This window comes from Euprymna scolopes, chromosome 46, assembly GCF_053919585.1.
Source record: "Euprymna scolopes isolate OS-2025 chromosome 46, ASM5391958v1, whole genome shotgun sequence".
NCBI lineage: Eukaryota > Metazoa > Mollusca > Cephalopoda > Sepiida > Sepiolidae > Euprymna > Euprymna scolopes.
Window position 1 is genome coordinate 65048573 of NC_136527.1, and position 144179 is coordinate 65192751.

General features: G+C 31.9%; 1 protein-coding gene across 1 annotated transcript; it reads right to left on the minus strand.

Moving 5' to 3' along the window:
- Nucleotides 1-4521: 4521 nt before the first annotated feature.
- Nucleotides 4522-61556, minus strand: LOC145270815 (uncharacterized). The gene is made up of 2 exons (XM_080126393.1): nt 61279-61556; nt 4522-11255 (listed from the first exon to the last, which is right to left on the minus strand). Exon 2 carries the CDS (start codon nt 9792-9794, stop codon nt 8427-8429), a length of 1368 nt encoding a protein of 455 aa, XP_079982519.1. The 5' UTR covers nt 9795-11255; nt 61279-61556; the 3' UTR covers nt 4522-8426.
- Nucleotides 61557-144179: the final 82623 nt, after the last annotated feature.

A 144179-nucleotide genomic window follows, 5' to 3' on the forward strand; every position in this document is an offset into this window, starting at 1 on the left:
GAAATTGGGGTTTTATTAGAGAAAATCACATTTTACGATTATTAGCGATTTTAATACAAAACTATTGAACACGCTAGTCTTTTCCTAGACACTTCGATTTGAATTGTCTCTCATGTATTTCATCGGATTTACTCATAGCGGACGAAAATGTTACCACTTGCTGAATCGTAAAATTTTATTTTCTTGAACGATAATATAAAAAAAAAATACTTGATCAAATTATGCAATTTTTAAAAATGAAATCTTCGTTCTGTAACGAGTGCGTACAGACAGCACACATACATTTTGTATTTTCTTTACTTTTAATTGCGACTTTAATTGCCAATTTGAATAAGCACCAAATTCGATAACGTAAAATTAACACCGCTTTTGAAATGCACGATTAGGCTGCCTCCCCTGTATTTCCTTTTTCTCCTATCTTATGAAAAATAAGTGTTTACTCTTTTGTTTTCAAGCAAATAAAAGCAATTTTTCTAAATATGATAGGGGGTGAGGGTGAGGTCTATTTCCCGTAGTTTAAAACAGTTCGAGCTCTTTTCCTCATAATTTTATTATGTTGCTGGCGCTTCTATGTTATATAAACGAAAAAATATATTGAATTTCAATTAAAACCAATGATAGTTACGTTACAAATAGCAACATATAAAAAATACGGAAAACTGTAAGCTAGAAAAATAATTATTAATGTTTTCGATAAAGTTTATATGGAGAATAAATTTTGTCCGACATTTGGACTTACGTTCGTCACATGATGTAAACAACAGAAATTAATTTTGACTTACGTCATGGTCACATGACGTAAGTCAAAATTAAGTTGTTTTTACGTCATGTGATGAACGTAATTATTTTCCTCTGTAAACTTATCTCATTTTAAGTGTAATATAGTCCTTTCGCTTACTTTCACAAATGTTTTTTCTACCTTTTTTTTTTTTACACGGTGGTCACCACTTATCAAGGCCCGGAAGCCACTCAGGGATAAGGGTTATTGCAAGTACAGTACGTTAGTGTGGAGATTTGATGAAGTGTTTACTTAAGGGGGCGGTTCATTAGGAATTTGTTAACGTTGGAATTGAAGATATCCAAGTTGTCAGGTGGGAAGCAGGCAGACGGAACAGAGTTCCACATGCGTGCAGTTCTAAGAAAGAAGCTTTGTTCATGGAATCCACGTTTTGATTTAGGCACAGATAAGGAGTGGGGGAAATTTTTCACAGTGGATTCAGCTAGACGGGTGTTTTTCGTGAAAGATTGGCGAGGGGGGACCAGAGATTGGAGTTCAGACGAGCACCTGTCATGGAAATAACGATAAAACAAGGATAGGCTCGCAACGTCTCTTCTGTGGGAGAGAGGTTGCAGGGTAGAGAAAAGGGCATCCTCCACTAAGCCACGAAGTCTATTTTGTACTCTGTCAAGGCAGGATAGGCTGTTTTTAGCAGCTCCTGCCCAGATATGGCAGCAGTATTCCATCCTTGGACGTACTTGGCTTTTATATAGATAGAGAATTGCATCAGTATTGAGATATCTTCTGAAGCAGTAGGATCCCACCATCTTTCCAGCGACCTTGGCAACAGACTTGATGTACGTGTTCCATTTCAGATCAGGAGTAAAGGACAAACCCTGAAGCTTGTCAAAACACGGGGCTTCTCCCAGACGAGTGCCATCCATTTTAATTGATGCCAGATGGGGATGAGAGCGTTGATGATGTAAAGATAGGAGTTTGGTTTTAGATGCATTAAAGGTAACCAGCCACGACTTCCCCCACTGAACCACACGCTCGAGATCAGAGGAGAGAGAACTTTGTCATTTACAGCCTTTGATGTGTTGCCGTAGATGGTCGTGTCATCAGCATAGATGTCAACGAATGATTTAAGTATGTGTTTAGGGAGGTCATTGATGTAGATCAGGAAGAGAGTTGGGCCCAGGATTGACCCTTGAGGGACTCCAGCATTAATATTGCAGGCCTCTGATTTTTGTCCATCGACCACTACTCTTATGAGCCTATCGGAGAGAAATGATTTAATGATTGAGAAAACATTTCCAGTTATACCGTAGCTGGAAATCTTGTGAAGTAGACCCTTATGCCATACCTTGTCGAAGGCCTTTGATATGTCAAGAGCAATTGCCCTAGAAAGGAAGCCTTTGTCAAGAGATTCACTAATCCTGTGGGATATAACCGTTAGCACATCTGCTGTAGATCTTGCAGAGCGGAAACCATATTGTGTGTCACTAAGAACATTGTTTCTGCTGAGGTGGTTTACTATTTCTCTATTTAATATGGATTCCAGCAACTTACTCATAACACACAGGAGACTTGATTGAGATTGTCGGACTGACTTCCTCATCTTGGTTGTTATTGTCACAACGTTTCGGCCGTTTTGCCCTCCGGCCTTCGACATGGATGGAGAGGGGGGATCATCGCCCCCTATGGGATGAAGTAAAAATAATAAACAGAGAGACCCACTGGAAAGTGAGAAAACTTAAAGAAACAGCTCACATGCTCGGACATAACAACCTACTGAGCAAACCAAGCATAGAGCTGAATGCAATTTGGACACCTCTGATAGAGAGAGAAAACCTTGAATAACAACATAGGTTTAACATTAACAAAAACCAACTAAGAATTGTCCTAGTGACATATGGCAGAGTGGTCCTAGACGTTGTATCAAAGTTTACAGTTACCCAAAGGTGCTGAGTTCAATCCTGAACGAAGGCAGTGAAAAAAGAAACATTGAAAAACAGAGAATCAGCAACTATGTCCCAAAGCCTAGCTGGAGTCCGAACACGGTACCCCCGTAATAATAATAAAGGGTTGGGTTCGAGACTCCTAACAAACCGTTCACCTGACGAAGGCCGGAGGGCAAAACGGCCGAAACGTTGTGACAATAACAACCAAGATGAGGAAGTCAGTCCGACAATCTCAATCAATGAAAACAACTCATCTAAAAAAAATACAGACAATTACACCGGAGACTTATTGGTCTGTACTGAGAGGGAGATGACTTATCACCTGAATTCTTAAATACAGGGCATACTGATGAGGTTTTCCAGGGAGTCGGAAAGCATTTCTCCTTAAGGCAACGCTTAAACAGTTTCATAAGTATGGGAGCAAGTTCTGGTTGAAGCTTTTTTTAACACTATAATTGGGATGCCGTCAAGGCCAGTTACTTTACTGGAATCAAGGTTCTTGATTAGCTTGGCGACCTCACACACAAATATGTGTATGTTACCTAGCGTGTTCTGTGTTATAGGAGGAAATATGGGGAGTTGATGGCCTACGTCGCATAGGGTAGAATTAGCTGCAAAGTTCTTGGCAAATAGTTTGGCCTTGTCTGATGCTGACGAGATGACCTCTGGTCCATTGATAATGGTCGGGATAGAACGCACACTTCTGTTCAGGATCCTATTTGTTATTTGCCAAAACTGGTGGGAACCAAGCCGCTGATCAGCTACTTTGGATTTAACAGACTGGGCATATAGCTCTCTTGCATTTTTTATTACTTTTTTACAGTGGTTGCTGGCGTTCCTGAAAGCAACGCTTAAACAGTGCGTCTCGTTCCTGAAAGCAACGCTTAAACAGTGCGTCTCGTACCTGAAAGTAACGCTTAAACAGTGCGTCTCAGTGCATCTATTACGTTGGTAGTTATGGAAAAAGTGATTTCTGTGCGCGATAGCAGCAGCACATTCTGGGGAGAACCATCGCTGGCTGTTAGGTTTTTGTTGGAATTTTTTAGATGGTATGAATTGGTCTATGCCTACAATTAACCATTTGGTCAGATCTGATACTGTAGAGGACACATCTTTTTTAAATAAATTATCATTTTTAGTAATTTTGGATATGTCACTTTTTGAGACCTTTCAATTACATAGGTATCATTTGTTTCAGTTGAATTTTTTTGTTTTTTGTCTGTTTGTTTTTTTTTTTTTTGTATAATATAGAAGCGCCATGTTTTTCATTCGAGGTTATTTTAGATAAATATGTGGCGGGACTCTGGGTATCGATGTTAGCCCTGCAAACTAAAAAAATGAATAAATAAAATAGGATTAAATTAAATTAAAATAAAAAAATATGTAAAATGGAGGTGACAACCAAAATAAAGATGACTGAGGCGGAGGATAAATTTTATACATAATTTATTTTCTTATAATTGAAAAATAAATATTATACAAAATTTATTTTCTCATAATTGAAAAATAAATTTTATACAAAATTTATTTTCTCATAATTGAAAAATAAATTTTATACAAAATTTATTTTCTCATAATTGAAAAATAAATTTTATACAAAATTTATTTTCTCATAATTGAAAAATAAATTTTATACAAAATTTATTTTCTCATAATTGAAAAAGAAATTCTATACAAAATTTATTTTCTCATAATTGAAAAAGAAATTCTATACAAAATTTATTTTCTCATAATTGAAAAAGAAATTCTATACAAAATTTATTTTCTCATAATTGAAAAAGAAATTCTATACAAAATTTATTTTCTCATAATTGAAAAAGAAATTTTATACAAAATGTGTCATAATTGAAAAAGAAATTCTATACAAAATTTATTTTCTCATAATTGAAAAAGAAATTCTATACAAAATACAGAGGAGGTTAGTGCTTTTGTCATTTACAGGAATTTGTAAATAAGCATCGCTTAGGTCGATCTTAGAAAAAGCTTGCCACTATTTCATTTTGTGAACACTTCCTCCAGGTTAGGTAATGGATAGTGGAAGTCTTCTAACGACCTGTTGAGCCCAGTTGAGAACTCAGCGCAAACGCAGTATTCCTTGGACCTTTTTTTTTTACATAGACTGCCAGACCAGCCCACTCACTGTATTCAATTTCAGTCAGTATACCGGTGTTTTCCAATCTGTCCTGTTCCTGATTTATCTTATTAAGGCATGCGAAAGGGGCGTTGTGTTTTTTGTTAAAACAATTGTCTGCCCGGTTTCACCTTAAAATCCGCAGCTATTTGTGTACATCTCCCAAGGTCATGTTGAATACATTGGGCAATTTTTCCTTAAAGCTAGTTATTAGTTTCTTAGTTTCCGCTGAGCAGGCTTCTGTTTTTTTTTATTTGCAAAATGTGGACTTACCTATGTCTGACAGGTTAAACTCATCCATCTAATCAGAGTCGAATAGGTTTTTATTTAGTTTTTATGTAGAATGATCATCAGAAAGAATTTTAATAAACTTGATTGTAATCCTTAAAAGAAAATTAATAGCAATAATAAGCAATATATTGTATAAAAAGCTATCATTGTGTTTTAATTTTCTTATCACTTTGTTTTGCTGGAGATGGGGCATTCACCAGGAAACCAAAATTGACCAACTATTTCAATCACTACAGCTGAGAGATCTTTTTAAGATTCTAACCGTTCCTTTGAGCGCAATTGTTTGTATTTCGTTTGCCTTTGGTTTACCAGATATATTTTTCAGGTAATTTTTGAAATTAATTTTCATAAAGCCAATTGGTCCTGTCTGACTGCATGTTGTTGTCTTGTAAAGGTAAGAAACGACGCAAATCACATAAAGCTGATATATTCATTTTATCCACAAAACACAGCCATATTTTGTAATATTTATTCTGTTAGTGGACATACAAATAAGAATAATCAGTGGATGACATTAAAAGGGATTTTAGTGATTTTTGTGATAATTTCTTACTTAACAGAACCATAATAAATGCGAGTGTCCTACCCTCTCTGATAATTATTTATCATTCCTCAAGCTTTTGCAGGTTGCTTCTATCAAATATAAACCACTACATACTAGTGTCCTCTTCACCGACACCATTTCTCTTTGCACTAATTGGGTGTCCACACTAACAATACACCTTCATACACTGAAATTTGTCACAAAATTAAGGCATTAATGATAGATCCATATAACCAGATATATTGTAAAATCATATTAATTAGAATTAATGGGAATGTAGAGGAAATAATTAGGTGTTCACATTAACAATACACCTGCATAGAATAGAAATGTGTCAGAAACTCCAACAAGGCATTAACGATATATCCCTATAACCAGATATATTGTACATTCGTGGTGTTATAAAATGTCAGTAATTTAGCTGACACTTAATTTGTAGATGAACAAGATACGGACAATTTTCAACAGGTGATGTTGATTTTGGTTACGCCAGAAGTGACATAATGAGAAAAATAGTTTAGATGTGAGAATGACAGAGTTGGACAAACCGGTCGGAGTGGCTTGACACACCTGGGAGAGCAATGGGGTCAACACCTACACAATGACATAGGACAGCATGCAACTTGGCCAAGCAAAAAACAACAAAAAAAACGACAGAATAAAGTTTTTGACAACACAACCCAGACTTCTGATTTCTTTTGGATGAATTTTCTTGCAGTCTTTTCAAGACTGCCAAAACAAGACCAGGATGGACCAGGTATGTTTCCATATTGACCTCTGTTAAATCTCTAGAGAACTGGTATCTGTCCCTTTATATTGTAAATGTTATGTCTGTTAAACTGTATCTGAGAATATATCGACACACTCAAATATAACAAGTCTAGACGATAATAGACACTCATAAATATATACACATTACATATATTAAATAGACACATAAACATATGGACGTTTTTATAAACAAGTAAACGGTTATATACACCAGTCATACAGTCCTCACATAAATAAATGAATACATAAACAATACAATATTACAATAATGTTTGCGGTTAACTATAAAAACAAGCATTGTTATTGTTCAAATTGACGTACATTAATTACATTATTTTCAGTGAACAGTAATGATTTTCTTCATTATCATATGAATCTGATAAAATGAATTACATGCTTATATTTCTCTGCCCCACTATCGTCAAGTATGATTGTTTTCATCTTGTATTTGTGAAGTGTTCCAAGTTTAGGACAGTCAAATTAAAGAAATAAAAAAAATATTTTTAAAAAATCGTCTTTGCAAGCCAACAACTGCCGGGTTTGAGATCACCACTGACACTAACCTTCGTCTGTCTGCCTCTCTCCAACCTAACCTGTCAACTCCTTTTATACATGTATCCCATGTGATTTCACGTGATTTTGCATGACTTCCACCAGAGCACAACTTTTAAAACTATGGGTGCCATCTTGATTTCTCTCTCTCTCTTTTGCCCAACCTCGCCCGACACACACGCAGTAAGACTTCTGTTCGTTTGATCTGTTTTTTCCCTGTCTTTTTCTCCTTTCCTTCTGCTAACTTTAAACAACAATTTGTATGTGTTTTTCCAAACTAGAACTGTGTTTGCATGTCAGGCCTCCGATTTAAATTCTCTAAAAATCCAGCGTCACAATTTCATAAAAGAGTATTAAAAAAGATTTCCATAACAAGATATATTCTCAAATTACATTAATTAGAATACTTAGGTATGTTCTATTTTGAGTAAAGGTATACTAGTCAATAAACTCGACCTTGACTGGAGTAATATTTTCGAAACTGAAAACTCAGGTGAATTTTTAACATTTTTATTATTTCTCTATAATGCCAAGATATTTGTACTGTTCCTGCTCTTCTAGATTTCTCATGTAACTCGCTTACTCTAGCTGTATTATTTCTAACTACTGATGGAACACTTGCATATTTGTCAGGACAAACCTCATTCCAATATCTTTAGAAGGCATGTAAAATTAGTAAATGTCGACTTAATCCATTGCCTATGCCGGCACTTATGAAGAACACATAGGTTTTTTAGCAACTCAGACATTTTATATGTTTATTACTTAGGAAATTTAATGTCAGGCAAAAAATACAGAGCTCAAAATTTCCTCTTCTCATCTGAACATCAGGTATTGTTATTGTTCTCATTGATGTATTTTAATTACATTATTTTCAATCTATTTATATGGTAACAACGATTTTGTTAAATTTTACATGCCCTTTATTGATCAACTATCAGTCTGCCCTAAATTAAACATAACATTAAATTCCTCTTAAAAATGAAGAAATATGGCAAGAAACTGAGACATGTGCATGCAAGTATTGTTTTTAAAACAGTTCACTTCTTGTAAATAAAAAAATACTGAACCTGAAATCGAACCCAAAACCTAGACAGTGAGTCAAGTCGGATAACCATTATGCCAGCTTGCTGGGATCTTTTAAAAGTATTTTTAAATTCCCTTATTTTTAACATGAAGAAGATGACATGTGAACGATTTGTGCATGCGCTTTCATGAAACAATGTAAAACAGATACAAATCCGATGATCCCCAATTTTTCAATTTTGCTTCCTTGCCAGCCCTTTTTACAGATGAAAACCGAGTAAAAAGTCTTCCACTTGCCACCAAAATTTCAATTCTGTAGATCAAAGATTCATTGATGATATAGTTTGAGAGTTATCTTCAAATACACACACATTCTCATTTTATAGATATAGAGATTACACATATTGCTGTGTTTTTTACTAACCTCAATTATGATTGTTGTTTTGTTTTATGTACTGTTTGCATGTGAGACTTCAGATTTGAATTCTGTGAAAATCCAGTGCCACAAATTTCACAAGAATATGGTTTCTCACCTGTGTGTGTACGCATGTGAAATTTAAGACTAGTACGCTGTGAAAAAGATTTGTCACAATATTTACAATCATAGGGTTTCTCACCTGTGTGTATTCGCATATGAGATTTTAAAGCAGAACTTCGTGGAAATGCATTGCCACAAACTTTACAATCATAGGGTTTCTCGCCTGTGTGTATCCGCATGTGCGATTTTAGATTATTATGCAGTGAAAATACATTTCTACAAACTCTGCAAACATAAGGTTTCTCGCCTGTGTGTATTAACATGTGCCGTTTAAAACTTGAATTGTCCAAAAACGAAGAACCACAAACCTTACATGAATAAGGTGTCTGACCTGTCTGTATTAACATATGCTGTTTAACAGTTGAACTTTCCAAAAATGTAGCACTACAAACTTGTTTGTTTGTGTGTATTTTTCGCATGTGAGATTTCAGATTTGAATTCTGTGAAAATCCAGTGCTGCAAATTTTACAAGAATAAGGTTTCTCACCTGTGTGTGTGCGTGTGTGTAATTTAAGACTAGTACGCTGTGAGAAAGATTTACCACAAACTTTACAAGCATAGGGTTTTTCACCTGTATGTATTAACATATGAGATTTTAAAGCAGAACTGCGTGGAAATGCATGACCACAAACTTTACAAGCATAGGGTTTCTCACCTGTGTGTATTCGCATGTGCGATTTCAGATTATTATGCAGTGAAAATACATTTCCACAAACTGTACAAGTGTAAGGTTTCTCGCCTGTGTGTATTAACGTATGCCGTTTAAAACTTGAACTGTCGAAAAATGTAGCACTACAAACTTCACATGAATACGGTTTCTCGCCTGTGTGTGTCCTCATGTGTCTACTCAGATGGTCATTTTGTGAAAATGCAGTTCCACAATAATCACAGGAATAAGGCTTCTCTTGCATGTGTACTCGGGTGTGCTGTGTCAGACTTGAACTGTGTGTAAATGCCGTTCCACACAATTTACAGCAATAAGGTTTCTCACCTGTGTGTATTCTCACGTGAGTTTTAAGGCTGGCACTCTGTGAAAATGCAGTTCCACAATATTCACAAGTATATGGCTTCTCACCTGTGTGAACACTAAGATGACTTTTCAGAACGTTACTTTGTGAAAACGATTTACCACAAACTTTGCAACAATAAGGTTTCTCGCCAGTGTGTACTCTCATGTGATTTTTCAAACTAGAACGGCCTGAAAATTCAGAACCACAAACTTTACAAGAAAATTTATAACAGTTTCGTTTCTCTTCCATTTTTTATAGTTTTTACTTCTGAAAATGAGGCGTTCTAGTGCATATCAGATAATTTCATGTCCTACATTAGAACGTGATATTACCTTATATTCTCATCCTTACTTTTTATCAATTTTTTCATGTCTTTATTTTTTGTGACGATGAGATATCAATCCCTTTAAATGCAAGTTTTTTTTAAATCTCACTTGCAATTAAATCATCGATTATATTCTCCAGGAGATTTTTGAAGTTCTTTTTCATAAAGAATCGCATGTGAGTTTTAAACCAGAACAACAATTCCACACATTTGATAAGAACACATTTTTTTTCAACTTTTATTTGCACATACTTTTTTACTTGTGTGCATTCCACAAAATTTAGATTGATATGGTTTTTCACCTTTGTCTATTAGTGTGTGATTTCAAAACGTTTTAATTTATGTGTAGGCCAAAAACTTAAAGAGGCTACAGGTCTTTTTAATTCATGTATATTTAAAAAACATTTTTATTTATGTGGATTCCAAATATGTTTTAACGACTGTGTGATCCAAAAACTTTAGAAAAGTTTGGTTTTTCATTTGTTTTTTAAAATTTCTTATCAGTTTGTTCAAGCCGGGAATCGAGCATCCTACTAAATTACAAACATCACTAACTCGAATATTCTTCTAACTGAGAGATCTTTTTAAAATTATGTCCTCCTTTTAAATGCAATTATTTGAATCTTTCTTGCACTTCGTTCACCAGGTATATTGTCAGGTGATTTCAGGAATTCTTTTTCATGAGTTCAATTGCTCCTATAATAACTGGAATTAAAGAAATCTTAAGATTCCAGTTTCTTTTCGTGTCATACATAAGACCTTGGCTCTGTTTGATCCAGCATCATTGACACTAACTTCTACTGAGGTTGTTTATTTCTTTTTTTGTCCCAACAGTATGCCAGGTTTTATGGCTCTGCTTACTGGGCACGTAGCTCTAGAAATTGGACAGTAATAGTAGATGGTGTATGATTATTTCTGACAGTTCTTTTTGGTATATGTTCCCAAGATTTGTTGCTGCCTTCGATATTTAACTTTTTACAGATCATCCAGTGGAGATATGTAAATGTGATTTTCCAGACTGACACTCTGACAACATACAAATCCGCAAACATGTTAAGAGGATTTGGTACGTGTGATAATAAAACACCTTTACTTATTAATCTAATAAGCATTCAATTCAGGACCATTTTTATTTTTCAGTGAAGAAAGGAGTATCACTATTTTCTTTTTTTTATTAAAGAAATGAGTTCTTTTTTTTTTCCTCTTGGATTTTTAAGGCGATGAAACATTCCACTGAATATCAGAAATTCCAAACTGCCTTTCCCAAATCTTCTTTGATATTAATTTTTAATGTTCATATTTTATATAAGATAGAATTTATGTAGGCAGAGATTTTTTAATTCTTTGTGAAACTGAATGACACAGACATTTTCTGATGTGTCAACCTGTAAATAAAAAAGATATAAACACGTTTAAACACACTTTATAGTTTTTCATTCAACTAAATATTTTTTCATTCATTTTCAATTATAAAAAATTATTTTTTATGACATTTTTACTTGGACAAATCTTTTCTGGTGTCAAATGTGATATTTATATAAGATTTCTTTATCAGTTTTAAATCAACTTTAACTTGATTTATCAATATTTTTCATTATACACAATAATATATTGCTTATTTAAAAAAAAAACAGATTTTTTTCTAAGAAAAGAATTCAGCAAAATAAATACCTAATCACCAGCCTTGGAAAAAAATAATTTTCTTTGTCTTAAACATAGACTACTCAATTAAAAATTCTTCTTGTCCATGTATACAAAAAAATATATTTTTTAAATTGAAAGCATCAAACTAGAATAGAAACGTGACCACTAAACTGAGGCCATCCTTTCACGTGGCGAAAAAGAGATAATGAAATAATAGATGCTTATAATAAGGTTTCATAATGCTTCCATTGGTATTCTTGATCGGTCAGCTTTTTTCTTATGTTAAATCTTAGTTAAAATGACTTGAAATTTTCACTGTGCCATCTGAAAGGTTAAGACATTCACAGCACAACTTTATGAGTTCAGCCTTTCATCCATTCATTGAATTATCAGATTCACTCAAGATCATGTAAAACCACAATTGCAATCAGCTTGCAATTCTGCGAACATTTTTCCAACAGGAAGATCTCATCCACAAATTTTACATTTTGTTAGTTTCAAGTTGAAGAAACATTAATTTCTCAGTTATCTGCGTCTATTTCATGCGAGATATAAGTACATTTCGAATATATTTTATTCAAAGGCATAGCATTCTTCTTAACTATGTCAACAAATTGAAATATTTGAATTAGTTTCATTCATGAAAACTTAATCCTAAACCAGAACGCTTCATTATTGATATTTCATGGATTTGTGTTCGTTAACATTTAATCTGAGACCACAAATGCATTTAGCAATGGATAACAACATACGAAATAACCAGGAAATACATGAACTGTGATTTGACACTCAGAAATATGGCTTTCACACACACATATGTTAAGAATCAAGATTTCCAAGACAAATGTGTGCTAATAATACTGCAAGAAATATGCCTTAACATAAGTAATCTGTTACATGAACGATTCATACATGCCTATGCGTTAAACAGTTTATAAACAGATGAAAATGTGATGACCCCTGACCTACCAATTTTATCATTTTGACCCCTTAGCAGCCCTTTTTTCCAGGATGAAAAAGCAATTAACATTTTTCCACATCTCTGAATACCCTATACACCGGATTTTAAGTCTGCAGATCGAATATTCATTGAGTATATAGGTTGAAAAGTGTTTTCTTACACATACACATTCTCACTTTTATAGACAACACAAGGTGACAATCAGCAACCGTAGAAAGGCCTTTATGCAGATGCTCATAAAAACGACAGTTCCCTCCAATCTGGATAATTTGTTTCTGTAGAGAAAAAATCCTCAGTTTATCTTTATTGGCAGACAACATCTACAGTGCATCACTCAAATTCTGGCGAAACATCACTTTAAAAAAACATCACTTTTAAAAAACATAGTCAAAGAGGAGACTGACTGAGCACATCGCTATTTTAAAATATTCTAAATATACATATATAATATTTTAAATATACATATATAATATGTTTTTAAATATTTTAAATATACAATAATATTTTTTGAAATATTTTAAATATACATATATAATTTTTTTTAAATATTTTAAATATACATATATAATATTTTTTTTAATATTTTAAATATACATATATAATATTTTTTTAATATTTTAAATATACATATATAATTTTTTTTTAAATATTTTAAATATTTTTTTAAATATTTTAAATATACATATATATTTTTTTTAATATTTTAAAAATAAATATATATAATAATTTTTTAAATATTTTAAATATACATATATAATAATTTTTTAAATATTTTAAATATACATAGATATAATTTTTGGAAATATTTTAAATATACATATATAATATTGTAAACGTACAAATAATGTTTTTTTCTTGCAGAAGCTCCATTCATTCATGACATCATCTTTTCTAAAATATTCAATATGTTTATCTAAGCATGGATTTCCCTTTTTGCTTTCACTTCAGTATTTTCCTTTCTATTTCCCATTCTCATTCTTATTAGTTCGCTCACTACTATATTTAATTAAGCAGTCATTAGAAAGGGGACAACCATACACCATCTGCTCAATCAAGCAGTCATTAGAAACATGATTATGGAAGCAGAAAATAACCACAATAACCTTCTCCATTCACAAAATATGTAGAAAACAACTTCAATTTCCAAATATGACAAACATTGGAACGTTTAAGCTGCATTCAATATGGGTCGCACAGGATGCATGTACTGTGCGACCCAATCTTGTGATTGTTTCAGAGGATTTGTTGTTACTGGACTTTCTTTTCATCCTGAGATGAAAGTTTATTTTCTACATTCTTTACAACAAAAAATAACAAAAATGAATAGACCTCTCTTCAGAGAGCTTCACCACATGATTGAAAACACAATTTCACTCAGAGAACAGTTATTCTGCTTTGTCCAAATCTATCAATTAATAGGTTTTACTTAAAGAAAAATACATCTTCATGACCGTTTGTTTTAGTATAATCATCTTAGTGTTTGTTATTTCTAAATCAACATCAACTCAAGAGATACAACTTGATTTTGCTATATTGAAAATTTATATATTGAATTTAGCTCAGTAAATGCAAGATTTTTTTTTTAAGAAAGTGTCACTAACTTAGAAGAAAACTTATTAAAAAAGAAACATGGTTCAATTGTATTATAGTGACCGTTCGAATATTTCCTTCATTTCACTTAGTTTTAATACAAATTCATGTATGTTAAGTCTAAAAAAAAAACTATTATGGTCAACATATTTTATTTTAAAAACATTATGTTAAATTAAGGATGATGACAGCCAATCTGACGTCACACATTGTGACTGGTGTTACGGCAAAAATAATTCTTTATTATATTGTATTTTCTTTAAGCAGTTTTATTTTATTCTGTTACTGTTATTTTATTCTGTTATAATTTCTTGACACTAAATTATTTATGAAAAAAAAAACAAAGCAAAACAGATAACAGTGGAAATCTTTTTACTGTGACAATAGAGGGAATATGTGACGTCATATTTGGTTGCGATAACACAGTTAAGATTTTCAATTAACCATCAAAAAACCATTCCATTCAAAAGGCATGTGATGAGGCATTCAACACTTTACATATTCATTTTACATATAAATGTTACATTGGGAAATTTGACATATTTCTAAATAAAATCAAAATGTTGCATCAAAACAATAATTTGCAATAATTGCTAATGATTTAGGTGATTGTTAAGCATTGATAACAGATAATATGTAGTTTTAAGCAAAAAAATTAAGATTACGCACCTAGTTGTCATGTGTAAAATAGTAATATATCCAAATATTACGAAAATTCATCAAGTAGAAAATTATTTATAGTTAAAAGTAATTTTTACGGAAATTGGGAACAATTTTTTGATGAGTTTGTTGTTATATCGCATGTGCAAAACACAAAATCAGCAGCAGCAGTGATCATGAAAACAAGGCCGTGCTGAGACGGACCTTGTTTGTTGGCACAGACATACACAGACATACCAAACGCACACGAGAGCGTCAAGACCTGTTTTTTGCTATGTCTATGTCAACAGCATAATTTGCAAGTCATTTCAGCAAGTAAACTATTAGGAAGAAACACTAAACAAACAAAAAAATTAAATTTGAAGCATAAACAGCACAACCAGCAACTCTCCTGTACGTATATTAACACAAATACTTAACATATATAATTAACACAAATAGTTAACACAAATGATTAACACAAATAATCAACACAAATAATTAATAGAAATAATTAACACAAATAATTAACACATATAATCCACACAATTAACACAAATGATTAACACATATGATTAACACAAATGATTCACACAAATGATTAACAAAAATAATTAACACATATGATTAACACAAATAATTAACACAAATGATTAACACAAATAATTAACACAAATAATTAACACATATGATTAACACATATGATTAACACATATAATTAACACAAAGAATTAACACAAAGAATTAACACAATTAATTAACACATATAATTAACACATATAATCAACACATATAATTAACACATATGATCAACACATATAATTAACACAAAGAATTAACACAAATAATTAACACGTATGATTAACACAAATAATTAACACATATGATTAACACATATAATTAACACAAATAATTAACACATATGATTAACACATATAATTAACACAAATAATTAACACAATAAACACATATAATAAACACATATAATCAACACACATAATTAACACATATAATTAACACATATAATCAACACATATAATTAACACAAATAATTAACACATATAATTAACACAAATGATTAACACATATAATTAACACAAATGATTAACACAAATAATTAACACAAATGATTAACACAAATAATTAACACATATAATCAACACATATAATTAACACAAATGATTAACACAAATAATTAATAGAAATAATTAACACATATAATTAACACAAATGATTAACACATATAATTAACACAAATGATTAACAGAAATAATTAACACAAATAATTAACACAAAGGATTAACAAAATCAGAATATAATTTTTACTTAAATACATCCACAAGTTTATCAATCTGATACTGACAAGTGAACACTCCTCACAAACAGATGACCCCCTGTCGTACGTTAAGATGCAGAAACGAACACAACTCTGAATGCACTCTGGATATTCTCAAAGCTTTCTCCCATTCTTTGTGCGACATTTATCGATGGAAAGAAATCTGTTGCAGTTACTTGGATGCAGGCAGAGAATGGTCATACTTGTTTGTTGATATACTACATTTTTGGCTTCAACAGAAACAATTGGTGTCAATTGCCATATTAGATTGTCAATCCTTCTTGGCGAATTTGAACCGAGTTTCAGGGAAGTAGTTTTGGAAATTGATTTTGGTTGCAGAAACACAGCGACATCACCTATTTTGGTAGCTGAGCTTATGGATCTATTTGTTTGACTATCGAACTTGGAACCTTTGTTGAGTGCTTTCCAGATGCCAAATTTGAGGCTGGCTCCGGACTCATCACAATCAAAGGGATCGTCGGATTGGACCTCTTGCACAAAGTGGGTCCCTTTCAACCCTGCCCCTGCCTGAGGCATTGTCCTCTTTGGAACTGTGGAGTCTTTCTTTCTGAGGACCAAAGGTGGCTCATCTATCATTAGACTGTAATTAATCAGACTACACAAGTGAATTCCCTTCCCACTTGTGTTTCGTTCTCAAGAGCCAACCCACATATCTTGACCCCTTGACAGAGTTCTTTCCTAACAGGTACAGAGGTGAATAGATGTTCAGTGTGGAGTCTCTGGGGATATACAATGAAAATGTCTTCTCAGACCATGATCATAAACAGTTAAGGTGCTCATAGAGTTCAGGGATGGTGCTTACTATGTGGAGCTTCCCTGGCATACTGACAAGTTAGCCAGAGTTCTGCCCAATCATGTTGTGTCCTTGCGTATATTGGACTGGGTGGCTAAAGACCTAATAAAAAATATGTACCAAGACTATTTGGAAGTGTTCAGACAATAGGAGCAAGATGGTATTATTGAGATCTTTGTGCCCCTCCACAAATTTGATATGTGTTGTTACTGTGTCAACATGTTGTTAGGTCTGATCTGACAGCTATTACAAAGATTTGTCCCATATTTAACTGCAGTTTGAAGACCAGTAATGGAATAGCCTTAAACGGGTCTGCTTTCTCTGGCATCAACCTCACATATTGAATTTATTGATGAGCTTCAGATCTAACAATTGTATTCTGCTGGCAGACATCCGGAAGGCATTTCAATTTGATTTGTCTCAAACTGGAAGCAGACAAAAACAGGTTGTTTTTTCCTTAAGGATGGAGTTCATCTTCACTGTTTTCAATATTCAACATTGATTTTCATCTTCACTGTTTTCAATATTCAACATTGATTTTCAGATTCACTGGCGGCCCATTCATACTTGGTTATGTACTTAAACTTCATGCAGCCCAATACCCATTAGATGATAATCGCAGGATGATGGATGACCGATTTTATGTGGACAACCTTGTTGCATCAGAAGCAGATCCACATAAACTGGCTGAGTTGTACTCTCTGACAAAGAAATGTTTGCTAGAGGGAGGATTCATCATCCAGTCCTGCAACACAAATATTGATGCCCTCCGAGAAAATAATGGATGGTTTGCTGAGCGTAAAAGGAGAGTACTGGGGTATCAATACAACCCCATTTTGGAGAAAATTTTTGCAAATGAGTTCAGTGTGACACTGATGCTTCAACAAAGAGAAGGATCCTGTCTGAAATTGCAAGGATTTTCAATCCAATGTCTCTCTGTCTACCTGTTACAGTCCAGAGCCATGTGCTTATGAGGACAATGTGGAAGAAGGATTTTGACTGGGATGATCCTCTTCCTCCTGAGATTTTGAGTTTCTGGGATGGTGGAGCTTCCCTGGGATGCTGACAAGTTAGCCAGAGTTCCATCCAATCATGTGTGTCCTTGCGTATATTGGACTGGGTGGCTAAGAACTTCATAAAAAAAATATGTACCAAAACTATTTGGAAGTGTTCCAACAACAAGAAAAAGATGGCATAATTTAGATCTCCCCCCCCCTCCCATGAATTTGGAAAATATGTGTGGATACTGCATCAACCTGTTGTTAAGATCAATCCAACAGCTACTATGAAGATTCGTCCTGTATTTAACTGCAGCTTAAAAACCAGTAATGGAATATCCTTAAATGAAACTGCTTACTCTGGCATCAACCTCACAGGGGACATGTTGAATTTATTAATGAGCTTCAGATTTAACAATTGTATTCTGCTGGCGGACATCTGCAAGTCATTTTTAATGATTCATCTCCGGCTAAAAGCAGACAAAAACAGGTTGTTTCTTCCTCAAGGATGGAGTTCATCTTCACTGTTTTCAATATTCAACATTGATTTTCAGATTCACTGGCAGCCCATTCATACCCATTAGATGATTATCGCAGGATGATGGATGACCGATTTTATGTGGACAACCTTGTTGCATCAGAAGCAGATCCACATAAACTGGCTGAGTTGTACTCTCTGACAATAGAACGTTTGCTGGAAGAAGCATTTGTCATCCAACAGTCCTGCAACACAAATGTTGATGCCCCCTGAGGATGAAGATGGATGGTACAAGTGAAAGAGAACATATATCCTTTCAAATAATTTATGTCGCCAATAACATTTACCAAAGTAGGTGTTTTATTTATTTATTTATGGTTTAACCAGCACAAGGAATAGAATAATACCGAAAATGTATTCCATTATTTTTTGTAACATTATAATTAAGCTAAACTTAATGTGTGGAAATTTGAGAATTAAAAAAAAAAAATACAATAAAAATAAAACAAATAAAATTGAACTACGTTTGATTTTTTATTTAATTGCATAAAATTTTAACATTTTTAACAAAAGCCGGTGATGGTAACAAAAGGTAACAGTTAAAATAGTCTTATTAAAATAAATCTTTATAATTGTTAACTATTTTGTTCCAACAACTGAAATCCTTTTTTAAAGTCGAACTTAAAATCCAATCGTAAAATAAAAATATTTTTCTTGTTTTTTTGTTTTTTTTTTAACTTGCAATAAACAGTCGAATTTAAAAACCAATTCGTTACATTTTTGTTTACTATTCTGTTCCAACAACCGTCAAGATTTTTAGAACTTGAAATTCGGTCATCAAATTTACGAAATTAAACCAATTTTGGTAGTGATTGAACTTACCTTTATGTATGTTTTCGTTTTATTTGTGAAAAAAAAAAAAATTAATAATAATTCAGTGCTAAAGTAAACATATTAAAAATTCTTTGTAGAACAAAAATTTTTCTCAAAGGAAAAAGAGAAGAGTTAACAAGGGAGATCATTCAGTATAACGACCACTAAAGCATCGTTGTGCGATGGTTTTTCAATTAAAAATTCTTTGAATAAGAATATGGCAATCATAAGATGAAAGTTGAATGTTTGTATTTCAATTAAAAATAGCGGTATTTTCTAAAATAATTAACAAAACAAAAAAAGGGATCAAAAATATACTGTACAAAAGCAAGACGAAGGCAACCTTTCTAGGGCAATTGCTCTTGACATATCAAAGGCCTTTGATAGGGTATGGCATAAAGGTTTACTTCATAAGATCTCTAGCTATGGTATAGCTGGAAATGTCTTCTCAATTATTAAATCATTTCTTTCTGATAGGTTCATAAGAGTAGTAGTTGAGGGGCAAAAATCAGAAGCCCACAGTATTAATGCCGGTGTCCCTCAGGGGTCCATCCTGGGCCCAACTCTTTTCCTGATCTACATTAATGATCTTCCAAATCACATCCTTACATCATTTGTAGACATTTATGCTGACGACACTACCATTTATGGTAGTACATCTAAGACAGTAAACGACCAAGTTCTCTCCAATTCTCTCTCCTCTGATCTTGAGCATGTAGTACAATGGGGAAAGGAGTGGCTGGTTACTTTTAATGCATCTAAAACCAAGCTCCTCTCTTTACATCATCAACATTCTGATCCACATCTGGCATCAATTGAAATGAATGGCTCTCGTCTTCAGGAGGCCTCAAGTTTTGACAAGCTTCTGGGATTGACCATTACTCCTGATCTTAAATGGAACACGTACATCAAATCTGTTGCCAAGGCCGCTGGAAAAATGGTGGGATCTTTCTATCGATCCAGTAGATATCTCACTGCTGATGCAATTCTCTATCTATATAAGAGCCAGGTACGTCCAAGGATGGAATACTGTTGCCACATCTGGGCAGGAGCTGCTAGAAAGGACTTGGCCTGCCTTGATAGAGTTCAAAATAGACTTCGTAGCCTCGTAGGAGATGTCCTTTTCTCTTCCTTGCAACCTCTATCTCACAGAAGAGATGTTGCGAGTTTGTCTCTGATGTATCGTTATTTTCATGGAAAGTGTTCGACTGAGCTTCAATGTATGGTCCCCCCTCGCAAAACTTTCACAAGAAACACTCGTCTAGCTGTAAACACTATCAATAATTCCCCCCACTCTTTATTTGTGCCTAAACCTAAACGTAGATTCCATGAACAAAGCTTTTTTATTAGAACTGCACGCCTGTGGAATTGTCTTCCGCTTTCCTGCTTTCCGGCTGACTACAATATGGTTGTCTTCAAGTCTAACGTAAATAAGTTCTTGATGAGCCGTTCCATATAAGTTATCAAATTTAACAAATTTTCATTACTAATAATTATTATATTGTCCAATTTCTACTGTACACTCTTTAACCCTTATCCTTGAGTTGCCTCTTTGACCTTGATAATGTGTTGATACCTATGAAAAAAAAAAAAAAAGAAAAAGTCCAATGTGAACAAGTTCTAATTGAATCGTCCCCCTAAGTAATCCAAGTTTCAAAATTCCCACTGTTTACTATGCTAAAATCACAATGACTAATGTATACTTATTAACCCTTATCCTTGAGTGGCCTCTGGGCCTTGATAAGTGGTGACACCCTTGTAAAAAAAAAAAAAAAAAAAAGATTATATCTACCTGGATAAGTTGGTGCTTGTGAAGAAGAACTGTGTATTGCAAAAACGAAAGCATTTCACGAGTCTCACGTCGAAAGTGGCAAACATTTCAACAATTACGAACAATAATTCAGTAGAAAAATAATTATTAGTAAAAATATAATTTATTGAATTATCGAGTTTTGTCGTATGATTTAATATGGAAGAGTTGTGCGACCACTTTAGTGTGACAAACTGAAACCTTTTCCCTGCGTTCTATAAAATCCGCTATTAAGAATAGAAAATGTCCAACAGATAGTGTTGTTTGTTAAAAATAAATATAGCACAATATTGACTAGATCATTTTCGTTATTCATACTAATTTCGAGCACCTGGAATGCGTTTTTCTTTTTTTTTTTTTTCAAAATCCACTATTTTGAGCAGGCATTTTTTTTTTTTTTTTTGTATTTTAAACTTTTTTGAGAATGTGTTTAAGCCGTCGTTAAAGAAAAACAAAATAGTGTTCTTATTTGAGCTATAGTTAAAGCCGCGATAATAAAAAATTGAAAAAATAAACGGTGCTTCTAAATTTTATCGTCGAAATTGGAGATGCCATTTTATTTCACGCTCCTGCTGTCCAAATCCAAGAGAGAAGTCATTTATTTAAACTATGGCCGAAGCATGAAATAAGTAACAAAAAAAATTAAACTTCCGTAAAGAACTATGAAAAAAAGTAAATAAAGAAAGTGAAAGAGAACATATATCGATAATAGTTTAACTGAAAATGTTTCGATTTAATTACTGAAAACGGAAAAGTTTTTCATGAAACATTTTTTTTTAATTAAAAACAGAAAATGAAAATGACATATTCATAATTGTTTAACCTGTGCGAGCACCATTTGAAACCAAAACATTTATTGTATAAAAATATATCAAAATATAATTGTAAAAACATTTATTGAAAAGTTTGCCTAAGAAAATATAATTTTAATAAAACAATTTTCTAATGAATGCAACATTGGATTTTTATCAAATTGTTTTTTTGTTTTTTTTTTCGAACAAATAAATAATTTTAAACATTAAATAAATGTTATTTTTAAGTTAATTTATTATTTCCGGAAGCCATCGTTCTCTAGTTTAATTTTTTTTTTTTATTTAATGCTTCGGCAATAGTTTAAAATAATAATTTCTCCCTTGCATTTAAACTGCAGATGCGTGAAATAAAATGATGTCTCCAGTTTCGACGATAAAGTGTAGAAGTACCAAATAAACGACTGATAGCACATTAAAATTTTGCACAATTGCTGACAGTTATCAGATGTTTTTCTATTAGTATCTTGTTTAATTTTTTTTTTTTTTTAGGGATTAAATTTGAAGATAAAAACACTGCGCTAAAAAAAAGAAAAATAGATTACACTTTTCTTTTATAGAGGAATAAATTATGTAAAAAAAAAAAAAAAATGGCTTCCCGTAGGCAAAATAAATGCCGATGCTCCAAATATATATATATATGTATAAACATTGGTGCCCTGAAAAATCGTCCCCGGAAAACCCGTACCCGGAAACCCCTTACCCGGAAAACTCGTGCCCGAAGACCCCCCCCCTTTTTGCTAGGTAGGAAAATTGGTCCCTTATTGAATAAATATCGATTGAAAACACATTTTATGACCGTTCTTGAAGGAGATATTGTTTTTAAAAGAGACTATGATGCAGTGCACCCCCATAATATTTTTTAAAATCATTTTTAACTCTTGTTTTTAAAAAAATAAACTTGATCACCAAGTCAAGATACGAAAAACGAAACCATATATTTATTTTTAAAAATACTCTAGTTTTAACACTTTTTGTGTTATTACGGAACAAAAATAAAAGAAAGAAAATACTTACGTATTATCAAAGAAAGCAATTATTTTATTTAGAAGTAATTCAGTTTAAATAATTCTTGTGTTATTATAAAACAACGAAAAAGAAAACACGGTCTTATATAATTTTGGTATCGTGCTGAAATAATAACGTTATAGTTTCGAAAGCCATTCTTTACATGGGGTATCGTTTAAAAGTCATTTCGGGGGCACTTGTGCAGTATGCAGACGGCGGCTATTGTTAGGGAGCGATAATTTCAATTTCTTCTTGGTCAAATAACGCGGCAAATAAGTAACAAATAAGATTTTTTTCTGAACAGAAAAATATTTGAAAACCAAAAAATTTATTGAATCAAAAATGTATTAATATATAATTGTAAAAACATTTATTGAAAAGTCTAAATATTTCCTCCTATAACACAGAACACGCTAGGTAACATACAATTTGTTAACGTTGGAATTGAAGATATCCAAGTTGTAGTCAGGTGGGAAGCAGGCATACGGAACAGAGTTCCACAGGCGTGCAGTTCTAAGAAAGAACCTTTATTCATGGAATTAAAAGTCTAAATATTTCCTCCTATAACACAGAACACGCTAGGTAACATACAATTATCCATGCATGAGGTCGCCAAGCTAATCAACAACCTTGATTCCAGTAAAGCAACTGGCCCTAACTGCATCCCAATTATAGTGTTAAAAAAGCTTCAACCAGAACTTGCTCCCATACTTATGATACTGTTTAAGCGCTGCCTTAAGGAGAAGTGCTTTCCGACTCCTTGGAAAACCTCATCAGTTTGCCCTGTATTTAAGAATTCAGGTGATAAGTCATCTCCCTCTCAGTACAGACCAATAAGTCTCCTGTGTGTTATGAGTAAGTTGCTGGAATCCATATTAAATAGAGAAATAGTCAACCACCTCAGCAGAAACAACCTTCTTAGTGACACACAATATGGTTTCCGTTTTGCAAGGTCTACCGCAGATGTGCTAACGGTTATATCTCACAGGATTAGTGAATCTCTTGACAAAGGCTTCCTTTCTAGGGCAATTGCTCTTGACATATCAAAGGCCTTCGACAAGGTATGGCATAAGGGTCTACTTCACAAGATTTCCAGATACGGTATAACCGGAAATGTTTTCTCAATCATTAAATCATTTCTCTCCGATAGGCTCATAAGAGTAGTGGTCGATGGACAAAAATCAGAGGCCTGCAGTATTAATGCTGGAGTCCCTCAAGGGTCAATCCTGGGCCCAACTCTCTTCCTGATCTACATCAATGACCTCCCTAAACACATACTTAAATCATTCGTTGACATCTATGTTGATGACACAGCCATCTACGGCAAAACATCAAAGGCTGTAAATGACAAAGTTCTCTCTGATTCTCTCTCTGATCTCGAGCGCGTGGTTCAGTGGGAGAAGACGTGGTTGGTTACCTTTAATGCATCTAAAACCAAACTCCTATCCTTACATCATCAACGCTCTGATCCCCATCTGGCATCAATTGGGATGGATGGCTCTCGTCTGGGAGAGGTCCCGTGTTTTGACAAGCTTCTGGGTTTGACCTTTACTCCTGATCTGAAATGGAACACGTACATCAAGTCTGTTGCCAAGGTCGCTGGAAAGTTGCCAAGGTCGCTGGAAAGATGGTGGGATCCTACCGCTCCAGAAGATATCTCAATACTGATGCAATTCTCTATATAAAAGCCAAGTACGTCCAAGGATGAAATACTACTGCCATATCTGGGCAGAAGCTGCTAAAAACAGCCTATCCTGCCTTGACAGAGTACAAAATAGACGTTGTGGCTTAGTGGGGGATGCCCTTTTCTCAACCCTGCAACCTCTCTCCCACAGAAGAGACGTTGCGAGCCTATCCTTGTTTTATCGTTATTTCCATGGCAGGTGCTCATCTGAACTCCAATCTCTGGTCCCCCCTCGTCAATCTTTCACGAAAATCACCCGTCTAGCTGAATCCACTGTGAAAAATTTCCCCCACTCTTTATCTGTGCCTAAATCAAAACATGGATTCCATGAACAAAGCTTCTTTCTTAGAACTGCACGCCTGTGGAACTCTGTTCCATATGCCTGCTTCCCACCTGACTACAACTTGGATATCTTCAAGTCCAACGTTAACAAATTCCTAATGAACCGCCCCCTTAAGTAAACACTTCATCAAATCTCCACACTAACGTACTGTACTTGCAATAACCTTTATCTCTGAGTGGCTTCCGGGCCTTGGTAAGTGGTGACCACCGTGTAAAAAAAAAAAAAAAATTAAAAGAAATATAATTTAATAAAACACTTTTGCAATAAAAATAACATTAGATTTTTATAAAATAAAATAGCTTTTTTTTTTTTTTTTTCGAACAAATAAATAATTTAAATGAAACATCTTTTATAATTAATGCAACTTTGGAGAGTCAACAAAACATTAATTTAAATGTTTTTTGACAGAGACGCGTCACATTGCGACAGTTTAGTGAAACGGAAACGAACCAAGAAAAGATGCCCACAGTGCGCATACTGCAGAAGTGTTGTTTCGTGAACAAAAAATGTATTAAAACTTAATTAATTTTTCGGTAATTCACGTGGAACGTAGACCATGCATAAATGGTGTTTTTATTTAATGATTACCCCTCAAAGCGTTTTCTTTCACTTTCTTCGTGACTTTATTTTTAATCGCGCATGTATTTTTTTCTTCTTTTTTTACTTTGAGTGAATACTTTTATTTAATGCTTGTTTTTTATTTTATTTTCTTTTATTTTAATTTTTATTTCATTTTAATTTAATTATTTGAATATGTATGAAAAAATAATTTAACAAAAAAAAATAATATTCAGTGGAGAAAATAATTTTTCTCCACTGAATATTATTTTTTGTTAAATTCATTTTTCATATATATTCAAATAATGCTGCTGCCCCCCCCTTTTTTTTGGCCTCAAATAATACCTTCAAAAAGTTTTAAACCAAAGAAAACCTTTTGCGCTTTGGAGGAACAATCATTAAATAAAAACACCGTTTATGCATTGGTTCACGTTCCCCGTGAAGAACCAATTTTTCTAAATAAAATATTTGCTTTATTATTTGATAATACTAGAAGTGTTTTCTTTTTGTTTGTTTGTTTCGTAATAACACAAGAAATGTTAAAAACTAAAGTATGTTTTTTTAATAAATATATGGTTTCGTTTTTCGTGCCTTCCGTTCAGTTTCGTTACATAATCAACTGTATCCACTTCTGGTAGCTTGATTTTTTTTTCCGAGCAGTGATCTTGGACATTAGCTAAAAATATACAAGTTTATTTTCTTTTGGAGTGGGGGCGGGGAGGCTCGTTTTAAGCTATATCTACCTCAGTATTTTCTTTAATTTTCGGACATTTTTTGTTCAAAATTATTTACTAAGATTTCGAGTGCGACATTACTTGCTATTTTTTTTTTTAACTAAATAAACTCTATAAAATAAGTTTAAACACCAAATACTTACAAAAACGAAAACGAAAACTTAGAAAAATCAATTAAAAATTTTTTAAAAACAGTAAACAAGTAAAAATATATTTTTTTAATATTATGAGACGTGTATTACCTAAAAATATACACATTTATTTTTTTTTGGAGGGGGAGGGCTCGTTTTAAAACTATATCTACCTCTGTATTTTCTTTAATTTTCTGTTTTTGAGCAATTATCGAGACTCCTAAGACGTGATCCTCTTATGTCGGACATTTTTTGTTCAAATTAATTCGATATTACTTTTTTTTAAACTAAATAAACTCTTTAAAATAAGTTGGAAGACCAAAAACTTCCAAAGCTAGGTAGAAAACGAAAACTTAGAAAAATCAATTTAATTTTTTTAAAACAACCGTAAACAAATAAAAAATATTTAAAAAAAAATTATGGGATGTGTATTCTCTTTTAAAAACAATATCTCATTCAAGAGCGGTCATAAATGTGTTTTCAATTGATGTTTATTCAATAAGGGACCAGTTTTCCTACCTAGCAAAAGGGGTCAAGTTTTCCGGGATCGAGTTTTCCGGGTACGAGTTTTCCGGGTACGAGTTTTCCTAAATTCATAAACATTTGGTCCCCTCCCTTTACTTAAACATTCACCAAAAATCAGGAAATTAACTAATTGTTATATTTCCGTTAAAGTAAAAGTTTCTATGGCACGTGATTTTGCACACGTTCCTTTTCCTTTTTAAAAGGGCTGAGTTTTTTTTTGTTTTTGTTTTTTCTTCAACATTTCGTTACTAACATCTCTTGCGTTTACTGTTGAGCACTGCTGCTACCTGCTCTTTACTATTTGCTCTTATGTTTACTATTTGCCGTGAAATTAGTTCCGTAAAGCCTAGTAAAGAGGTTTTGGTCTGTCTTCCGTTCTACGATAAAACACCACACCAATTTTAATGAAATTTTTAGCATTTATCAAATAATGATCACGGAATATATTGAACTCATTATTTTTATTCAAATCCTCGTGGAAATCTATTGTTTTGTTTAAATAAAAAATACCTATAGTTTTCTGTAGTAAAAAAAAAATGAATGAACTCATTTTTGCCTTTTTTATGAAAATAGAGCATCGTAAAATATAACAATGAAAAAAAAAATTTCAATTTTTACAGGAACATTACGAAAAAAAATACCTCTAAAGTCCGTATTAATGAATTCGATATAACTCGAATAAAAATTCATTTCTCGAACTACCGATATAAATTGAATTAAGCATTGTTTATTTAATATTTTCACACACAAAAAATTATAATAGCAAAATATTTCTACTTTTTTTTTTTAATTATAGGTTTCGCATAATTTTTCTATGTAAGAATTGTCCTTGCTTGCATGAATGGGAAACTTTCGGTGTAACATAATTTTTTATATAATTTTGAACAATAATTTTAAAAAAATATAATTTAAAAACAGAAACATAAAAAAATAAATAAATTAAAAAATGGTAAAAATTATACAAACGTTCAGGCTAGGAATGTACGGATGCACGTATGAAAAAAAAAAAAAGAGAACTAGCACCCCTTCCTCCCTTTGAATTATATGACGTCATTTTCACATACTCTTTCGAGTGGCTGAAATGTTGGTTGGTTGATTGGTTGGTTGGTTGGTTAGTTGTTTTTGTTTTACGGCATATCAACCCTTTTCAGGTCATTTAATGTCGAATCTAGTTATTTTGAAGAAAATTTTTTTAATAGAATTTTTTTTTTTTCGAGTCGGTTTCTATTTAACCCATAGTTGGGACTATCACTACAGGTCAGAGTGGACCTGGGAGCAATGGCAATTAAAGGGTGGTTCCACACTTCACAAACCCCGCAAGCTGGAGCCTCACCATCGGATATAGTTTACGGTCATATCCAGGACCCGAAATTTTGGGCTTCCGTTTTACAGAACTTTGTTTGTTGCGTTTTTATGAGGAGCAAAATCGCTAGCTTTTTGGGGCTATTTTTTGAACAAACAAAGTTTTTGTTTATTTTTATTTTTTTTTTTTTTTATCTAATTCAATATCTTAGGATTTTACTTTACTAATTATCTTTGAAAACTAATATTTAACTTACAGAGGATTTTTACAATGAATTTATTTAACTTCAAAATTTAGCTGAATTGGTTAACTCGCTGTGAAAACATTTTTTATATTTTTTTTTTTTCACGTGTACAAATATTTTCTTCCTCTTGGAAATCAAGTTTAGTCTTTAATCTTTCAAATACGATCAAAAAGTAGTCGGAAACCTACAAAAAATTATGATAAATCGGCTTTCAAAACTAGGTCCTCCTATCTTCATTCGTCCATTTTTGCCCGTACTTTCCCAGAAGAAAGGTCTACGGAAAAACGGCCACAGAAAAAAGAGCATTTTTGGTCGGCAGAATAGATGAGCCATTATTGAATAAATATTGAGTAAAAATGGATTTTATGGTTGTTCCTCGGGAAGATATAGATTTAGTTTTTGGAAATATAGAATAATACAAGGATGCCCCATTTATTATTATAGACAACAAAGTGTAAAAGAAACAAACATATCTACGGCAAAAATTGTCGGATAAAGATTGGGGGGGGGACATAGTTTTGAAAGCTAATTTATCACCATTTTTTTAGGTGTTCGACTACTTTTGTGTTGTATTTGAAAGATTAAAGACTAAAGTTATTTTCCAAATGAAAAAGGAAATATTAGTACACTTAAAAAAAAGTAATCAGAAATGTTTTCACGGCGAGCTAACCAATTCAGCTAAATTTTGAAGTTAAATAAATTCATTGTAAAAATCCTTTGAGAGAAAAACAGCAAGAGTTTTCTGGGTCTATTTCAAAGATAATTAGTAAAGTCCTAGATATTAAATTAAACAAATCCAAAAAAAAACACCCTGTTTGTAGAAAAAAAATTGCTAAATTAGCTCTGAAAAACGATAGGTTCTCACTTTGTTCAACCGAAATGAAAACAAATTCCTCGTCACATGAATTATATGGAAGACCAAAATCTCAAACAGGCGAAATGCTGTCTGAAAATGACGTCACGCAGTAAAAAGGAGGTGTGGTGTTGTTGTTTTCCCCCAAGATAAACGTTTGCATGATTTTTACCATTTTTTTTTATTTAAGTATTTTTGTGTTTCTGCATTTAAATGTTTTCATTTTTTTCTCAAGATTATATAAAATTTATGTTACGCTGAAGATTCCACGTTCATTCATTTCATATAAAAATTACCCTAAAAAATGTAATATTAAAAAAAAAACAGTCAATATTTTTGCAATTATAATTTTTATGTGAAAATATTAAATAAACAATGCTTAATTCAATGATAATATCGCTAGTTCGAGAAATTTATTTTCCTCCGAGATATATCGAATTCATTAATACAGACTTTAGGGTCTTTTTTCATAATATTCCCGTAAAAAAATTTTTTTTTTCTTTTTGTTACAAATTACGATGCTTTACTTTCATAAAAAAAGCAAAAATAAATTCAGTCATTTTTATTTACTATTGAAAATCATATCTTTAGTAAAGCTATTTTTTGTTTAAACAAAATAATAAATTTCCACTAAAATTTAAATAAAAATAATGTGTTTATTTATATTCTGTGATCATTATTTAATAAATACTGAACATTTAATTAAAATTCGTTAATTTTTGGTGAATTTTTAAGTAAAGAAAGTAAAGGTCAAAACGTTTATACATTTTGAGCATCGGCATTCATTTTGCACGCCCCTATGTAAATGTAAATGTAAGATAGGTTACTCTTCTACCTATTTGGATGAGGTTTTAGTGTTTTAACATATTTTAAAGCGTTTTCTTTTCCAGCTCGGAAAACAAGTAATGTTGAGTGGTACGTTAGAACAAAAAATCCTAAACATGTAACTGTTACATCTTTAAAGTCTCAATAATCGCTCGAAATTAGAACATTGAAAAGATATTGAGAGAAACACATTCAAAAAATGTTACCGCAAGATTTCTCCCTATATATAACAAAAGAGGCGCAGTTTTCCCCCTCTGAACCAAATTACCATAAGTTTGCAAGAACAGATGCCACATACAAATTTATTATGTCTAAACTATTAGCAGCCACCTTCTCTAACTTTTGTCCGCCGTCGTAGACACATTTATTCATTATATTAAAATCTATAATGCATCCCAGGAGAACCATCATGACGATGACCATCATTTACAGAAGTAATTCCTATTTTTCCCTCTCTTTCTACAGTCCTCTTTCTGCCATCACCCCGGAACATATATACACACATTCTTACTATGTCCCCCAGTCATCTTTCTTAACTGGATTGTAAACTCTTATACAAAGCATTAACTTTTCATTTCCTTTACACAAAATACTGATTTCTCCCTTACACATTGCCATCCCTTCTCATTGGTTGCTACGTCTCAACCTGCTTATTCGAGAATAAATGCCTTATTGAATAAACACACATATTAGCCGTTAAAAAACATGGTCAATAAACAATAGGTTTCTTTTCTGTTTCGTTTTCCTTCTCCCCACAATATTTATTAACTTCACCTACTTGCTGTCATTACAACTTATCGTCTTATGCAAATTAAAACAAAGAAATAATCATGATAATCGAGGTTTGCGATACCAGCGGGTGAACAGACTTCATAAACATATATAAACGGACAAATCAACATGCACAAACAGCATAAGATAGACTTATAGGGAGGCATGCTGAGAGGCAGATACACTGATGCCTACATAGAGAAAGATATACTAGCATTTCAGCACAGTATTGCCCGGGTGTTTGGAGGTGTATGTTGAGCAAAGAAAAAAAGTAGTAGTAGGAAGGCAGGCTCTAACCCGTACCGGGAAGGAGGTAAAGAACGGGAAAAAAACCTGACGTTTTATGACCACCGCCAAACCGGAAGTGACGTAGGTTTTAAATAAGACTAGACAATCGAAAGTAGAGGACGACTTTCGAAAATATCGGCGAAAAATCGACCCCTCCCTCTGGAAAAATGGCTAGTTGAAGGTGAAGATATTAGTGATTTAAGCCAATTTTTCGATATTTGCTGTCTGAAAAGGCGAACTTCAAAATGATACTGACTTTGTAAAAATCCGTCCACTCTGTTGAAAGTTTTAGGCAGACATGTAAACATATATAGATACATACATTTATATATTGGTAACTAAAAAAATTCGACCCAGACTGATTAAAAAGCTTGCCCTATCTCTGAATATCCTTTATGTAAAATTTCCCATCTTTAGACCAGAAATTGTCTGAGTAATTTGGTAGAGACCGCAGAGGTCAATTTTTTTCAACTTTGACCCCTATTATGACCCCTTAACATTTATTGTTTTGGGCTCAAATGAAGTTATTAAGTTAGATCCATGTTCAAGGAACCTATATCTAAAATTTCGAGATTTTAAAACCAAAACTGTCAAAGGAGTTAGGTAGAGTTCTCAAAGGTCAAATCGTTGAACTTTGACCGATTAACAGCCACACTTCTAGCCGAAAACGAATTATAAAGATTTTCCTCAATCTTAGACAGACAGATACACAGACAGACAGACACGTCCACTTTTATAGATATACTAGCATTTCAGCCCGGCGTTGCCTGGGTGTTTGGATGTGAATGTTGAACAAAAAAAGCAAAAAAAAAAAAAGTGGTAGTAGGAATGCAGGCTCGAACCCGTACCACAAAGGAGGAAAAGAACGGCGTAAAAACCTGACGTCTATGCTGTTAGGACCACCGCCAAACTGGAAGCGACATTTTTTTAAAATTAAGTCTAGACAATCTAAAGGAGAGGATAACTTTAAAAAATATCGGCGAAAAAAGTACCCCCCCCCCGTAGAAAAGTGCCTAGTTGAAGGGGAAGATATTAATGTTTTTAGCCAATTTTTCGATATTTGTCGTATGAAAAGTCGACCTTAAAAAGGTACTGATCTTTTTAAAATCCGTTGACTCTTACATGCAAACATACATACATACATTTATATATTGGTAGCTATAAATTTTCTACTCAAACCGATTAAAAAGCTTTCCATATCTCTGAATACCCTTTCTGTAAAATTTCAAATGTTTAGACCAGAAATTGTCTGAGTAATTTGGTAGAGACCACAGAGGTCAATTTTTTTAAACTTGGACCCCTTTTTTTGACCACTTAACATTTATTCTCTTGGGCTTAAATGAAGTTATTAAGTTGATGTTGTGATGTGAACGAAGCCATTCGCGGTTAGTTCTTGCCCGGGCAACGTACGAGGACATGTCGGCTTATAGTGAGGTGAAAGTTTTTATGGTAAATATGAAGAATTACTCCACCCTCGAAAATTCCTTTAAAATTACCACTTATTGACAGAGTTATTGCGTAGGGTTTCGGGGGGCGCTGAAAACGAAAATACCGTTAAAAATTACGGCAAACGAGTAGTTAGCAAAATATGAAGAAATGTTAGTTTAAAAAAGTGGGTGATCACTTTTCTATAATAATTTAACGTAAAATGAGCACTCACTTTGTGGCCACCATTTTTTGGTGTGTGCATGTGTGTGTGTGGGCGGGGGGGGGGCTTTCTTTCCACCCTCGGAACCTTCTTTAAAAATACCAGGAAACAAGTGTATATATATATATATATATGAAGAAATGCACCCACTTTATCGCCACCTTATTTGGGGGCTTTTCTTTGCCGGTTTAAGCTTTTCGCTCTTTTTTTTGGAGGGGGTATTCAATTATAGAACTTTAAAAGTTTTTAACAGATCCTTCTGCAGTTTAATTAACCGTTTGCCATAATTTTAAACGTTATTTTCATTTTCAGCACCGCCGAAAACAAGTGGTAATTTTAAAGGAATTTTCGAGGGTGGAGTAATTCTTCATGTTTACTGTTTTTATCATTATTATTATTATTATTATTATTATTATTATTATTATTATTGTTATTATTATCATTATTATTATTATTATTATTATTGTTATTATTATTATTGTTATTATTATTATCATTATCATTATTATTATTATTGTTGTTATTATTATTATTATTATTATTATTGTTATTATTATTATTATTATTATTGTTATTATTATTGTTATTATTATTATTATTATTATTATTGTTGTTATTATTATTATTATTATTATTATTATTGTTATTATTATTGTTATTTAATGTATTTCTTTCAGTATTATTGCATCTGATACGTAATTCCTTAAGTGCATCAATCAAGCAGAAACTTCTGGAAATGTAAAAAAAAAATGTAGCTCCCTCCTCCTCCTCCTCCTCCCCTTTTACCTATGAAAACGTTTAGTTACGTTAGAACAATTTAATAAGTTTAAATGATGTGAACGAAGCCATCCTACGAGGAGGGAATGTTTACTTAAAGAGGCATTTAAACGAAGATTTTCTGAACTTGGCTGTCGACTCCACACCACAAATTCATGCGTTCATATGGGAGGGGAGACTATCTTCAAATATCATCCTAAATTGGAAATGGAGCAACAGACTTATATTAAGTAGATATTAATAAGTTCCTTGTAACTATATATTTTTTTTTTAATTAAATTTTTTTTTTTAATGGAGAGTAGATAATGCACTGTGGATGCATTAACAGCAATTCTCGCTTCTCCTTATTTGTCCTTCACTCCTCATTTCCAATGAGTGATTTTTCTGACAAAGGGAGAAGAGAAGGCTGTTTACTAGGTCGGCAATATTTGCGTTCCTGCTTCCATGTCACTAGTACTCCTATCATTACATCATCAATGCTCTGATCCCCATCTGGCATCAATTGAAATGAACAGCTCTCGTCTCGGAGAAGCTTCATGTTTTGACAAGCTTCTGATCTGAAATGGAACACGTACATCAAATCTGTTGCCAAGGTCGCTGGAAAAACGTCGGGATCCTTCTATCGATCCAGTAGATATCTCACTGCTGATGCAATTCTCTATCTATATAAGAGCCATGTACGTCCAAGGATTGAGTGCGGTTGTCACATCTGTGCAGGAGTTGCTAGAAGCAGCTTATCCTGCCTTGACAGAGTACAAAATAGACTTCCCTGCAACCTCTTTCTCATGGAAGGAACGTTGCAAGCCTGTCTTTGTTTTATCATTATTTCCATTGCAAGTGCTCGTCTGAGCTCCAATCTCTGGTCCCTTCTTGCCAATCTTTCATGAAAAAACCCCGTCTAGCTGAAACCATTGTCAATAATTTTCCCCACTTTTCAACTGTGCCTAAATCAAAATGTAGATTCCACGAACAAAGCTTCAAAAGTGCCTGTGGAACTCCCTTCCGTTTGCCTGTTTCCCAGCTGACTACAACTTACTTGTCTTCAAGTCCAACATAAACAAATTCTTGATGAACCGCCCCCCTAAGTAATCCAATTTACCAAATTTCCATTACTAACGATTACTATGATATTATCCAATTGTACACTCAATAACCCTTATCCTCGAGTGGCCTCTGGGCCTTGATAAGTGGTGACTCCTATGTAAAAGAAAAAATACTTGAACTTTTGCATGTCATACAGTCAGAGAAACAGGAACCCAGAAGGGAATCCCAAAGTCTAGCAGTTCTTGGGGAGAAACTCTTAGAGTAGAAGGCCTTCTAGCATCTAGGAATTTCTACTGTGAAGGGGTGACATTTTGCTGCTTGTCAGGTTTGTTAGGGGTATTTACGTGAAAGGGGTTCGAGGGTTTGTAGTTCATCAGAGAAGCTACCATTAAAGTACTTGTAAAACAGGCAGAAGGATGCAACATTTCGTCGATGGGACAAAAAAGTTGAAGCTTAGCTGACAATTCGGGACCTATTAGGTTGGCAACTCTCTTTTGAATCCTATCCATCCAATAATGCCACATGATCTGATTTTCATGAGAAGATCATCGTGGCATACCCTGGCAAAGGCCTTTGATATATCTAGGGCTATTGCCTTCCCCTACTCTCTTTTATCCAGTGCATAGTATATACAGTCAGAGATTACAGTTAGGATATCTGCAGTTCATTAGACAGAAGTTTAGCAACTGTAAGGTGGTGGAATCGAGCTTGATCAATTATGTACTCAAATATTTGGGCGAAAAGAGGGAGAAGACTAATGGGGCGATAATTTATTGGGGTCAGTTCTTTCGCTAAACTTCTTGTAAACTGGTACGACTAAAGCAGTTTTCTCAGCAGTCAGGGAAGTAAAATTCATTAAGACATTTGTTGAAAAGTCTGGAGCAAACTCAGCGGGGCATTGTTTTAATAGTACAGCTGAGATGAGATCAGGTCCACATGCTTTTAGAGGGTTTAGATTTTTTATGATACTTATGGTACTTGAGAAGGGGTGATTTTCAGATCATCCAATGTGGTTTCTGCCCCCATAGGAAAATCAGGGAGGCGGCGGTTTGCAGGGTCCAAAGTTAGAGGCAAGCATATTATGTTCTCGGTTGCTATGCAAACAACCTCATGATTGTTGGATAATGGAGGAATTGTTCATTGACCATTATATGCTACACTGTTGTGGATTTTCCAGAAGTCACGCGTTCCTAATTTCCGTACTTTAATGTGTTTTCTGGTGGTTTCAGTGTATTCTCTCTTATCTGTCGCTATTTTTTTCCTACAATTATTTCTAGCTTCTATAAATTTTTGTCTGACTTATGTCAGATAAATCTTCGGTATGCATTTTACTTTTCAGCAATGGTAGCTGGGAAAGTAGAAGTAAACCATTGGGAAGAGTGGGGTTTGCTATCGAACATGCGGGAACATGCTTTGATTGCCACATTGAATCATTCAGTGGTCTCATCTGCGCACTGTTCCACAGGTAGAGAAAAGATATTTCCCCATGGGGTATCTATGATGTGATCTCTGATGGTATTCCAGTCAGCCTTATTGTAGTACCTTGTCGTTTTAAACAATGGCTCTTCGACTTGGGGTTGAGAGTTTAGATTGATGTTTATCATTATCACAGCATTCTCGAGTTGGCAAATGGGCATTTGTTACACAATCCTAAGGAACTGTGGTCAGAAATAAGTTTGCTCATGCTGTTGATCTGGTACATGGGTCGTTGTCATATATATGAAGAACAGTTACTGCAGACTTTCTTTTTTGGGACTTCCGGTCAGTTCGGGGTTGGTGCTTCCGTAGGTGTGTCAGAAACTAACCTTACGAATGCATGAAATATATAGAATAATTCGACCCCCTGTCTTTCCAAGCTTATAACTACTCGAAAAATGTAATTCAAACCGTAATTTTTTTTTTCAATTAAAGGAGCAAGGACCAAGATCTCATTAAAACAAAAAATAAATAAAAAACGTGGTTTAAAAAAAAAAAGGTTTTAAACTTCGGGCTTTACAGGTAAATTTCTAAAAACCACTACATTTTTTTTTGTTTTAAATTTGAATATATTATTTATTGATCTTTTATCTTCAATTTGTGATATATAAAACTTTGGTGAGTAAATTAATTATTTTTTAATAGACATTTCAAAATGGAAGGCGTGGATTAATTCGACCCCCTGTCTTTCAAAGCTTATAACTACTTGAAAAATGTAATTCAAACCCTAATTTTTTTTTTTTCAATTAAAGGAGCAAGGGCCAATGTTTCATAAAAAAACAGATTATCATAATGATAAAAAAAACGTGGTTTAAAAAAAAAGTTTTTAACTTCGGACTTTACAGGTAAATTTCTAAAAAAAAAACACTACATTTTTTTTTGTTTTAAATTTGAATATATTATTTATTTATCTTTTATCTTCAATTTCTGATACATAAAACGTTGGCACATAAATTAATTATTAAAATTTTAATAGACATTTCCAAATGGGAGGGCATGAATTTAAAAAAAAGTTTGTCTAAAATATTATATTCGGTTTATTGTAAAGAGCATAACATTTCACATTGACCCTGAAAATATCGTAAAAATAGAATCAATAGAAAAATTTTGATAGATTTTTACACTTTAAAAATTAAAAAATACTTAGCTCGTAAAATTCAATTGATTTCATTACTGTTTTAAAAAAATATATTTCTATTACTTTTTATACAACTTCAATAGTAGGAAGTATAACTCATAAAGAAATAAACAACCCACTTTTAAAAGAGAAATTACGAGTTTTTTTTTTATATTTTATTCGCAGTTTCGTGTTAGGGGTGTCAAAAATTCCCCAGAAATTCTGATACACCTACCGGTAATGGCGTTCTTGGAATAAAACTTATGTAAATATTCTCCGATGTCTATCTTCCTTTTAGCTGTTGTAAAGACATGATGATTTCTTTCAAGAACAAGTAATCTCATCTTCCAACGATAGTTCATTTACAACATAAGATCAAGAAGGGCCAAAGAATGGGTTATAACTCTAATTTACAGATTTAACATTGATGTTTAATTTCTTTTATTTATTGGTGATTTATCGAGAGATAACTTGCCTATTCCTTTTGCAAACATTTAGCATCTGTTCGCCAAATAACTATATGCCCCTACCCGAGGGAGTTCCCTTGATTATTAAGAGGTTTTAAATTCTGTTGTTTTTTTTAATATTTTATTTTTTTAATTCGCTTCTTCTGAAATAATTAAAGTTCTTAGCCCTTCTCTTTGGGTACAAGTGAAAAATATAGGTGGAAATCTCAGTTGAGTTCATCAAAATCTTGGATGAGATACAGAAAACATTCTGAAGATGTTCTTAACTAAAAAGGAAATTATATCCACATTTAAACTTATACACGTGCCTCAAAAAGAAGACTTGGATTGGAACATTTCTTACTGTAATTAACAGAAAAAGAAAAGAAATAATAAACAAATATTCAACAAATAAATGTTACCAAAGGCAAGACTCTTCTGCATACCTGAATAAATCTACTTGTGTTTAAACTTCTTTTAAAGAGTGTTTTTAGTGGTGCTCGGAAAACTCGTCCCCGGAAAACTCCTCCATTATCGTTGCTAATGTAGGAAAACTCGTCCAATGTTGAATACATATCGATTGAAAACATCTTATTTTTTAGGATAATGAAAACTCATCAGATATAGTGGCACAATGTTTATTTCTGAGAGACCCATACCTCCTGCTCGTTTATGTACAACAGCGAGAGACACTGGTTTCATTCTGTACGGTTTCAACACTGTCTCGTTTGTGTTCTTTTCTAACTAATGGACAATACTAAAATTATAGCCAGTTGACTACTGGCAATTTATTTTTGTTTGTAACTAATGTTTTACAAATGTTCCTTCCACAATGTATATATTACTCATTGCCATTTTTTTTTCATATTGTCATGCTGAATAGAACATTTCTATTCTATGCTAAGATATTTGTATTTTTCCGGTTCTTCTAGCTCCTTGATAACTTCAGAAAGCTGCATGTTTTTGCATTTGAACATTCTTCCTAGATAGATTCTGATAGAGCACTTAGCACATATGTTCAAACCAATCCAAGCCATATTTTGGTTCTTCCACCTCTTCTTACAGCTTTCAACAACTGGTGCCTACACTTTCTCCTTCACTGTGCTTTTTCCAATTATTCGTCAGAAGAGAAGTGTTGATAGATACTGTCTGAACCTCACCAGTGTAGGACCTGAAGGTTGTAGTGAGACAGAAGATGGATCTGTACTTATTAGGGTACTGTGTTTTACTCGTTTCTGGTAGGAGGGTTGTATCATGTCTTTCCCTAACCTTTCAATAGTTTGAACAACTGCTAGTACTATGAAGTGCTTTTAGTTGCTTAAGCCAGAAATTGTGTAGGTTTTCTATACCAAGCTATTTATAATTTTGGAACCAATTCAGTTTTTGTTATATTATACAACTGTTCTATCTGGCTCTGGCATATCTGGTTTATTTTCGTTTCTTTTGCTAACATCTTGGGTATATTTAGCCTATTTATTGTAGGTAACCTCATTTACAAACAGGCGACTTCTCTATCGTTATTGTGTTACTTATTAAGCTTCAAGAGACTAGTTGTGCATTTTGTATAAAATATAAATTTTTGGTTTTCACTCTATTTCTCTTTTCTTTTTTTTTTTAAAGTTTTGCTAAGTGCTTTCGTGTTTGCTCAAAGTTTTTTTTTTCTGTTTTTCATTTAACTCCAGTTAGTTTTAAGAGATCAAGGGAGCTAACCCCTTTCGTTAGGATTTAAATTTATATCTGAGGGCTATTTTAAGAATAGACATTGTTCTCTTTATGGCTGCTATTTGTATTTTGTTATAGTTTGGTCTTCCACTGATTGTTTCTATGTATTCCTGAAGATTCTTTTTTACTAAACCACATGCTCCTATCACTACGGCTATAATATTTATTTATTTCAGAGACCATGTTGTTTTTAGATCATTTTTTAGGTTCGGATATTTTGTTATCTTTTCCTGTTCAGCTCTATTCAGGCCGAAATCATTTGGACTGTGACATTGACAAAGAGCACAGTTTTTTCGGGCTTGTTCCAAATGACACTATCTGGCTTGATGGTCTTCTCTTTTATGTATCTGCCCACCTGAATGTCTTTGTCATGGAACACAATCACTTTTCGATTTGATGTTATTGGTGGTGGTTCATATTCCCAGATATTAGACGACCTGTCAAGTTGCATCTCTCCACAGATCTTCCAATGGAGTTATTTACATACTTTGTTGTGGCAGACAATGTACATACCATCTGCCAATCGACCATCCAGATATTAGGTTGTTGAGTGGCAAAACCCGCATTGGCCATTTGCTTGTAGGCCATTTTTTAAAGTCATTTTTGAGTAAGCTCTGGTTTGACTGGCTACAATGAGTCTTTCTTCATTAAATGGGAGTCTCCCAATCTTGAGCCATTGGAGTGAGGCATCCCTGTCTATATACTCCTGATTAATCTCCTCCAAGAACTTTTATGTTATGCTATGTTGTTCCCATCCTTGTTTTCTTGTCTATCTCAATTTCAATGTTTTTCCCTTTTCTTTTTGCCATCTGTGTTGCTGGTTTATCATATACCTCGGCAGTATTTTTTAATATGACACCCCCAAAGTTTTCAACAAGTTTTGTGATTGAGATTTATTGGGGTAGACATTCCTGGTGGTCCCTCAAAATTTCCGTTGTCATATCTGTTGAACTATTGATATATTGCCTCTTGCTTTCTATGGTGGCTCGATATACATGGTTCATTTCAGTGAGACCGAGGCCACCTCCTTTCCAGTGTGCACATGCATGTGTTTAGTGAAATTTGATTTAATAGAAAATGAAGATTTGCATATGTCACATGAAAATGGTTTCTCACCAGTGTGTGTTCGATTGTGGTTAATCAAATGTGATTTTCGAGAAAATGAAGATTTGCATACTTCACATATAAATGGTTTTTCGCCAGTGTGTATTCGATTGTGGCAAATCAAATAGGATTTCCGAGAAAATGATTTTCCACACGTTTCACATGAATGTGGTTTCTCTCCAGTGTGTCTACGCCAATGTTTATTCAAAGATGATTTATCAGCAAATGAAGAATCACACATTTCACAAAAATATGGTTTTTCTCCAGTGTGTATACGATTGTGTCGAATCAAGTATGATTTGTTAGAAAATGAAGCCTTACATATTCCACAAGAAAATGATTTCTCACCAGTGTGTGTTTTATTGTGGTTAATCAAAGAGTTTTTATGAGAAAAAGAACTTCCACATATTTCACATGTAAAAGGTTTTTCACCAGTATGTGTTCGATTGTGAATAACTAAACTTGCTTTTTGAGAAAAAGAGGTCCCACATATTTCACAGGAATATGGTTTCTCCCCCGTGTGTATACGCTGATGTTTAGTCAAAGTTGATTTGTCAGAAAATGATGAATTACACATTTCACATGAAAATGGTTTTTCTCCAGTGTGTATACGCACATGCAGAGTTAAATGTGATTTGTTAAAAAAAGACGTTCCACATATTTCACATGAAAAAGATTTCTCTCTTCGCGTGTGTATAAGCACATGTCTATTCAAAGTTGATTGATCAAAAAATGAAGATTGACATATTTCACATAAAAACGGTTTCTCTCCAGTGTGTGTGCGATGATGACTAATTAATCTTGATTTGCGAGAAAATGAAGATCCACATATTTCACATGAAAATGTTTTGTCTCGATTGGATAAAGTCATGGGTTTATTATGTTGTAACATTTTGAAAAATGAAAATCCACTTAGTTTACAGAGAAAACCGTTCCTGTTCTTACAGCCCAGATATTTTATCTGTAAAAATAAAAGATTAACAAATTTCAAAGAAATTAAGTATTTTTTTTACTAAATAATAACTCAAATATATAATAAATACTTACGTTTAATGAGAAAGTAAATGTTTACTTTATAATTAACAATCAGAAATTAATGCTTTATTCATATCGATATGTTATAATGCGAACATATTTTATCTAAATTTACTAAATTTTTTATCTATATTAGTAAAATATCTATATTATTTTTCTTGGGTATCATTAAGTAAAATGTGAGTCATAGACGGATGCAGTATATTTTAGAATGGATTATTTTAAAAGAGATAGTAACGATTGTACTTTAATTGTGTCTTCTATATATTCAATAATCTTTCAAAATGTGTTCTAAAATAGAAAAATACAACCTTTAGTTTTAATCTTTGTTTTGTCCTTGTAGAAAATATTGTTTATGTTTCCGATGCAAAATGTTACTTAAAATTAAGGGAAATAACATCCCTTTACCTTTATAAAACATTACCTCCTATTTCAACAATAACAACGCATGCATTTTAACTCAGCTTCACATGTCAGCAATCAAAGCAAGGCACATATAAAAAATATGAAAAATTGATACTGAATAATGAAAATACAGAAAAAGTACAGTTAAAAAAAAGATATAAAACAAAATATAAAAAACCAGTGAAAGATAATCTTTTTTAAATACAAAATAAATGAAGGACAAAGAAAAGCTGAAAGGTAAATCTATAAAACAACAATAAAATCAATATAAAATACATTGAATTCCTCAACAGTTTTTTCCATAATGTTTCATCATTATAAAATAAGAACTTAAAAGAAAAAGTGGCCACAAATAAAATAAGTTATAAATGTATTGAAAATAAAGTCTAGAAAAATAATTTTAAGAGAATTCCAAGTATCTCATCATATGTGCAACAAAACAATGTCTTATGTCATCCAACGCTGAAACGTTATGCATATACATGGAATGATACAGATACAACTTTAAAACAAAACATTTATCTAAACACACACATTTCTTAAATATTGCAAAGTAATTACTGAATATTTACAAAGATTGAAAGTAAAAATTAGCGATTGCAACAAATAGTGTTTTCTGTATTTTCGCTGACTTTTCAAGATGTACTGAAAAATTAAAACTCTACCAACTCTTATTTCCTAATTCGTTAGGTCTGTGCATTTAGAAAATATCGTCCCTTTCGTTACACATATGCATTTAGAAAATGCCATCTTATTTTACATATGTGAATCTGGAATATATTGTCCTTTATGTTAAAAATTTCGTCCCTTATATTATCCGTATGCTTCTGGAAAATGTCATCCATTATGACACACATATATATATATGGGGAAAATATTGTCCTTTCTGTTACTCAACCATAAGGTTGAAGGTAACAGCATATTTCCTTGTATATGTATGAAATATTGTCTCTTAAGTTTCCAATAAAAATGTAGAAAATATTGACCCTTATGTTACCATGACAAATGTAGAAAATATTATAACTTTTACTACCAATAAAAATGTAGAAAATATTGTCCCTTATGTTACCAATAAAAATGTAGAAAATATTGTAACTTATGTAACCGTTAAAAATGTAGAAAATATTGTTACTTATGTTACCAATCAAAATGTAGAAAATATTGTCACTTTTGTTACCAATAAAAATGTAGAAAATATTGACCCTTATGTTACCAATAAAAATGTAGAAAATATTGACCCTTATGTTACCAATAAAAATGTAGAAAATATTATAACTTATGTTACCAATAAAAATGTAGAAAATATTGACCCTTACGTTACCAATAAAAATGTAGAAAATATTATAACTTATGTTACCAATAAAAATGTAGAAAATATTGTAACTTATGTTACCAATAAAAATATAGAAAATATTGTGACTTATGTAACCGTTAAGTGTAGAAAATATTGTCCCTTATGTTACCAATAAAATGTAGAAAATATTGTAACTTATGTTACCAATAAAAATGTAGAAAATATTGACCCTTATGTTATTAAGAAAAATGTAGAAAATATTGTCCCTTATGTTACCAATAAAAATGTAGAAAATATTGTCCCTTATGTTGCCAATAAAAATGTAGAAAATATTGTATCTTATGTTACCAATAAAAATGTAGAAAATATTGTATCTTATGTTACCGATAAAAATGTAGAAAATATTGTCCCTTATGTTACCATAAAAAATGTAGAAAATATTGTCCTCTATATTACCATTAAAAATGTAGAAAATATTGTCTCTTATGTTACCAATAAAAATTTAGAAAATATTGACCCTTATATTGCCATAAAAATGTAGAATATATTGTAACTCATGTTACCATTAAAAATGTAGAAAATATTGTAACTTATGTTTCCAATAAGAATGTAGAAAATATTCTCCCTTATGTTACAAATAAAAATGTAGAAAATATTGACCAGTATGTTACCATTAAAAATGTAGAAAATATTCTCCCTTATGTTACCAATAAAAATGTAGAAAATATTGACCCGTATGTTACCATAAAAAATGTAGAAAATGTTGTCCTTTATGTTACCAATAAAAATGTAGAAAATATTGTAACTTATGTTACCAATAAAATGTGGAAACTACTGTCCCTTATGTTACGAATAAAAATGTGGAAAATACTGTCCCTTATGCTACATACAAAAATGTAGAAAATATTGTAACTTATGTAACCGTTTTAAATGTAGAAAATATTGACCCTTATGTTATTAATAAAAGTGTAGAAAATATTGTCCCTTATGTTACCATTAAAAATGTAGAAAATATTGTCTCTTATGTTACCCTTAAAAATGTAGAAAATATTGTCTCTTATGCTACCATTAAAAATATAGAAAATATTGAGCCTTATGTTTCCAATAAAAATGTAGAAAATATTGATCCTTATGTTACTATTAAAAATCTAGAATATATACTTATGTTACAAATACAAATTGAGAAAACATTGACCCTTATGTTACTTATAAAAATTTAGAAAATATTGATCCTTATGGCTAAAGCTTAAAAATGTAGAAAATATTGTAACTTTTGTTACCATTAAAAATGTAGAGAATATTAACCCTTATGTTATTAATAAAAATGTAGAAAATATTGCCTTCAATAATTTTCTAGACATTTTTCATTAAGCATTTAAACCTATCATAGACTGGAAAATTCAGTGTTATTGATATACATCTTATTACTAACCAATTTTCATGATTTCAGGTTCAAATGAACAGCTACAGCAGGAATTGGAATATACTTTACTAAAGCCGCATTGTTACAGCTGGTGAATTTCAAAAATACAATCAGGACGTGAGAACACTTTAGAAGAATTACATGCAATAAAATTCTGTTTTAAACTAAGTAAAAATACAACAGAAACGTATAGAATGCTGTAGACGGCTTTTATACTATCCTGCATGAATTAAACATCAGTTTTGAAGTGGCATAAGACATTCAAGACAGCAAGGAGTCTGTGAGCAGTGGATGAGGGACATGGGAGGAATAAGGAAGTCAGAACACCAGAGTTGATCGGTGAAATAAAGACTTTTATGGATAAGAACCATCGTGTGTCTATAGAGACAATAAGTGCACAGTTTGGTGTCAGTGTGGGAACTGTACACACAATTATTTGTGAGGAATTGAAGATCTGGAAGATTTGTACGAATACATCAACCCCATCCTTGTCACAGACTATTTGACAAAGATGAGCATCAATATAGTTCCTCACATCCGTTATAGTCCAGACCTTTTGCTCCGTGTAAGTTTGTTTCATAAGATAAAGAAAAACCTTAAAGGCTTTCATAATGACACACTTTAAGAGATAAAATCGGCTATGATGAGGATCAATGATACGCTCTCATGAGAGGACTTCAATGCGACCTTCCAGCAGTTGTTGTAATGGTGCAAGTGCATTTCAGCTGGAGGAGATTACATTGAAGAGGATTAGAATTTCATGCATGCACGATCAATAAAAGTGCATTTCATATGAAGAAGTCTAGAAACTTATTGAAGGAACTTCATACATGTGGAAATATTGTTCTTATGTTACCCATGTGCATGTGCAAAATATACTTTCTCACGTTGCCATATACATGTAGAAAATATCGTCCCTTATGTTATGCATGTAGAAGAATATTGTTTTTATTTTACGCATGTACATGTGGAATATATCATCCCTTATGTTACTGTGTACATGTAGGAATTATCGTCACTTTTTTATGCATGTGACTGTGAAATATAGTCTGTAAGGTTACCCATGTAAAATAGTATCTATTATCTAACCCATGTACATGTAGTAAATATAGTTCCTTATATTACCCCTGCGCATGTAGAAAATACTGTCACCTGGTATGCATGTTCCATTATATTCATGTGAAAAATATCGTCCTTCATATTAAGTATGTAAATGTGGCAAACATCGCCTTTTATGTTGAGATATACAAATAGAAATATTGTCCACTATATAATGTCTAAACATGTGGAAAATATCGTCCCTTCTATTAATCATTTGCATGTGAGAAATATCAGCCTCATGTTCTTTATGTGCATGTGAAAAATGTTTTTGTTGCCTGTTTGAAAAATGCTTTTATCTTACCTATTTGAAAAATGTTTTTTGTTAACTGTTTGAAAAATGTTTTATGTTGCCTATTGGAAAAATGTTTTTGTTACCTGTGTGAAAAATGTTTTTGTTACCTGTTTGAAAAATGTTTTTATCTTACCTATTTGAAAAATGTTTTTATCTTACCTATTTGAAAAATGTTTTTGTTACCTGTTTGAAAAATGTTTTTGTTACCTGTTTGAAAAATGTGTTCGTTAGCTGTTTGAAAAATGTTTTTGTTACCTGTTTGAAAAATGTTTTTGTTACCTGTTTGAAAAATATTTTTATCTTACCTATTTGAAAAATGTTTTTATCTTACCTATTTGAAAAATGTTTTTATCTTACCTATTTGAAAAATGTTTTTATCTTACCTATTTGAAAAATGTTTTTGTTAACTGTTTGAAAAATGTTTTTGTTACCTGTTTGAAAAATGTTTTTGTTACCTGTTTGAAAAATGTTTTTGTTACCTGTTTGAAAAATGTTTTTGTTACCTGTTTGAAAAATGTTTTTGTTACCTGTTTGAAAAATGTTTTTGTTACCTGTTTGAAAAATGTTTTTGTTAACTGTTTGAAAAATGTTTTTATGTTACCTGTGTGAAAATGTGTTTATGCTATCTATTTAAAAATGTTTTTATATTACCTATCTGAAAAATGTTTTTGTTACCTGTTTGAAAAATGTTTTTATCTTACCTATTTGAAAAATGTTTTTGTTAATTGTTTGAAAAATGTTTTTATTAACTGTTTGAAAAATGTTTTTTGTTACCTGTTTGAAAAATGTTTTTGTTACCTGTTTGAAAAATGTTTTTTGTTACCTGTTTGAAAAACGTTTTTGTTAACTATTCGAAAAATGTTTTTATTACATATTTGAAAAATGTTTTTTGTTACCTATTTGAAAAATGTTTTTGTTAACTGTTTGAAACATGTTTTTTGTTACCTATTTGAAAAATGTTTTTTGTTACCCGTTTCAAAAGTGTTTTTTGTTACCTGTTTGAAAAATGTTTTTGTTACCTGTTTGAAAAATGTTTTTGTTACCTATTGGAAAAATGTTTTTATGTTACCTGTGTGAAAATGTTTTTATGCTATCTATTTAAAAATGTTTTTATATTACGTATCTCAAAAATGTTTTTGTTACCTGTTGGAAAAATCTTTTATCTTACCTATTTGAAAAATGTTTTTATTACTTGTTTGAAAAGTGTTTTTGTTACCTATTTAAAAAATGTTTTGTTACCTGTGTGAAAAATGTTTTTTGTTACCAATTTGAAAAATGTTTTTGTTACCTATTTGAAAAATGTTTTCTGTTAACTGTTTGAAAAATGTTTAATGTTACCTATTTGAAAAATGTTTTTATTACCTATTTGAAAAGTGTTTTTGTTACCTGTTTTAAAAATGATTTGTTACCTGTGTGAAAAATGTTTGAAAAATGTTTTTATTACCTGTTTGAATAGTGTTTTTGTTAACTGTTGAAAAATGTTTTTGTTAACTATTTGAAAAATGTTTTTGTTACCTGTTTGAAAAATGTTTTTGATAACTGTTTGAAAAATGTTTTTGTTACCTATTTGAACAATGTTTTATGTTACCTATTTGAAAAATGTTTTTTGTTAACTGTTTGAAAAATGTTTTATGTTACCTATTTGAAAAATGTTTTTATCACCTGTTTGAAAAGTGTTTTTGTTAACTGTTTGAAAAATGTTTTTGTTACCTGTTTGAAAAATGTTTTGTGACCTGTGTGAAAAATGTTTTTTGTTACCTATTTGAAAAATGTTTTTGATACCTATTTGAAAAATGTTTTTTGTTACCTATTTGAAAAATGTTTTTGATACCTATTTGAAAAATGTTTTTTGTTACCTATTTGAAAAATGTTTTATGTTACCTATTTGAAAAATGTTTTTATTACCTGTTTGAAAAGTGTTTTTGTTACCCGTTTGAAAAATGTTTTTTGTTACCTATTTGAAAAATGTTTTTTGTTACCCGTTTCAAAATTGTTTTTTGTTACCTGTTTGAAAAATGTTTTTGTTACCTATTGGAAAAATGTTTTTATGTTACCTGTGTGAAAATGTTTTTATGCTATCTATTTAAAAATGTTTTTATATTACGTATCTGAAAAATGTTTTTGTTACCTGTTTGAAAAATGTTTTTATCTTACCTATTTGAAAAATGTTTTTATTACTTGTTTGAAAAGTGTTTTTGTTACCTATTTAAAAAATGTTTTGTTACCTGTGTGAAAAATGATTTTTGTTACCAATTTGAAAAATGTTTTTGTTACCTATTTGAAAAATGTTTTTTGTTACCTATTTGAAAAATGTTTTTTATTAACTGTTTCAAAAATGTTTTATGTTACCTGTGTGAAAAATGTTTTTATTACCTATTTGAAAAGTGTTTTTGTTACCTGTTTTAAAAATGATTTGTTACCTGTGTGAAAAATGTTTGAAAAATGTTTTTATTACCTGTTTGAATAGTGTTTTTGTTAACTGTTGAAAAATGTTTTTGATAACTGTTTGAAAAATGTTTTTGTTACCTATTTGAACAATGTTTTATGTTACCTATTTGAAAAATGTTTTTTGTTAACTGTTTGAAAAATGTTTTATGTTACCTATTTGAAAAATGTTTTTATCACCTGTTTGAAAAGTGTTTTTGTTAACTGTTTGAAAAATGTTTTTGTTACCTGTTTGAAAAATGTTTTGTGACCTGTGTGAAAAATGTTTTTTGTTACCTATTTGAAAAATGTTTTTGATACCTATTTGAAAAATGTTTTTTGTTACCTATTTGAAAAATGTTTTATGTTACCTATTTGAAAAATGTTTTTATTACCTGTTTAAAAAGTGTTTTTGTTACCTATTTAAAAATGTTTTGTTACCTGTGTGAAAAATGTTTTTTGTTACCTATTTGAAAAATGTTTTTGTTACCTATTTGAAAAATGTTTTTTGTTAACTGTTTCAAAAATGTTTTATGTTACCTGTGTGAAAAATGTTTTTATTACCTGTTAGAAAAGTGTTTTTGTTACCTATTTGAAAAATGTTTTGTTACCTGTGTGAAAAATGTTTTTGTTACCTATTTGAAAAATGTTTTTGTCACCTATTTGAAAAATGTTTTTGTCACCTATTTGAAAAATGTATTTGTCAACTGTTTGAAAAATGTTTTTGTTAACTGTTTGAAAAATGTTTTTGCTACCTATTTGAAAAATGTTTTTGTTAACTGTTTGAAAAATGTTTTTGTTACCTATTTGAAAAATGTTTTTGTTACCTATTTGAAAAATGTTTTTTGTTAAGTGTTTGAAAATTGTTTTATGTTACCTATTTGAAAAATGTTTTTGTTACCTATTTGAAAAATGTTTTTGTTACCTGTTTGAAAAATGTTTTTGTTACCTATTTGAAAAATGTTTTTGTTAACTATTTGAAAAATGTTTTTGTTAACTATTTGAAAAATGTTTTTGTTAACTATTTTAAAAATGTTTTTGTAACTATTTGAAAAATGTTTTTGTTAACTGTTTGAAAAATGTTTTTGTTAACTATTTGAAAAACGTTTTTATCTAACTGTTTGAAAAATATTTTTGTCACCTGTTTGAAAAATGTTTTTGTTAACTGTTTGAAAAATGTTTGTGTTACCTATTTGAAAAATGTTTTTGGTAACTATTCGAAAAATGTTTTTGTTAACTGGTTGAGAAATGTTTTTGTTAACTATTTGAAAAATGTTTTTGTTACCTATTTGAAAAATGTTTTTGTTACCTGTTTGAAAAATGTTTTTGTTAACTATTTGAAAAATATTTTTGTTAACTATTTGAAAAACGTTTTTCTTAACTATTCGAAAAATGTTTTTATTACCTATTTGAAAAATGTTTTTTGTTAACTGTTTGAAAATTGTTTTTTGTTAACTGTTTGAAAATTGTTTTTTGTTACCTATTTGAAAAATGTTTTTTGTTACCCGTTTCAAAAGTGTTTTTTGTTACCTGTTTGAAAAATGTTTTTGTTACCTGTGTGAAAATGTTTTTATCTTACCTATTTGAAAAACGTTTTTATATTACCTATTCGAAAAATGTTGTCACTGATGTGCAGGTAAAATGAATCATCTCTTATATCATCGTCTTATAGCATGTAATAAATTTTTTGAATGTGGAAAATATTTTTATGTTACCCATGTGCACGTTTAAAACATTGTATCTTATGGTAGCTATGTACATCTGAAAAATATTATCCTTATTATGTGTATTTAGAAGATATCATCTATATGTTACCTATGTGCATGTAAAAAACTCGTGCCTTATTTTACACATGATGTACACATGTGACGCATTGCACAGGAAACTATTGCACCCTAATTTAACTATGTGCATGTGGAAAACATACTTCTGTTATTCTCATGAATGTAGAAAATTAGTCACTTACGGTATTACCCACAAATGAAGTTTGAAGGAAGAATTTTCAAGTAGGGTGTTATTTGTCATGGATATTGGTGGTTGGAGAGGCATCTTGTAATTGTTAACGGAGAGCAGCTTAGACTTACCATCCATTTGTGGCTCTATTTCACTATTATCTGGAGGTCATTTTCTAACGTATCTTCCATTGTCTTAGATTTATGTACATCTGTTCTTTCCAAGTACATGTTATAGTGTTGTATCATCAGCAAATATACCCATCTCGGAAACAATATTATCAGGGAGATCATTTATGAATATCAGGAATAATAGTAGTTTAAGGATCGACACCTAAGGCACTCCTGCATTAATGTTATGCTGCTTGGGGGTACGTCCATCAATGACAACCTGGATGGTCCTATTGTCTAAGAAGGATCTAATTATATTTAGTATACATCCAGTTATACCATACAATTTAATTTTAATTAGCAGCCCAACAGGGTAAACTTTGCCCGACTTATTCAATGCATGGTATATTAAAATATCTATTTGAGAAAGTCACTCTTTTGCCAGAATCCTTGTACACTGATACCACATAGGCCATCTTTCAGCAAGATTCAGCAAGACAGTTATTGTAGAGCTTGGAAAATATGGGAGCTAGCTCAGCTGAGCATTTGTTAATTAATATAGCAGGAATGGGATCAGGCCTACATGCCTTGGAGGTGTCTGTTTTTATGATATCACAGACATAATAAGGAGTGATTTACACATCATTTAATGTGGCTTCAGTCTGCATAGGGAATTTTGGGAGGGAGTTTTTTGTTGGCTTTAATGTGAAGTTGGAAGTGATAAACGGTTCCATTTTCTTGATTGCCGTGCATGTAACCTTCGTTGGATAATGAGGAATTATTGATTGCTCTTTATTCACTACACAATGATAGATTTTCAAGAAATCACGAGTTTTTATCTTTTGTGATTCTATGCATTCCCTAGTTATTTTAGCTCTTGCTATTTCTCTCTTACACTGATTTCTTGCATCTATGAATTTTTGTCGATTCGTATTTGACTTGTGATGTACAAACCAGAAAAATCTGTCATAAACCATGGATGCGAGTGGGGCTTGGTATAATACTTTTGTGTAGGAAAATGTGCTTCACTGCCTGTTTTGCACCATTCAGTTGTCTTATTGGTACACTGTTAAGCAGGAAGAGAGAAGATATTGGTCGATGGGGCATCTCTGATGTGTTCTGATGACTTCCCAGCCAGCCTTTTTCTAGTACCTTGTTGTTTTGAGTAAAGGCTCCTCATGTTGGGGTTTGCACTTAAGTGTGATGTCAACTGATACCACTAAGTGGTCTGCATATCCAAGTAGACTGTGGGCATTAGTCACACAATCCTAGGAAGAAGTGAAGCCTGCTGGTGTTCACGATCTGGGAGGCATGTTAGAAACATTGTTGTAAGGAAATGGGCTATAAGAAGTTATAAGTCCAGCTGCATCTATACAACCTGATAAATTAAGCCAAATTTTTATGGAGAACATTAGTCACCAAACACATGTATTTGAATGTTACTATCTAAGGATATACATCTCTATACTATCAGAGACATGATCGATTAGGGTCCAATCTTGACTTGAGGAAAAATGGTAGAGAAAATATAAGTAAATCAGTGATAAATGTTAGTCAAAAGCACATAAAAGCCTGGTCATCCGATTTAAGATGTTGCTCTGTAGTTAAAGGGAAGGTGCTATGAATATAGACTCCAAGCCCGTGCATATATTTATCCAAGTACTTACAGCAGAGAATGAGATATCCTGTTATGTTAAAGTAGTAAGAGGGGATTGAGGAGTGTAAATCACATTATGCTAAGATATCCGAGGAGTTTAGTAAGAGGTAAGGCTCTACATGATCTAGATTACTTCTAACCTTCTTCTGCGAGTCTCAAGGAGGAGGCGAATTGATTATGTTTGAGTGTTTGTCTCGTTTGATCCTGATATTTGTTTCTGTTATAATTTCATGACGTTTCTGTTTTATTTTAAGTTAGGGAAAGAGTGAATAAAATGGGCCAAGTATACACACACAATCGTCAATTACTAGAATCCTGCCTAGAAAATAGTAACCTCATGAAAGACAACTAGAGATAGTAACAAGGTCCCTTTCCATGCGTGACATGGCATTACATCTATCCTAATATTATTCAGCTGATGATAGAGCAGCCGCTCTAAGCGCTATCACAGAGTTAGAGCTCCTGTACTGTCAATCAAGTATAGTCAACCTCTCAGACAAGACTAGCCCAAACCAACTGAGTGAGCATATATGGCATGCAAGCAAACACAATTTGCTCAGTTAAAAAAAAAATAGGGAATAGGAGAACAGAGTCCAATGTCCTCGTCAGAAAACAAGGCTAAGTACAGAGCGGCTCTGGCAAGTCCCTGGTATTGTACCTCTGCACCTGGCTAATAGACAAAAGAGGAGTGTGAAAGCTGACGATAGGCAGAGCCTATCTAATCTTTAAGCAATTTAGGTTTGCAAACTGGGGAATTTGTTTGAGTTACCATCTCCAGGATGGTTGTTGATGATAATTGGGGAGACCTCCCAGTTCTAATATCAAAGTTTTCCATCTCCTAGATCGATGACCTGACAAGATCTATGGGTCCATCACATTGAGAGGTGTAACCATGTGCCTGCGTTCTACTCCAGGTATTTCTGTACCCCGATATGGATGAACATATTGAGTATCTTACTGTAAAGTTTTTCTCTTTTTTAAATAAATAAGCGCAGGATTGGAGATAGATTCCCCTCTAACATAAAGAAGAAATCATGTATCTATTAAGTATTGTGAGAGAACCAATCTGTTCTAGTCATTAACTTGTATTTTAAAAAAAGAAATAAATGAATAGGATATCAATAAGTACCTGGTTATTAAAGAAAATACAAAGCAAAGAAATGAAAGAAATGGAGGGATTAGATTTACATATAGAGGTTACACACAAAATATATACAGCATAATTGTGCTGACACACCAGTACTCATCGGATAACTGAAGTTAAGCAACATTGAGCCTGGTTAGTTCCAGATGGGTGACCATTTGGGAATTCTAAGTGCTGTATGTACTCTCTGCTTATTGCGGCATTTGTTTCCAGTCGTCCTGAACATACACTTCACTTGCCCCTGGTATTTAACAATGTTGATTCAGGAGAGGTGTGGTTGGAGATTGCGCATAGTCTGTCAAAGGTGGAAGGGGCCTCATACACAAAATGGATAGATGTACGTAACTTAGTGTCCTTAAAGTGATCCATGTTAGTCTAGCTAAAAGATCAGTGTCTCCACATGGAATGGGGTGCAAAGATTACCATCTATGTCAGAGCAGTAAGAGTCAAATGTCTGCTTTGAACAGTTAGCCGGTAGTTTTAATACTTCTCTCCTTGTATTTAGTTGGAACGGTATAATTTTCGATTTCTGTATTTAAAAACCTACTAACCCATTTTCCAAAGGTGATGAATGCCAGAAAATAGATGCATATATATATATATATATATATATATATATATATATATATATATATATATGCAATTCTTGTTAGAAGTACATTCTTGGACCAGAAATGATTGTACATTTAACAAAACACAATCAAACAACAAAAACAAAAAAATACAAATTAAAAAGTGAAATCGATATAATTAATATTAATATTTCCATCTAATAAAAAAGAAAATAAATATCGTAAATTCAAAACTTACTTGAAGCATCCATCTTCAATACATTCAGCTCTGAGGTCAACAAGATTTTTTTTAAATGTCCCATTATTTGGTTCTGTGTTGTTAAGAAATAATGTGGAAAAAATATTTTCTGAATTTGTTTTGAAAAATGAATGTTCTTTTTGTTTGTGTTTTAAAGAAAGTGTTCAGTGTCTGGGAAAAATTAATTTTTGTGTTGAAGTTTCAATTGAACTTTTCAGCTTTTGTTTTTATGTTGTGAAAACAGTACAATTGAACTTTGTGGCACTGTGTAAAGTTTTATTTTTTGTGTGTTTTGCTTTGGACAATACTTTAATGTATGTAAATGTGTAATTTAATTTTGTGTTGTATTACTATGTGTTTGTATTTGTTTCTGGAAATTAAGGTGCAAAAGCAGATAAAGAAGCTGATGAATCGGCAAAAGATTCAAAAGACTGATACATGGAGGCAAATTATTTTATTTTTTTCGATTCCTGAAAATTATTTTTTTTGTTTGGAAAATTCTTTTGACAGTGTGAGGTAGAATATTGTCATGAATTAAAATCCTAGTTTGTTTCCCACAGAAAAGAGCTATGGGCTGGAAAACATCAATTGTAGTTCTGAGTAGGAGAGCAAAGGATGTTGTTTCCACATAGCATAGGGATGCTGAGGGAACCATCTGTGGTCTTTTGGCAGGTTGTAGAAAGCACAATTTTGGAGGATAAAGAATACAACTCCAATACAAAGAGTGGACAGTAATAATAGCGAACGAAGCCATTATGTTGCAAATTGCTCGAGGGAGAAAAGAAAAAAGGAAAATAAAAAAAAAGATTATCAAGACATAACACCTAAAATATGAAATGGTCTCAAGTGAAAAAAATATCTGGGTACCATATTACGTCTTTCTGCATGTATGTGGGATGATTCGAGTTTTGGGTTCTGGTCACTCTGATAAGAATATTGGAAAAATTGTATAGGCTTCGAAATACTATTATTTAAGGGTTTAAAAAGTATGTTTCCTGTTCAGTGCAAAGATTGGTAAGAGTCATAGTTAGAAATGTATGCGGTTTTCCAAGAATGTGTGACAATCAATGTTAATGATAGAAGGTATCTTGATTAATTGTGTGAGCTGACCATAAGAAAAATGTTTCTGTTAAATATGGCAAAATAAGGTGACTGGAGAGAAGCAGCAAACATCGGTCATGGGATTAGTAACCAACACTAAAGGAGTCTGGAACAGGGCTCTACATTTTGAGTGAAACAGTCACATTTGTGAGTGATTTTTCAAAGTGGTGACTACAAATAATGAAACACTTATCTTTTGGCAATTGTATTTCTTTCACTTACAATCTTCCAAAGTTCACTACTGAGTGAAAAAATATTTTTTCAACTTTTTTTTTAATAAAACAAACAAAGTTAAATTATTTAAATCAAAGTTTAATAGAACAATATACTCTTTTTTTTACCAAGACTGTTTAAAAATATATCTCAAGAAATTAGAATGTTTATACCTTCAAGTATCAACATAAAATTTGTTGAATATTTAGAATTACACTTATTAAAAAACATTTATTAATAAAAAAACACAGAAAAATCTTTATGATGTACATATTCGTCACAGAACGAAGATGTCATATTCTAAAAATCATATGGGTTTGGCTAGTAACTTTTTTATTTGGCAAGTAAACGAAAATATTTAGTTGTCAAAGGTCAACTAAAGATAAGTTTGTCTGTAGAGTCCTGTGGAAGAAAAAATATATAAGGATGGGGCTGGCCTTTTGCTAAGCCAACGTGGTGTATGAAAATCTAACCATTACTATTTAGATAAATAGAGAGGGGGGCGTAGTAGAAACAAATATACTCACATTTTTTGATAATGGTGATGATGTAATCTAGTACTGCATGAGCAGGGTAAGTCCGAGAACCTAATCGATTATTATTATTATTATTATTATTATTATTATTATTATTATTATGAAAATAAAACAATTAGATTTTGGAAAAAGTATATCCATAGATTGGAGTGTTTAGTCAAAAATTTAACTCAGAAATAAAATAAAAATCGATTTAGGATTTTTAAAGAAGACTGGAATTTGGTTAGTTTAAGTAAACAAGGTTTTTGCTTACATGGATGACATATGATTTTGTCTGTTTTGCTGACATGATAGTTTACAGAGATCAAACTAATAAGTTGGCAAGTTAAAGAGACATATGGGCGACCCTGTTTGAAGCAGTACGTGAAACGAGGGAAAATGTAGAAAGAGATTCTGCATGCCAAACTCCAATGACGGAATCTATAAGATGAATAAAACTCATGTAAAATATAACTCGTTGTTATGACAATTTTTTAGGGTTTGAACAAATAAGAAGGTATGTGCTTCTTTTGGTTTGAGACAAGCAGACATATTGTTGTTTTATTGTAAGAAAAGCTGCCTAAAAATTTATGTATCCGCACACACAATGAACATTTCACATACATAATGCAATAGAAGAACATTTTAACACTAGACGACACACTGTATATATCACGTTAAAGAGACATGCTATTTATATACATTTACTCTGATACATAACTCCAATATGGATGTAAACATAGTGTCCCTTACATTGCTCATGCATATCTGCAAAATATTGTCCCTTCAATACTCATTCATGTGCAAAATATTGTCCCTTACATTACCCATGCATGTGCAAAATATTGTCCCTTACATTACCCAAGCATATGTGCAAAATATTGTCCCTTACATTACCCATGCATATGTGCAAAATATTGTCCCTTACATTACCCATGCATATGTGCAAAATATTGTCCCTTACATTACCCATGCATATGTGCAAAATATTGTCTCTTAAATTACCCATGCATATGTACAAAATATTGTCCCTTACATTACCCATGCATATGTGCAAAATATTGTCCCTTATATTACTCATGCATATGTGCAAAATATTGTCCCTTAAATTACCCATGCATATGTGCAAAATATTGTCTCTTACATTACCCATGCATATGTGCAAAATATTGTCCCTTACATTGCCCATGCATATGTGCAAAATATTGTCCCTTACATTACCCATGCATATGTGCAAAATATTGTCCCTTACATTACCCATGCATATGTGCAAAATATTGTCCCTTACATTACCCATGCATATGTGCAAAATATTGTCTCTTACATTACCCATGCATATGTGCAAAATATTGTCCCTTACATTACCCATGCATATGTGCAAAATATTGTCCCTTACATTACCCATGCATATGTGCAAAATATTGTCCCTTACATTACCCATGCATATGTGCAAAATATTGTCCCTTACATTACCCAAGCATATGTGCAAAATATTGTCCCTTACATTACCCAGTCATATGTGCAAAATATTGTCCCTTACATTACCCAGTCATATGTGCAAAATATTGTCCCTTACATTACCCAAGCATATGTGCAAAATATTGTCCCTTACATTACCCAGTCATATGTGCAAAATATTGTCCCTTACATTACCCAAGCATATGTGCAAAATATTGTCCCTTACATTACCCATGCATATGTGCAAAATATTGTCCCTTACATTACCCATGCATATGCGCAAAATATCATCCATTATGTTACTCATGTGCATGTAGAACATATTGTTGCTTATGTTACAAATGTGCACGTGTTAAATATTGTCCTCTATATAACATGCGGAAAAATATCGTCCAATCCTGATACAAGTACCAATTCCCATTCTTTTAAAATTTCGGTATTAGTGCAGAGAGTGATCCAGACATAAATAATAATATTATTATTTAAAAAGCCATTCTTAACATTGGGAGGGGAGGGCGTTTTGTACCTATTCTATACTTCAACCTTACAATTGAATAAAAAAACATATAAAACTTTAATTAAACTTGGAAATACGATTTAAAAAATAGCGCGGATCACTCTCTGCACTAGCACCAAAATTTCTAAACATTTAATAAGAGACTTGGTGCTTTATAAAAATGTGAAAATGAGTGTAAACTCTTGTTTAATATCCGCATATATTTTGTAAGATATAAAATAAAATTACACTTGGGAGTGGAAGGTGTATATTACAAGAGTAGATTTTCGTAAATATTTTTCTAAAATAACCCTAACTTCCTCAGTGGTGCCTTCGGCTGTCACATCATTAAACTCTTCTTGTTCTGGATCCTTGAGTGCATAATCTTCTGAGGAGCTTTCTTCATCTGGTTGTCTGTACAGCAGTGGGGTTTCATCATCTGATGAGGTAATTTTGTCACTGATTACGCAACCACCGATTGTCATGAAAAATAGAACCCAACCTGAAAGCTCATCATTCAGACTCCTTTGCTCAACATTTACACACAACATGAGTTGAAAGAAATACTTTGAAAACATTGCCAAGGCTGCTGCAAAGAATGTGGTATCCCTCTACTATGCACAAAAATTACTCTCCTGAGAGTCTCCTATGCATGTATGGAATATTGTTGCCACATGTGGATTGGTGCATTAGGTGTGTCAGAAACTGACCTTATGAATGCGTGAAAGATATTGAATAATTTTACCCCCTGTCTTTCCAAGCTTATAACTACTTGAAAAATGTAAGTCAAACCCTAATTTTTTTTTTCAATTAAAGGAGCAGGGACCAAGGTTTCGTTTAAAATTTTTTTTAAAAAACAACGTGGTTTTAAAAAAAAGGTTTTAAACTTTGGACTTTACAGGTAAATTTCTAAAAAACACTTCTTTTTTTGTTTTAAATTTGAATATATTATTTATTGATCTTTTATCTTCAATTTGCGATATATAAAACTTTGGTGAGTAAATTATTTACTTTTTAATAGACATTTCAAAATAGGGGGGCGTGAATTAAAAAAAAAAACGTTTGCCTAAGATATATTCGGTTTATTAGAAAGAGCATAAAATTTCACATTGACTCTGAAAATATCGTAAAAATTTAACCAATAAAAAAATTTTGATAGATTTTTAAAGTTTAAAATTTGAAAAATATTTAACTCGTAAAATTCAATTGATTTCATTACGTAAAAAAAATGGTTTTTAAAAAATAATATTTCTATTACTTTTTATACAACTTTAATAGTTTATTTTGGAAGTATAATCCATAAAGAAAATAAACAATCCACTTTTAAAAGAGAAATTATGAGTTTTTTATATTTTATTTGCAGTTTTGTGTTAGGGGTGTCAAAAACTCATCCCAAATTCTGATACACATATTGCTGCATCGTCCCTTCCATTAAAATAGGGTCCAAAAAAAGAGTCTCAAATCTAATACGTCCCACACTATCACTCAAGCTCCATCCTCTGTCCCATCGCCACAATGTTGCATCTCTATGCATATTTACCAAGTACTTTCATAGAATCTGCACTGATGAACTCATAGTACTTGTGCATCCATCAACATATATACTCTGGATCAAGCAGCAAAATCTTACCCCTTCACTGTTGAGGTACCTAGATGCCTGAAAGATTTCTACTCTAATAGTTTCCTTTTTCAGGTTGCTAGATTTTGGAATTCCCTTCATTTCCTGATTCTCTGGCTGTATTTTCACGCAGAAATTTCATACAATCCCCCGTTAGACATCATCCCAAATAGTAGCTACTTACGAGCGAGTTGCAATACGCCTTGTTTAGGGTTTAAATTAGTTTTTAAAAAATAATAAAAATATTGTTGTTTTTTTTTTACTTTGAAATGATTTTTTTGTTAAAGAGTCTTCCCACCAAAACTTGTTCACAAAAACAAAATTCAAAATACAGAATATTTTTTACGTAAACAAGTTTTGCGAAAAAAAATTCTGTAAAAAACATTTAAACTAAAAAAGGAAAATATTTTAACTATAACGTAATATAATAATCGTCAAAAGTTCAAATAAAGACTATATTCATGTAAATTACTTTTAAAATATATGTTTATAAGCTTTTTTTTTATTAAAAACAAACGCATTCTGAAAAACTATCCGTTTGCTTATTTTAAAACTGGTTACACATTGAATTTTCTAAGGCATTCACCGTGCATGCAGCATTGCAGATTGCAGCACTGCAGCAGAACAGCTAACATAAACGGATTCTTTTTATATATTAAATTTTTTAAAAATAATTATTTAGTTTCTGTCATTTGTTTTTTTGTAATTAATGCATTAGTAATGCATTAATTTTTTTTTTTTAATCTTTTTTTGCTGGTAAAAAAATGGATTGGTATTTTAAATGAAGGAAAAAAAATAATGCATTAGTAGTGCATTAATTTTTTTAAAAGTCTTTTTTTTGCTGGTAAAAAATGGATTGGTATTTTAAATGAATGAAAATAAAATGGCACCAAACTCTCTCTTTAACATGGTAAGTTTGGGAAAAGGTGCTATAAATATAAAACTAGACAAAATACTGTTAGAAACTCGCTCAATATATGTTATCGTGACATAGGTTGACATATATTCGGTTGGTTTTTAATAGTATTTTGTCTAGTTTATTATTTATAACACCTTTTCCCAAACTTACTGCGTTAAAGAGAAAGTCGGGCACCATTTTGAATTTTCCAATATATCGGTAAACACTGTATGTTTTTCGAGCTGAATAAACATGTTACATTGAATAAAAACACGAAAAATATATCCAGTTTGGAAGAAAAGTAACTTATCTTGCCTTTGATAACATTTATTTGTTATATATTTGTTTTTGTCAACTTTTTCGAATCTATGTGTACAGTAATACAAACCCGATTTTTTTAATTAAATCATCTTAAAAATACGAGGAATACGTACATACCATTGTTTTCATGTGAAATTCAGTTTTACGATTTCCGAAATTTCGTCCTAATAGTGTAGAAGCGCCGAAAACAACAATTCTCGTATGAAATGAAAATCAATAACGATAAAAAAAAAATCGAATCAATTATATGTGAAAAATTGATATCTTTTTAAATAATTTGACATCATGAACTTTTAAAAATTGATTATCTTTCGAGTTTTCTTGATAAAGCAATACAAATTCGGTTTTAAAATTGCAGAATTAGAAAGGAAAGAAAAAGAAAAACGATAGTTTTGTCCGTATAAAAAGAAAAGCAATACCGGAAAAACTAAAATAAAATTGAATCAGTTTTTTTTTTTTTGTATTAAATTTAAAAATTACCAGGAAACAAAATGGACAGCTATTAAATGAATGAAAAAAAAATAATAATGAAAATAATATTTTGTGAAAACAATGAATTGAAGGAAAGATTTGCAAATTATACTTACATTTTATGACGTCATTTTATGGTTGAATTGTTTTTATGGAAAAACAAAATTATATAAAATAAATAAAAGATTATACGATGAAATTTTGTTTTAATGCTTTGTTAATACTTTTGTTTTGCTATAAATAGTATTTCAGATGTTTGGAGTGTGACAGGAAGTCGTGTTAAGAAGAATGCGTCATGGCGAATATCGAAATAGTCGTTATTACCCACAATGCATTGCATACTTCCCTTTCATGTTTTGGTTTTATTATTTGTTTATCGGATTTCACAACGTGTTTGGTTGGTTGGGTTTTGTTTTACGGCATATCAACCCTTTTCAGATTATTTAATGCCGAACCCGGATATAGGCACCTCCAAAAGTTACCACAGAATTACCCCCCCCCCATATGTAAAACGATGTAACTTTATTAGAAATTAATATTATCAGTATAACTTTTGTACCATTTAAAAAAAAGGACAAAACAAACTAGTAATAATGTTTAAAAAAATTTCATCGTACGAAAATAATGAAATTACGAGACGAAAATCGTGTTTACATAATTGACACTTTAAAATAATGTTCCCATGTAGTAAGCATTCCGAACGTGAAAACATACCCGTGTTAAACACGGGCCGTGTTTAATAAATCTAAGAAAATTGTCAGATTTTCGTGAAATTTTCGATACTTATCCATTTCAGAATGAAATTACATATAAAATGCAGCTTCCCTAAAATATATGAGGGGATTTTTTTTTTTTATTGTGTGCCCCCCCTTGTTTTTTCCCCGAAATTTGAACAAAATATATTTAAATCTATCGAAATTTCTATTTATTATGAAACATAAGAGTTCAAATAAGTAAAAAAAATATTTATTTTTTTAAAGTTTAACTACATGTATTGAACAAAAACTTACTCTGAAGTTGCAATTAAAAAAATTATATAAATATAATATCATTATGTTTTTTAATAGGTTTTTTTTTCGAAGTAATATATACTATAATCAGTTGAATTGCTAAGAAAAAGAAACTTCCTAAAAATTAATTAATTTTTAAAAGATTAAAACGATTAAAATTCCATTATTTCAAAATGTTCCGTTACAACATATATTTTTAATTAATTGTGTTAAATATTAAGTTTTCATATAAACATGACTCTTGTCAGCTACTTTATCGCCGGATTAAAACCGATTTGAAAACATTATTGCACAAATATTAAGTATTTTGTAGCTCTTATTTTGTTTGTCTTTTTTTACCAAACAAAAGTATGGAAGCCTAACATGAACATTCAGTAAAATTGTATTTCATATTTAATATACAAATGTTTATAATATTATTAATCATTTAACTGTAAATTTTAAAACCTAACAAAATTATTATAAAGATTAATTATTAATTGCAGTTTGAAAAAGATAAACAAAGGTTTTAAAAAAATCATTAAGTCGCCTCTACTTTTCCATAGTTCGTATGGTTAACAGAAGTCTGACGTCACGGAATCATGCGCTCCTTTTTTCACAATTCTTCACGTTCTGTGGCAGTGCCTATAGTTTAAGGTTAGGCACCGCCAAAACTGGGGGGGGGGGGGGCAGGTCAGTACTTTTTGACGGACCGTCTTTTTAAAAATCTACCAAAAATCAGGTAATTATCCGATCAATACGAAATTTTCAGCGATTATTAGGAGAAGAATGAACTTTATAACAGTGTACTTATTTTTCATAAACGATATTTATATATATATATTCTTTTGCTTACAACCCCCCCCTTGTTTTGAAGTGGGAACAAATATGCTTAAAATAATCATCTGAAACTGAACAAAACATATTGTGTTGTTGTAAGGGACAGAATTATAGATTAAAAAAAAAAAAAAAAAAAAAAACTTGTTTGCATACCTTATTTTGACGTCTGAATATCAGAACTTCGATTGTGTTTAATTATCCCGCTTTTGAGTTTTGAAGTGTGAAATTCGGTGAATATGTTAAGTAAAATAATTAATTTAAGTTAAGCAAAACGAAAAAAAATTTTTTTTAATATTTATACGAAAAAAGCCATTTTAAAATTTTTGATAAATAAATTAACAATTTTTTTTTTAGCGAGCCGAATAATGCATGACCATTATTAAACAGGGCATGCTTTGAATAATCGAGACAAAAAAAAAATTCGATAAATATTGTGCCCTTTGTTTTAAAAATAGCATCATTTTTTTCGATCCCGTTTGAAAACGTTTGCCGCCTTTCGACTACGGTGGACCAAACGCGCTGAAATAATTTTTTTTTATTCTGCTTTAAATTGCCCCCCACCCCATTTTGGGGAGTCTGGCCCCCACACACATACACATTAAAAACCAAACTCATACAAATGGTCACCCATCTGGTACTCAGCTTAATAATACATTGAAATTTTCGTCACTGAAAAATAAGTTTTTTTGGCCTGTTTGGTCTTCCATAGTTTTCTCCTTATCAGACGCAAACGTAAACAGAGTCGCGAAATCGACGCGAAATCTGGTTAGCTATATGAATAAGTGGAATTATTTGAAATTCAGGTACTTATATTATAATATTTTTGCATATTCTCTTAGAAAATCATCCTAAATCTTAGTTAGACAATAAATAAATTAATTATTTCAAAAACCTTTTTTTTTTAATATTTATGTACGTTTTTTGTGCAAGACAAAAAATGTCAATTGTTAACTTTTTGGGAAAATTTAACATTTAAAATTTAATTAAAAATAGTAGAAAAAGTTTTACATTATTCTGTTTTCTATATGATAAAATTCAGGGTTTTATCTTTCCGGAAAAAAAAAAGTTACTCAGAAATAATGGATTTTAATAAATGTAATTTAGTTTTAAAAAACAACAACAACTTGATTTTGCGGCCATTTTTGGCGGTGCCTAAAGGTCATATCCAGGACCGCACAATGTCTCGGTGTTAGTTATAATCATGTTTTTTATGATTTATAAATTAAACGTAAATTCATGTTTTCTTGTTTAAATCGATTTCAAAATCAATTTTACTCGATCATACTGATTTATACATTTTATTTTGAAAAACAAAACAAAATTAGACACAAAGACAATCAGAAATCGCATCGGAATTTTGAGGACGTTACCAAAATCTGTTTTCCATGGTAACAAATTGAAAGAAGAAGAAAAGGAAAAAGAGAAAAGAAGCATATGAAGAAAATGGGAAAGAAATGAGCAAAAGAAATACAGACCCGAATGTGATTAAAATGATCCACATTTATTAAAATACAATTATAAATTGCCTTTATTTCTCCAAAGATAGGGAAGATAGGGTATTAAAAAAAAAAAAACTTAAAGAAACATTTAAAATAAAAAACAAATAAAAAAAAACAATTCTTACTTGTAAGAAAGTCTGAAAAGAAAAGAACATATTAAAAAAAAAACTTAAAGAAACATTTAAAATAAAAAACAAATAAAAAAAAACAATTCTTACTTGTAAGAAAGTCTGAAAAGAAAAGAACATATTAAAAAAAAACTTAAAGAAACATTTAAAATAAAAAACAAATAAAAAAAAACAATTCTTACTTGTAAGAAAGTCTGAAAAGAAAAGAACATATTAAAAAAAAAAACTTAAAGAAACATTTAAAATAAAAAACAAATAAAAAAAAAACAATTCTTACTTGTAAGAAAGTCTGAAAAGAAAAGAACATATTAAAAAAAAAAACTTAAAGAAACATTTAAAATAAAAAACAAATAAAAAAAAACAATTCTTACTTGTAAGAAAGTCTGAAAAGAAAAGAACATATTAAAAAAAAAACTTAAAGAAACATTTAAAATAAAAACAAATAAAAAAAAAACAATTCTTACTTGTAAGAAAGTCTGAAAAGAAAAGAACATATAAAAAAAAAAACTTAAAGAAACATTTAAAATAAAAAACAAATAAAAAAACACAATTCTTACTTGTAAGAAAGTCTGAAAAGAAAAGAACATATTAAAAAAAAAAACTTAAAGAAACATTTAAAATAAAAAACAAATAAAAAAAAACAATTCTTACTTGTAAGAAAGTCTGAAAAGAAAAGAACATATTAAAAAAAAAAACAGAAAATACTTCTTTAAGTCCTTGTTTTAAGTTCAGTCTTTCTTTTAACAAAATGTTATTTTTTTCTTTCTCGAAAGGGAATCACACACAAATAAAGTCTTTAAAATTGAAGAAAAGAAGTAAAATATTTTCCTTTGTGAAGGCTCAGATACCTTTAAATTCAAAGGAAAAAAAGAAAACCATAAAGCCACTTTGGTAGTCTTTGGGAAAAAATAAAATAATTCAGGATGTCGTGTCTTCCTTACACGGGAAAAATTCTGGTAATAACAGTTTTTTTCTTTCTTATAAAATAAAAAATGTTTTTCTTCGAAGGAAACTTTACTTAAATTGTCTTCCAAGATAATCTTTTTGAAGTTCCTTGAGCAAAGAGGGAGTTTTCCAAATGTGCCTATTTGGCCTTTTCCAATATTTCTTACATTTGTTTATTATTTATTAATTAATTTTACTATTATTGTGGGGAAAAGAAGTAAAGAGAGCAAGACAGAGAGTCGAATTTACGATGTTCTTTCGTAGAAAATATATCAACAAAACAAATACAGTTAACTCTCAATTTATAAAAAAAGATTTGTTACTTTTAGGAAATATTTCAATGAAAATAGTAGTTCATTTATGAGTGAACAAAAGGGGGGAATTAGTTGAGATTAAGGAAGTTTTAAAATAATTGTTTACATAAAATTAATTAAAAATGAGCATGCGATAGTAGAAGGGGGAATACAAAAGTTAGTTACTGTGTCTGTGTGTTCGCCCACATTGTTTTATCAGCCGACTCGCCTGCTACGTTCACAGTGTTGTCGCGTTAGTTTTGAGCTGCAGACAGTAGTGATATATATATCTTCTAACACTATCTCTGAATTTTGTTAACTGCACTTTTTTTGGAAAATACAGAGGTTTTTAAAGATTTTCACCGGCTCCCAGACACATAATTTCCGACAGCCCGGAAAACTCTCTGATTGGTCAAAAAAAATCAAAACATTGAACCTCCAGAGCAATTCAGTAAAAAGAAAAAGGGCGCCTCTAGCCGCTTGCGCAGAAAACGTCTCGGGGCACTTGAATTTTCGGCAGCGAAAGAGTGAACATCGTAGCTCACCATATAACTTTCCGCCCAGTAAACGGAGTTTAAAGGTTCATCGTTCATGATTTGGGGTTTTTTTTGTGAAGGAAAGTTTGGTAGTATATTTACATGTAAATGTAGGTTGGGAAAAAAAATTTTTTTTTTTTTGTTTAGAAAATTTTTACATCATTTTTATTTTTAATAGTAAAAATATGTGTTGTCCTTTTTCCACCTGATGGTTCTCCCGGACTTTGATTTAGTTTGTTTCTTTTCAACCTCTGTATCAGAGGAAGATACAAAAGTGTCAGATACTGGAAGGGGTGGAACAAAATCTTTTGACGTTGTTGAAGAATATGCAGGCTTCAATCTATCTATGGAAACGTTACTGTGTACATCATCAGACATTTTAATAGTAAAATATTTGCCATGACGATGTACTACTTGGAATGGACCTGTATATGGAGCTTCCATAGATTTTCGAATCCTGTCTGTTCTCAACCAGACGCTGTCACAAATTTGAAGATCCTTAGGAATGTACACAGTAGGTAAAGAATGGAGGTGTCCACTGGATAATCCGTCTGTGTCAAATTTCCGCATCTCCTCAGCTAGAGCTTTTATGTGAGCATCTGTTATATCAATGTTTGCATCCTCGTACGCATCGATTAACAATCTAGGTATCTGTGCATTAGCACCCGTAACTGCAGTAAATGGTGAATAATTGGAATCGTTGGGTGTAATCCTGATACCTAGAAGAACTATAGGAAGAGCAGACAACCAAGATTCTCTTCTGGCAATAATTGCTGTCTTTAATGTTCTGTGTGCTCGCTAGATCATTCCGTTTGCTTGGGGATGGTACGAAGTCGTTCTCAGCCTGTGAAACCCTATAATTTTTGACAGTTCTGAGAACAGCTCAGACTCGAATTGGCTACCTCTGTCTGTAACGACATGGAGGGGCACACCAAATCGCGATATCCACAGATCAACAAAAGCAGTTGATACTGACGCTGCAGTTATTTCGGTCAATGGACAAGCCTCTACCCATCTCGTATTTCTATCGATGCATGTTAATAAATAGCGATAGGGAGAGAAATACGGGTCTGTTTTGCTCTTGACTGGTGGTAGAGGGCCAACAATGTCAATGTGTACAGTTTGAAATCTGCTGGATGGCAATTCAAATGGATGCACGTCACTTTTTGTGTGTTTGTTTATCTTTGCTTGTTGGAAATGCTGACATTCCTTGCACCATTCCTTTATTGACTTGGCCATTTTGGGCCAAAAATATCTGGAAGTTATCATTTTAGTTGAAGCAGCAATTCCAGGGTGTGACAAGTTGTGTAAACTGTCAAAAACAGATTTCCGGAGCTTTTGTGTGACAAAAGGTCGTGGAAAAGGTAAAGACACGTCACATAGGATTGTATTATGTTCATTAATCTGATACGGCTTCAGTTGATCACATAGAGTTTTTGTTTCTTCATCAGTGGTTTGGTGATTGGCCATCTCCTGTAAGTCACAAATATCAATTGTGATTGCATACGCTGGTCGCGATAAGCAATCAGCTGCAATGTTCTGTGAACCTTTTATGTGTGAAATATCAGTCACATATTCACTCAAGAAACAAAGGTGACGCTGTTGTCTATCGGATTTTAAAGGTGTTTGGCTTTTAAAGGCGCTGCAGAGCGGTTTATGATCTGTTAATAACAACAAGTTTCTGCCTTCCACCTGATGTTTAAAAATACAAGACTGCTAAATAAGCAGCTAGCAATTCTCTGTCAAAGGTAGAATATTTTTGTTGAGTTTGTGATAACTTTTTTGAAAAGAATCCAATAGGAATTGGTTGATTGTCAATCATTTGATGAAGTGCTGACTGCTGCTCCAACAGCGTAACTGGAACTGTCCGTAACAAGCTGATAATTAGTAGCTTTTGAATCGGGATAAGGTAGAGCGGCTACACCTGATAAACTTGTTTTTATCCTTTCAAAGGATTCAACTTCCTCCTTTGTAAAATCTATTTTCTTAGATTTTTGATTCAACCGAATACACTCGGTGAGTGGTAAACTGATTTCACTGAAATTTGGAACTAATTTTCTGTAAAAATTTGCCATGCCAAGGAATCGACGCAGTGATTTTGAATCGTTTGGTTGAGGAAATTCATTTAATTCGCGGATTTTCTTGTCACTTGACCATCAAGAGATATGTGAAATCCCAAAAATTCAAGTTGAAAAACATTGAAAATACATTTAGAAAGGGAAATTTTAAGGTCGTACTCACTGAGTTTCTGTAAAACAGTATCGAGGTGTTTGGAATGCTCTTCTTCACTATTTGAGAAAATAAGAATATCATCGATGTATATAAAAATACAATCGATGTCGCGGAAAATATTGTCCATCATCCTTTGGAAAGTACTAGATGCGTTCCGCAAACCGAAAGGCATGTAATTATACTCATATAAACCGAAGGGTGTTGTGATGGCTGTTTTGCATACATCATCCGGATGGACTGGTACTTGGTGATAAGCAGAAGATAAATCAATTTTTGAAAAAACTTTCTTACCGTGCAGTTTTGATGACAAGGAATTTATGTTTGGCACTTGGTATCGATCGGGTTTTGTTATAGTGTTTAGTAACCTGTAGTCACCTACAGGTCTATAAGTCCCATCAGATTTATTCACCATGTGCAAGGCCGAACTCCACTCTGATTTAGAGGGGGATATAATTCCGGCATTCTGGAGTTTCCTGAATTCCTCTTTTGCTATGTTGTATTTCTGGGCTGATAACTGCCTCGTTTTAGAGAAAGATGGAGGGTTACTGCCAGTTTCAATTCTATGAAACACTTTAGGTTTTGTTGCATTGGAATCGCGATGTGGAGAAATTAAGTTGGGATATTTTTGCGAAATTGTGTGAACTGTTGTGTCGGCAACGTTATCCGAGCATAAAGCAATGTTCATAAGTATTGGTGATGGCTGTGCGTTTGAATATCTTTTGGTTGTTTGATCAATCAATTTGTTATTTGTGCAATCAACTATTAATCCAAAATGATTCAGAAAATCATAACCTAGGAGAGGTCTGGTAGTTTCTGCAATGAGAAAGGTCCAAGTGAAATCACGCCTCAAGTTATGAAGTGCCAGGTTTAATACTGCTTGACCGGAACATTCAATGTTCTGACCGTTAGCTGACACAATAGAGATGTTTGTTGGGTATATAACTATACCGCTTATATATTTTCTTGGGATTACAGATATTGCAGCTCCCGTATCCACAACAAAATTCAATTTTATAGCTCCTAACCGTGCGGCTACTTCAAGAAGCGGCGAAGATGTGGAAGCTATCACGCTTCGCCGGGTTAGTTTTCCGATGTTTTACTAAAAGCAGGGGTAGCAGTGTCAGAAATTTCGTGAAAATAGTGAATAATTCCACCCCATCTTTCCAAGCTTATAACTCCTCGAAAAATGTAATTCAAGCCCTATTTTTTTTTTCAATTAAAGGAGTAAGGACCAAGGTTTTATTTTAAAAAAAAACAAAACAAAACAATGTGTTTTTTTTTTTTAAAAAGGTTTTAAACTTCGGACTTTACAGGTAAATTTCTAAAAAACTGATTTTTTTTTTGTTTTAAATTTGAATATATTATTTATTGACCTTTTCTCTTCAATTTGTGATATATAAACCTATTAAACATAAATTAATTTTTTAATTTTTTATAGACATTTCAAAATGAGAGGCGTAAATTATTCGACCCCCTATCTTTCTAAGCTTACAAATCCTCGAAAAATGTAATTCAAGCCCTAATTTTTTTTTCAATTAAAGGAGCAAGGACCAAGGTTTCATTAAAAAAAAAAAAAAAAGACAAAAAGAAAAAATGTGTTCTTATAAAATAAGGTTTTAAACTTCGGACTTTACAGGTAAATTTCTAAAAAACTGATTTTTTTTTGTTTTAAATTTGAATATATTATTTATTGACCTTTTCTCTTCAATTTGTGATATATAAACCTATTAAACATAAATTAATTATTTACTTTTTAATAGACATTTCAAAATGGGGGGGGGCGTGAAAATGGGGGGGCGTGAAAATGGGGGGGCGTGAATTTAAAAAAAACGTTTGTCTAAAATATTATATTCGGTTTATTGGAAAGAACATAAAATTTCACATTGACCCTGAAAATATCGTAAAAATAGAATCAATAGAAAAATTTTGATAGATTTTTAAAATTTAAAAATTTAAAAATATTGAGTTTAAAAATTGAAAAATATTGAGTTCGGAAAATTCATTACTGTTTAAAAAAAAAAATAAAAATATTTTTATTACTTTTAAAACAACTGTAATAGTTTATTTTGGAAGTATAATCCATAAAGAAAATAAATAACCCACTTTTAACAGAGAAATTACGAGATTTTTATATTGTATTCGCAGTTTCGTGTTAGGGGTGTAAAAAATTCCTACAAAAATTCTGATACTGCTAAAGCAGGGGAGGCAGGACGAGAACTGGGTTGCATTTGCACATTCCGTTTGTCTGGCCATTTACACCATGGTTTGCAATATTTTGCACGTTCGGCAAAATATAGATGTGAACGGCAGATTTTGGGTCTCTGATCCTTGTTAAAAGGACGAACTCCATTTGGACAATTATATGATTTTTGTGACGGATTACTTTTTCTTTGAGATCCGTCATCACTCTGGTTACGATGGTTTTGGTTCCATGATATCTGTTGTATTTGCGCGGCTTCCTGTCTATTAAAATATAACAGCAGGTCATCGAACATTTTACCAAGTCTTTCCAGATCGAGATCAATTTGTGCTGCTACCACGGGTTTGATCGAATGAGGTAGGGCTTGGATGAACTTATGTCGGACAATGTCTTCTCCAATACCAATTCTACCTGCTAACGACATGAGTTCGTTCAAATAAATCGAAGGACGTCCTGTCATGATTGAAGATGACATTAGTTTGTCCAGCATTTCAGGCTTTGATTTTTCATACTGATTAATCACAGCATCTTTTAACTTATCAAAGTCTTTTGATTCCAGTATGCTGTTTTGTAATTTTCCAACTATATCCGTTGGTAGTGACGCGAGAATATGATAAAATTTTTGTCTTGGTTGCTTAATGTTCATAATACTGAACTGGGCTTCCATTATTGAAAACCAAGCTAGTACATTTGAATCAATAAATGCCGGAGTTTTCATCGCAATTGACTGCCCTGGTTTATCTTGTTCTGCTGCCATGTCGACTTCGTTTTCTGCCATTTTAGTTTTCCCTTTTGTTATTCACACTTTTGCTGTATGTTGTCTTTTATAATTTTGTTATGAAGATAGGTTTTTATGTTAAAAAAATTTTTTTTTTTTTTTTTTATTCAGAAGGATTTGTTTTATCGTTTTCATACAAAAATTTTTTATTTTTGTTGAATTTTCATAGTTTTTCGCGACCTTGGTGAAATTGTTTCTTGAGTTTTTTATTTACTTTTGTTGAAATTCACATCAAAAGTTGGTTATTTGAAGTATTAGAAGGCAGTTTTTTTGTTTGTTTGTTGGTCCATGGTGAATTTCTAGTGAAATTATTTCTTGGGTTTTCATTTTGTTTAGTTTCATTGAAATTCACATCAAAAGATTGGTTACTTGAAGCATCAGAAGATAGCCCCCTTTTTTTTTTTATAGAAATGTTTGCGTGTTCAAAATAATCACGTCGGTGGGTCGCCAGTTTTGGCCTTTTCCAATATTTCTTACATTTGTTTATTATTTATTAATTAATTTTACTATTATTGTGGGGAAAAGAAGTAAAGAGAGCAAGACAGAGAGTCGAATTTACGATGTTCTTTCGTAGAAAATATATCAACAAAACAAATACAGTTAACTCTCAATTTATAAAAAAAGATTTGTTACTTTTAGGAAATATTTCAATGAAAATAATAGTTCATTTATGAGTGAACAAAAGGGGGGAATTAGTTGAGATTAAGGAAGTTTTAAAATAATTGTTTACATAAAATTAATTAAAAATGAGCATGCGATAGTAGAAGGGGGAATACAAAAGTTAGTTACTGTGTCTGTGTGTTCGCCCACATTGTTTTATCAGCCGACTCGCCTGCTACGTTCACAGTGTTGTCGCGTTAGTTTTGAGCTGCAGACAGTAGTGATATATATATCTTCCAACACTATCTCTGAATTTTGTTAACTGCACTTTTTTTGGAAAATACAGAGGTTTTTAAAGATTTTCACCGGCTCCCAGACACATAATTTCCGACAGCCCGGAAAACTCTCTGATTGGTCAAAAAAAAATCAAAACATTGAACCTCCAGAGCAATTCAGTAAAAAGAAAAAGGGCGCCTCTAGCCGCTTGCGCAGAAAACGTCTCGGGGCACTTGAATTTTCGGCAGCGAAAGAGTGAACATCGTAGCTCACCATACCTATAATCTGCTCCTCTTCTTGACGTCAAGCCGGTGAAATTAATTTCTGTCTTTTACAGAAACAACCGCTCTTTCTTTCTTTCTTCCGCTGGTCTGTCTTAGGCTAATTTTCCGGTCGTAAAACCTTGTTGCTTTTTAATAACTAGGAATGAAATTACGTTGAAAGTTTAGTAACTATCAATGCATATTTTCCAGTTGGTAAGACCTTGTTGCTTTTTAATAACTGGGAATGAAATTACGTTGAAAGTTTAGTAACTATCAATGGAGTTCCAAACAAACGTCTTTTTCTAAAGGAGAAAAACCAGTAACATTATATTTAACGTCAAAATCTTTTTGCAGAGAATGAAGTGAGCCTCCTCTTCGAACACTTCGAAGGCCGGTGATACTTGAACAGACGAAAAGGGGAAAAGGTTCTTTCTTCCTCACTTCCTCACTCCCCTCCAGAAGATGGAAGAGTAGGTGACGGTATGATGGAAGTGACCTCCAAAGGGCCGGTCAAAGAGTGCATCCCTTTCATTAAATGTGGAGATGTTGAATGCATGTATATAAAAAAATAAATAAAAATTATTTCTTTATTAAAATTTCAACAATAGGGAGGAGAGGTCCATGGTCACCTTTGTCACTGTACCTTTGATTTGTCTAAGATATTCTTAGCTAGAGTTGTCAGTAACCATAATACCATATTCCCACCAGACTTAAGATTCTCAAATCAACTAATATATATATATGGTCTGCGATGTTGTTTGGCTGTGGAATTTATTATATACAATCTCTCATATTCTGAAAAATCCTATCATAAGTTGCTCGCTTGGTTAGCTATTGCTGGATGGCATCATCCTTTCGAGTTAAAACTGCTACTTGTGAGACATCGGCTTGGGGTTATTAGCTGATTGGATGACCGCGTCCCGTGTTGAGACGAAGTAGGTTCATTTCACAGTCGGATTTCGGCACGGTTTGCTTGATCTGTGTTGGTTAATAAAAATTCTTGTGTGCAGAGCGTTTGCTCAGTTGGTAGAGTGCTTTAATGGGATAAGTAATCCTTCGATTCGGTTAATTCCAGTATTTTTAAGCAACTACTAAGTAAAGAAAACTCAAACCGGTGTTCCTTCCTAATTGTTCCTTGTGAACGATCACGGAACGGTGTTAAGTGGTCACGGGGGAAGGAGGAATTTATTAGACAGGAAAGATTTTACCATTTCCATTGATTTTAACCGATTTTGGCCGTGAACTCTCAGCAGAAAAAATATAGGGAAATGGAGAGGTAATAGGCCTATAACACGCCTCAGATATTGTGCTGCAGTTCGTGCATATTACATTCCCATGAAATGTCTTGATTTTTAATCCTATTAAGGTCAAAATCACACGGGGAAAAAATGAACTCATTTTTTCCCCGTGTGATTTTGACCTTAATAGAATTAAAAATCAAGACATTTCATGCGAATGTAATATGCACGAACTGTAGCACAATATATATATATATATATATAAATATATATATATATATATATATATATATATATATATATATATATATATATATGTATATATATATATGTGTGTGTGTGTGTGTGTATGTGTGTGTATGTGTGTATATGTATATATGTGTGTGTGTATGTATGTTTATGTATATGTGTGTGTGTGCATATATATTATTATTTATTTTATGGTTGTTTTAGTGGTGGCATTGATGGTGGTGGTGGTGGTGGTGGTGGTGGTGGTGGTGGTGGTAGTATTATTATACAGATATAATCCTTATCGTCAGGACTTGTATTATTGCTATTTTTATTTTATTATTATTATTATTATTATTATTATTATTATTATTATTATTATTATTATTATTATTATTAAATATATTATCATTAATATTACTATCATCATTATCGTTATGGCTTTTTGTTTTATCATTATTATTAATACTATTATATATTATTATTATTATTATTATTATTATTATTATTATTATCGATATTATTTTATTATTGTTTTTGTGGTAGCATTGGTAGTAGTGGTGTTATTATACAAATGTAATACTTATTGTAATGATTATTATTATTATTATTATTATTAATAATAATAATAATAATAATAATAATAATAATAATACCATTAATATTATTATTATCATCATTTTCATTAATATTATTATCGTAGTTTTTTACACTAATATTATATTATTATTAAAATAATCATTATTATTATTGTTATTATTATAAATGCTACTTTTATTATTGTTAGTAATATTATAATTATTATCATTATTATAATTATTATTTATTTTATTTTATTATTATTGTATTATTATCATTATTTTAAGGCTACTAATATTATTGGTATTATGATTATTATTATTACTATTATTATTATTGCTATTATGATTATTATTTTTACTTTTTTAAAGTTTATACACCTTGTTAATATATGCAATATTTTCACAGATTAATCAAACTCTAAACTTTCAGTGAAATATTATTATGATTAAGTATATACGTTGGATTTTACTTTAAAGTTCAGCATTATATGTAAGTGTCGAAATTTTATTTTTATCAACGTCGCCAACAACAGTGCAGAAGGCAAGTAAGTGGGGTGTCAGCATTTTCGCCATAAAATTCACTTAACCCCTACCCCCTCCTCTTCTTCATCATGATTAGCAGTTGTTGTATCCTGAAGGGCCTTTTTCAGCTGGCTAATGTGGGTGCGTCTCTGTCTGTCTGTCTGTCTGTCTGTCTGTCTGTCTGTCTGTCTGTCTCTCTCTCTCTCTCTCTCTCTCTCTCTCTCTCTCTCTCTCTCTCTCTCTCGTCATTTTCATTTAAGTCCTCGCGGACATTTCTCTCTCTCTCTCTCCCTCTCCCTATCTCTGTTGATGCCTTTCCTTTTTTCTTGGTAGCCATCAGCATTGCTTAACGCTGATTGGTTGGGCTGTGAAGTGAATTCCAGAAATCTTTCTTCCGCTATTTTCAAATCAGTTCCAAAAAAGACATCGGACAGTGAAGTCCTGTTTTTAGAATTCCGTCGGGCCCAGTGAGCAAACTCTCAACTGTCCTTAAGGGTGGAAGGCCTTTATTGAGAGGTTGAAATTGGTGTTTCAGAAAACACCATTTCTTGAAGACGTTAACCCCTTTCAGAGAAAGGAGACCGACGTAACAGTGAGAGAGCCTGTCACTAATTATTACAAGCTGTGGACGGGAGACTCGTAAACAGTGATTTATTTCTTTGTCCCCTTTCAAACGGATGAAGAAATAGCAAGACAACACTTTTCAGAGAAAAGGAAAATTATTTTGGAAGAAAAGAAAGAGCTACCAACCTTTTCAGAGAGAGGGAAAGAAAGAATAAGAAACCCCCTTTTTCAGAGAGCTTTCTTTTAAACCTTTTAAAGGTTTTGTTTGTTAAAAAAAAAAGACAGAAGAAAAGAGAAAAAAGAACATTGCAACCTGCATGTTTTTCTTTTCCGAAAAGAAAAAAAAAGAAGAAAATAACTTTTTGTTGAAAAAATGAATTTAGAGACTTGAAAAAAGAATATTTTCTATTTTTTATGTGCTTTTATTTCAGCCTTTCTGTCAAGTAAGATTTGTTTTTGTATTTGTTTTGTTATTTTTTGTTTCATGTTACAGGTTTTTTGAAACCTGAGCTTAGGAAAATATAAGCAACCATAACTATTTTATTTAAATAAATTCGGATCATTTTAAATTCATTTCGGGTCGTTATTTCTTTTGCTCATTTTCTTTGCATTGCTTGTTTACTTTTTCCTCCCCCCCCCTTTAATTTGGTACCTTAAAAAGCGGATTTTGGTGACAACCCTGAAATTCTGACACAAGCAAACACAAGTTTTTTTTTTCTTTCTTTCTTTTTCTTTTATTTTCTTTTTCCGACTTTTGGACTTTTAAATCTTAGCTTGAACGTTGACCTATTTTTTGAATCATATCACACCTTGTGTAGACATTTCATATTCAAGATTAATAAGTTACACGCTCTCTTTATTTTCTTTCCTTTTTCTTTCTCCCCCTCACTTCCTTATTTTTAGACGATAGAATTTAAATTTTGCGATTTTAACAATATTATAACATTTTCACTTGTGCTGACTAACAAATATAATCTTGATAACAAAAGCTGCATCTGATTTTTAAAGACTATTTTGGTTTCATTCGATAAACAATTCTTTTATTTAATTATTTCCATTTTATTTAGTTTTTCCATTTTAATTTAATTTTAATTTAATTTTATTTGCCTGTCTACAGACATCTTTTGGTTTTTATTTACAAATTGATTGAAAACTGAATTTTGAAATTTATATATGAAAAAAAATTTTTTTTACCGGATTGATATAATCAAAGATTTGCCGGATATCCAATCAAACTAAAGAAAAACTGTGGAAATATGTATATATTGGATTGTTATAGACTTTCGATTTGAAGTTCAATATCCTTTTTTTTTTTTTTTTTTGCTGCATCAATATCCAATTTCCCTTATTCTATATAGCTAAAATGATTTAAAAACTTTAAAAACATTTAATTTAATTTTCTGTTTATTACGTTTAGCAAATTAGGTGCAAACCTTTTATAATATTTGCTTTTTCCTCCGAAGAGATGTATAAACATCGAAAACTCATGCGGTAAGGAAATATATTTTACTATACTGTATTCTTTGTCTTGCATACAATAAAATTTCTATATTTCAAATTTATTTTTTCAATTCCTAAATTATGATATATATGTGTGTGTGTGTGTGTGTGTGTGTGTGTGTGTGTGTGTGTGTGTGTGTGTGTGTGTGTGTGTGTAATCTCTGTAAAAAATAAAATTTTGGAAAAACCGTTTTTATTCTTTTTTTTTTTTTTACAAGGGTGTCACCACTTATCAAGGCCCAGAGGCCACTCGAGGATAAGGGTTAATAGGTATACATTGTGATTTTAGCATAGTAATAACATAGGAATTTTGAAACTTGGATTACTTAGAGGGACGATTCAATTAGAACTTGTTCACATTGGACTTTTTCTTTTTTTTTTTTTCATAGGTATCAACTCATTATCAAGGCCAAGAGGCCACTCAAGGATAAGGGTTAAAGAGTGTACAGTAGAAATTGGACAATATAATAATCATTAGTAATGAAAATTTGTTAAATTTGATAACTTATATGGAACGGCTCATCAAGAACTTATTTACGTTAGACTTGAAGACAACCATATTGTAGTCAGCCGGAAAGCAGGAAAACGGAAGACAATTCCACAAGCGTGCAGTTCTAATAAAAAAGCTTTGTTCATGGAATCTACGTTTAGGTTTAGGCACAGAAAAAGAGTGGGGGGAATTATTGATAGTGTTTACAGCTAGACGAGTGTTTCTTGTGAAAGTTTTGCGAGGGGGGACCATAGATTGAAGCTCAGTCGAACACTTTCCATGAAAATAACGATACATCAGAGACAAACTCGCAACATCTCTTCTGTGAGATAGAGGTTGCAAGGAGGAGAAAAGGACATCTCCTACGAGGCTACGAAGTCTATTTTGAACTCTATCAAGGCAGGCCAAGTCCTTTCTAGCAGCTCCTCCCCAGATGTGGCAACAGTATTCCATCCTTGGACGTACCTGGCTCTTATATAGATAGAGAATTGCATCAGCAGTGAGATATCTACTGGATCGATAGAAAGATCCCACCATTTTTCCAGCGGCCTTGGCAACAGATTTGATGTACATGTTCCATTAAAGATCAGGAGTAACGGTCAAGCCCAGAAGCTTGTCAAAACTTGAGGCCTCCTGAAGACGAGAGCCATTCATTTCAATTGATGCCAGATGTGGATCAGAATGTTGATGATGTAAAGAGAGAAGCTTGGTTTTAGATGCATTAAAAGTAACCAGCCACTCCTTTCCCCATTCTACTACACGCTCAAGATCAGAGGAGAGAGAATTGGAGTGAACTTGGTCGTTTACTGTCTTAGATGTGCTACCATAAATGGTAGTGTCGTCAGCATAAATGTCTACAAATGATGTAAGGATATGATTTGGAAGATCATTAATGTAGATCAGGAAAAGAGTTGGGCCCAGGATATACCCCTGAGGGACACCGGCATTAATACTGTGGGCTTCTGATTTTTGCCCATCAACTACTACTCTTATGAACCTATCAGAAAGAAATGATTTAATAATTGAGAAGACTTTTCCAGCTATACCATAGCTAGAGATCTTATGAAGTAAACCTTTATGCCATACCCTATCAAAGGCCTTAGATATGTCAAGAGCAATTGCCCTAGAAAGATTGCCACCGTTGAGAGATTTGCTAATCCTATGAGATATAACTGTAAGCACATCTGCTGTAGATCTAGCAGAACGGAAACCATATTGAGTGTCACTAAGAAGGTTATTTTTGTTGAGATGGTTGATTACTTCTGTATTTAACACAGATTCTAGCAACTTACTCATGACGCACAGGAGACTTATTGGCCTGTACTGAGAGGGGGATGAGCGATCACCTGAATTCTTAAATACAGGGCATACAGATGAAATTTTCCAGAAAGATGGGAAACTATTCTCCTTAAGACAACGTTTAAATAGTTTTGTAAGTATAAGCGCTAGTTCAATAACATTATTTCATTGGCGTGGGGTGAGGGAAAAAGTTTTTTTTTTTAAATGTTAGTAAGTCCCTCCCCACTCGGTCTAGTTAGTAGACCGTCCATTGTTTTCTATTTTCCATTGTTTCTGTCTGCTGAAAACAAGCAGGTTGATCTCTAAATCAGGTTGAATTCTAAACACGAAAAAACAATAGTGTGGGGGAGTTGGGGAGTATATGATGCCATACCAAGATGAAAGTATTTCGTGCAGGGCCACAGTGAAAAGAAAACCTGGGTGTGGGCATCTTGGAGGTTTACTATCTGGAGAATGGCAGCGGGGGGCATTCACTCGATTATCTAAAAAAACTAAACTAAATCAGGGGTTATCTTAAGGGGTCTAGGGTCCAACAGGATCTGGAACCGTGCACACCATATTTGGGATAGGAACACATACTCAAACTTGGCATCTCTACATGCACACACACTCTGATCCATCTTCTGTCAAAGACCGCAGGATGTAATTTTTCTTATCATATTTGATCTTGATCTTCAATCGCTACTTCAAGTACACGACCATATCCTGATCAGCAAAAGATTCAACCCCACACTTCTCATTTAGTTATGGCATCCACAACACCATTCTTGCTACAGCCAGGATTGCAAGAAACACCATCTGTATCTCCCTCTCCCATGGTGGCCTGGCATTATGTATAAAAAAATGTGTCAAACAGGCGAAGATACTCAGGGTCGATATGAAACTGGCGCCCAGTTCTCCTTCTTTGGCAACCCCAAACCCTTGATAAGCAAGTTGGTGACGGTCCCCCTTAGTAGTTCACTATAGAGTTCTTTTCTTGTAGCCTATGAAAGGTTTCTGGATCTTGGGAGTTTCCTGAGCACAGCACAGCACTCTATGATGAATAGCATGTCATGCCATGGCCTACAACGAGCATCAATCAAGATGCTGTGGAAAAGGTTGAGAAAAGCGTCATCGAACTTGGGTTTCCACACCGACTTTTCTGTCAAGGTTCATGAAGGCCGGCCTCTCCACATTTTGATGCCATCACAAGTCAGGCAGTCCCAAGCCTTCCTAAAATGGACATTGAACACAGACCTGTCTGCAAACCCAAGGCTTCCCTTCCCTTCCCAAAATAGCAAGGGTAGAAGGCTATGGAGGGCCTTTACGTAATTTACAAGTAGAGAAAGTACAGTCAGTCAGTAGAGGATGAGAGGAAAAAGATAAGTGACACACCCCTCTTGGAGACCCGATCTGAACCACACAGGGAATATTTGAACCAGGTCATCCCTCCAAGAAAGAGGAGCCAGAAGGATGGTGAAACCCCTCCAAGGCCTTCACCATAGACCGACTGACTTGCTGTGGTGGATTTTAGCCCCTGTGATCTTTTCATACTGTGTGAGCCTACCTGTCACAGCTTCAGTATCTCAGAAACACAACACAAAAATGGTGACGTCATTTGCAAACGTGGAGACACTGGCTCACAATCCACCAGACAAGGCAATCTCATGCAGGACCAGACTTGCCTCCCTATGCCATGCCTTAGCTTGTGAAGTAGCGGCTTCAATCCAAGGACATAAAGTAGAGGGGACATGTGCTTTCACTCACTCACGCACACAAACATGCACACACACACACACACACACACACACACACACACACACACACGCTTGCGCGCAAATAAACAAACGTTCACTGATTTTAATTTCCCTGCACATTTGCACAAAAATAAGTTCTTCTAGCAACGATATAATTTCAAATACGCCCACAACAAAAGCAAAATAGACATATTTATGGTGGACGTAGGCGAAGACAATACCACGTGACAATATCGACCAATGAAAAGTTTTAGAAGATTGTTTTTTAATGTATTCCTAAGCCAAATATCAGCAGCAGCAATCTTGTGCTGGAATCCGATTCAAAAAGTATTTAAACGCAACAAACATTCTTTCTCTCTCTCTTTTCACTTTTCACTCCAACTTGACACGAGAACATGTCTCTTGTTTTCATCTCATCGTCGCTTGCAAATCTGTCGAAACCATAATCACACACGCCACACTTATGCACACATGCACCCATTCTGTACATTTTCTATAAAAATTACTAAAACGGACTACTTTCCTCATGGGACTTATGAATAAGGTGAACTTTGACTGGTAAAAATAAAAACCTTAAAATAAGGACATTATTTTCACAAAAGACTTTCACCTTCCAATTTTATTATTTTAACGAAAGACTTTCATCTAACATGACCTTTTAATCTTAGTAATTCCACAAAGGATTTTGACCTAATTTGAATATTCTAATCTCAATGATTTCACAAGAACTCTTACCGATCGGACTTTGCTTCTTCATCTTCTTATTTTGTTCAAAAATAAATGCGGCGCATTTTAAACGAGAAGGAGGTGTCATTGTGTTTTATTTATTTTTTTTTATTATTTTGTTTGGGACAGAGGAATTTAATTTCTCTTAAATTTCTTTTCCCCTACAGACAGCAGACTGCCCTCGCGCACTAACCAGAAGATGGTGAAAGACTTTAAGAATTTTCCGTTAAACTGTACCACTACTGCCAGCACACAGTACAGTACGGAGATCCATTGTGATAATCATCAAAGAAGCAAGCACCTACGTGTCTGTGCGTTATGGCGCTGTATGTAAAAACAACAATAACAAACTTACCTTTGTTTGGGATCTGAAAGATAGACACCATGAAGATTGATGGAGCTTTTATACCAAACCCGAGTCACATGTTTACAGGTCATGTGATGGGGGTCATGTGATGGGGGTCATGTGATGCGGGTCATGTGATGGGGGTAAAAGTGGTCTGAGAAGTAGAAGAGGGTTAGAAGGAAGGAAATGAAGTCAACGGACATTTTGTTTCCAGGAAGCAAGAACGAATTTATTTAGCACCATTTTCTTTCCGTGTGAAGCTTTTTCAGTCACTTTATTTTTCACTTTATTTATTGAATCGAAGTTTGATTTGAAGCTGATACTCGAATTTGAGAGGTCTGGGTCTGTTGTTGACTGGGTTGAAAGGGCCAGGTTGATGTGCAGTAAAAAGGATACACACAGAGATTCCCTTGAGATTGGTTGGAGGCGACTTGAGTGTATATCAACAACTTAGTGCTGCTGACAAGACTGATTTGATGGCAAACCAGGGAACCAGTTGTTATGGCAGCACAGACAGCCCAGAATAGTATAGGGGATACTCCTAGTTTGAGACTTGCGACCAAGGGAGCAAATCACAATCATAGTTGGACGCCCCATTTGTCTAACAACTAACAGCATCGTTGTCCTTCAAGACCTCTTCCGGTGCACCTCACTCAGAAAAGATGGATAATAATTGGAGAACAACATTTACTGAGTCCTGCCTCGTCATTTTTCACCGCAAAACATGTAGGTCCGCAATCAATAAGATTTAAAAAGGGCTTATCAATGTAATGGGTAATATCCATCGCCACCCATTGCCATATGTCCTTAACTTCTAATTGCTATTTCTGCCATTGCTCTGGCGGAAATAGCAATTAGAAGTTAAGGACATATGGCAATGGGTGGCGATGGATATGGGGCGTCCAATTATGATTGTGATTTGCTCATGTGCCATCAGGAGATGCCATTGCTGAAAGGAGCCATCGCAGCATTAAAAGAATTGCTGCCATAAAACAATTCACTATTACAGAGGACACATATTGGTATAAAATCACGCCAAAGGATGAGCAGTCGCCTGCAACAGTGTCGGCCAATGCTATACACTAATACTGTGTCAGAGTAAATGGAATTGACACTACTCAGCCAGACACGAGGGAACATACAACAGATATGAGATAGAAGATCCAGTCTTGGTGAAACCCCCAGGAAACCAGTGCGCCACTAAGTGGACCATGCAGTAGCTTCTGGTGGGGCCTCTCGATGCCATACTAGTGGGTAATTGTTACGGCTTTACCTTATCATGTGCTACAAAAAAAAAAAAAAATTCTTCGTTTCTTTTTCTCTCTTAGTTTCCCCTCTCTGTCCTGCTCTAAGTAAATCTGACGACCTAGTCCACAAATTCCAAAATTTCATCATGACAAGTTTCAAGAAAAAATACACGATTAAACCCGGTTCTCCAATTTCCAACGTAGACCCCTACTACCATGTCTCCTTCTCCAACATCAGGGGTCTTCGTTCTAACCTTCCAGAGGTTGAAACCCAATTACAGGAGACTAAACCAGACCTTTTATTTTTAAGTGAAACTGGCATTGGACAGGCTATTTCCCTAGATAAGTTTGCAATTAAAGGATACTCTAACTTAACTTCTAAATCTGACCCCCAAGATCGCCATGGGCATGGAATATGTGCCTATATTAAAGATAGCTTTCCATGTGGGAGGGACATCTCCAGGGAAGATCCTAACTTACCCTATATGTGCTTCCGGGTTGCTTTAGCTCACACTACTGCATTTATATTTATTCTCTATCGCCCCCACAACAGCGGAGTTACTATCTTTCAAAGCATATCTGAGAAAATTGACCAAGTCCTTTCTGCTTATCCTTCAGCTAACATTCACGTATGTGGAGACTTCAATGTTCACAACGTCGAATGGTTGACCCACTCAAACAAGACCGATGATGAGGGGAGGTTCTGTCATGATTTCTCCATTGCCTATGACCTCACTCAGATTGTTCAGGAACCTACCCGTGTGCCCGATAATGACGGCCAGTATGCGAGCCTACTAGACCTTTTTCTCACAACTTGCCCTGAACTATGTTCAGTTTCTGTTCTGTCGCCTCTTGGATCTTCCGACCACTCTGTTCTATCAATTAAGATAAAAATGAAATGTAATAAGTCCCCAGACGTACCTCTTCATCGTACAGTATATCGATACACTAAGGCTGACTGGGATAGCTTCCGTACATTTATATCTGATCTACCTCTGCATTCCATGTTTAAAAAGGATGTGTCCTCTATAGTATTAGACCTGACTGAATGGTTAATTGTAGGTATTGACCATTTCATACCCTCTAAAAAGTTTCAGCAAAAACCTAACAGCCAGCCATGGTTCTCTCCAGAATGTGCTGCTGCCATTGCGCACAGAAATCACTTTTTCCACTGCTTCAAACGTAATAGATGTATGGAAACTAAAGCCGTTTTCAGGACTGCCAGCAACCATTGTAAGAAAGTAATAAGGAACGCAAGAGAGTTGTATGCTCAATCTGTTAAGTCCAAAGTAGCTGAGCAGCGGCTTGGTTCCCACCAGTTTTGGCAAATAGCAAACAGAATCCTGAACAGAAGCGTGTGCTCCATCCCAACTATTATCAATGGACCTGAGGTAATCTCGTCAGCATCAGACAAAGCCAAACTCTTTGTCAAGAACTTTGCAGCTAATTCTACCCTTTGCGACCAAGACCGCCAACCCCCAATATTTCCTCCTGTATCAGAAAACACGCTATGTGATATACGTATATCTGTACGTGATGTTGCGAAGCTAATCAAAAACCTTGATTCGAGTAAAGCAACTGGCCCTAACGGTATTCCAATTATAGTACTCAAAAAACTTCAACCTGAACTAGCGCCCATACTTACAAAACTGTTTAAACGTTGTCTTAAGGAGAATAGTTTCCCATCTCCCTGGAAAATCTCATCAGTATGCCCTGTATTTAAGAATTCAGGTGATCGCTCATCCCCCTCTCAGTACAGGCCAATAAGTCTCCTGTGCGTCATGAGTAAGTTGCTAGAATCTGTGTTAAATACAGAAGTAATCAACCATCTCAACAAAAATAACCTTCTTAGTGACACTCAATATGGTTTCCGTTCTGCTAGATCTACAGCAGATGTGCTTACAGTTATATCGCATAGGATTAGCAAATCTCTCGACGGTGGCAATCTTTCTAGGGCAATTGCTCTTGACATATCTAAAGCCTTTGATAGGGTATGGCATAAAGGTTTACTTCATAAGATCGCTAGCTATGGTATAGCTGGGAAAGTCTTCTCAATTATTAAATCATTTCTTTCTGATAGGTTCATAAGAGTAGTAGTTGAGGGGCAAAAATCAGAAGCTCACAGTATTAATGCCGGTGTCCCTCAGGGGTATATCCTGGGCCCAACTCTTTTCCTGATCTACATTAATGATCTTCCAAATCATATCCTTACATCATTTGTAGACATTTATGCTGACGACACTACCATTTATGGTAGCACATCTAAGACAGTAAACGACCAAGTTCTCTCCAATTCTCTCTCCTCTGATCTTGAGCACGTAGTACAATGGGGAAAGGAGTGGCTGGTTACTTTTAATGCATCTAAAACCAAGCTTCTCTCTTTACATCATCAACATTCTGATCCACATCTGGCATCAATTGAAATGAATGGCTCTCGTCTTCAGGAGGCCTCAAGTTTTGACAAGCTTCTGGGCTTGACCATTACTCCTGATCTTAAATGGAACACGTATATCAAATCTGTTGCCAAGGCCGCTGGAAAAATGGTGGGATCTTTCTATCGATCCGGTAGATATCTCACTGCTGATGCTATTCTCTATCTATATAAGAGCCAGGTACGTCCAAGGATGGAATACTGTTGCCACATCTGGGCAGGAGCTGCTAGAAAGGACTTGGCCTGCCTTGATAGAGTTCAAAATAGACTTCGTAGCCTCGTAGGAGATGTCCTTTTCTCCTCCTTGCAACCTCTATCCCACAGAAGAGATGTTGCGAGTTTGTCTCTGATGTATCGTTATTTTCATGGTAAGTGTTCAACTGAGCTTCAATCTATGGTCCCCCCTCGCCAAACTTTCACAAGAAACACTCGTCTAGCTGTAAACACTATCAATAATTTCCCCCACTCTTTATCTGTGCCTAAACCTAAACGTAGATTCCATGAACAAAGCTTCTTTCTTAGAACTGCACGCCTGTGGAATTGTCTTCCGTTTTCCTGCTTTCCGGCTGACTACAATATGGTTGTCTTCAAGTCTAAAGTAAATAAGTTCTTGATGAGCCGTTCCATATAAGTTATCAAATTTACCAAATTTTCATTACTAATGATTACTATATTGTCCAATTTCTACTGTACACTCTTTAACCCTTATCCTTGAGTGGCCTCTGGGCCTTGATAATGTGGTGATGCCTATGTAAAAAAAAAAAAAAAAAAAGTTCAAACAGGGATGAATATCTGAGGTGATTAGCCAGCAGTCGGTTTTAGTGTTATATAATAGTGTACCAACACAGTATGCAGAGATATGTACTTGTGACGAAGGGTTCATCTGAATGTGTGTACATGTCACTAGATGTATATGGTGGTTCTTCACTTTATGAACCCTAGCTTATCGTGTTGCAGCCAAGATGTGTGTTCTTAACATTTTCTTAGTGTATAATTTACTCTTTTCCTTTACCCTTTTAATCCTGCCATGATCATTAGTGCCTTTTTTAGTGCGTGTGAATGTCTCTTTAAGTGTGTGCGTGTGTCGACATATAACAGAAATACATAAACGTGGCATACCTGGTTCTGCTGCTGCCTTTTGGGAGGGTTCTTCTGTCATCTTGAGGGAGTTGATTCTCTTGATAAGATGACACCTGCGATTAACTCAAGATGATGCGTCAGTTTGTTATAGTTGTTTATTCGCTCCCAGACATTATGTCTAGCAAAGGAGCAATCGACGATCTTTACTTGCGTGGCTAGTCCTTACACATCCCACGTCTGAGATGCTCCCCCCATTTGAGAGGAAACCCCTTCAAGACCACATCCTTCTCCAATTCATCTCTGACTATTTCCTTAGCTACCTAGAACATGTGATCACTTACTTCCAGGTCAGCTATGAGACACTCTTCCAGTGCAATTGATCGGTCACTGAGTTTGATGTGACTTTGGCATGTTTTAACAATATATCAAAACACAGATCACACCTCCCCGTTCGCCACGCCAGCCAGATAGATAGATTGATAGATAAAAAGATAGATAATTAGATCAATAGAAATATCAATCATACACATAGATATATCGACAGACAGATAATTTCCTGTGTTCCACCTACTACATAACACTAGTTGATGGAACCCCACGCCATGTGCGCGAACTTCGCCTGGCTGCCGAGATACATCACATAACTACAGAGGAGAGCGATGAATCAAGTGATGAGCTGCTGACAAACATGATCAGAGAACCCCCTTCAACAGAGAATATTGGCTATAGTTTGTCTGACGAACCAGAACCAGAGATGATGCTGTGCCACTTTGCAGAAGCGAACAGAATAAAAGACCAACCCCACAATGTCATTGTTTATCTTTTCTTCATATTAATTTTGTTATCTTAGTTTTACTTAGGATCATTACTGTTACCAGAATACCACATTTACTCTAGGGAATATCGTATTAAAAATATTCAAATATGTTAAAAAAAGATTGTATTTTTTTGTTTGAGTGTAAGGTTAATGTGATGGAACGGCAGGAAAAGTGATCGATTATTAAGAAAATTCAAAAGATAAGCGCGCTATATATTTTATATCTTGTCCGCGACACAAATATTGATGGAAGTTGTAGATGGAAAAGCTGAATTGACATAAAAATAAAACAAAGCAGAAAATAGAAATATGGCACAAAAGTCACATAACGTGTGAGCCACCATTCATGTGCCAAGAAGGCAGGCATAAACAAACTGAAGAGATCTGTTAAAGGAGACCAACATTTTGATTTGAAACCGATGGTATCGATTTTGTTCTGAGCTTACAAATTCATTGGAAGTAGATGCTAGGATCGCCCTTCCAAACAAAAAAAGGTGACGAGAAAGAATAGGGAACTCGAAGTGGTGTTAGATATAAACTTCACATTGATATAAAAATGTTCCGCTTACTAAACCAGATTTCCTGTTTCAATTAAAATTTAACTCATAAAATTGTCGTAAAATACCTTTTACAAAAATAATCAAAACTTGATTATTATTTGTGTAAATAAAACGTTTCCCGTAAAATTAACTACGAAATTGAGCATCACTTCAAATTCTAAAAATATGTTTTTACTTTTTTTTTCGACAAGTCTTTAAAACTGTTCATTCGTAATTTACTCTCTAAAAAAAAATTGATCTCATCCTTTCGGGTTTAGCGACATTTGTTAATTTCATTGAATCTACAAATACCAAAAAGTATCTATTTCTGATTTAACTGTTTCTTTGTTTCTAAATAAAATACTCATATCAATGCCCCATAGTCAACATTTATTGATAAACCGGAGATTATGATTTTTTCCCCCTTTTATTTTATATTGCATTATGTTCTTTGCTGATTTTATATTGAATTATATCCCTTGTTGATTTTATATTGAATTATGTCCCTTGCTAATTTTATATCGAATTATCTCCCCTGATCGTTTCATATCGAATTATCTCCCTTGTTCATTTCATATCGAATTATCTCCCTTGTTCATTTTATATTGAATTATCTCCCTTCCTAACTTTATATTGAATTATCCCCTCCTTTACTAATTCTCCATTTTTCTCTGATAAACAAATTTATGTCTGAGAGAAATTTAGATTTAAAAGCTTTATTTAACATTTGATTATTTTATTAATTAACATTTTTGCAAAGGAAACAAATAAAATAACCTAAATCCATAAAGGTAAGTCCAATCACTGACGAAATTGTTTTCATTGATTGAATTTAAAGTTCGAGTATAAAACGTCTATCATGTATGGCAATAATGTGGTAGTTGAGCTTGAATCAGACGTAACTAAGCGTCCGATCGGCTTTGCTCGGACCATGGCGGCAACCGCCGAGCTTCGCCGATTATGAAACCCTAACAAACGCTACTCAAAAAAAAAAAAAAAAAGGAAATAAACAAAGCAAAAATAAACCAACAAACAACGACCTACCGTAACAAGTTCATCATCATCATCATTATTATTATTATTATTATTATTATTATTATTATTATTATTGTTGTTGTTGTTGTTGTTGTTGTTGTAGCAGTAGTAGTAGTATAATATTAAGTTTTTTTTTTTTTTTACTGTGATTTCTTTTTTTTGTCCAACGAAAAAATTCAAAGCAAAACAGATAAACATTTTTTTAAAAAAAGTTTTTGTGTAACAATTAAAGAAACTCTTTTTTCCCGAAGAAAAAGGTAAATTGTGTTTTTTTTTTTTTTTTTTTTTTTTGAAAATGGGAGTATTTATTACATTTTTGTCAGGAAAACTTGTCGATTTAACAAGTAAAGAATTTCTTTTTTTAAAGGTTAATATATATATATATATATATATATATATATATATATATATATATATATATATATATATATATATATATATACTAGCAAAGTACCCGCCGTTAACTGGATTCAAAAGCCGCCTACAGAAAATGGACTCTGATTTATGAAAGTATGATAGGTTATGAAAAGGAAGGGTTTTAAAGAGATAGCTTCGAATTTGAGGGTATCAAAACCAAAGCAAAATATGATGAAAGTAAAAATAAAATAGATGCACCCCATAATTTATTATACCATACCTGTTCACACTGAAACACTTATCACAATATTCTGAATATTAAAAAACTTGTTAATCTTTGTGACATATTTTCATTCTATGGAGGGCAGGCACAAACGAATACCCCATAATTTTATTATACCATATTTCTTCAAACTGTAACATTATTATCAAAGTATACTTACGCAGATAGATATGAAAAGTCTTTATTAAAGTTTGTGCCTATTTCCATTCTATGGAGGCCAGGCGCGAACGCAGACCCCACAATTTTATCATACCATCCCTATTTAAGTTAAAACATACTTATCAAAGTATTATTATGTACATCTATATCAAAAACACTTGTAAACGTTTTTTTTTTAACTTTTACATTTTTTAAGAGATTTCTTCATTTTTTCATCTCATGTGCAATATTTTTTTTTAAATCGAAACATTAAAAAAAAAACCTTCGACGATTTTTTTTAATGTAACAAAGTTGATAACATTAATAATACAAAATGTAGTCTTTACGCGACTATTAAGAGAAAACCAATGAACCAAAAATATTTTCATTAGATGAACGCATTTAAAAATGTTCGGCAACTTAAGTTCTAATCAATTTTACTGAATCTTATTAAGTTAATCTTTGTATCAAATATTGCTGGTATTTTATATATTTATAAAAATAAGAAACGTCATAACGTTTACAGAGGTGCAAGAAATCAAATATATATTTTATTTACAATTTAAAATGGTCAGGTCACCAAATCGTATTTAATTTTTTAAAAATTATCAATTGTAATTTTACTTAAAAAAACAATCTAATGCTGAACGCGCTGTTAAATGAATTTCTTCATTAGAGATGATTATTTCAGATTAAAAATATAAAACAAATTTAATACAGGTTATGTAATGTAATGAAATATGTATAAAATAAAGCAATGCTAATGAATAGGATACTAACATTTAACCTTGCAAGAAATTGAAGAGAAACTTTACTGAATAAAATTGAAAATTATTGCAAAAACATTGATTCACAAAAAAAGTCATTTTCTGAATATTTGGAAACATCAATTTTAAAATGTGTTTCTCTTATTTTATTAAATGTAATGGCTATTCTAGTGTTTCTTAAACTCTGGGATTTTACTAACTTTTTGAGAAATTTATTTCAATAATTTTGATGAGTTATGGATCAAGAATTTTGATGAGTTATGGATCAAGAATTTTGATGAGTTATGGATCAAGAATTTTGATGAATTATGGATCAAGAATTTTGATGAGTTATGAATCAAGAATTGTTATAATGTATTCAACTTTCAAATTAAAGTTGTTTATCAGCAATAACAGGATTTGCTTTTGTCAATAATAAATAAAAAAAATTGGTTTTTGCTTTTGGTGAAAAATTATCTAAATAAAAAATTGGTTTTTGGTTTTGGTAAAAAATTATCTAAATAAAAAAATTGGTTTTTGCTTTTGGTGAAAAATTATCTAAATAAAAAAATTGGTTTTTGCTTTTGGTGAAAAATTATGGAAATCCAATTATGTTAGATAAAAATATTCCACAAAAATGTGTTACATGTCCAGTATTTCTTAAAAATTAATTTAATAAACTTTATGTAACATAACAAAAACTATTGAAAATTCTGACTAATGTGTTGGTAAATTTAATAATACCAATTATTAATAAGTCTGTATGATGATAAAAAATTAGATCCTCATTAGATAACTATTTGTAAAAATTTTACTGGTGTTTTCTATTGATAAAACTACTAAACTGAAAAATATTTTAGACGAAAGCAAATTGCTACATTATAGCAAAAGAATCATGTAAAGCTACTATGTGAGTGACTGGTGTACAAGCATTTTATACATTGTATGAATTAAACGTAATATTTGATGAATTCAGAAATTAAGCAAAAACTGTTTAAAAATTTTGACTATACAACGAAATGTTCATGTTTAAACATTTTGACAACGAAATGTTCATAGTTAAAAATTTTTGACTATACAACGAAATGTTCATGTTTAAAATTTTTTGACTATACAACGAAATGTTCATGTTTAAAAAATTTAACTATACAACGAAATGTTCATGTTTAAAAAATTTTGACTATACAACGAAATGTTCATGTTTAAAATTTTTTGACTATACAACGAAATGTTCATGTTTAAAAAATTTTGACTATACAATGAAATGTTCATGTTTTATTAACAGCACAAAGCTGCATCCTCCACCAGACCAGATGAATTCTTGTCCTGGAATCGAGCAAGACGAAAACAAGAACACAATAAAGATAAACTATAAGAGATGAGAATTATTATTCTTTGCTGTTTTAAGTACACAACGTTTGAAAGATAAACAAAAATCTCATAGAAATCTGATGCATTCAATTTGAATTTCATGTGAATAAGAGAATTAAGTGAACTAAAATATAGTTAGAAATGATCAAGCAATTGGTTAAATCATGTTCAGAATTTAAACTTACATCTCCTGCCCATATGTCATAATTACCTATTAAAAAACTATTACTAAAGCTAAATTTTCTGTGATACATATTTGAATATAATTAATGTTTGCGGTCTATTTTAATTAATAAATAAATAACATATTTTATTAATTCACAGGAAACAGCTGTTGGAGAAAATTAAAGGATACTATAGACATATTGCACAGAAATTTTATTCCTCTAAAATGTGTTGATTCACGTACATAAATCTTAAAGATGGACAAACTCGACAAAAAACTTATGTTTGTGAAATTTTCATCTCATCATTTTGAATGAAATTTAAAAATAATACATTTACACATTTGAGAGAAAAAAACCATTCTTCTGGAGAACTTAATTTAAATGACATCTACTGAAAAAGAGATGTTTAAGAATTAATTGAACTAAAATAGACTTCTTGTAAAGTTTTTGCCAAAACATTGACAGTTTCATCGAATTTAAAGAAACGCATTGGATAGAAATATTTTCACAGCTAGATAGGTTCTATTTTGTCCTACACTCGGCAGAATTTCAATGGTTACTTGAGATATAAACATTATTCTTCTGGTGTGTGCCTTTGAAGTTTGGCTGGAAAACTAAGAAATTGAACTCTAGTATACACTTCGGGAAGAATCGCCTTGATTTTTCATAGCAAACTTTTATGGGTTCAATTCATTGAAAAATAAAATTCATAAAAATTGAAAAGCATCAAAATTAAAACATTAAAATGTGAGATAAAAAAAATCAATAAAAATAATGTAAATTCATCAGGAAACAATAAAGATCATTTCATTCCTTGTATGAAAATGTATATTCATTAGTTACCAAAAATTCTACCACTTAGTTTTTGTACATGTGAAAAATATTTCCATTCTTAACTGTTTTTGTAAAATTATTTCATTAAAACTATTTTTGTACCATAATTATATATTATATAGGAATATATGTTATTATTAGAGAAAAGGACCCTTGATTTTTGTAAACTAACTTAAATAAAATGGCGAAACCTTATTCTTGTGGAATATGTAGTAAATTTTTTCGAGCAAAATCGAATTTAACACAACATACAACAACCCATTCAATCCTACCAGTTAGAGAGAAACAGACCAAATACCAAGGTCTCGTGTATGGTATGAAAAGAAACTGAAATCTTAAGAAGATATCAATCATACCAATTATCATAGGTGCCACAGGACTTATGAAGAAGAACCTGAAGTCCTACCTAACTAATATTCCTAGTGAACCAAGTGCAAAAGAGATCCAGACAATTGCACTTAAGGGAACAGCGAGGATACTAAAAAGAGCTCTCGGTCGGTTTCAATAAAAAGCGGGGCAATGTTGGCAGCTGGTTTGGCTGCCCCATACCCAGCATTACAATTTTCAAAAGAAGAAAAATGAAAAAAAAAAAGAAGAGAAACCATATTCTTGTGAAACTTGTGGTAAATCATTTAAAAGACCTGGTGCGATTAAACTACACATGGCGATCCACTCTGAGAAACCTTTTTATTGTGATATTTGTGGTAAAATGTTTAAAACAAAAGCTAAATTAAGACATCACATGCCGAGCCACACTCCGACCAATGCAGATTCTGTCACTCAGCTGTTGAAAGCCCAAGCCACCTAATGTCTGGATACAAGATCCTTCTAGCCAATAGTCATTACACTGCTCGCCGCAACAAAGTATGTAGATACTTACATTGGAAGATCTATGGAGAAATGCAACTAGATATGTCGTCGAACATCTAGGAACATGAACCACCACCGATAACATCAAATCGAAAAGTGACAGTGTTCTACGACAAAGACATACAGGCAGGCAGATACATAAAAGACAAGGCCATGCAGCCAGATATAGTAATATGGTACAACTGGCCTAATAAAAAAGAACCTTCAGAAATACTTATAAGCAATCCCTGGAAACCCAAGCTGTAAGGAAATACAGATAGCAGCCATAAAGGGAACAGTGTCTATTCTTAAAAGAGCCCTCGGATATAAATTTAAACTGTAATATAATCAAGTGTTAGCCCCAGGAAGGAGCCCGTTGATCTCTTCAAACTAGCAAAAGTAAAATTAAAAAAAATAGAGAATTGAATGCTTATTTAGGGAAGAACTGAATGCCTACTAGACACCAACCTCTGGTGTCTTCGGTCTCTCTGTACAGGGGTTTACCAGGGACTCTGGTATGATGATACTTTCAATTTTTAATTTAACGTAAACCCTGACCAGATATTCTAATTTAAATGAAACTGAAAAATAAAACTAAATCATCAAACTGACAGGATGTAGCCCAGGATAAAAAGATCCCCTCAGCATGGCTAAGCACTGAAATGGGGGAGGAAAAAAAACACAGTACTCGAGGCTCAAATAAAAACTTTGCCCTTACCAAAAGGAAAGATATCAATAACCACAACTAAGAACTTACTTTCAATTGTATCGCAAATACATAAATATCTCCCAAAAGATTTTAGAGAGTCAATTGAGAATAAAGCTTTTAGTGAAGCAGCGATTGATTTTACCAAATCTAACACTGCTGAATATGCCGAAACCCAGTGGAATAGGGAAGAAAAATGAACATTGATTTGGTCAATGGAATACGCAAAAATAAAATATCAAAAACTCACAGTTGTAAGGAATGGCAAAAGATTTTTAAGCACCATTGCCCAAACAAGAAGGGGATTGAGAAGGAAAAGTTAACATGCCAGAAATCTAATTTTCTGAGAAACAATGTCTTTTCTGCTAAAAAAAGATGTCCATGAAATAGCTAAATACAACATTTGCCCAATCAGCAATCCCCTTCCTATACTCAAGATCTGCCAAACCAAGCAAGAAGACACTACAACACATTCTCACCTGACACAGCTCCATGAGACAATGCCAACAAGTCCAAGTCTTAGATGTCTACCAAAAACAAACCAGAAATATACCCGATGTGTCACTCCATCAAATAATGCAACATCTCCCCAGGAATCACTCCCAACAGACCCAACACAATTTAAACATGGGCAGATATGCCAACGGTATGTCCCACTTGAACATGTGACATTGGCATAGGAAGAGCTGGCAAACAGGATAGGAATAGTACGAGGTCTGGCTGTTGAAGATCGGCCCAGACTGGTAAAAATTAGTATGAATAAAGCCTTCAAGGTGCTTGTTTCAAAAGTCAACCATGCCCCCGAAGAATCACTCCAATTAACGCACTATTGCGTGAAATAAATCATACAACATACGGGGCAGCATAGTTTATTCAATTAAAACTCTTACCCAAACACCAGGAGAGTAAAAGAGGAAACATGAGGGCTAAATCATATAACTCAGCCTGGAAACGAATCTCCATCCTGTGAAACCCCAGGCAAAAAAACTAAATAAGAAGGTGAATAAGTTGAAAACTTATTATTGCCTCCAAAACCAAGCACAGCTAAGAGCTAAGTTGGCAGAACATCAGGCTGAGATAAAAGCCTTAGCTGCACAAATAAAAAAATAAAACCAAAAACTTTGAAGCAAAAAGGATAAATAAACTTCCAATAAAGGTGAGCTCCCCACCAACACAAGAAGAAGTTGAAAACTTCTGGAGTCCACTCTATGAGGACACTAAAGTACATAAAGAAAACAACTGGATAAATACCGTCGAAGAGGAGAACAAGGAGAAAGAAACTATGCCAGTTCTAAAAATTACCAAGGAGGCTGTCTGCAGGGAGGTAGCTCAATGCAGTAATTTCAAGACCCCAGGAATAGATCAAATACCAAATCTCTGGTTGAAAAAACTGAGCACACTTCATCATCACTATGCCAAGGCATTCAATAGAATCATCAGTGGAGATGAAGAGCCGCCTGAGTGGCTTACTGTAGGCAGTACATCACTTATTCCCAAAAATGAGGACACCCACATGACTAGCAAATATAGACCAATCTGCTGCCTCACAACAACCTACAAGCTCCTAACAGGGATAATCGCTGATGCAACATACGACCATCTGATTGCTGGTGATTACCTTGAAAGTGAGCAGAGGGGGTGTACGAGGAAAAAGCTTTGCACAAAAGACCAACTCCTTGTAAACAGAACCATATTAGAAGACTGCAGAAGGAGACAAAGAAATCTGTCAATGGCCTGGATTGATTACAAAAAGGCCTTTGACAGTATACCTCATTCTTGGATATTTCGCTGTTTGGAGTTGTATAATGTGCACACTGATATTACATCATTCCTTCAAAAACAAATGGCCACATGGTGCACATCAATTACGCTGCAGCACACGGAAGGAAGGATACAGACCCCAAACAAAGATCAAGCGAGGAATATTCCAGGGAGACAGCCTCTCACCGCTCCTTTTCTGCCTCACAATGGATCCACTAAGTAAGCTACTTAAACAATCCAATGCTGGATACAATCTCAGCATGGGCAGAAAGAAGGAAAATAAAAGTAAACCATCTACTCTATATGGACGACTTGAAACTATATGCAAAATCCGAGAAACAACTTGTCTCTTTGATAGACATTGTTAAAAATTATACAGAGGACATCTGCATGGAGTTTGGATTCAACAAATACGCTAAGTGCACCATAAGGAAGGGAAGAAAGACAGCATCAGAACATCTTAATCTTGACAATGGCTCTATTGAAGACCTTGAAGAGGATGATGTCTATAAATACCTGGGAGTAGAGGAGAACGAGACACTTGAACATGGGAAGATGAGAGAAAAAGTGCAGGGAGAATACTTCAAGCGATTTAAAAAATTCTCTCATCAGAACTATCACCAAAAAACAGAATTACTGCCATCAATCAATTGGCAATACCCGTTGTCTCTTATGGATTTGGCATAATCAATTGGCCACAAAACTGCATCAATAACCTTGATGTAAAAACTCGGAAAATGCTTGCCCTTCATAAAGTAATTTACAAACATCAGTGCATTGACAGGCTGAACTTATCATGCTGAAATAAACTACGCATGCCGAGCTTCAGTGGTAAGTATAGGCCAATATATCAAAAGTTCTTCTGACCCCAAAATAAAAATTGTGAATGAACATCACACCAAATGTTTAGCTCAGCAGACGTCAACTTCAAAGTTCGGTGAAAATTTCAGTGGTAACACACTGGATAACACAATAGATGAATATGACAACCCAGCAACCTTAATCGCTCGAAAGAAGAGAAAGGGGTATACAAAAAGGGAACTGAAGACAAGACTAGAAGGATGGGAACAACATAAGAGAGCAGGCCGGTTCAAGGAAAAACTGAACCAGAGCTACATTGACAAGGAGGCCTCACTACAATGGCTTAAAAGTGACAAATTTCCATCTGATGAAGAACGATTAATTATAGCTGCACAAGACCAAGGCTTGCTCACAAATGGATTTAAGAAAATGGCTGGTCTGCAAAAAACCGACCAATGCAGATTCTGTCATTCATCTGTTGAAAGCCCAAGCCACCTAATGTCTGGGTGCATGATCCTTCTAGCCAGTGGTCATTACACTGCTCGCCATAACAAAGTATGTAGATACTTACATTGGAAGATCTGTGGAGGGATGCAACTAGATAGGTCGTCGAACATTTGGGAACATCATCCACCACCGATAACATCAAATGGAAAGTGACAGTGTTCTACGACAAAGACATACAGACAGGCAGATACATAAAAGACAAGGCCATGAAGCCAGATATAGTAATATGGAACAAGCCCGAAAGGACTGCACTCATTATCAACGTCACAGTTCCAAACGACTTAATAGAGCAGAACGGGAAAAGATAACAAAATATCAGGACCTAAAAAATGATCTAAAAACAACATGGTCTCTGAAAAAAATAAACATAATACCAGTTGTGATGGGAGCAACTGGCCTAATAAAAAAGAACCTTCAGAAATACTTAGAAGCAATCCCTGGAAAACCAAGCTGTAATGAAATACAGATACTGCTATAAAGGGAACAGTGTCTTAAAAGAGCCCTCGGATATAAATTTAAACTATAATAGAATCAAGTGTTAGCCGCAGGAAGGAGCCCCTTGATCTCTTCAAACTAACAAAAAGTAAAATAAAAAAAAGAGAGAAAACACATTCTTGTGAAGTGTGTCCTTTATCATCATCAAGTGTAAAGAAACATATGCGATCCCATATTAGTGATCCACCTGAAATCCAGCATGTTTAGTAAGGTCAGATTTGTAATCCCATATGTTAACATACTATGGACCAAAGCTTTTATGAAGATGACTAGTCTCATCAATGACAAATAATGCAAGTTCTGCTACATGGAACAAGAAAATGTAAGCCACCTTACATACAACTGTACCATTCTCCTTGTGGACGGCTGCTATACAATGCAATAAAATTGAGTGTTTCAAAGTCTCTATTAGACCATCTGAAAAAATTTAATACCGAATGTTGATCATATTCATGCATTACACTTATATTTTTAATTGATCAACCTCAAGAACATCTTTATCATTCCAATAATCAGAGGAGTTACCAAGTTCATGACAAACAATTGCAAACTTCTCGGCCATGATAATAAAACTGTTTGTTTATTGAAGGTGAAAAGTTCAATCTTCAATGTAGGCGATACTAAGAATGCAATAAAAGTATTAAAAAAAAAACTCTTTAAAATGCTACACAGTTGGCTAACCAAATGAAACTGAGTTACACCAGTTGATCCATTAGAAATTTCATAGAAAAATAAGTTTATTTTACGAACTTAATTATAAATAAAATTATTTTATTCTATTTCTCCATCATCAATGCTCTAATCCTTGTCTGCCATCAATCGAAATTAATGGCTTTCGTCTTGGGGAGGCTCCATGTTTTGACAAACTTCTAGGCCTGACCTTTTCTCCTGATCTGAGATGGGACGTACATCAAATCTATTACCAGGGCTGCTGAGAAAATGGTGGGATTGTTCTACCACTCCAGTAGATATCTCACTGCTGATGCTACCTGTATAATGACTGTATACCTGTATAATAACTGTATGCCAAGTTCGTCCAAGGATGTCATCGGCAGAAGGAAGTCATCTTCCTCTGTTTTTGCTCAATCTAAAGACTTAATAAATGTTTTCTTTAGAATCAGTACCTGCAGGTTATCGCCCCAAACCAACACTAACTGCCAGTATCCAACAGTGCTAACCATCACAGACAGTGACTGCCACTAGCTGCCACTGGAAAACAATGCCCGAAAGTGGAAGTCAGGTTATTTCATTTGGGCCACGGCCGCTAGTGTCCGCTATTTTCCGGGTATGGCAATGGCCACCAACAACAGCCGTAATTTAATTTGTTTCGAGAGAGAGAGAGGGGAGGGAATCCTTTAACGATTCTGTTCTGTATCAACGCCAGTTAACGGGTCCTGCTAGTAAACAATAAAACAAATTTACTCAAAAGGTTCGAGAGGTTGTTTTTGGTCCATACCTAAAAAGATATTTACTAAAGAAAACTCCCGATTTTTTTTTTAAATGTTCCCTTTTACACGGTGATCTAGTACTGAGTCCGTTAGTGCAAAAAATGTTGTCATTAAAATAAACAATAAAACGACTTTAGTCACAAATTGCGATTAGTTTTGGAAATTCTTAAAGATTGAGATTTTGTACAACCCAGTCTGTCATTTTTAAAAAATCTTTTTATTTATTTATTTATTATAATAATAATAATAATAATAATAATAATAATAATAATAATAATAATAATAATAATAAACTAGTTTATTAATGTTATTACTATTATTATTTTTATTATTATTTATATTATTGTTATAATAACAATAATAATAATAATAAAATAATAATAATAATAAGTTTATTATTATTATTATTATTATTATTATTATTATAAAATAAACTAGTTTATTAATGTTATTACTATTATTATTTTTATTATTATTGTTATTGTTATAATAACAATAATAATAAAATAATAATAATAATAATAATAAGTTTATTATTATTATTATTATTATTATTATTATTATTATTATTATTATTATTATTATTTTCTTCTTCTTCTTCTTCTTCTTCTTCTTCTTCTTCTTCTTTATTAAACAAAACGAATTTAGTCACAGTCACAATTTTCAGCCGAAAGTTTTGGGGGTTATTTTGGGGGCAAATTAAATTTTACAAGTGACCTTTTTCTTTAAGTAAAAGAAATCCTCATCATCGTTATCAACTTTTGCTTGTTTTTTTTTTTTTTTAATTTAAAAAATTAAACTTGAAACTGTTGAAATTGCTTTGACTAATTAAACAATTAACGAATGAGAATAGTTTTTTTCCAATACAGTTTGCCAAATAATTGTCTCAGTCTTTTTACGTACATAAAATTAAGGCATGGCTAATTTAAAGAATAAACTTGTTTATTCTTTACAAAGATTTTTTAACGAAAATAGAAATAATGAAAAAACGTGACACACAGAATTGTAAAAAGTAATTGTTTCAGTCTTTAAGGAGTTCATTATGCAAATAAATATTGGCAATGTTGTTGACTGATTGATTTACCACTTGTGTGACTCCGCCCAACGAAATAGTTCCTATGGCAGTTGAATGAAAACAGCAAAACATCGAACCGGAATTGAACATATTAAACGAAACGAAACATAGACCTCTCAGCGAATTATCATCAAAATGAAAGCAAAAAGCTTTTTTTTAGTTTTCCGGGTTTTTTAAAAATTTATTTATTCATTTTTTGTGGAGCTGTACAATGAGCATGTTATTGAACAAAAACGTCTCTTTGTGATAATAGGGACGCCTACTGTTTTGTAATGAAAACAAACAAATAAATGTCATGATATTTATTTGGTGGATTTCTGCCATTTATCGACTCTTTCTGGGATTCTCGGTACTCCAAAGCAGAGAATATCATAATTCTATCTTTGTAACCATACCCTCCAAACAAAAAACTGTTCAGAGATGCTGGCAAAGGCAAGATAATTTAAAAGAAAACCATTTTGATATTTTTCAGGTATATTTACAATCCACAGAGATTCGAAAAAGTTGTCAAAAAAAAAAACCCCAAATATATTACAAATAAATGTTACCAAAGGCAAGATAACTGACTCTTTTACCTAGTTGGATAAATTTAGTGTTTTTATTTACATTAAAACATTTATTCGGTTCGAAAAAAAAATAGCATTGAGCGTTAGTTGAAAACAAGAAAAAAAGGTCCGCGAGTTCAGTAGTGACTGCCAAAATTCACCACAGAATTTACCCCACTTTATATTATCAATATAACTTTTGTAGCATTTAAAAGAAGAAGGGCAAAATAAACCAGTAATAATTAAAAAAAAATTTTTTTTTCATCGAACAAAAATAATGAAATTGCGAGACGAAAATCTTGTTTACATAATTGGCGCTTTAAAATAACGTTCCCATGTAGTAAGCATTTCGAACGTGAAAACATACCCATATTTGATAAATCTAGCAAAAATCAACTAATGGTCAGATTTTCGTGAAATTTTCGATATTTATCCATTTTAGAATGAAATTACATACAAAATGCAGTTTTCGGAAAATATATGAGGGAAAATATTTTTTAGTGCGCCCCCCCATTTATTTTTTTCGAAATTTGGACAAAATATATTTAAATCTATCGAAATTTCTATTTATTATGAAACATAAGAGTTCAAATAAGTAAAAAAAATATTCATTTTTTTAAAATTTAAATACACATATTGAACAAAAATTTACCTTGAAGTTGCAATTAAAAGATTGATATAAACTTATTATTATTATTATTATTATTATTATTATTATTATTATTATTATTACTATGTTTTTTTTTTTTAAATAGCGTTTTTTTTTTAATCAATATATACTACTAGCGGGGGTACCCGGCGTTGCCCGAGTGTTTGTTTCCGGGACGGGGGGGGGAGTTTTAAAAAATGTTATGGTAGATAAGTAGGAAGGATCAAACCCGGAGTCATGAGTAAAAGTAGGAAAATAAAGTGTAAAAAAAAACAACAAAAAACATCTGCAACATTAACAGTTCGGCCACCAAGAAAAGTCCATTCCAGTTGTTTAGGAAAAAAAAAAAAAAAAAAAAAACGACTACGGTAGATCAGCGCGAACGTGAAAATATAATGTGAATTGTCCAGCACGCTAACCACTACGCCACAGAGCACTGCAGCTTAGTTTAGTGATTTTAAATAACTTCACATGAAAGAACTACGAAGCCAAACCGGTGTTCTCTTCTCAACTCCTCCTTGTGAACGATCCTCAAACGGTGTTAAGTGGTGGTAAGGGGAGGGGGAATTTATTAGAGAGAAAATATTTTACCACTTCCATTGATCTTAACCGATTTTGGCCGTGACTTCTCAGCAGAAAAAGTATAGAAATCTAAGATTATCGAGGAATTTAAGAAATAATAAGCTTATAACACGCCTCAGATATTGTTCTGCCGTTTGTGCTTATTATATTTGCATGAAATATCTTGATTTTTAATCCTATTAATGTCAAAATCAGACGAGAAAAAATGAGTTCATTTTATTTATATAGAGAAGAGAAGAGAAGAAGAGAAGAGATAGAGAAGAGATAATCAGTTGAATTGCCAAGAAAAAGAAACTTCGTAAACATTAATAAATTTTTATAAGATTATAACGATTAAAATTCCATTATTTCAAAATGTTCCGTTATAACATAGCTTTTTAATTAATTGTGTTTAATTTTTTTTTAATATTAAGTTTTAATATAAACATGACTCTTGTCAGCTATTTTATCGCAAGATTAAAACCAATTTGAAAATATTATTGCACAAATATTACGTATTATGGAAGCCCGTAGGTAACCAAATGAACATTCAGTAAAACCGTATTTCATATTTAATAGACAAATGTTTATAATATTATTAATCATTAAACTGTGTAAATCTTAAAACCTAACAAAAATATAACAAAATTAATTATTAATTGCAGTTCGAAGAAAATAAACAAAGGTTTTAAAAAATCATTAAGTCGCTTCTGCTTTTCCATAGTTCGTATAGTAAACACAAGTCTGACGTCACGGAAACATGTGGTCCATTTTACACAATCGTTTGGCAGTCCCTAGAGTTCAGTTGTAGCCCGACAATGAGTTAAAACTAAAAACAAAACAGTGATAGAAATTCACATTTAAAATTAAATTAAAACAAAATAGAAATTCACCCAATAAATTAAAACTAAAACAAAATAGAAATTCACCCAATAAATCAAAACTAAAACAAAATAGAAATTCACCCAATAAATGACACGGTAACATTTATTGGCTTAGGATTTTTATCGTGATTTTGTTTTATTTTTTTATTTGTCAGTCATTTTAACGATGAAAACTGCCAACTTGCAAACTTTTTTTTTTTTTTTATAGTTCTCATGTAACGTGAGACATTACTTGTTTACCGGACCGAATAAACGTTTAATGTAACTAAAACACAAAAAACTTATCCAGTTAGGTAGAAGAGTAACATCTTGCCTTTAGTAACATGTATTTGTAATATATTCTGTTATTTGACCACTTTTTCGAATCTCTGTGGATTGTAAATGATACCTTTGTTCGAACATGTTTCCCTTACATATACACACCCACATATACGCACACACGCACACACACACGCATATACACAGCCTCATACATACACTCACATTCATGCGCATACACACACCCGAGCTGTGACGTCACTTCCTTTTAAGTGAAAACCAGACATGCGCACCCAGAACACTAACTCCAGTATAAAAGTCAACAAAACCTGTCAACTTCCCTTTTTTCATCCGGACCAGCGTTCGAGCTGCTTAGTCGACGAAGCGACCGCGTGCTCTAACGTCACTCTATCTCCCCTTCGGCTTTGGTCCATCAAAGCAGACATGTGCGCGACTCTCTACTGAGCTTAACCCTCTCTTTCTACAGGGTGGCTTGCCACTTCGTGTTTCTCTATTGCATTCCCCTCTTTCCTTCCACGCGCGTAGTCGTCAATGGCTGAATGAACACGTGTACACCGAGGACTTTCATTTCTCAACAGAAAATAAACGACACGTTTATTTTATTCCAGCATTTGAGTTTTTTGTTTCCTTCATTCAATTCGTTTCATTATTTTTTCTTGTAGCGAGTTAGGGTATTTTATATCCTGGTCCACAACAACTTTTTTCCCTTAAAGATTTTTTCGCCTCCTCATAACCTCTCCAAAAATGGTTCATATTATTTATATCTTCATTTATATTTTATTCTATATTTTATATTCTACTCACTTTTTCACTCTTTTTTTATTTCATTTTTTTTTGGGGGGGGGGAGATAATAATTGCTAAGTATTTGAAAATAACAACCACAAAAAAAATAAAGTAGAAAAAAGTTTTTGTAATAAAAACAATTTAATGCATGCAAAAAATAAAAAAAAACAAGTGTCAAAATTCAAATACATATAATAAATAAATTTTACCCAAGGCAACGTAAGTTACTCTTCTACCTACCTGAAACAGTTTTTTTTTTTGTGTGTGTTCTATTTTTCGAATTTTCTGACACTTTTTTATTTGTTGTCGTCTCTTTACAATACACGTTTTTTTTTTGTTGTTGTTTTTTGGTTTTTGTTGTTTTTTTGTTTTTTTTTGTTTTTTTTTGTCTTCTCTTGTATTGTCTTCTACAGCAGTTAATTTTAATTATTTTCTGCTGCGGATTTCTGTCAGTATCTACATTTTCACAGCTTTTTGGTATAATAATTGCTATGTGTATGTTACAAACCACACATGAACTAAATAATTAAAAATAAGTGATGAAAAAATATTTGAAAATAACAATAAACAAGTAAAAAAAGTGGATTTATTAACAATAAAAAAGATGCGCTCGCTCTCTCTCTCTCTCTCTCTCTCTCTCTCTCTCTCTCTCTCTCTCTCGCGTGCTCGCTCCCTCTCTCCACATAAATTCATCCACGTATTACATGAACAAAATCTGCGATGTTTCATATTGTTATCATAATTTTCTCTTCGCCCTTTAATTAATAGCGCTTGTTAATAGTGGAATCATTGGGATCTACAAAATTATGTTCATGCACGACGACATCATGGCTGCTGCAGTGCTGCATAGCCCAAAATCAATGTTGGATATACTGTCGGAATTTTGTCGTCATTAACAAAATTCATCTCTTGCATAACAAAGTGAATGAAATGGAAAAAAAGGAGAAAATATATAGGAGAATAATTGCTTAAATAAACACTAGGCCAAACGACATTTCTTTTAACAAAACAACAAAGGGTTCATTCATTTAGAAAAGGTGAGATTGTATCTCAGACTGAAGAGAAAGAAAGAAAGTATAAATGTCTGTTTTAAAGTATCGTCTGCCATCAGACCGTAGTCGTCAACAAGTAAAAATGAGAGGAGTGAGTGAGAGAGGTCTGTATAGGTTGCTTGCTGGCGTCCCTCTGGCGATAGCAGCTGAGATCCCAAAGGGTTAAAAATAGTTCTTAAGAGCACAGCTCAAATCAATGCACCCTGCGAACCGATTAGCCAGTGCGGCCGAATCACCTTGGCACAGGGCATTGATCCGCTTACAGTAAATAGTTTGCTAACTTGCTACAAATAAATGCAGACAAGAAAGAGCAACAAATGGCAGTTTGGTTGTGATTCAATTCGGCTTCATTAACATAAAACGGCTGTTTTTATTTCCTTAAGCAGAGTTAACAATGTCAACCAAACTAACAAAAAATAAGTGAAAAACACAATGGAAAAACATAAAAAGGTTGCAAAAAAGTACTTGAAAGAATATAGCGTTGCACATAACAAGGAAAAAGGAAATTATTCTTTTTCCCAGTAACAAGTCCTTCAGGTATTACTCAGCAAACAAGAAATTTTTTTAAAAATACATTAAAATTCTTTTTTCCCGGTCAATGATCTCTCTCTCTCTCTCTCTCTCTCTCTCTATATATATATATATATATATATATATATATATATATATATATATATATATATATATATATATATATATCAGTTTTGCTTCTTCACACTTTTCTTTGAGAGTCTCCCTTTTGTTTCCTGCTCTTTGATTTATCTTCTTAAAGGGGATTCCTCTGAATCTTCCAGAGCTTTGCTTTGGAATAAAAATGGTCCTTCAAAGGGTATTTTGACTAATGACTTCACCTTCTGTATAGCCGTCTTGCTATTTAATTGAAGGTCCCTTTTTGAAGGATAGTTTTTTTCTGGCACTCTTTTAATTCCACCTTTAGCCTTTTAATTAAAGGGAATGATATGCAGAAATTTCAATGGAGCACCCAACATCATGTCTGGATGGCGAGGCTGGCATTCTAGGTACTGAAGAAATTGTAATAGCAGGAAAGGGAGGAAGGGAGTGCGCACAGGTCCCTCGAGTACATTATCGTCAAAGTCACCACCTTTCCCTTACAAGAAAATATACGAAATCCGGATAGTTAATCCTGACAGTGGCAACCTCCGCCCAGCTTCATATTAAAGGAGTTAAAAGGGAATAAAAATTCTTAAAATAGCTGCAAAGACCTGCTAACCATCATTAAGGATTCTGGTGCCTGGTATCATCCATTCTTGTATTAAAGAGTTTCTGCTTTTCTGTCACGAACCTTTGCAGAATGCATCGACTGGATTCTTGTTCAACAGCGTCAAACACCCAGAGGATGGGTTTTACTGCTCCGTGGTTGTATTTTCTGTGTAAAAAAACTTGCTTTCATTGATTTTCACCTCCTACAACTAGCCATCCTCAGTGATGCCCCTCCCCCTAACTCAATAGAATTTGATTCAATGAATTGGTGACATGTCTTGCATAGAAAATTGCACCAGTCTACGAGCCATTCGCAACACACTCCAGTCTCTAATGAAATTATGCATTGCAGATAATGCATACTCCATATATATATATATATATATATATATATATATATATATATATATATATATATATATATATATATATATATATATATATATAAAATTGTTTTGTTTTTTTGGAAAGATTGCTGTGTTGAACGAGAAAATCTATCTTTTCAACAAGACCATCTCATCCATCACTGTTCTACGAATTGCATTTGTCACACGTCCTTGAATTGGCTATCAACCGACATTTAGCAACCCATTGTAGCATTCCGAAATTGTTAGTCAACTTCTGCCAAAATTGGCAAATTGTCGTTTTTTTCGTTTCGCATGAATTCATTGTCATTTACAAAAGTTGTTCGTAGAGTTAGAGATAATTAAATCTGTAGTTTGGTAGTGTTAAAAAAAGAAAAAAAAAGAAAGAACAAGTACTTAAGAATTCATTGGGCCAAATCGCATTTTTAAAATATTTTCTAAATAACATTATAAAGAAAATAGGGTGCTAATCAAACAGCAGGTGTTGAGACATAAAATGAATTATTTGAATGGATATAAAAATATGAGCCAATTTTGGAGAAGTTATCAGGAGGCGAAAGCATTTTTAAGGAAAAAATATTAAAAGCAGAGAAAACTGCTTTATTTATTTATTTTTTTAAATATTGCATTTCTTTTAACCTCAAGTAGTGATAAGTGGTGACTATTTTGTAAAAAAAAAAAAAAAAAAAAAAAAAAATCAGCATTGCATTTTCGTTATATAAATAAAACTACTTAATCAATTTCCGGGAATCTCCGAAGTAAGCGTGATGATTGTCTAGCGTAAAAAATGATTCCGTTTCGGCAGTAAAAATGTTTTTGTGTTAAATATTATGACAGGCGGAGTCATTTCAACTTAAATATCAATCTATTTTAATCATTATAAGTGAAGAAAATCACATTTAAATGTGTCCAAAGTCCGTAAACCAACGCCAAGATGACGGTAAATCGGCTGCTCAAAAAATCATCAACACTATAACCTTAAAAGCGAATCGCCAGAATGTGAAACGAAAAGCACAACGAGGCAAAATTGAAAGTTTGAAACCAAAATGGAAACTGAAGGCACACTTTGAGAAACAATCCTAAAAATGTTTTATTGAAAACAAAGTGTTAATAAAAATAATTTATTTAAAACAAAGTGTTAATAAAAATAATTTATTTAAAACAAAGTATTAATAAAAATAATTTATTTAAAACAGTGTTAATAAAAATAATTTATTCAAAACAAAGTGTTAATAAAAATAATTTATTTAAAACAAAGTGTTAATAAAAATAATTTATTTAAAACAGTGTTAATAAAAATAATTTATTTAAAACAAAGTGTTAATAAAAATAATTTATTTAAAACAAAGTGTTAATAAAAATAATTTATTCAAAACAAAGTGTTAATAAAAATAATTTATTCAAAACAAAGTGTTAATAAAAATAATTTATTTAAAACAAAGTGTTAATAAAAATAATTTATTGAAAATAAAGTGTTAATAAAAAAAAATTATTTAAAACAAAGTGTTAATAAAAATAATTTATCTCTATATAAATAAATGAACTCATTTTTTCCCGTGGGATTTTGACCTTAATAGGATTAAAAATCAAGATATTTCACGCAAATATAATATGCACAAACGACAGAACAATATCTGAGGTGTGTTATAGGCTTATTATTTCTCAAATTCCTCGATAATCTTAGATTTCTATACTTTTTCTGCTGAGAAGTAACGGCCAAAATCGGTTAAGATCAATGGAAGTGGTAAAATATTTTCTCTCTAATATATTCCCCCCCCCCTGCCACCACTTAACACCGTTTGGGGATCGTTCACAAGGAACAGTTGAGAAGAGAACACCGGTTTGGCTTCATAGTTCTTTCATGTAAAGTTATTTAAAATCACTAAACTAAGCTGCAGTGCTCTGTGGCGTAGTGGTTAGCGTGCTGGACAATTCACATTATACGTTTGCGCCGACCTACCGTAGTCGTTTTTTTTTTTTTTTTTTTTTTTTCCTAAACAACTGGAATGGACTTTTCTTGGTGGCCGAACTGTTAACGTTGAAGATGGGTTTTTTTTTTTTTTTCACACTTTATTTTCCTACTTTTACTCATGACTCCGGGTTTGATCCTTCCTACTAACCTACCATAATATTTTTTAAAACTCCCCCTGCCCCCGTCCCAGAAACAAACACTCGGGCAACGCCGGGTACCCCCGCTAGTTAAAAATAAAGTGTTAATAAAAATAATTTACTCAAAACAAAGTGTTAATAAAAATAATTTATTCAAAATAAAGTGTTAATAAAAATAATTTATTTAAAACAAAGTGTTAATAAAAATAATTTATTCAAAACAAAGTGTTAATAAAAATAATTTATTTAAAGCAAAGTGTTAATAAAATAATTTATTTAAAACAGTGTTAATAAAAATAATTTATTTAAAACAAAGTGTTAATAAAAATAATTTATTTAAAACAAAGTGTTAATAAAAATAATTTATTTAAAACAGTGTTAATAAAAATAATTTATTTAAAACATTGTTAATAAAATAATTTATTAAAAATAAAGTCTTAATAAAAATAATTTATTCAAAATAAAGTGTTAATAAAAATGATTTATTCAAAATAAAGTGTTAATAAAAATAATTTATTCAAAACAAAGTGTTAATAAAAATAATTTATTCAAAACAAAGTGCTAATAAAAATAATTTATTTAAAACAGTGTTAATAAAAATAATTTATTTAAAACATTGTTAATAAAATAATTTATTCAAAACAAAGTGTTAATAAAAATAATTTATTCAAAACAAAGTGTTAATAAAAATGATTTATTCAAAACAAAGTGTTAATAAAAATAATTTATTTAGAAAAAGAACCGTCATTTTAATTTTTAATCATTTGTTTTTAATATTATATGTTTTTATAAAAACATTTTATTCAAAACAAAGTGTTAATAAAATAATTTATTTAAAGCAAAGTGTTAATAAAAATAATTTATTAAAAACAAAGTGTTAATAAAAATAATTTATTCAAAACAAAGTGTTAATAAAAATAATTTATTCAAAACAAAGTGTTATAAAAATAATTTATTCGAAACAAAGTGTTGATAAAAATAATTTATTCAAAACAAAGTGTTAATAAAAATAATTTATTTAAAGCAAAGTGTTAATAAAATAATTTATTTAAAACAAAGTGTTGATAAAAATAATTTATTTAAAGCAAAGTGTTAATAAAAATAATTTATTTAAAACAAAGTGTTAATAAAAATAATTTATTTAAAACAAAGTGTTAATAAAAATAATTTATTCGAAACAAAGAGTTAATAAAAATAATTTATTCAAAACAAAGTGTTAATAAAAATGATTTATTCAAAACAAAGTGTTAATAAAAATGATTTATTCAAAACAAAGTGTTAATAAAAATAATTTATTTAGAAAAAGAACCGTCATTTTAATTTTTAATCATTTGTTTTTAATATTATATGTTTTTATAAAAACATTTTATTCAAAACAAAGTGTTAATAAAATAATTTATTTAAAGCAAAGTGTTAATAAAAATAATTTATTAAAAACAAAGTGTTAATAAAAATAATTTATTCAAAACAAAGTGTTAATAAAAATAATTTATTCAAAACAAAGTGTTATAAAAATAATTCATTCGAAACAAAGTGTTGATAAAAATAATTTATTCAAAACAAAGTGTTAATAAAAATAATTTATTTAAAACAAAGTGTTAATAAAAATAATTTATTCGAAACAAAGAGTTAATAAAAATAATTTATTCAAAACAAAGTGTTAATAAAAATGATTTATTCGAAACAAAGTGTTGATAAAAATAATTTATTAGAAATTTAATTTTCAATCATTTGTTTTTACTATTATATATTTTTATAAAAATATTTTATGTACATGTGGCGAAAATTGTGGGAACGCAAGCTTACCTCTTAAACGGCATCGGTGTGTACTTTGCCGATGCAGTGTCATGATGCTAAAAAGGGTCCAAGATGGTGTCTGAGGCCTTATATAACAATGCAGTCTGGATCAGAGTGGGACAGACGTGAAAACGAGTCTACAGAAAGTACCGGCAGACGATGCTGCTGCAGTGAGCTGAGGTTTTGTGTACTCTTTTTTTCTTTGCAAACAACAAGCTATTTCGGCGTACATTTTTTATCATGGACAGAATCGACCTGAAGCTGATACCAGTTTGACGGGTCCTCGACTGGTACTTCAGTGGTTTAATGGATGAACAAGGCCGAACACGTTTGTCAGTTGTACAAAATTAAGGATCCAGCTATGGTCATCCCATTGAGGCTCAATAAGGGGCTTATACCGTGTACCAGCAGCTTGGGGATGAGGCAACAATGGAGCAGATAAAACAAGCATTGTACGGAGCATTCGGTGCAGACCTTTTCGTTACCTGGGGGCAATTCTCTGAACGTCAGCTTGAACGTCTACCTGGCCGTCCTGAAGAAGCTTGCTGCTCCCTTCAGCAGTTCAAGTGACTGAATATTGGCATGCACCTTTTTGTCTGGGCTCCCAGATGACGCCAGTCAGCTGTTGCGGGTGTCGTCAAAGCTCAATTAGCTTGAGTTGGAGGAGTTGTTGGCTAGAGCCCGAAACATCCTAAAGGACGATGTGGAGCAGATCTCGGCAACAGTTGATGCACTGGAATCGCCTACAGAGAGCCCACAGTGCTACAAATGTGGCGAACCCAACTACTTTTCCAGAGACTGCAGAAGCAGTGGGAAGCGCACCCCAGACTATGGAGCGCGGAAACGAGGACGCTGTCACCGATGCGACAACCCAGGCTATGTAGCACAGAATTGTCCAGAAAACGGGCAAAGGGGAGGAAGCCACGGTGCCAGCATCCTCCCCAAAGCAACACTGAACAAGGTGCTTCCTGTAGTGACAGTGTGAATTGCTGGGTGTAGGCGCTCAGCGTTGGTTGACACCAGATGCACCCAAACCCACATACATGAGAAATGTTGCACTGAATGGATGAAACAGAAGGTCCTAGTATTAACCTTTGGTGGAAGCTTGTTGTTGTGGGGTGAACATTGTCCATATAAGCGTTGGCGATGGCCCCGCGGTGGCTGTGAAGGCATTGGTGGTCGACAGGGAGCTTCTCAGATGCAACCTTCTCCTTGGAATGGACACTATTACACAGCTTGAATCAACGAGAGGAACAGGTCTGCTTGGCAATCACTCTTGATGAACCCGACTTCCACGTGGAATACGACACAAGGCACAAACGTGTGGACCACATCCTGGAAGTGGTTGGGTGACCAGCCACCACTGTCCTTGCAGAATCGGCTGACGGAGTATCCCCCGCCTGTATGGCTCAGGAGACAGTACGAGGCAGAACTCCAGGTATGGATGGATAATGGCTGGCTGGTTCCATACCCAGAGGATAAGCTGATCCCTCTGATGGCCACCAGGCAAGAGAATAAACAGAAGGTCCGACCCATCATGGATTACTGGGAACTCAATGAACATGTCGACCCACGCATGGAGGGGGCTGACTTCTGCACACATAAACTGAGGCAGAAGAGCGCATACAAGGCAATCCTGGACATGTGAAGAGCCTACCTGCAGATACGTGTCGAGAAATCACTGTGGTCGTTCTCGGCGGTTGAGATCAAAGGGACTTGCTATTGTTTGACCAGGCTGAGGTTCGGCCTGAATGTGGCCATGGACATTATGACAGTGATTATGCAGGCGATCCGGCGTCAAGATGAAGCTGTCTGACAGGTGATGTTGCCATACATTGACAACATTTTCGTGAACAAGAGCCCAAGTGGTAAAAGAACACTTTGAGAGCTTCGGGCTGTCATGCAAGGAGCTAGAGCGCCTTCAAGATGGAGCAAAAGTTCTTGGCTTTCATGTGAGCGGCAGCGCAGACAGACTCCGCTGGGGAAGAGGTGGTGACATCCTGGAAGTTCCAACCAACATCACGCGTTGGAGTGTTTTTTACGTCTGCAGAAAATTGGTGAGCCACTTCTCTGTGTGTGGGTGGCTCTGGGTAGCAGTGGCGGCTATAAAGCGACGTGCAACTTCCATGTCAATGGGATGGGATGAGGAGGTGCGTGATCCCACCCTGCAAAGCATGCTGGTGGATGGCCCTGAGTGAGGGAGATTGTGCATCGACGGGAGCGAGTTTACAGTTTGGGTGGATGCCAGCACACCTGCCCTTGGCATTGCTCGGGTGGTCGACGGATTTATCGTAGAAGATGCCTGCTGGCTTCAACCAGATAATGATGCTGAAGGGGTAAATTTGGTGCTCCAGTTGTAGACCAGAGTGCTACACCTCGTCACAGACTCTATGTGTGTGCATTGGTGGATAACCGATGCCTTGAGTGTGAAAGCAAAGTTTACAACAAAGGCATCGTCGAAATGCTAATATGGAGACGACTTGCTACCCTGACCGAAATCCTCAAAGAATTCAGCCTGGCCGTAGATGTGACATTAGTGCAATCCTGTCAGAATTGCGTGGACTGTCTGACCAGAGTGCCACGTCATTGGCTGGACCTGCCAAAAGAAGTGGACGAACCGACACCTGTAAATTGCGCTGCAGTGGCCATGTTGCTGATGTCCATTGCCAAAGCGGGCACCCCAGTGTAAACCGAACCCTTTAGTACCGACGGATGACGCCAGGCTCGTCGACCCATATGAGTCAAAGAGGGACGTGGAATTTGTTGTGAGGAGCTGTGAAACCTGCCGGTCGATCAACCCAGCACCCATCTGATGGAAGAAGGGAAAACTGAGTGTGAGAGGAAATTTGAACAGGCTCGCAATAGACGTAACTCACCACAAAAGTGGGCATTTTTTGACGCTCATCGATTGCAGACTGTCTAGATTTGTACTGTGGCGGCCCCTTTGCTGGCAGGACTCGGCTGCCATTGTCCATGAGCTGGAAAGTGTCTTCCCTGAACGTGGTCCCCCTTTCTGAGATACTGACCAACAATGACACAGCCTTTGTTAGTGAGCAGTTTAAACAGTTTGCAGATGGTTGGGGTATACGTATGCGGTTTCGGTGCGCCCATGTGCCTAGAAGGAATGGAATTATTGAGAGAAACTACAGGACTGACAAGACCATCGCAGCTAGCAAGGGGTGCACGGTTTCTGAGGTGGTCTTTTGGTATAACATCACCCATCAGGACGACATTTCACCCTCTATCATACCAGCCGATGCTCTGCACAGGTACCATGTCAGGGTGAGAGGCATGGAGACCAGCCCACTACCTGAGCCGGAGGTGACAAGAGAGACTATCAAAGAGGGGGATGCCGTCTGGGTTAAGAACCCCCACGGCAAGTGCACAACATGCTATGAAACCGGGCATGTTACTGAGGTAATCAGCCCGCAATCGGTGCAGGTTGATGGGATGCTCCGTCACATCAAGGATCTTCAATCGACATCACAAGCGCAGCCGCCACTCGGCGATGAGAGTGAGATTGGATCCGGACAGCAACCCTGAGATTAGCAACCTTAGGTTCACTGACCCTGAAACCAAGGACGAAAGCACAGGCGAGGACGAAGCCCTCGGTCCCCCTCTCCGAAGAAGCACCCAAAGAAAAAGGCCACTGCATCCCTGCCCTCTCTGTGATAATATCAGGGGGGAGTGTGGCGAAAATTGTGGGAACGCAGGCTTACCTCTTAAATGGCATTGGTGTGCACTTTGCCAACGCAGCATCATGATACTGAAAAGGGTCCAAGATGGCGCCTGCAGCCTTATATAATAATGCAGTTTCACGGTATCTTGTGTGCTCTCACGCACATATGCAAATTTGGAGGACTCTGTCTTTTATAAAAACAGGCCATTAAAGCAGATGGGGATAGACATGAAAACGAGTCTACGGAAAATACTTTTTCAATGCAATAAAATATCTCACTAAATTTATTTGGGTCGACTCTTTCATGCCACATCAACAACTAATCAATAAGGGAGTTATCATGCAATGAGGAACCCCCTCCTGGACTTTAGCCATCTAGCTTTGTCCCAAGCTATTCGCTGCCATGTGAGACCCATGTGTTGTAGCAGGTCGCCCTTCATTTCGTTCATGGTCTTCCCTTTGGCCTCTTATGTTCACGAGGTGTCCATTCCGTTGTCCTGATTGACCATCTGTTGTCATGTTGTCTGGCTTCGTGCCCTGCCCATCTGTGTTTGGATGTTTTGATGGCAGTATTGATGTCGATAACTGTTGTTTGTTGGTGGATCCAGATGTGTATCTTTCTATTTTGTAGAGTGATGCCTAACATTATCCTCTCTATCTTCCTTTGTGCTACTACCAAATTTTCACTTTGGCGAGTTGTCAGGGCCCATATTTCACTACCATAGTTCATCACAGGTAGTACATATTCATTGAAGATCTTCCCTTTGATTGACTCATATTTGCTTTTCAGCTTCACATGATATTCTCCATTTTCCCAAAAGCTGCTCATCCCAATGCTACCCTTCTCTTTATCTCAGTTAGGAAATCTCCGTCTTTCGTAATTTTCTTTCCCAAGTAGATGTAGCTTTCAACTTCCTCGATGGTCTTTCCATCAACAATTATTCGCGACTTGGTAGCATGGTTTGTTCTTAGAGTGGATGTCGTTTAGAATGTGATTTAGTTCCTGAGGAGAATTTGCCATCAATACTATATCATCAGCGAAGATGAGATGTGACAGGTGTTCGATGTTTACTCCCCTACCCTCCCACTTCATCCGACTGATCATCGCATTCTGAAGACAGGCTGTGAAGAGTTTTGGCGAGATGTTGTCACCTTGTCTTGCTCCCCTCTCCAGCTTGATCTCATTGCTGTTATGACGGAGTTTTAAAGTAGAGATAGCCTTCACTGTGCAGGTCTTTCAGCAAGGTAATGTATGTGGAGTCAACTTCTTGGTTCTTAAGGGCAATGAACAGTGGATCAAACTCTATAGAGTCGAAAGCCTTTTCGTAATTCACACAGACAAAGTACAGTAGGATCTTGTATTCATCAGTTTTCTCTCGCAGTCGACTGATATCGTCGATGGTGGAGTAACTGTGCCAAGCATGCACAGAAGCGCACAAGCATATGAGTCTGGCCTACCTATGGTGAAAAGCGAACCCGGGACTTTTTGATTACAAATCAAGTCTATTAATGAACTACACCGAGGCTACCGAGAGTAAAGGCCAATGAACATGGCATGACGTCATTACAAGATCAACATGTAGGTATATGGTGCCTAAAGTTTCTTGTGTTCAACCATGTGACCACGCTAATAGCTATAAAAAATATTTTTCGTTGCCCCTTGTGATAATTTCATGAAGGTAATTGAAAGATGCATGTATTTTTTTTTTTAAGAGAAAGAAAAATTCTCCATGTGGATGATTATATAATTGCACATTGGGATAAGTTTAATCGAACAAATTATAACAGTAAATGTACCTGTTTTTTGAAATTTTCTTACATGTCTGTCGAAGAAAATCGAATATTTCATTTTATTTAATTTTTAAACTGCAAAACAAACAATTTTTATATGAGAATATTTTTCAGTCCGTTCTTTTAATAATAAATAAAACTTTTCATTAAGTATTTCTAAATATTTTAAAGTTTGAATCATTTTTTTATGGCTGTTTTTTTTATTTTTATTATTATTATTTAACCAAAACGATCGATGAATTCAATATTTTAGCATCGGGCGTAATTTATTTCTTTTAAATATATATAAAACTTAAAGTTTGTTTGTTTTATAACATTTTAACTGTAACTAATTTACAGGACTGAAATGGGAAATGAAATAGGAAATTCTCTATTCTTTATCGAGACATAAGGAACACGAATTCGTCTTAAAAATTCACTAATCAGTTTTGATTAAAGTTTTGATATGAACTAAAAATAAAGAGTACGTAAAATTTTAGTTAACATATTTTCTTGTGTTTTATCTTATAAATAAATGGTTACTTCACGGGGAACGTGGACCATTCGTAAATGGTGTTTTTATTCAATGATTGCTCCTTGAAAGCGTTTTCTTTCACTTTCTTCGTATATATCTCAGACATTTTTTTTTTTAAATCGTGCATGTATTTATTTATTTTTTTTTTAATTTGTTTTCGTTTTTTTTGCGGGAGGGGGGGGGGTAAATTTGATTCATACTTTTATTTTATTTCATTTCAATTTTTTATTATTTTCTTCACTAAAGATTTTTTATTTTTTTGTTTAATTATTTTTCATACGTATTCAAAAAATGCCCCCCCCTTTTTGGCCTCAAGTAGTATCTGCAAAAAAGTTTTTGCGATTAAATATATCAAGAAAACCTTTTGTGCATGCGCTTACACAGAGCAATCATTAAATAAAAACACCGTTTATGCAGGGTCGACGTTCCCCGTGAAGTACAAGTAAATGTTGTACGCACCCTGATGAAATAATTCTTAACAGGGGGGGGGAGGGGCTTTCTAACTATTCCACACTTTCACCTAACAATTTAATGAAAAAAAAAAGATACCATGAAAATTTAATTTAACTTGAAGATACTATCTAAAATATAGCACGACACGTACAATGCACAATCACCATCACCATCATCATCATCATCATCATCATCATTATTATTATTGTAATAATAATAATAATGATAATAATAATAATAATAATTACAACAACAATGATAATAAAAAATACTGGTGTAGATGACATCGACTGGTGCCACATCAACTTGCTGTGAAGGGTCAGGGAAAATGAAAAGACCGAGATGGGAGAGTACTAACCAGATCTCCACTGGAAGTGTGCAGTTCAAATCTGGTACCTTGGAGGAGGGGGGTGTCACCGAAACCCCAGGAAACACCAAAGGCTGATGCCAACAAGAAATCAATGGCAAACGGCTTTGCGATAACATGCAATCATCTGCACGAGTGGTCAAGAGGTTGAGAACTCTGAAATCTGGACAGACTTGTTGTCACTCGGTCTCCTGGAAACACCACCGATTACTGCCAGTGAGAAATCACTGATGATGGCCTGTGAGAAAACTCGTAGTGAGTGAAATAATAATAATAATGTCACCCTCCCCCTCAAATTCACCACCACCCTAATCTAATATCGTAGATGTTTACTAAATTTTCTTAGTTTTTAACCAATGTTCACATCATGGTAAGTTTATTTCTTTAGTTATGTGAACTTCATTTCCGTATTCAGGTATTCTGCACTGATATGAAAATGAAGACTATGGTGGAGTATAGGATTCCTAACCATGTAACTGATGAAAATACGCTACACATTTTGATGAAAAACATGGGGGAAAAATGGACATAGAAGAACAGAAAACCAAAACTGGAAATATAATTTCTGTATTATTTCAACATATAATCTTGTGGGGAATAATAAGGGGCACTCTGGATAGAAACAAAAATAAAAAGTGTCTCAGTCATGAAGGATTTCTCCTCCACCGACCAAGAACAGAAAATGTGAATTATAGCATCAAAACAGATACTACACTGTGATCTTGTCCTGAAGGCCAAGAATTGTTTGTGTTTAATGTTTCTTTAATTGTTTGTTCCCTAAATTCATAATTCAGTTTTATCTGTATTAGATTGTATATTGCTTTAAAATTACGTAATTTTACATAGATAATATTTATATTTTATATTGAATAAAGTTCAGTTTCATTATTAATCGAATTGAGTTCCTTTCTTTTCTTTTTAACATGTTTTAATGCTCTTTTTTAAAAATGCCCTCATATAGTAAAAGTTTCACAAATCTTACCTACATTGCCTGCAGGCATTTTTTAGTTAACAGACCTTCTTCCTCTTGGTGGCCTCAACTACCATCTTACCCCAATGTGACGATTTAGTTTTGCTCAACGGCTATGAAAACAACAAGCTGATATGTAAAAAGGACATAATACTTTGTTAAGTTAGCAAATCCACTAATAACTGAAACTGAAGTGCGGTCGGTGGTTGGGGATTGCAAAGAATGCCAGTCCATAGATCCAGCCCTGGTACATAAAAACCAGGTAGGCTTGATGTCCCGGAAACCTGGAGCAGGGTTGCTATGGATAAAACCTATTTCAGTACTCAGTTGTACTTGATGTTGATAGACTGCGGCCCTAGCCGTTTTGCCATTTGTAGGCAGTTGCACCAAAAGGATTCTGCTAGCGTCATTAAGCAGTTGCAAAGTATATTCTGTGAAAGAGGGCTGCCAACCAAATTGCTCACAGATAATGGCGTGGCGGTTTGCAGAAAAACATTTGCTGACTTTACACAGCTGTGGGACATGCACATTCTATTTTGGTGCGCTCACCTACCCTCTGGAACTGGAATAATTGAGAGGTCTCATCGCACAATAAAACACATTGCGGCATAAACAAAGTGTACAATCTTGGAAGCAATATACCAGCACAAAATCACGCCTTAAGGACGACAAGACAGCCAATGAGGGCACCTGCGAATATGCTATACAATTATAAGATCCATGTTAAAGGTATCGATAAAGTAATGGTGGTGACACTACAGTTGCTAATTCATACAAGGAGGGAGATGCGGTTTGAGTGAACAATCCACAGGGAAGATGCACGATGCAGTTCGGTACAGAAACAGTGACAAAAATGAATAACATACACTTAATCTCAGTTGACGGAACAGCACACCACATAAAGTATGTGGACTCAGCATGCCTACGTGATTGTGTAATCAGTGATGGACTCACCTCATCAGATGACGAAGCCCCACTGCTGTACAAACAACTAGATGAAGAAAGCTCCTCAGAAGATGACACACCCGATGATCCAGAGCAGGGAGAGTTTAATGATGTGGTAGATGCAGGCACCACTGAGGAAGCTCCTCCTTTACTCTTATTGGCAGATACTAGAAGGAAAACGGCTTTCCCAGCATTGGGGCCAGCTGCAGTATCTTGGCCTTTGCTGATTAGAAATGCATTATTAAAGCACCGCTACAACCGTCTCTCACAAAGTTGAAGCTGTATGACAACTCTCTACTTCAACTTTTAGGCTCAATAACATTCCCCTGTGAAGTGAAGGGAGTGAAAAAAAGTCACCTTCTAAGTCATGGATAGCGTGACGTACCCCTTCTGAGGTTAGTTTTATTATCCGATCATGATAGACTAATTTAGAAAAAAATAATTTATCTCCGGTTTCGTAGAAGGACATGAATTTTTTATATTTTTAACATGAAAAGTTTAGTGCAAGGGTTCAGGGGTTAATACCATGCAAACGGTAAATTTGTGACAGGTTTGAATATCAGATTCGTTGTCATCGACCCCGAAAACCTGAAAAAAAAATTTATTAGTCTGTGTTCTGTTATAGTTAAAGTAAACATTTACCCATTAAACTTTTCTGCTGGTCGCCATGGAACTCAACGCCCAAGGAGTAACGATTTTTTTTTCGGAGAACTTCGTTCCATAACGGATACATACAATATAACTTCTTCTTTTTTTTCAATATTTTCATTTTTAATGTCTTGATTAAACTGTACAAATACTGGTTTTCAACTATGCCGAATAAGAAAATTCCATTTCAATTTTGCAAAGACAAGTACTAAGATATAAAGACCTGTATTATGCACTGGCTGCCATGTTTGCACGTACGTGCGATAAACACATCTACTTCTCTGCAACCAACACAGCTATCTAGCGGAAACAAATCCACTTTTCTGCGATTGACACTACTCCTCCCCAATTTTTTGTATAATATTTGCAGGTGGGTATGCTGACAACTAATATTTGCAGGTGGGTATGCTCACAGCTAAATTTTTTTCAAATATTTTTCACCTTCCCCAAAATGGGATATTTTTTCCGAAAGCCGTTCTTAACATGAAATTACTCAAGGAAGTGAAAAAAGGGGTTTGTTTTACTGTACACATAGATTCGACAAAAAAGAGAGAATCGGCTGCCATTTTAAATTTTCCAATATATCGGTGACGGTAAACACTGTATGTTTTTCGAGCTGAATAAACATGTTACATTAAATATAAACACTAAAAACATATCCAGTTAGGTAGAAAAGTAACTTATCTTGCCTTTGATAAAATTTATTTGTTATATATTTGTTTGTTGACAAATTTTTCGAATCTATGTATACAGTAAAAAAAAAACGAAAAAAGTCGGAATTGTTTTGTTTTACATTAGGCACCGCCAAAAATGGCCGCAAAATCAAGTTGTTGTTGTTTTTTAAAACGAAATTACGTTTATTAAAATCCATTATTTCTGAGTAACTTTTTTTTTCCAGAAAGATAAAACCCTGAATTTTATCATATAGAAAACAGAATAATGTAAAACTTTTTCTACTATTTTTAATTCAATTTTAAATGTTAAATTTTCCCAAAAAGTTAACAATTGACATTTTTTGTCTTGCACAAAAAACGTACTTAAATATTTAAAAAAAAGGGTTTTTGAAATAATTAATTAATTTATTTATTGTCTAACTAAGATTTAGGATGATTTTCTAAGAGAATATGCAAAAATATTATAATATAAGTACCTGAATTTCAAATAATTCCACTTATTCATATAGGTAACCAGATATTCGCGTTGACGTAGAGTTCAGATCGACTCTGTTTACGTTTTCGTCTGATAAAAAGCAAACTATGGAAGACCAAACAGGCCAAAAAAAACTTATTTTTCAGTGACGAAAATTTCAATGTATTATTAAGCTGAGGCTGGCCAGTACCAGATGGGTGACCATTTGTATGCGTTTGGTTTTTAATGTGTATGTGTGTGGGGGCCAGACTCCCCAAAATGGGGGGGGGGCAATTTAAAGCAGAATAAAAAAAATTATTTCAGCGCGTTTGGTCCACCATAGTCAAAGGCGGCAAACGTTTTCAAACGGGATCGAAAAAAAAGATGCTATTTTTAACACAAAGGGCACAATATTTATCGAATTTTTTTTTTTTGGTATCGATTATTCAAAGCATGCCCTGTTTAATAATGGTCATGCATTATTCGGCTCGCTAAAAAAAAATTGTTAATTTATTTATCAAAAATTTTAAAATAGCTTTTTTCGTATAAATATTAAAAAAAAAATTTTTTTGTTTTGCTTAACTTAAATTAATTATTTTACTTAACATATTCACCGAATTTCACACTTCAAAACTCAAAAGCGGGATAATTAAACACAATCGAAGTTCTGATATTCAGACGTCAAAATAAGGTATGCAAACAATAATTCTGTCCCTTACAACACAATATGTTGATTTCAGTCTCAGATGATTATTTTAAGCATATTTGTTCCCACTTCAAAACAAGGGGGGGTTTTGTAAGCAAAAAAATATATATATATAAATATCGTTTATGAAAAATAAGTACACTGTTATAAAGTTCATTCTTCTCCTAATAATCGCTGAAAATTTCGTATTGATCGGATAATTACCTGATTTTTGGTAGATTTTTAAAAAGACGGTCCGTCAAAAAGTACTGACCTGCCCCCCCCCCCCCCAGTTTTGGCGGTGCCTATTTTACATGCTTGCACATTATAAATTTCTCGATTGGGGGGAAAAAAGTGGATTTGCTTCCGTTAGATGGTAGTGTCGGTCGCAGAATGTAGATTTGTTTATCAAACGCGCGGAAAAACATGGTGGCCACTGAATTTCAGAAATAATATAGGTCTTTATATCGTGAAAACTACTTGTATCTGCAAAATTCCAATGAGATTTTCTCATTCAGCAAAAAAGCCGAAAAAGTCATCTAAAGAAAATGTAAACAAGAATACCCCCTTTTTATTACGAGGTTATACTTTTTTGACATTAAAAAAAAATAGGTAATTTCTTTTCATTGTTGTTAAACTGTTATTAGTAATTTAATTGGTATTTTTTTACGAGAGTACCCAGCGTAATATAAACACCCATCACCTCTCCGTGTTAAAAAAAAAAAAAAAAAAAAAAATCATAATAAATAAAAATAATTATTTTAATTTTCTGCGAAATTGCTTTTCCGGTCGCCATTTTAAATGTCAACTTCCACGCGTCAAACTCATCTCTTTTTAATTAACACATTTTATTATCGTTTTTTTTTGTTGAAAGCAGATTGTCACAAAAAAAAAAAAAAAAAAAAAAAAAAAGTAAGTATTACTCGAAGTTTAATTGCTTTTTGGGATTTTTTTTTTTTTTTTTTTAACTACAAGCGCGCGTCCCAACGATTATGTTCCGCTCGGCGCTTTGGGCCAACGTATTTGAGTCGGATCCTCATTGGCTACAATGTTGAACGCGCCATGCTTTGTTCATGTTTTAGTCATACATGTTGTTTCTAAATGGATTTTGCCATACTGTTTTTTTTTTGTTTTTGTTTTTTTTTTGTTTTTGTTTTTTTTTTTTGTTTTTTTTTGTTATTTTTAAAATTTTATTTAAGAATGGTCGACCTAGACGAGAGGATCCAAAATGGCCGACCAGGACCGAGATATGACAATTCATCGGCTCTAACTGAAATAATTTATTAAGGAAACAACGGCACGTGTCATATCTCGGTCCTGGTCGGCCATTTTGGATCCTCTCGTCTAGGTCGACCTTAAGAATTTTTGATAAGCGCATCATGCATTTCTTTAAGTAGTAAGAATTAAGGCAGAAGAAAAAAAAAACCGTAAAGATTTGTAGTGGATGCCTAGTTTCTAATACAAATCCATTTTGGAATCACTCGACGTTTTTAGGCCAAATTTCGGGAACTTAGCTGTTTTTTTTTTGTTTTTTTTTTTTTTAACATTTTGGCCTTTTTTTTAATATATAATTTCGCTTGAAATTTGCTCTTTTTCTGTCGATTTTTTGTACTTCAGCACTTATGTGCTGAAAAATAAAGTTATTATTTAACGAACGACTCCTTTATCTTGTCATGAAACATGCAATATTTTTTGTGTGTTAATTTTATTTTTACTTAAATACATTTCTTTCATATATTTCTAATACGCGTACGAAAAATGTTAAGAATGGCTTTCTAAATAGCGTAATTATTAATGACACTTTTTATTTGCTACAGAAGAAATAGCACGGTAACGTAAGTGCATACGTACCAAAAATGTATTTTTCTTTTTATTCTTTTTGTTTTCGGCAATAAAAAAAAATGCTCTGTAAATGTTTATTTTAACTAACACAACGCCAAGTTTGTGTGTTTTAGGGGGTTTCAGGGTCGCTGAAAACGAATCTGATATAGGTACGGGCAAAATGAATGCCGGACGATGCACTGCATCGCCCGGATGCACTATGCAGTGTGCACAAAACGTATAAACATTTTGACCCCTCCTCCTTTTACTTAAAAATTCACCAAAATATCAGGAAATTAACCAATTTTAATGAAATTTTCAGTATTTATCAAATAATGACCGCGGAATATAATGAACTAATTATTTTTATTTAAATCTTAGTGAAAATGTATTTTTTTGTTTAAATAAAAAATACCTTTATTAAAATTATAATTTTCAGTATTCAATAAAAAACGCAAGAATTTAATTTGGCTTTTTTTTATAAAAAATAAAGCATCGGAATTTGTAACAATAATAATAAAATAAAATAATTTTTTACAGGAACATTATGTAAAAAGACCCTAAAATCCATATTAATGAATAACTCGAAAAAAAAAATTAATTCCTCGAACTACCGATATTAACATTGAATTAAGCATTGTTTATTTAATATTTTCACACAACAAAAATTATAATAGCAAAAATATTACTACTTTTTTTTAAATTACAGATGTCGCATAATTTTTATATGCGAACTTTTAATAATTTCCTTGCTTGTAAGAATGTAAAACTTTCGGCATAACATAATTTTTATAAAATCTCGAACAATAATTAAAAAAAAAAAAAAATAATTTAAAAACAGGAACATAAAAAGTAATTAAATTTAAAAAATGATAAAAATTGATACAAACGTCCAGAATAGGAATGTATGGATGCACATCTGGGGAAAAAAAATCTGACACCTCTACCTCCTATTACTATGATGACTTCATTTTGAAGCAGTGTTTTGATTGGCTGAAATTTTGGGCCTCCTTATGATCGCGTTTAGAAAACTTTATTTGTTGCGTTTTGGCGAATGGTAAAATACTTGCTTTTTGAGCGCTAATTAAGTTATTTTTGCACAAACAAGGCGTTTTAAAAAAATTAATTCAATATCTTAGGACTTTATTAATTATCTTTGAAATAGACCCAGAAAACTAATAGTTATCTTTTTTTACAATGAATTTATTTAACTTCAAAATTTAGCTGAATTGGTTAGCTCGCCGTGAAAATATTTTTCATAACTTTTTCTTTTTTTCACGTGTACAAATAGTTTTTTTCTTTAGGAAATTAACTTTAGTCTCTAATCTTTCAAATACAATGAAAAAGTAGTCGGAAACTTACAAAAATAATTATGATAAATCGGCTTTCAAAACTAGGTCCCCCTATTTTTGGCCACTCATTTTTGCCTGTACCTAGATATTCAAACCCGTCGCAAATTTATCTTTGACATGGTATTAACCCCTGGACCTTGGAACTACTTTGCGTCATTTCATCGCCTTTATTAACACTACGTGCAAGCTCTTTCTACTGAAATGTACATTATGAGCGCATAGTAATGGGACATTTCACAAGGCACATGAATACATAGAAGACATTTTAAATCGCAAATACTTTTCATAAAATAAAAAAATGGCTTTTACCTCATTTAATAGTAAAAATAACGCTATCAGTAAGTTTTCACAAGCAGTTTACAAAAGCATTTTTATATTTTTCGTTCTTATTTTTGAGGGGGTATTCAATTATAGAACTTGTATAGTTTTTAACAGGTGCTTCTGCAGTTTAATTAACCGTTTTTTCCATAAGTAATGCGCCAGCATTTACCCCCTCCTCACACACACAAGTGTTAACAGCCTTTTTGTGAAATCTTAAATGGTTCTTCTGCTCGGTTAATGCCAGCGTGTTACTTATGAAAAAAAAAAACGGTTAATTAAACTACAGAAGCACCTATGAAAACTATACAAGTTCTATAATTGAATACTCCCTCACAAAAAAATATAATGAAAAATATAAAAATGTTTTATAAACCACTCGTAGCATTACAAGTTGATTTTTTCTTTTTAGATAAGTGTTATTTTATCAACTTTCATAAAAAGAGCTACGTAAAAGATGCTTAAAACCGTTTGAATTATGGAAATACAATCAGTAGTTCAAAAGTTATGAGAATTTTAAGTGCCAACATTTATGCTTTTCCGTGAACATTTTTCTTTAGAAAAAGTGGGCTAAATTACAAACATTTAAGGAAATTTGGTAATTTCGCCACCATTTATTTATTTTTCAAGCTATTCTCATTCAACTTGATAGTCTTATATAAAATTGTGTGCTCTTTCTGATTATGCAGTCAAATTTGATGTATCATATCATGTTACCATAAGCCATTAATTATAAATACAGATGTACAAATTTCTTTTTTTTTTTTTAAACTGGCACATGATATCATACAGTGGGTGTCTATTTATGAACAAAACTAAGTATTATACTGGTATTTAAATATAGCTTTATTTACTGCCTCCTCATCAAAGGAAAGCTTAATCTTGGGTTTAGCCATTGAATGCCTAAACAGCATTCATAGCCGGTATTTACTACTCCCCTCAAAGAAAAAAAATTGAGTAGATATGAATTAATCTCAGAAATAAATCGAATAAAAAATTTTCATATAGATTTTGGATTTCTGTAAAAGATGGAAATTCCCATAGTCGACCAGAACTTATGCATTTTGGGACCAGTCCAATTTTCAATTTTGTAAATCCTCGCTATCTGGCCCAAAATATACCCCTATTTTCTGAGATGCAACCATAAATCGTACTCTACATGAATCCTTGATGTAGCTTTCACAGTACCAGGATACTAGGAATCCTGACAAGCAACAACTATATATTCACCAGTTGATGATAATTTTTGTCATTTCTATTCTGTTGTTTTACTGAAAATTCAATTATGTAAACAAAGAAATAAAACGGTAATTTTTACCTTCTTTCCACCATAACATTTAAAATGATTAGTTTTCTAGGTTTTAGGGTATGCTGAAAACGAATATCGCATTAAACTTTTCTGCAAATTAGTAGTTTTCCCGATATTAAGCAATGTCATTTCTTATTTTATCACTGCTGGCTATCTTGGTATGCACAAACGCCACCACAAGAAACTATGCACAAACGTGCATACCAAGATGGCCACCAGCAATAATATAAGAAATAACATTGCTTAATATCCGGAAGGCTTCTTATTTGCGGAAAATTTAAATGCGATATTCGTTTTCAGCATACCCGAAAACCTTTAAAGGTAGTCATTTTAAAGAAAAATGTTAAGGTGGAAACAGTTAAAAATTTACAGAATGCATCACAATTAAATTCTTTATCAAACCGCCTAATTATTATTATTATTATTATTATTATTATTATTATTATTATTATTATTTAGATATCTCCAGTTAAAAACAGGTTTGTTTTACAGATTCGAAAAAGTGGTCTTGAGTAAAAAAATAAATTCAAGTTTCACAATATCTTTTTTATTTAATTTTTAGGTAAAAGTACAGAATAGTTAACAAAACACCCTTCCTTCTCCATGTTAAGAATGGGGTTCTAAATGATGACGTTATTATTTCAGCATGGTAGCATAAGTGCACAAGCACCTTTTATTTGTTACTTGTGGGGTACCCAGCATTGCCCATTGCCCAGGTATTTAGAGGTGTGTGTTGGGGGGGGGGGTTAAATCAAAATAAAAGAATAAGCGAAGTAATAACACTGTTTACATATTATATAACAAAAAACAATGTTAAATATTATATAACAAAAAAACAATGTTAAATATTATATAACAAAAAAACAATGTTAAATATTATATGACAAAAAAACAATGTTAAATATTATATAACAAAAAAACAATGTTAAATATTATATAAAAAAAACAATGTTAAATATTATATAACAAAAACAATGTTAAATATTATATGACAAAAACAATGTTAAATATTATATAACAAAAACAATGTTAAATATTATATGACAAAAAAAAACAATGTTAAATATTATATAACAAAAACAATGTTAAATATTATATAACAAAAACAATGTTAAATATTATATAACAAAAAAACAATGTTAAATATTATATAACAAAAAAACAATGTTAAATATTATATAACAAAAACAATGTTAAATATTATATAACAAAAACAATGTTAAATATTATATAACAAAAACAATGTTAAATATTATATAACAAAAACAATGTTAAATATTATATAACAAAAAAACAATGTTAAATATTATATAACAAAAAAACAATGTTAAATATTATATAACAAAAACAATGTTAAATATTATATAACAAAAACAATGTTAAATATTATATAACAAAAACAATGTTAAATATTATATAACAAAAACAATGTTAAATATTATATAACAAAAAAACAATGTTAAATATTATATGACAAAAAAACAATGTTAAATATTATATGACAAAAAAACAATGTTAAATATTATATGACAAAAAAACAATGTTAAATATTATATAACAAAAAAACAATGTTAAATACTATATAACAAAAAAACAATGTTAAATATTATATAACAAAAAACAATGTTAAATATTATATAACAAAAAAAACAATGTTAAATATTATATAACAAAAACAATGTTAAATATTATATAACAAAAACAATGTTAAATATTATATAACAAAAACAATGTTAAATATTATATAACAAAAACAATGTTAAATATTATATAACAAAAAAACAATGTTAAATATTATATAACAAAAAAACAATGTTAAATATTATATAACAAAAAAACAATGTTAAATATTATATGACAAAAAAACAATGTTAAATATTATATGACAAAAAAACAATGTTAAATATTATATGACAAAAAAACAATGTTAAATATTATATGACAAAAAAACAATGTTAAATATTATATGACAAAAAAACAATGTTAAATATTATATGACAAAAAAACAATGTTAAATATTATATGACAAAAAAACAATGTTAAATATTATATGACGAAAAAACAATGTTAAATATTATATAACAAAAAACAATGTTAAATATTATATGACAAAAAACAATGTTAAATATTATATGACAAAAAAACAATGTTAAATATTATATGACAAAAAACAATGTTAAATATTATATGACAAAAAAACAATGTTAAATATTATATGACAAAAAAACAATGTTAAATATTATATGACAAAAAAACAATGTTAAATATTATATGACAAAAAAACAATGTTAAATATTATATAACAAAAAAACAATGTTAAATACTATATAACAAAAAAACAATGTTAAATATTATATAACAAAAAACAATGTTAAATATTATATAACAAAAAAAACAATGTTAAATATTATATAACAAAAACAATGTTAAATATTATATAACAAAAACAATGTTAAATATTATATAACAAAAACAATGTTAAATATTATATAACAAAAACAATGTTAAATATTATATAACAAAAAAACAATGTTAAATATTATATAACAAAAAAACAATGTTAAATATTATATAACAAAAAAACAATGTTAAATATTATATGACAAAAAAACAATGTTAAATATTATATGACAAAAAAACAATGTTAAATATTATATGACAAAAAAACAATGTTAAATATTATATGACAAAAAAACAATGTTAAATATTATATGACAAAAAAACAATGTTAAATATTATATGGCAAAAAAACAATGTTAAATATTATATGACGAAAAAACAATGTTAAATATTATATAACAAAAAACAATGTTAAATATTATATGACAAAAAACAATGTTAAATATTATATGACAAAAAAACAATGTTAAATATTATATGACAAAAAACAATGTTAAATATTATATGACAAAAAAACAATGTTAAATATTATATGACAAAAAAACAATGTTAAATATTATATGACAAAAAAACAATGTTAAATATTATATGACAAAAAAACAATGTTAAATATTATATGACAAAAAAACAATGTTAAATATTATATGACAAAAAAACAATGTTAAATATTATATGACAAAAAAACAATGTTAAATATTACATAACAAAAAAACAATGTTAAATATTATATAACAAAAAAACAATGTTAAATATTATATAACAAAAAAACAATGTTAAATATTATATGACAAAAAACAATGTTAAATAATATATAACAAAAAAACAATGTTAAATATTATATGACAAAAAAACAATGTTAAATATTATACAACAAAAAACAATGTTAAATATTATACAACAAAAAACAATGTTAAATAATATATAACAAAAAAACAATGTTAAATAATATATAACAAAAAAACAATGTTAAATATTATATAACAAAAAACAATGTTTAAATAGTATATAACAAAAACAATGTTTAAATAGTATATAACAAAAAAAAACAATGTTAAATATTATATAACAAAAAAACAATGTTAAATATTATATAACAAAAAAACAATGTTAAATATTATATAACAAAAAAACAATGTTAAATATTATATAACAAAAAAAACAATGTTAAATATTATATAACAAAAAAAACAATGTTAAATATTATATAACAATAAAACAATGTTAAATATTATATAACAAAAAAAACAATGTTAAATATTATATAACAAAAAAAACAATGTTAAATATTATATAACAAAAAAAAATGTTAAACATTATATAACAAAAAAAATGTTAAACATTATATAACAAAAAAAACAATGTTAAACATTATATAACAAAAAAAAACAATGTTAACACTTCTTTAAAAAATTGGAAAAAACAAAAAACGAATGTGATGCAAACAGACGATATTAAAATTTCTTAAAATCAGAAAAACAAAAAAGAAAACGCTAATATGATGGTAAAAAACAAAAAAGAAACGAACGTGATGCAAAACGAACGATGTTAAAAATTCTAAAAATATTTGAAAAGTAAAAAACACAAACAAACAGCGAATGCGAAAAATTGCATAAATAACCCTGTTTCAATATAGTATTGTTTGGAAATCAAATTTGAAAAACTTGAAAATAATTTTTTTAAATTGACAAACTCAGAATAAAAATGATTAATCTAGTAAGACTAAAGCAGAAAAACAGTTTTCTATTTTTAAGAGAATACTTTAGTCAGCTCAGTGCATTATGTTAGCATTAGTGCTTAGCGAGCCATTTTATCAGTTAATTTCGAAAAAAAATAACATTTTAAAGAAATTTCCGCACAATTACTAATTATCAAATATTTACATGAAAATAATTCTGAAACTATTATCTATATAAAAATGGATGATATATGTCGATTAATCTTATCAATTTTGAAATATTCTTCATCAACTTTGCTCAGTCAAACTTTGCTTCCTGTGGTCATAAAAATCAAAATCAAAGTCCATTAGAGATGGACTTCTATGCTTATATAGCCTGTAAAATTTCAGCCACATCCAATCAAATTTAACCCCGTGCATATGTATCCAAACGTAATGTATAAAATGTAAACATTGAAAAAATAGTTTCCCTTTTTGCTGCTGTCATTTTTTTTTTTACCATTTATTCATTTTTAACTTGGAGCATAAAAGCATTGAACGCATAAAAGAAAAATAAATTAACATCACTGGAATGCTTATTCTATTCTCTTTTCATCAATGTAATTCTTTTAAAAATTGACCAAAAATGAAAAAGATATGATTTGTTGAAGCACATTAGGTATGTAATATTGCCGATATCCACGAAAATATAGCATACGCGTGTAATGATACCGCTTGTGAAAACTTTTCGATCAATTAAAAAACATTTAAAACTATGCAAGCACCTTTTTTTTTTTTTAACTTTCTTGTTATTTCGAATGTCTATTAAAGATTCCTCCACGATATGACAAGTCACTTTACTACACGCGTGCATGTATTATGTAAGAAACCACTAACACATGCTCATGCAAAGCATGTTAACGAAGCCAGTGAAATAGCACAAATAGTCCCAGAGTCCAGGGGTTAATACCATGCCAAAGGTAAATTAGCAATGGGTTTAAATACCAGATTCGTTTACAGTGGCCTTGATAACCCCTAAAAACACACTAGAATGGTCGGCGCTGTGTTACAGTTAAAATAAACATTTACTGAATGCTTGCCAAAAGTCAATTTTTTTTGAAGTTGGCGTTAATATAAAATAATCCAAAAAGTGTAAAGTTCAAGCCAAATGAAAAACAAAAGGTCGCACAGACCAAAATTCTTTTAACAAAACAGCTTAATTAACAAAATTTGGCCTAAAAACATCGAGTGGTTCCAAAATGAAAAAAAATAATAACACAGCATGGCATGTTCAACATTGTAGGCAGTGCCTATTTGGCAATGGGGGAGGTTCGGACTTGTGTACGTCAGCCTTGCTTTGATTTTGTTATAGAAATGAGTCAACATTCATTGTTTGTATATAAATGAAGAATAATAATTTTATAGAATTTTCTCAAATTTTTTTTTTGTTTGCTTTATTTATATTTTGTGGGTGCCCTGAAAATTATGTTGATATTGAATACATCACAAATACATTGTTTGCTTATCATGTAGCTAACCTAAATCCGGTCAGTGTGCACTAGTTGTCCAACTTTTTTATTCCGAAAGCTGTACTTGACATGGGGAGATTGAAAATAGGGATATGCCTTTTGGAATAAACACCCCCAACCTCCCTATATCGAGAACGGCTTTTGGAATAAACAGGTCGGACAACCAGTGCACTTTGACCCTAAATTCTAATGCTCCAAAACTTACACAAAAAATGAAAAGAAAACAGTTTGGATACAGAAGTGAGTAAGTTAAAATTTCCACCTTCCCTCATCTGCGCTACTTAAAACAAACAAACACACACACACACACACACACACACACACACACACACACACATAAATAATCAAATTGCTGGATGTTAGGGAAAATTGTTAATATTTATGAAAAATAGTTTTAATACAGAATGCTGTGGAAGAGATCGGAATTGCATGCATGGTTTAGCATATTTTTAGGAAATCATCAGGATGAGCAAATGATATTTGTTTAGTAGGAGAAATCCTGAAAGAATACCACTCTTGCCATTCTCCTTCTATTGTCAACTTATTCTTGTGTCAAGTGCATTTCTAAACATTTAAACTACGAAATGCAATAATTTTAATGAAAATTTTAGTATTTATTTATTAATAGATACATGCAATTTAATGGTGAAAACTCATAAGAAAAATAAGTTATTAAAGCCGGCTTAATGTTATTATTTTCTGATTACTTTTTGATTATGTTTGAACAATTAAAGCCTAAAGTAAATCTCTAAAAGGGAAAATATATTTTTACAAGTGAAAAAATGTTATAATGAAAAATATTTTGATGACGACTCCAAAAAAACTTGACAATTCATCCAAATTTAAAAGTTAAATAAATATATTGTAAAAATCCTTTCAAAGGTAAATACTAATTTTCTGGAACAATTTCAAAGATGATTAGTAAAGTCTTAAGATACTAAACTGAAAACAAAAATCTTATTCTAGCTAAAAAAAAAATGCTTAATTATTCCAAAAAGCAAGTAAATGGCACACAGTTTATATGGGAGCCCAACATATCAAAAAGTCAGTTTTATTTTTATATGGAAGCCCAACATATCAAAAAGTCAGTTTTATTTTTACATTTCAAGAGAAATTGAAACATTACTATACCTAAATTTCTGTATTTTTGAAGAGTATAAAAATATTAATTAACTTAAGTACTTTTATTTTGTTGAAATAAAAATAAATTATGTATATAAATAAAATATTTTATGTATATAATTAAAATGCTATTTTTCATCTATAAAGATTGATATTAAACTTTTGGTTTTTGATTCTGAGGTAATTTTAACGATATTTTGTTTAAAATTCTCAACTTCAATATTCTGAAAATATTAATGAGCATTACCATTTCCGTGATATTTTAAAAAAAGAAAAGCCTATATTTTTCTGATGAAGATTTTATTATGAATCGAAATATCGAATTTAATTTTAATAAATAAATATTTTTATATGAAATAAAATACGCATAAAGTGCGCTTGAAAACCAAATCACAACGTAATATTAGGAAAATAAACAAATATTTTACTTGTTTGAAATTTATGACAAATATATTTCAGAGGTAGAATCCATCTTCAGTGTGTTGTTTTGTTTCTTTTTTTTTTCCTTTTCTTCTTCCTTGCCATGTTGTAAAGTTGGAGAAAGAAGTCTGTTTGGTTGAAAGCTAAATCACAACTTAATATTAGGAAAATAAATATTTGTTTATTTTCCTAATATTTTTTGTTTTTCAGGCGCACTTGCTGCATATTTTATTTTATTCAAATTAAAACAACATCTCTGTATGCACTCTCATCCTTGAAATGTGTTTATTTTTTTTTTAAATAAATTCTGCACTGGTTTGGCTTTAAACTGTTCAATTTTTCATTTTATATCAACAGTGAAATCTTTTTTGTCTTATAATTTAAACTAGAACTTTTTTAAAATACGTTCAGTGCGAATTATTAATGATTAAACAGAATACGGCAAATGGGATACAAAATCTGTTTTTTTAAACAATGTTACTCACTAATATTTATCTAAATTAATCGTTAGTAGAAATAGTTCCATTTTTAAAATGATTTTTTTGAAGATTAAAAACAAATTCTTATGTTGATGTTGCCACCATCATGCATATAAGAAAACTATTTTAACACGTTCGAAATTTTTATTAGAATTAGTATCATGAAAAACACATGAAAGATTTTTTACAATTATAATTTTTGTAAATATTGAATAAACAATGTTTAATTCAATGGATTAAATTTTTCTTCAAGTTATAGTCATTTCATTTACATGAACTTTATTGTATTATTATTCCTAAAATATTTATTTCTTATTGTTGACATCTACAGTACTTTATTTGCATTAAAATTAAAGTTTATAGTTTCTAACCACCATGCATATGCAAAGGGCATATTGTTTAACAAATTGGAATCTTGAGATGAAATTTATGAACAAATATCTACATATATATCTATATGTATACACACATTAGATATATATACTCATGTATGTATGTAAATATATATATATATATATACTCATGTATATATATATACTCATGTATTTATATATATGCTCATGTATATATATATGCTCATGTATATATATGCTCATGTATATATATAATCATGTATATATAATCATGTATATATATATAATCATGTATATATATATACTCATGTATATGTATATATATACTCATGTATATATATATATACTCATGAATATATATATACTCATGTATATATATACATGTGTGTATATATATATGCTCATGTGTGTATATATATACTCATGTGTGTATATATATACTCATGTATATATGTATATACTCATGTATATATATACTCATGTATATATATACTCATGTATATATATACTCATGTATATATATACTCATGTATATATGTATATACTCATGTATATATGTATATACTCATGTATATATATATGTATATACTCATGTATACATATGTATATACTCATGTATATATATGTATATACGCACGTATATATATACTCATGTATATATATATACACTCATGTATATATATATATACTCATGTATATATATATACACTGATGTATATATATATATATATATATATATATATATATATATATATATATATATACATATACATACATACTCATATATGTAAGTTATATTTTTGGATTTTACCGTCATTGGATTATTAAGCTTTCACCAGACTATCCATTAACGTGTAATCACTCTTTTCTTCATCATATTCCCTCTGCTTCACTTTTTGTTATCAAGTAAGATCTTTGACTTACTTGTTGTTTCATCAAATACTTTTGCATGCAAAATCCGATCCCGCATTTTGCTAATTCCTACCCTCTGATGAGAACGAAAGTATTTCTTCAAAAGTCCGCAGATAAAGGACTATCCATTTATCAAGTGTTTCCTTTTCAGATTAAATATGTTATATATATATGTAAATATACATATATATGTATATATACATATATACTAATGTATGCATGTAAATATACATATATATGTATATATACATATATACTAATGTATGCATGTAAATATACATATATATGTATATATACATATATACTAATGTATGTATGTAAATATACATATATATGTATATATACATATATACTAATGTATGTATGTAAATATACATATATATGTATATATACATATATACTAATGTATGTATGTAAATATACATATATATGTATATATACATATATACTAATGTATGTATGTAAATATACATATATATGTATATATACATATATACTAATGTATGTATGTAAATATACATATATATGTATATATACATATATACTAATGTATGTATGTAAATATACATATATATGTATATATACATATATACTAATGTATGTATGTAAATATACATATATATGTATATATATACATATATACTAATGTATGTATGTAAATATACATATATATGTATATATATACATATATACTAATGTATGTATGTAAATATACATATATATGTATATATATACATATATACTAATGTATGTATGTATGTAAATATACATATATATACATATATACTAATGTATGTATGTAAATATACATGTATATATACATATATACTAATGTATGTATGTAAATATACATATATATATGTATATATACATATACACTAATGTATGTATGTAAATATACATATATATGTATATTTACATCCATACATTAGTATATATGTATATATACATATATATGTATGTATATGTATATATACACACTGTGTATATATATACAGTGTGTATATATATACAGTGTCTATATATACACAGTGTGTATATATACATATACATACACAGTCTATATATATTCACAGTCTATATATATATTCAGTCTATATATACAAAGTCTATATATATACACACAGTCTCTCTCTTTATATATATATATAGTCTCTCTCTCTATATATATATACAGTCTATATATATATACACAGTCTATATGTATATATATATCCACACACACAGTCCATATATATACAGAGTCTATATATATATATATATATATATATATATATATATATATATAGTAATTTATAAAATATATATACACACAGTCTATATATATATACAGTCTATATATAAGTCTCTCTATATATACAGTCTATATATAGTCTTATATATTCTATATATATGCAGTCTCTCTACATATATATACACACTATATATACAGTCTATATATACAGTCTATATATATAGTCTATAAAATATATATATACAATCTATATATATACAGTCTTTATATATATATATATATATACAGTCTTCATATATATAATCTATATATATATAGATATATATAGTCTTTTATATATATATATATAGATATATATATATATACAGTCTTCATATATATATATATATTCTTTATATATATACAGTCTTCATATATATATATATATATATATATATATATATATATATATTCTTTATATATATATATATTCTTTATATATATAGATATATATAGTCTTTATATATATATAGATATATATATATATATATACAGTCTATATATACAGTATATATATAGTCTATATATATACAGTCTATATATATAGTCTGTATATATAGTCTATATATATATAGTCATATATATTTATATATACACAATCTATGTATATATACAATCTATATATATATACAGTATCTCTATATATACAGTATCTCTATATATACAGTCTCTCTATATATATATACAATCTCTTTCTATATATATACAGTCGATATATATATACATATATATATATATATATATATATATATATATATATATATATATATATATATATGCACACTTTCCTTTGTAACATCACTGCCAGTTTTCAGCTTAAGGTTTAAACTCAAATTGCACCAGAGCTAGGCTTGCCTGCATCCACATGATGGATGTGGGTCATTTGATGAGTGTTCAGCTGGCATGTTGAAGTAGTGGAGATAGTTTGGGTGAACTCAATATAGGTTTAACTTTTGTTTTAACATTGTTGAGTTACTTAAACAGTGTTTAGTCATATCTCGATTGAGTACTATCACCTAAGTCAACAAATCACCTATGGTCAAAGTGTCAATGACTGTTGCAACTTTGTTGAGATGTCGTTTGATAATCGCATCACAAATGCTAGTTTCATTGCCATCTCAAACTCATTTCCAAGGAATCAGATCATCAGGATATCATCCGTCAGCAAATAGTTTTAGTGTCTCCCATAAAATATAATGGAAACACGCTATTTTATGAGGTTTTGCAATCAGTCATATCTTCGTTTTACATTTACTAGGTCAAAAAAGTAACACAACAAATAGCTTGAAATAATGAACAAATATTATTTTACATTCATTTTCATATTTATTTTCCACAAGTAATTCAACTTTCATTCTCCACTCATTTTTTTATAATTTTGAAAACAAATTTTTCTTTTATATAATTGAGTAGTTTTTTTTTACTTCACTGTAAAATAAGTAATTTAATATTGCTATCAAATTATGGTAATTTATTTTATATTATTTTACGTTCAGTTTCATATTTATATTCTAGTAAAATGACAGTGGATTTGATAGTTTTAAAACTATATGTAAAAATATTACTTTTATAAATGCATGTTTAACAATAAGAAATCAAAACTTTGCACGTCTTTTCATTAAAAACAACATTCATTTTTATTTAGATCATTTTAATTATGTGTAAAATGTTTCAATCAAGATAAACTCTATACTTCCTCAGGTTTATTTTATTAAACTTTTTTATCTGGAGATTGCAGGTTCACTTCTCAGTATAAATACAATTGCAAATTATTTAGTTCTTATATGAAGTCATGACATTGAAAAAGAGCATACTTCCCCAGAGCATTAAAGGATTTTGTTCAAACTCCATGGAAAATCCTGTCATATTATTCTTATGTGAAGTCATGATGGAACAAGACCATGCTACCTCGATTATTAAAGTATTTTGTCTGGAAGTCTATGCAAACTCTTGAGTTCAACAGAAACATTCTCGAATTTACAAGAAAGATTCCTGGATTTGATAAGATGCACATGAGTAAATTTTGAAATAATATTGATTGAAATGTTGTGGAAATAAAATTTAAAAAAAACATAAGTATGAATAATCCAAATCATACAAATAATTAATGTTCAAGAAGACTGAACTACTTTCCTGGCGATTCACTTCAAATTCAACCTTAGATCTAACTATCAATTCTCTCACTGGCAGCCAGAAGCCACACTAGTTTATCTATAAATCAGTGCTTCTCATATCCATGATATCATAAAAAATTAGAGATTCCAAGGTGTGTGGGATTAATCTAATTCTTATTATACTAATAAATAAATGATCTGCTGAGCTATCCCTTGTTCTCTCCAAACTCTTCTAACAAATTTCTCAACAAGTCTTGTTTCCATGATAGTTGGGAAATTGCTTCTGTAGTATCAGTAAGTAAAAATTGCTTCTGTAGTGTCAGTAATTAAAAATTGCTTCTGTAGTGTCAGTAATTAAAAATTGTTTCTGTAGTACCAGTAATTAAAAATTGCTTGTGTAGTACCGGTAATTAAAAATTGCTTCTGTAGTATCAGTAATTAAAAATTGCTTCTGTAGTGTCAGTAATTAAAAATTTCTTCTGTAGTGTCAGTAATTAAAAATTTCTTCTGTAGTGCCAGTAATTAAAAATTTCTTCTGTAGTGTCAGTAATTAAAAATTGCTTCTGTAGTGTCAGTAATTAATAAATGCTTCTGTAGTGTCAGGAATTAAAAATTAAAAATTGCTTCTGTAGTGTCAGTAATTAAAAATTTCTTCTGTAGTGTCAGTAATTAAAAATTGCTTCTTTAGTGTCAGTAATTAATAAATGCTTCTGTAGTGTCAGTAATTAAAAATTAAAAATTGCTTCTGTAGTGTCGGTAATTAAAAATTGCTTCTGTAGTGTCAGTAATTAAAAATTGCTTCTGTAGTGTCAGTAATTAAAAATTGCTTCTGTAGTGTCAGTAATTAAAAATTGCTTCTGTAGTGTCAGTAATTAAAAATTGCTTCTGTAGTGTCAGTAATTAAAAATTGCTTCTGTAGTGTCAGTAATTAAAAATTGCTTCTGTAGTGTCAGTAATTAAAATACTTCTGTAGTGTCAGTAATTAAAAATTGCTTCTGTAGTGTCAGTAATTAAAATACTTCTGTAGTGTCAGTAATTAAAAATTTCTTCTGTAGTATCAGTAATTAAAAATTGCTTCTGTAGTATCAGTAAGTAAAAATTGCTTCTGTAGTGTCAGTAATTAAAAATTTCTTCTGTAGTATCAGTAATTAAAAATTGCTTCTGTAGTGTCAGTAATTAAAAATGCTTCTGTAGTGTCAGTAATTAAAAATTGCTTCTGTAGTGTCAGTAATTAAAAATTGCTTCTGTAGTGTCAGTAATTAAAAATTGCTTCTGTAGTATCAGTAATTAAAAATTGCTTCTGTAGTATCAGTAATTAAAAATTGCTTCTGTAGTGTCAGTAATTAAAAATTGCTTCTGTAGTGTCAGTAATTAAAAATTGCTTCTGTAGTGTCAGTAATTAAAAATTGCTTCTGTAGTGTCAGTAATTAAAAATTGCTTCTGTAGTGTCAGTAATTAAAAATTGCTTCTGTAGTATCAGTAATTAAAAATTGCTTCTGTAGTGTCAGTAATTAAAAATTGCTTCTGTAGTATCAGTAATTAAAAATTGCTTCTGTAGTATCAGTAATTAAAAATGCTTCTGTAGTATCAGTAATTACAAATTGCTTCTGTAGTATCAGTAATTAAAAATGCTTCTGTAGTATCAGTAATTAAAAATGCTTCTGTAGTATCAGTAATTAAAAATTGCTTCTGTAGTGTCAGTAATTAAAAATGCTTCTGTAGTGTCAATAATTAAAAATTGCTTCTGTAGTGTCAGTAATTAAAAATGCTTCTGTAGTGTCAGTAATTAAAAATTGCTTCTGTAGTGTCAGTAATTAAAAATTGCTTCTGTAGTGTCAGTAATTAAAAATGCTTCTGTAGTGTCAGTAATTAAAAATTGCTTCTGTAGTGTCAGTAATTAAAAATGCTTCTGTAGTGTCAGTAATTAAAAATTGCTTCTGTAGTGTCAGTAATTAAAAATGCTTCTGTAGTGTCAGTAATTAAAAATGCTTCTGTAGTATCAGTAATTAAAAATTGCTTCTGTAGTATCAGTAATTAAAAATTGCTTCTGTAGTATCAGTAATTAAAAATGCTTCTGTAGTATCAGTAATTAAAAATTGTTTCTGTAGTATCAGTAATTAAAAATGCTTCTGTAGTATCAGTAATTAAAAATGCTTCTGTAGTATCAGTAATTAAAAATTGCTTCTGTAGTGTCAGTAATTAAAAATGCTTCTGTAGTGTCAATAATTAAAAATTGCTTCTGTAGTGTCAGTAATTAAAAATGCTTCTGTAGTGTCAGTAATTAAAAATTGCTTCTGTAGTGTCAGTAATTAAAAATTGCTTCTGTAGTGTCAGTAATTAAAAATGCTTCTGTAGTGTCAGTAATTAAAAATTGCTTCTGTAGTGTCAGTAATTAAAAATGCTTCTGTAGTGTCAGTAATTAAAAATTGCTTCTGTAGTGTCAGTAATTAAAAATGCTTCTGTAGTGTCAGTAATTAAAAATGCTTCTGTAGTATCAGTAATTAAAAATTGCTTCTGCTGTATCAGTAATTAAAATTTCTTCTGTAGTATCAATAATTAAAATTTCTTCTGTAGTATCAGTAATTAAAAATTGTTTCTGTAGTGTCAGTAATTAAAAATTGTTTCTGTAGTGTCAGTAATTAAAAATTGTTTCTGTAGTGTCAGTAATTAAAAATTGTTTCTGTAGTGTCAGTAATTAAAAATTGTTTCTGTAGTGTCAGTAATTAAAAATTGTTTCTGTAGTGTCAGTAATTAAAAATTGTTTCTGTAGTGTCAGTAATTAAAAATTGTTTCTGTAGTGTCAGTAATTAAAAATTGTTTCTGTAGTGTCAGTAATAAAGATTTCTTATGTAGTATTAGTAATTAAAAATTTCTTATGTAGTATTAGTAATTAAATATTGCTTCTGTAGTACCAGTAATTAAAAAATGCCTCTGTAATGTCATTAATTAAAAATTGCTTCTGTAGTATCAGTAATTAAAAATTTTAGTGAAAGAACTGACCTGCTAAATTCTCGTCCCATCAGTAACCATAACACTTCCGTCTTTGATAACATCTTTGTTGTTAATCAATAAAGAATTAGTTCACCACCTCATAAATTCTAAACTTAGTTTTGATCAACAGTATGTATTTAGGCAAGCTCATTTTCCTGAGAATATTTTAATTATCATTTCTAAACGCACATATTATGCTCTGGATAAGGCAGTGGGAGCTTTGCTATATGTCACGTCTATGACAAGTTTTGGTATGAAGGAATATTTATGAAAATTAAATCATACGCTTTTACTGAAAGGATACTGAGCATAATCAGATCTTTCTTAGAAAAGAAAAAACTCCAGGTTCTCTTCAGTGATGGTTCATCTAAGCAACATGATATTAATGCAAATATGCGTCAGGGGCCCTGAAATTTAATTATTCTTGATATTAGGAAACGACCTTCCATATAAAATTGTGTCCAAGAGAGGTATTTTATGTAATGATATAAAGAGGAAAAAAGAATATACACATATCCAAAACAATGGCAGACACCATATAAGACGATCTTCAGTCTTTAGTAGAATGTGGCCATAAAGTGATGCTACTATGACTAAGTTTCTTTTACCAATTACAAGCAATTTTCTCAACCATTGAAAAACTATCCTACGTGTGAACTCCTCATTCAAATCCTAGGCTTAATATTCACATGAATGGAAACAAATATATTGAGGATATGGCCTAGACTGTTGCAATATAAGTTTTTCACACCCAAGAGTATTCTAGAGTTTTCCAAAGCCACAGTTTGCTCATGAATGTAATATTTTTGTTACATCTGGATTTGTGCATCTAATACCAGTATCTCTCTCTTTCTCTCTGTCTCTCTCTCTCTCTCAGAAAGGCTCCCAAAAACGTCTCAACTATATTCCACTGCTGCAATGTTCTATCTCCGTGTCTGTTCAAAAATTACTTTAATAGAACATGCTCTAATGAACTCATAACACTTGTACTCCCTCGACGTACATATTCCTTACTAACATGACAGGGCTGAAAATCTCACTCCTGTTGTGATCCCTAGATGCAAAAAGGCCTTCTACTGCAATAGTTTTTATGTCCTTGGACGTCTAAGCTTTGGAATTTCCTCTATAATAATTCCTTCTATAACTGTATTCAAATGTATAAAACTAAATGTAAGACGAGCATACAACTCACTACCCAACTCCCTACATAGCCCCTGGTGATCCCAATTATTGCAATTAATGCATGTTAATGTGTCAACACACCTTGTTTGGTTTGAGTCAATCCTACTGTAAATACCGTGTTATCAATGGCACTAAATGAATATAAACATTTTGTATACAAAATGTTTATAAGTAAAGTGTTCAAACATTAAAAATCTATTCGATCATCAAATGGCAAATCATGCAACACATGAAATATAATTTTATTGAATTCGAAATAAAACAAGTTCGATAATAATGAATATTTCTCCTCATGAAAACTCATTTTAATAAAAAAAAGTTATAAAAGTAAAATATTGTGTCTTATGTTTTATAAAAATTCATTGAAATCTCTTTCTCGAAATGTTCATTTTTATACAGAATTACAATCCATTTATAAAACTATCTTTTAACTTTATTCAAATGCAGTTTTGTTTTCAGCTTCAGACGTTGAAGTAATATTTTGACTCATTAAATATTGCAATTTTCCTTTGATAATATTTTATTTTAAAACATTTGTAAACCTTGCACTGAGTGTTAAAGAATTGCCGGATTTATTAAATGCATTCAAACAGATTAACCAGAAATGTTACAAATGAAACCAGATTATTATACCAGTTGTTTGAAGATCACCAATAATGTGTTTATTAGACTTTAGAAAGGATGTATTTCGTTTTGTAAACAATATAAAAAGTGTAAATTATATATTTTTTAAATTATGGTATTTTGTTTATATCTCATTATTGAAGGTTTTGTGAAAGCTTTATTCAATATTAAATGTGAAAATTTTTTACTTTGTTAATACTTTATTTTGTGAATAGGTAAGTATTGCGAATTATCCTTATTAT

Coding starts and splice junctions, on each gene's coding strand:
- LOC145270815 (XM_080126393.1), bottom strand. CDS start 9,794: ATGGAAGAGAAACGAAACTGTTATAAATTTTCTTGTAAAGTTTGTGGT.